This window comes from Magallana gigas, chromosome 2 (assembly GCF_963853765.1).
Source record: "Magallana gigas chromosome 2, xbMagGiga1.1, whole genome shotgun sequence".
Taxonomy (NCBI): Eukaryota; Metazoa; Mollusca; class Bivalvia; order Ostreida; family Ostreidae; genus Magallana; species Magallana gigas.
Window position 1 is genome coordinate 34,823,272 of NC_088854.1, and position 101,592 is coordinate 34,924,863.

General features: G+C 33.4%; 1 protein-coding gene and 1 long non-coding RNA gene across 3 annotated transcripts; both read right to left on the bottom strand.

The window, feature by feature from the left end:
- Window positions 1-820: 820 nt before the first annotated feature.
- LOC105348790 (palmitoyltransferase ZDHHC3-A) lies at window positions 821-95,269 on the bottom strand. Of its 2 annotated transcripts, none has more exons than XM_034445886.2 (8): window positions 95,110-95,269; window positions 63,399-63,558; window positions 54,872-54,981; window positions 54,725-54,786; window positions 29,815-29,896; window positions 21,360-21,432; window positions 7,083-7,191; window positions 821-1,347 (listed from the first exon to the last, which is right to left on the bottom strand). In XM_034445886.2, exons 1-8 carry the CDS (start codon window positions 95,226-95,228, stop codon window positions 1,271-1,273), a joined length of 792 nt encoding a protein of 263 aa, XP_034301777.2. In that variant the 5' UTR covers window positions 95,229-95,269; the 3' UTR covers window positions 821-1,270. The 2 variants fall into 2 exon arrangements, with proteins under 2 accessions (XP_034301777.2, XP_034301778.2); XM_034445887.2 differs by lacking the exon at window positions 95,110-95,269 and adding an exon at window positions 63,740-63,835.
- On the bottom strand, window positions 16,358-21,317 carry LOC136272961 (uncharacterized). Its single transcript, XR_010711046.1, has 3 exons — window positions 20,422-21,317; window positions 19,845-19,946; window positions 16,358-17,075 (listed from the first exon to the last, which is right to left on the bottom strand). It is a non-coding gene; the product is annotated as an uncharacterized lncRNA (long non-coding RNA).
- Window positions 95,270-101,592: the final 6,323 nt, after the last annotated feature.

Sequence of the window (101,592 nt, forward strand, 5' to 3'; positions counted from 1 at the left end):
ACCCTTTTGCAAGACTTTTTCCGACAAAGTTGAGCTATTTGGCAAATATTTCACACAAAAATCGTCTGGAATAGACTTAAGGCTGTCAGTCGCGACATTCGCTGATGTACCCAGCATCGCCATAATGTGGGACTTAGTAACAGTTACTAAGGTGGGCGGGGCATCGGGAGACAAGTCGGAACTATGAATAGGCAATATTACAACTTGTTGCGATGACCCCCTCCCCCTTTTTCACCGTTCAAATATGGTGGAATGCTGATCTATTTTTAAATCAGGATTACACACGTGCACTGCATAGTAAACATCCCTTTTACTTGAAAACTCTTGCTCGCTGTTGTTATTACATCCCATATAACCAACATTTTCATCAATTGTGAATGTAAATGCTGACACCTTAAACATGCGTCGGTTAATCTTTTTTGTGAAATATTATGATATTGCTTGATCCCATTGTCTGCATTGTAACTTTTAAACCTTAGAAATGCCTGACGTCAGGCAACAAGAGCAGAAGTTTTATAACTTTGAATATGTCCTGCAGAAAATAACCAGGTTTATACATATTGATATTTTGTTCAGCAACTTGTCAGTCAAACGACAAAACAACCTATAGCGGCACATCAGTACACAGCAGTCAACTTGATAATTTTAGCAAAATGTTTTTGTTTCGTATATTACAGATATACCTTTATAATAGTCAAAGTTTGATGTATAATGAACTATAAATCAAACCCTAACTACTGTTTAAGCAACGTACATGCACACTAGAACATGTACAACACTAGTACTGTCATATAAGTACAACCACAAACTATTCAACAACTTTACTGATATGTTGATATATTTATTCTGTAAACGAAACCTGCAATGTCAAGTTTAAGTTTTTCTCTCTCTTTTTTTTTTTTTTTTTTTTTAGAGTACTTTGAATATATTCAGGATCTATCTTACTATATGAATACTGAATAAGGTGTAGCAACGAACCAAACATTTTTATAATTTTCACAATCAAAAATGATAAAGTCTGGAATGTGTTTGAGTAGTACACTTTTGGACTTCATTTCGATCTGTCACCTCAAAATATACGCCACGTACCACAGAATAAAACTATGCCATTCAGATAACCGAAAGGTAAGACTAACTGAAATGTGACAGAATGGCATAGTTATCCTGGCATAGTTATGTGATTCAGTCACCTTAATAGCTTCCTAGACTTTTTAGTTAACTTTTAGCTGACTGCATGGCAGAGATTTATCCTGTGTACAATTAATAATTACTACACATGATACAGATCGTAACGGTCGATTTCAACAGGTCGAAACTGTAATGGAAAGAGCCACAAAGCTGGATGTCCTGAAACAACAATAAGGAAAAAATCTACATGTTAATATTATTCTTTAAAAATTCAAAATATCAATATTATCATACTTCAAATGAAGGAAAAACATTCATTGAAGCTTATAAATAGCTTATGGAAGGCAATTTTTTGTTTATGAAGTTATTTTTTTTACAGGCATGTGAATTCTTGGATCAGTACTGTAATCGCGCGACAAAAACTAGTCAATGATTTATAAGTATTTTCTTTAGCTTATGCAATTTACATATTTTTTGTATGAAGTTTGTTGAATGTTTCCATCTTTTCATCATGAATCATTTCGCTAATTTCGCCCTAACAATTAGGATTTAGGACCGTTTGTGACTTGTTTTAGGGTTTTTTTTTCAATTTTTAAAAATTATAATAGGGGTGTTTTAGTTGTAGTGCCAGTTTTTATTTTGTTTGTTTCAATTTCGTTAAATGTATTTATTTGTTGTGTCCTTAGAAAGGGGACTTGTTGCATAGTAATCTCACAAATTTTAGCATTGTAGTTCTTGAGAAGAGGATTTAAAACGTTTTCCTTATTATATATTGATATGTTAAACTTGGACCACTCCTGGAGCCCTAGTATTGGCCTGGGGTAACGGTTTGAACAATTTAGAATCTTCGTTATATAAGAGAGCTTGCATATTTATCTAACAAATTGAAGCTTAGTGGTTCTCGAGAAGAAGGTTTTTTTTTTAAATGTCCCAATATATGTAACTTTGAACTCTTCCTGAGGCCCCAGTATTGGTATCTGATATATTTCATTTGATATCAATTCATCAAAGTCTATCTAGTATTTACATGTACATGCATGTTATTATGTGTGTGGCTAGCAAATCAACGCATTTTCATTTTTGGGTTCTCAGACGAAACAAAATGATGATGTCGCGCTAACGAAGTGTAACGGCATGATGAAAGTATTAAGGCTTTTCTTAAATCTGTTTTGGAAAATATCGCCGAAAACAAGTATTATTTTTAATAAATTGATTCTAAATTCTTTTCTGTTATTGTGTTGAGTAAAATTAATATATATATATATATATAGAGAGAGAGAGAGAGAGAGAGAGAGAGAGAGAGAGAGAAAGAGAAACAAGAGGCCCAGGGGCCACATCGCTCACCTGAGCAACAATTGCCTTAACTCTGATCAAATTAGCATTACAGTATCATAATCAAAATATCTTAACAACTAAGTACAGTATATCTTGCTAAACACCATTCAAAATCTGCCAATTTTTATTCGCATATTTTATTTTGGTAAATACCAAGCCCCTTTTGTTGTTGTACCTGTAAGAAGATTTTTCTCTATTCCTATATACCCCCCCCCCACCCATTTTATGGCCCCACTTTTATCTAGGGATTCATGGTTTAATCAAACTTTAATCTGCACAATCTTGTGCTTTCACACAAGTTAATGCTTTTTGGTCTGAAAACTTTCCCAGAATATATTTAAAGAATTTCTCTATATATTCCCATGTAAAAATTCATCCCGCCATTGCGGCCCCTCTCTACCCCCAGGGACTATGATTTAGCAAACTTGAATTTACACTACCTGATCATGACGATGTCTCTCACAAGTGTAAGCTTTTCTGGCCAAATAGTTTTTAAAAAGATGATTTTTAAAGATTTTCTCTATATATTCCTATAAAAAAATTCATTCTCCACTGTGGCCTCACCCTACCCCCAGGTGCTATGATTTAAACAAACTTGAATCTATACTATCTGAGGTTGCCTCCACACCAGTTTAAGCTTTTCTGGCCAAATAGTTTTTGAGAAGAAATTTTTTAAAGATTTTCTCTAGCGAAGTACATAGAAGCGTTTAATAGGCATTTATTCCAGAAAAGTTGTTACGTTATGTTTTGACTGACCTTAGTCCAATCAGATCGTAGAAGGCGGAGTTGAGACATTACCGCTCGTGACTTAATTTTTAGAGAGAGAAAGAGAGAGTTAACTGGTTAATGGAGTAAATTATAGATGACGCAGATGAACGAACTATCTATCAACAATAGTTATAAAAGGAAAAATCAAGGTCTAGTATATCTTATACATTTATGAAAAATTAAAGACTTTTCTAATAGTGTTTTGAAAATTTTTAAGGGGGAAAAACGATGTCTATATATAGATACTGGGATGAGGTAATGTCAAACATCGAAGAATGTACGAATTGAGTGTTACTGTTAGTATTCTATCAAAGTTTGCCGAATCTTCCTGGAATTAAACATAGGTTGTAAATACTTTGTATAAAAACTTTCTTCATGGTTACTCACTATGAAACATTCTTTACCTTAGCATGAATTTGTCCACAATTGTTTTATTTTCCCACTACGCACCCGCCTGCTTTGCCTTTCCTTTTCACTACATCTAAATTCAAGTGATCATTCTTTCGCATTTCAAAATATTTAATGCCCGTATTCTTCGACTCCTAGCTAGGAAATTTAGTTTGTTAGCTACGATATTCTTATACATGAAGGCCTACATGTTGTCGACGGCGCGCGGCCAAAGAAATGTTCACAATCGCTTTAAAGTTATACCATATAGGATATACCTGCAATTTTTATATACAGACCTTAACTAATTTGTTTGCAAGTTTATAACTAATGATTATTTCTTCATCGGCACCAGTTAAAATTTACTCAATTCTCTCTCTCTCTCTCTCTCTCTCTCTCTCTCTCTCTCTCTCTCTCTCTCTCTCTCTCTCAAGTCACCAGCAACAATGTCTTAAAGGCCGGTTCTGGGGTATAAATAGCAGCCAATCGGGGAAATGGAGGAAATTTCAATTTTCTTGCCACTCTTCACTTCAGGGGATATTTTTTCAAATTTATACAAATATCACCAATTACCACTTTAAGATAGTTAGTGTGTATATAAAGTTATGTGTTCTGCATTTGAAAATACATATAATTTACTTCAAATGTATGTAATAAGGGAGAATTAATCAATTAAAATTCTGAAGTGACACTGATTTTCAAATTTGCCCATTTTGATTGACAGCAGAGGTTTGTTTACATTACACCGGAAGCTCTAATCTCCACAGACGCATTCAAAATGGTTGCTAATAAGATTATGTCTTAATCATCCTACCTTAGCAAAGAGAGAAAGAGTTAAGTCCAATAAATCCATTTATTTGATAAATAAAGAACACATACACTGCATGTAAGCGTGAATGTGCATCCTGCTGAGTCCAGCTGTTATCTCCTGACCACTGCTCTTAGCACAGTTTACACGAACCTTTCAGTGACCAGATAAGAGTCCAGTGCAGATGTAATTTTCACAAAAACAAATTCCAATAAAAAGAAATTTTGAACAAAATTTTCTGATTTAAATAAAAATAATGTGTATAATTATATTGTCTTTAATTAAAAAAAAAAATAACACAGTCACTGCCAACGGTGTCCCATGTATGGGATATTTTTGGGGTTGGGAAACCAAACTCGCACCAAGTTGACAACACATTCCGGTAGAATGTCCCTACGATGGCTTGCAACATTGGTAAACCGAGGGTCTAACTGAAGAACATTTAGTTTTCTCTCTCTATATCTTTCATCAAGAAAAATTACCCCTCTATGGAATAGCATTGTCCAGAAAAACTTATATACTTTTCCTTTCGGAACGAGGTATTTCTTCTTTCAGGTAATGCTGGTTCAGAAGGCCACCACATTTGTCTGTTTCTCCTGTTTGTTATGCAGGGTTTGCAAAAACAATGTTCACATTCATCACAGTTTTTACTTTGCGGGATACAGAATGTCCTCCCAAAGTCGTCAGCACTGATGTCCTCATTCCCAGTTGTATTTTCTTCACATATCATTTCTTCTAACTCCCACTCATTAAAATTGATGAATTGAATTATTGATTCCCTTTGATCAGAGTTCACCCTCAAAGTAATTATACTTGTGTCCTCATTTTCCTCCATTTTGTTACAAGAATGATGGCTAGAATTGGAGGGAAAGTTTTAGGGCATGGGGTACCAAAGGAGATGACTCTACCATGGCATCATGTATGTGACCATTTTTATAAGCATTAAATTCTTATTTTCTGCCCATCAAAGTTGTTATTAAATATTTACGTGGAAATCTATTACAACATAATAACTATCACCATATTTTCCCTGCATCCACAAATATTTTGATCCCCTCTGAGGGCCCACCCCGTGAGATGGGCTGATTACTAGATTTATTGACATTTGGCGGGATGCAGGGAGTGCCTCCACACTGTAAAAATATTTCAACTTCACATGATTCATTGTAACTGGTCAATTCCGTTATATTTCTACAAAAAGGTAAATTGAGATGTTTGATGATTGTTTTCTTCGAAATATATATATAAATAAATAAATAAATAGTGAAACCATGTGCTGCTGTCTTTTATTTCAACACGTGTCTGTGCTATGCAGGTATCTATTTATAGCTTCACTCTGTAGTCTTATCAGTTGGGGGTGTGGCCTTCTCCCTAATATGCTTAATTGCCGTCCGTGTGGATATTCAACTAGGTCAGATCCGGCCTTTCACTCCGCCCAGCTACGATCTGATTGGACAAAGGTCAGTCAAAACATTATGAAGAAACTTTTCTCGAGTTAACCCCTATTAAACGCTTCTATGTACTTGTACTTCGCTATTACATGTATATTCTTATGTAAAAATTCATCCTCCACTGTGGCCTTAGCCTACTCCCGGGTAATATGATTTAAACAAACTTGAATCTATACTATCTGAGGATGCTTCCACTCAAATATTAGTTTTCCTGGCCTAAAAGTTTTTGAGAAGAAGAATTTTAGAGATTTTCTCTATATATTCCTATGTAAAACCTGATCCCCCATTGTGGCCCCACCTTACTCCCGGGGACCACGATTTGAACAAACTTGAATCTATCCTACCTGAGGATGCTTCGATCCAAGTTTAAGCTTTTCTGGCCTAATAGTTTTTGAGAAGATGATTTTTGAAAAATACCAACAATTTTCAATAATTCTAAATTATCTCCCCTTTAAAGAGGGCGTGGCCGTTCATTTGAACAAACTTGAATCCCCTTCACCCAGTTATGCTTTGTGTAAAGTTACCGGTAAGTTGAAATCTGCCCAGTGGTTCTGGAGAAGAAGATAAAAATGTGAAAAGTTTACAACAACGAAAACGCCGCCAACAACGACAGACAACGGACAAATTTTGATTAGAAAAGCTCACTTGAGCTTTCAGATCAGGTGAGCTAAAAACACAAAGTCTGACTAAAACATAAGCGCTTTCATTTTCATCTTCAGGTGTTTTACAACTAAAAATATATAAAGATAGATAGATAGAGAGAAATAAAAAGAGAGAGAGTAATACATACCCTTTTCCATATCACAGCCAGTATAAGCCCTCGACTCCAATATCAGCCAGAGGGCCGAAGGCCCGAGGAATGATATTGGTCGAGGGCTGATACAGGCTGTGATATGGAAAAAGGGTATCTATTACCATATCTATTACATACATGTACTTAGAAATAAAATTTAAAAAAAACATCAACTTGAACAAATTGATTTTAAATATCATTTGAAAATAGTCTGTATATGTATCAATTAAACATTGTTTTACCAAGCATGTTATAGCTAAGCTACAGAACCAGAATTTCCTAATTTTTTAAAATTAACTGCTACAAAACATTTACTAGCATTTGATGTTCTCAACTCCACTTAAAGATATCTATCTGTATATATAATGCAAAAGTTGAAAGTAATGCCACAGTAAAAAAGAAAAACAAAAACCTCTTCCAAAAACCTCCTGCATTAATGCAAAAGATGACTTTTTTGGTCTAGTAGGTCCTTCCTTTTTGACATGTTCTATTCCAGTTTCATCACTAAGTATAGCTGAAAGCTGAAAAAAAATATCCTTTTCAAAAGATACATGTACTACATGAAATAACATTTTTTACATTAACATAAAATTAAAAAAGAGGTGCAGTGGTACACCTTTCAGCTTAATAACAGTTCTTGTATCTATTTCTTATTCTTGAAAAGAAAAAAAAAATCTGAAACATTGTAACCTTGCAGAAATTCTCATTTATTCCAAGGTTTTAAAATACATGAAAACAAATACTAATACTTGATACAATATGGTATCTGGTATCATATATATATTGTTCTATGCCATACATTAAAATATTGTATCAAATTCATACTATATGATATAAAATTGTATCATATCATAACTTCAAAAAATATAATGTATGTCATTATATCATTCAGGGGACCGTTTCACTAACGTATCATAGATCATAAACGTAGACATAAACGCAAACGTAGCACGTAAGTGCGTTTCACTAAGAGTAGCGAGTTGCGAGTAATGATGGGAGTTGCTCTTAAGGTGCCTCACTACACCTTGAAATAGTTTCTCAAATCGGCTGAAAATTACTTGATTATGATAGGAAGCATGATGGATAAGAAGTATATATGTCAAATAGATGAAAACATGTGCAATTTAGATAAAAAATGATATTTTCAAAAATGTCATTCAGTAAACATGAATAAAAGCCCGAGGTGGATTGGAACTCATGACCTGCTGTTCATAAGCATGATACCTTAACCACTGAGCTAAGACGATACACATCTAATCAATAAATACAAATAGTTTAACAAAACATTTAAATCGCCATCTTGTGATGTAGTCTTAAAAAATATGTCTCGGTGTAGTGAAGTACCTTAAGTCTACGAGCAGTCTGGGGCACTCTTAAAAAGATTTAAGTGCACATAAACAAAAAGTAAAATGTCTGCCGTTTTGCTATTAGCAGACGATGCTCGGAAAAATTTTCGTCAACAAAGGATTTTCCGTGATCGGACAAATCCTCTCGATTATTTAAACGATACAGAGGTTATTGAGAGCTATCGCTTACCTAGAGTCTTCTTGCATAAACTCATCGACTTCGTGATTGAAGACGTAGAAAGGCTGACAAGACAAAGCCACCCCTTGCCAACATCAACACAAGTATTGAAATATTGTGAAGCACGAGTCCGACACTTTCTACATGCTTATTTGTGACACACAAAAACAGTTATCTTTATTTCACAATGCAATCAGTTTGATTTTAATTTAATATGAAATATATATTTTCATATGAAAAAACATACTATACTGTAAACCAATTTTTATTCGCTGCGACTTTATTTCGCGATCAACTGCCGATAAACTGGTTCGCGACCAAGCCTTATCCAGACCTGTATTGTTTTAAAAACTATAGACAAAGAATTGGTTCGCGGCGAGAAATATTTGCAACAAGGCTCTCGCTAACCTCATGAAAATTTCTCGCAAGCGAATAATAGATGGTTTACAGTATCTGTTTTACATTTGATATAAAAACATGTGAATACAGTTCAGCAAAAGAACAATTAATATGATTAACTTCGCTCTAAGATTATGTATGCAGTAATCGAGAGAAAAAGAGAGAGAGAGAGGAGGGGGATTTAAGGAGGCCTAGATACGGTTTTGCCAACGATATAGCACCTTTTCAAATATATATTTAGAATAATTTCAATATTATGCAAAAAATTCGTAAATACATTGAACCATTAGAAACCATAATCCCATAAAAAATTCTTCTACACTATGTTATAACGGTATCGTAGTGCACAATAACATTGAATTCATTCATTTTGGTTGAACGTGGTCTTTGTACTGAAAATAATGTAAACTAGTGGGTATTGTTTTTTTTTTTTTACAAAAAAACACATGTCTCCCCTTCTCCCCAAGGATTGTAATATGGGGCAAATTTAACAATTGAAAAAGAATGATGTCAGCTATATGTTACCCAGACCCAGATAAAATTTTATTATCTTTTTCTTAATTTGACCTTGGGTAAAACACGGTCAAGGTCATATATAAATCAATAGTACACCTAAGTGTATTATTATTGCTCTTTGTTTTAAGTTTGAAGTCCTTCTGTCAAAGTATATTCAGGAGTTGAACAATGAAGTTTTTTCTAATTTGACCTTATAAAATTTTTTTAAGTCATGGTCAAAAATTTTGGTAAGGTTCAACTAGGTTATAAACCATCTATCCATGATACAAGTTAAAAGTCTGTATGTTAAAGGAGTCTTGTGTTATGGTCCGGACAATAATTTTTATGAAAAGCTTGACCTTGACGAACAAAATAGGTCAAGGTCAAAACTTTTGGTGGCGTGCACTCCTTCTCAATACCATCTACCTATGTTCCAAGTTTAAAGTCTTAATGTCAAAGGGTATTAAATTTATGACCCAGATAAAATTTTATTATTTATTTCATAATTTGACCTTGAGTAAAACAAGTCAAGGTCAAATATTATTCAATAGTACACCTAAGTGTATTATTATTGTTCTTTGTTTAAAGTTTGAAGTCCTTCTGTCAAAGTATATTCAGGAGTTGAACAATGAAGTTTTTTCTAATATGACCTTGAAATAAAAATTCTAGGTCAAGGTCAAAAATTTTGGTAAGGTTCAACTAGGTTATAAACCATCTATCCATGTTACAAGTTAAAAGTCTGTATGTTAAAGGAGTCTTGTGTTATGGTCCGGACAATATTTTTTATGAAAAGCTTGACCTTGAAGAACAAAATAGGTCAAGGTCACAACTTTTGGTGGCGCGCCCTCCTTCTCAATACCATCTACCTATGTTCCAAGTTTGAAGTCTTAATGTCAAAGGGTATTAAAGTTATGACCCACACAAAATTTTATTATTTTTTTCTTAATTTGACCTTGAGTAAAACAAGGTCAAGGTCAAATATTATTCAATAGTACACCTAAGTGTATTATTGTTGTTCTTTGTTTAAAGTTTGAAGTCCTTCTGTCAAAGTATATTCAGGAGTTGAACAATGAAGTTTTTTCTAATATGACCTTGAAATAAAAATTCTAGGTCAAGGTCAAAAATTTTGGTTAGGTTCAACTAGGTTATATACCATCTATTCATGATACAAGTTAAAAGTCTGTATGTTAAAGGAGTCTTGTGTTATGGTCCAGATAATATTTTTTATGAAAAGCTTGACCTTGACGAACAAAATAGGTCAAGGTCAAAACTTTTGGTGGCGTGCACTCCTTCTCAATACCATCTACCTATGTTCCAAGTTTGAAGTCTTAATGTCAAAGGGTATTTAAGTTACGGCCTGGACAAAGGACTAAGTGCGGTTTTATGCAATTTTTGCCCCCCAAAATCAAAGTTTTAGAAAGAGCTTTAAAATAAGATGAAAGATAGTTAAAATCATATTGGAAATAAAGGTGTAAAAGGTTATCACCACAGTGACGTCATAACGTAGAAATGAAGTCATGAATATTACATTATTTTGATAAATTGATGTTTTGTAGCAAAATATGGGTGTTTTCCAGTGGTTTTTCGACTGGGAAACATCGAGCGCAGGCTTGCTCAAGTACCATTTTTTAGTATAATATGTATAACTATCTGAAGAAAAACATATGTTAAAATTGCACTTGAGCAGACCTGCGCTCTATACCTCCGAATGCAAAATATAGAGCAAAAATGAGAATATCTTCATTTGTTTGCAAATTTGCGGGAATTAAGTCATTTAGGTGACGTCATAGATAAAAAGCGAGTGAGCAATGATGACTAAAATCAAGATTAAAGTTATAGGCATCCTCTTTACAATGATTTGTGAAGATTTCATTTTTATACGATACTATTTAAAAATTGGTTGAAATCGGGGGCAGATATTTGACCAAACCGCACATAGTCCTTTGGATGAAGAAGAATAAGAAGAATATGAAGAATAAGAAGAATAAGAAGAACTAGACACGATCTCGTTGCGAGCAACGAGGAGGTCTTCAGTCCGATTTTTAGAAGAGGAAATGACCTTGCCTTTCATCTTCATCAACGAAACATATCAAGAAATGCAGATGTGATCTAAAAGAGCGATGGATGAAGGATTATACACCCCACTGGAACATTAATTTGAGGGACCAATCCCATTTTATTTCATATCAAATAAGAGGTCTTTTGAATTCAATACATTTTGTGTATAAAGTTTAGAATTTTGTAACCGTTCTTGATTTATCTGGAAGAGATCGTGGGAATGGATAACAAACAAGTTTTGGTTGCAGATTGTTACTCACATTTTTTTTAGCGTGTTTTGTTCAATATTGCTTCTTAAAATTGATTTTTTTTTTTATTTTGGGACGTTGATAATAAGTTCGGACTTAAGTTATGGTTACATATTGTTGAATACTGCTTTTTTTTATTTTGAGATTTTGAAGATCAAAATTTTGGACTTCTGGTCCCTTAAAATCCCCAATTAAGTAACATAGGAGTAAACAATTTTCGTGTATAGGTACATAACATTTCGATTAACATAATTGCTTCTGTAATGTATTACTAAATATTTCATAATTAAAAGTTATGGTTAAATGACATTAGAGCCTTAACGGCCTCTAATTGAAGGACCAGCCCCTTTTCTTGATGTGAAAAGAAAGCTCTTCTCATTTTACACACATTTTGTTCAACAAGTGTTTAGAAAGTATGTACCGTTCAAGAGATATCTGGAAAAGATCATATTAGGGGCCAACCTTTATAACTCCTTTAAGGAAGTGGTTAACAAATAAAGTTATGGTTACATATTGTTGAATACTGCTTTTCAAATTTTTTTTATTTTGAGATTTTGAAGATCAAAATGTCGGACTTCTGGTTCCTTAAAATCCCTAATTAAGGAACATAGGAGTAAAAAAATTTCATGTAGAAGTACATAACATTTCGATTAACATAATTGCTTCCGTAATGTATTACAAAATATTTCACAATTAAAAGTTATGATTAAAAGACTTTAGAACTCTATCGGCCCCTAATTTGAAGGGCCAGCCCCTTTTTCTTGGTGTGAAAAGGAAGCTCTTGTCATTTCAAACACATTTTTTTTCAACAAGTATGTAGAAATTATATACTATTCTCGAGATATCTGGAAGAGATCGTTTTAGGGGTCGACCCTATAACTCCTGTTAGGGACCGGATAACAAACAAATTATGGTTGCAAATTGTTAACGACATTATTTGGAGCATCTTTTGTTCAACATTGCTTTTCAAAATTTCTCTCCATTTTCAGATATATAAGATCAAAATTTCGGACTGCTGGCTCCTTAAAATCCCTAATTACGTTACAAAGGAATAAACAATTGTCATGTATAGGTACATAACATTACGATGAACATAATTGCTTCTATAAAGTATTACAAAATATTTCACAGTAAAAAGATATTATTAGAATACTTTAGAGCCCTTTTGGCCCTTAATTTAAAGGGCCAGCCCCTTTTCCATGATGTCAAATGAAAGCTCTTGACTTTTTAGAGTTTTTTTGTTCTACAAGTATTAACAAAATACTTTTGAAAAAAAAGATATCCAAAGAAAACCACAAAAAAAATCATGACGCTTTTTATCTCAATTTTTAGGCTCAGGCGAGCTTCGGTGTTTTTTGTCACAGAATAATGAAAATGCTTCTGTCATATCCACAATCATAGCTCTACAAACCCTGAAAATTTGAATCAAATATCTGTTTTCGTTTAGGAGAAAATCACCGGACAAGCCAACCCTCTAAATATCGTAAAAACGTCAATATCTTTAAAACGGAAATGACGTCATCAATATAAAAAAATTCCAATAAGGTTCAGATCGATATGTGTTAGTTCTGAAAGTTTCATTAAAATCAGTCAAGCCGTTCCCGAGAACTCGCGTGCACAAAAATGCGTAAGAAAAAAAAAGAATAATAACTAGATACGATCTCGTTACGAGTAACGAGTAGGTCTTCCGTTCAATTTTTAAACGATACGATTAAAATATCAATGGAATTTGAGATAACCACTCCATTTCAGATATCATATACCATTGTCAATATCCTTTAAAATGCTTAACAAAGAGTTTTGCTTTTTCACATACAGCACATTAAAGATTTAAGATTTAAGATAACCACTCCATTTCAGATATCATATACCATTGTCAATATCCTTTAAAATGCTTAACAAAGAGTTTTGCTTTTTCACATACAGCACATTAAAGATTTAAGATTTTAGTCCTCTAAAATCCCTAATTACGTCATCAATGGGTTTTGAAATGAGTTTTACAAACTGATAATGTTACGATCAAGAACTTTGTTTTTATAATGCATTACAAAATTTTGATCGTTTTTAAAGGTATGTGTAATTGAGTTTACAAGTGTCTTGGCCCCTAATTTAAGGGGCCAGCCCTTTTTTCTTGAGTTCATTCGAAAGGTCTCACGAATACTAACATTTTTTGTTCTAGCACTTATCTAGAATTGTTATTCATGTTTTAGATACAAATGATTGGATATTTTAGGGGCCAGCCTTCTAGATCCCTAATGGGGACAGACGTTGGTGTTTTGGTTATTGGAATCGATTAGAATCATCAATGCAAACATTTTCTCTTCTACAATGCTAAACAAAATATGTCTACTTCTCTGGATATATTGTGTCAAAGTGTAAGTATTTTGGCTCCTAAATATCCCTAATTACGTAATAAATGGGCAAAGCAATGATTTTACCCGATAGATATTGTAACGATCAACAACTTTGCTTGTATAATGCATTACAAAATCTTTATCGTTTTTAAGTTATTTGTAATAGAGTTTACGAGTGTCTTGGCCCCTTATTTAATGGGCCAGCCCCTATTTCTTGATTTCTTTGAAAATGTCTTAAGAATACTAAACATTTTTGTTCTTACACCCATCTAAAATTGTTGATCATTTTTGAGATACAAATGATTGAATATTTTAGGGGTCAGCCCTCTAGATCCTTAATGGGGACATACATTGGTGTTTTGATTAATGGAATCGATTAAAATCATCAATGCAAACATTTTCTCTTCTACAATGCTTAACAAAATATGTCTACTTCTCTAGATATATTGCGTCAAAGTTTAAGTACTTTGGCCCCTAAAAATCCTTAATTACGTAATAAATGGGCGTGGCAAGGATTTTACCTGATAGATATTGTTACGATTAACAACTTTGCTTTTATATGGCATTACAAAATCTTTATCGTTTTTAAGTTATTTGTAATAGAGTTTACGAGTGTCTTGGCCCCTAATTTAAGAGGCCAGCCCCTTTTTCTTGATTTTGTTGGAAAGAACTTTTGATTATCTTCTACTTTTGTTATATATATTTTCACAAAATATCAACTCGTAAAAAGATACAGATCAAAACGTATGAAAAATTTAATTCGAAATTCGTACTTAATTTTCGAGCCTAGACGAGCTCATAGAAATGGCGCCACTGGCGCCAAAAAACTACATTGTGCACAAAATTTTAAACTATGGTCTACCTATCCTGAAAATTTTATATTCATATCTCTAATAGTTTCTGAGATCAGCTCTGCACAAAATAGGTCGTAAAATTTTGAATGAAAATTCGTACCTAATTTTCGTGCCTAGGCGAGCTCAAAGAAATGGCGCCACTGGCGTAAAACAATACAATAGTGCACAACTTCAAACTATAGACTACCTATCCTGAAAATTTGGTATTCATATCTCTAATAGTTTCTGAGATCAGCTCTGCACAAAATAGGTCGTAAAAAAATAGAAAATCCGCCGTAACTCGGTACCGGAAGTGACGATTTCAAAATTTCAAAAAATGTCTAGAATTGTGACCTCTGGCAATCATCTGTGAAAAAATGGCCAAAATCGGCCGAATATTTTATGAGAAATCGCGTGCACAAAATATGTGGAAAAAAATAATAATAAGAAACAGTACGAAAACAATAAGGTCTTCCGTTGGGAACGGAAGACCTTAATAAGGGAAACAGAAACAAAGCAATAACAAGAAGGTCTTCCGTTGGAAACGGAAGACCTTAATAAGAAGAAGAAGAATAAGAAAGTCGACAAAAACAATATGTCTCCCCTTTGAAAGGGGAGACATAATACCAGGCGTATTTCAATATTTGACACTCATGGTCATAATTATATATAAAAGACAGTGTGAATATTTTCTGTAAGTGAATTTAAGTATGAATAGTAATACAAGGAAACCGAAAACTCTTCCAACACCCCACCTCTATCTGTATCTACATTTGTACATGTATGGCAATTAAGTCATCTCTCTCTTTCTCTTTCTCTCTCTGACACACGCGTATGTAAAAGAGGTTTAATCATTTATGGTACATACTTTTTTTTCATGTTCTAGTGACAGTAGGATACTTGTCGAAGGCAGCTTTTTTCTCTGAGTGCGGCGACCTACATGGGATTTTTAGGGCTACTGTTTCTAGAGCAATTGATAATGTGACTAAAACCATTTGCATCTGCAATAGGCTCCATAACATCCATTTTCCAATTGGTGTGTACAAGTTAAAATTTCTAGTACATGTACCACTATACATGTATAGATATCATTGATTTTGGATATATTAAATATAACTATTAAATCAACTGAATTTTAGCACATCTTTGTATATATACTTAATGTACATCTACATGAATGTGACGCTCTTTAAAATCAGCATGTTTACTGTTGTAGGCAATGATGCAATTCGTACAAAACACAAATTTTATCAGGTTACATGGTTTCCTAACGTCCTCTGCGCCGTTGATGGGACCTTGATTCCTAGCATAGCACCCAAGGACAATGAATCAGAGTATGTCTGTCGGAAGTGCTTACACGCTATATATGAACGTACAAGTGGTTCCTGATGCTTCTTTATGGTGATTTTTCTCATTCTTTCTTTTATTCAACAATATTATATTACATTGGTAGCACTAGTACTATCACCTATACACGTTTACAGAATAATCTTAAAAAGTAAATGTTTTACTCATTGAAAGAATGGGTGGAATTGAACAATAAAATTGCCAAAGCTAGGCCTTGATGGCCACCTGAGTACCATAGCCCATACCTTTCAGAGAATCTCATACATGCATCCCCCTCCCCCATCCCCCCCCCCCCCAATAAAAAAAATAAACATGACTTTAAAATCTCATTATTGTTCATAATTTTGTGAACTGCACATTCAGTGCTTTTAATGTAATATAATGAATGTATCGAAATGAGAAGTTGAAAAACTTCCCTTAAGTTTTACTTTTAAGTTCAGATATGATAGAGTGTCTTCATTATTCAGCAATGATGCAATTTGGTACTTAAAATCTTTTTTATTAAAAATAAAAAATCCAATCTTCATAGACCTTAATTAATGCTAACTTTCTTCATTAATTAATTGCTGCTCTAGTATTTTAATTCTTTTGAAATTAACTTTCTGTAAATAAGTGTATGAATCAATGATATTTCTATCAAATATCAAGTAGAATATTATCGGAGGATGTCACGTGATGGAGAGGTAGATAGACGTGTCTTATACTTGCTCTGTCTTTTTTGACAACTATCTCTGAACTTAGTTATTTCTTGTACATGTATATAAAATTTGTACAGTGGATTTAAAAAGTGAATATCAACTATATGTTGGATTATCAGCTGGGAATTTGTTCGTACAAACTTTATTTGTGTCATATCTTTGTGTGTTTAAGCATTGTGAACTACAGGTGAGTAAAGCTCACCCACTCTCGGACAGTCCTCCCGTGTATAACGTATACAATGGAAAACACAAAAATGATCAAACCTGTATACTTAAGAAACAGGGATATTCAAACCAATAAAAGCAATCCTATTTCTGATTATGTCCTTGCTTGCGCAGTTGGCAGTGTTGTCTCTGATACTAAAGGCATCCAAAGAGATAGGGACTTATGGAGACTTTATGTAGAATCGCGAGAAAGTCGCAATCTGCTTATCTCTGAGGGTTTTGAGCTTCAAAATAAAACATGAAAATAATATCAAGACCTATCTCGATAAAGTACTCTTTGTAAATATTCTAAATGATGAAGAAAAACAATCTTTGGAACAATTCCCTACAATAAAAGAATGTGATAGATCAGTTACAATGTTAAAGTTGAATAATTCCCCTGGACTTGATGGTTTACCGGGGGAATTTTATCAAACTTTTTGGCCAGAACTTAGAACTCGCTTTTATAATTGTCTACTCCAAACTTTTAATGATAAAAATATGACTTCTTCACAAAGCTGTTTGTAGGATTACATGCAATTTGATTAGGAATGAAAAGGAGTGAAAAAAAAGTATTATACATATATTGCTTTATAATTTGTGTTACTTGTACAGTAACAAGAGGCCCATGGGCCACATCGCTCACCTGAGGAACAATAGGTATGATAAAATCAGCTTAATGGAGTCAAAATACAAACTATCTGGACAATGTACAACAATACATGTAGATCCTGTACAAATAAAATCCATTTTTCCCCTGGGTATTCTTATGTTTATAATCATTAGTCCCTTCTAACAGGATGAGTTTATAGTCATATCATATGTTGAGTACTGCAGTTCTCAAAAAGATCCTTAACAAAAGTTTATATATGGGACATAAACCTACATCAAACTCTGAACCTTCTTGAGAAGCCAAAGAATTGTCCTGGGGCCAAAGTCTTGAAAACAATTATAAAGAATCATCTGGCTGATTAGTTTCTGAGAGGAAGATTTTTAAAGATCTACTCTATATATTCCAATGTTAAACTTTGACCCCCCCCCCATTGTGGCCCCACCCTACCCCCAGGGGTCATGATTTTCACAACACTGAATCTACACTACCTGAGGATGCTTCCACACAAGTTTCAGCTTTCCTGGGTGATTAGTTTCTGAGAAGAAGATTTTTAAAGATTTACTCTATATATTCTTGTGTTAAACTTTGACCCCCAATTGTGGCCCCACCCTACCCCCGGGGGTCATGATTTTCACAACTTTGTTCCTACACTTCCACACAAGTTTCAGCTTTCCTGGGTGATTAGTTTCTGAGAAGAAGATTTTTAAAGATTTACTCAATATATTCTTATGTTAAACTTCGACCCCCCATTGTTGCCCCACCCTACCCCCAGGGGTCATGATTTTCACAATTTTGAATTTACACTACCTGAGGATACTTCCACACAAGTTTCAGCTTTCCTGGGTGATAAGTTTCTGAGAAGAAGATTTTTTAAAGATTTACTCTATATATTCCAATGTTAAACTCCAACCCCCCATTGTGGCCCCACCCTACCCTCGGAGGTCATGATTTTCACAAATTTAAATTTACACTACCTGAGGATGCTTTCACACAAGTTTCAGCTTTCCTGGGTGATTAGTTTCTGAGAAGAAGATTTTTTAAAGATTTACTCTATATATTCCAATGTTAAACTCCAACCCCCCATTGTGGCCCCACCCTACCCTCGGAGGTCATGATTTTCACAAATTTAAATTTACACTACCTGAGGATGCTTTCACACAAGTTTCAGCTTTCCTGGGTGATTAGTTTCTGAGAAGAAGATTTTTAAAGATTTACTCTATATATTCCAATGTTAAACTCCAACCCCCCATTGTGGCCCCACCCTACCCCCAGGGGTCATGATTTCCATAACTTTCAATCTACACTACCAGAGGATGCTTTCACACAAGTTTCAGCTTTCCTGACTGATTAGAGTCTGAGAAAAAGATTTTTAAAGATTTACTCTATATATTCCTATGTTAAACTTCAACCCCCCATTGTGGCCCCACCCTACCCCTGGGGGTCATGATTTTCACAACTCTGAATCTACACTACCTGAGGATGCTTCCACACAAGTTTCAGCTTTCCTGGGTGATTAGTTTCTGAGAAGAAGATTTTTAAAGATTTACTCTATATATTCCTATGTTAAACTTCAACCCCCCATTGTGGCCCCATGCTACCCCCGGGGGTCATGATCTTCACAACTTTGAATCTACACTACCTGAGGATGCTTTCACCCAAGTTTCAGCTTTCCTAGGTGATTAGTTTCTGAGAAGAAGATTTTTTAAAGATTTACTCTATATATTCCTATGTTAAACTTCAACCCCCCCCCCCATTGTGGCCCCACCCTACCTCCGGGGGTCATGATTTTCACAACTCTGATTTCACAACTCTGAATCTACACTACCTGAGGATGCTTCCACACAAGTTTCAGCTTTCCTGGGTGATTAGTTTCTGAGAAGAAGATTTTTAAAGATTTACTCTATATATTCCTATGTTAAACTTCAACCCCCCCATTGTGGCCCCACCCTACCCTCGGAGGTCATGATTTTCACAAATTTAAATTTACACTACCTGAGGATGCTTTCACACAAGTTTCAGCTTTGTGGTCTTATGATTCATGAGAAGAAGATTTTTGAAAATTTCTCAATTTTTTTTTTATAAATTCCAAATTATCTCCCTTTGCAAAAAGGCGTGATCCTTAATTTTCACAACTTTGAATCCCCTTAGGCTAATGATGCTTTGTGCCAAGTTTGGTTGAAATTGGCCTTGTGGTTCTTGAGAAGATGTTGAAAATGTGAAAAGTTTACAGACAGGACGGACAGACGGACAGATGGACAGACGGACAGACGACAGACAAAATGTGATCAGAATAGCTCACTTGAGCTTTCAGCTCGGTGAGCTAAAAATTACTGTGCAACAAAACATTGTGAATCCGTTTAGATGTGTCATAATAAGTGCTTAATCATTCTCTTAAAAATACCTGTTGGCCTCCTTTTTCTTTGTGTGGCTCTGAATGTCCTGCTATTTTTTCTTGATGTCTTTAACTGTTCTGACACATGCAGAACTACATGTAGCATTCACTCTGAAAATTCAGAAAATGCATTATAGGCCTAAATACATGTATGTATTTAGGCCTATCTTAAAAGTTGTATAAAGGATCTTCAAAGGATACATGCATATGTAACATATACACTGTTAATGTTTGATATACATGCATATATCAATATTAAAAATAATACACAAAGCCTATGATTTATTTCAATGATATCCTCATTCACTATTTTGTCACTAAGCAATAATTACGTATAGTCAATTTTATCTAAAATGTTAACTGAGCTGTGTCATTGGCCAAAAAAAAGTTAGTCAGATATTTTCATTTAAAGAGAAAAAAAACCCTCATATGATGGAAAAGCTCAATAATCAGATCCGAGAGCAGATATATTACTAATCCAGATAGCCTACATTTATTTATTTTACATACATGAAGAAAGATATTTTCACAATCATTATTTGGGTACTAGGTCCAATATGACTGTATTGTACTATTAAAAAAGTACCTCTCAGCAATTTCCTCCCAGATTCGCTGTTTCTTCTGGACGGTGAGCGATGGGCTGAATTTCCCTTGTATTACAGCCCATCGCTCGAGATCTGTAACAAGATCCACCAGTGTACTGATGGACTCCTCGGTCCAGTTTGCTTTGCGAAAATTGTCATCCATTTCGCGGATCATGTCGTCTGTCAAAGATTGTTTACGTCTGCTTGGTGTAGAAAATACCTCCTTTGACTGAAGAGTTCCGCAAATTGGACGTAACTCGAAAATCATAAGTGCTACGTTTACGATAGGTTTAGTGAAACGCTCGGATACGTGCTACTCGTACGTTTACGATCTACGAATTGTTAGTGAAACGTTCACCAGTTTTGTTTTATAAGAAATATTCTTTTATAAGATACATCATGTATGATCAAATTCTAAAACACATCATTTCTTTTATAATAAACAATAAGCAACTTAGCTCCCCTGAGCAACAATAGCCATAATAAAATAAGCTTTAATGAGTCACATACAAAATGTCAGGACAATTTATTAAATATATCTTTTATAATAAGTTTTTCAAAATTTTCTCCAGATCTTTTTATGTTAAAATTAAGCCCCTTTTGTCACTAGATGATTTCAGAGTCATATCACATACTGAATATTGCAGTTCTCAAGAAGATCTAAAACACCTTTTCAAATAAACCCCTTGTGTGGCCATAGAGTTGTTCAGGGGCCCCAGTCTAGACAGCTCAGAACCAACAAATGTCAAGATGCTTGCATAATTATCACATTTGAGTTTTAGATTAATTAAATTCATTTGCTATGTAAAAATTAACCCCCTATTTTAAATTTTTTCTTTATATATTCCTTTGTCAAAATTGGCCTTGATTGTAGTCCCACATGAATTAACAATAGGTATTAATATTTAGAAAAGAGAAAAAAAGAAAAAATAACTCCTACCTGATCACATCCAATTGCTAGAACAAACATTCCAAAGAGAAGTGATTCCACAACAAGTAACACAGAATGAATTCTATAAAAAAGAGAAAAATAATGATAATCATAGTTTTTACTGCAAAAAACCCAAAGGATGGGCATTCAGGAGGTTAACACGCTTATAATGAAGTTCCATGGACAGATGATTTTGCTTCATTATAAGCGTAATTCGTTATATCTGACAAGTTTACAAAATGCAAGGAATTTAAGTCACAGGAAATGATAATCACTTCGCTGTAAGAGTCAATTCCTTATAAGCATTTTTTGCTTTAACCTTATTTTACTATATTTCCTTGGACCAGAAGAGAGTTATCTTTTATTATTAAACCTATGTCATTACAAAACTTTTCACTGGTTACTTCAAAATTTATCATCAAATTGTTGAAGACAAAAACAGGTCTAGTTTATTACTATAATTCATGACAAAGTTTCGTCAAGGATTTTTGAATACGGTAAGAGATATTGAAGTTTTAATTGCACAGACTTATAGCAATTCCTAATGACACACATAAATAATGTATTACACTTCCGGTTCCGGTGTTGTATAGCAGTTTTTCCCCCATAGTAGCTTTCATCCCCGGAAAAGCTACTATATAGTAGCCTTTAAATTCTCCCCAGGGGGAAAAGCTACTATATAGTAGTTTTTACCCCATAGCAGGGTTTCTCCCTCACGTTTTTGGTTCAGATTTTAAAAAAAATATCTATGGAAACCCAGTAAGGATTAAAATCAATGTTTCTACACTCCCAGGTTACATATACATGTATCTGCATTCATCTGTACAGGTTAAGTTTTGTTTTGCCGATTTATTATTAGTCCCCTTCCAGTTTTCACCGGAGGGGACTATAGCTTTCCTCTGCATCCGTCAGTCCGTCTGTCCTAATTCAGTTTTCATCACTTTTTTTCTTTATGTGTTTGATGAATAAGACAAAATTAGCTGAACAGCTTCAAAGTGTCAAACTACAGATCAAGTTTACACTATTGTAGCGTCTGGTTGACATATTTTCGAGAAAATTAATTTTTTATATTCCAATTTTTTAATGTTCGGGTTCGTTATCGGGCTCGGTGTGTATCAAATAAACTGGGAAAGTATGTGTCAGTAATAATATCGTGCATTACTTGGACCATTCCTTTTATTGTTTCTAACAAACAAATAAGTTCTGTAAAATAGTGTCAAGCATTGTGTTGTAAATTTAATCGAAAGGTTTTTTTTGTATAATTACAATCGGGTTCGTTATCGGGTTGGTCTGTTGAGACGGTAAGAAATGATATTCTGCATAACAGTGTATTGTTTTCACAAATTCCTACAAACCGGTAGGGGACATGTATTACTTATGCAATACTCCCAGAATGCTTGTTTTGTGTGTAATGGAATTACACATAGAACTTTATTTTGGTAATTAACTAATTGAAATTAAAGTACTTGGTTTTACAAGATATGCACTTGTATGCATAATTCTGTGTTCTGAAAATGTAAGTGAAAATGTTTAAGAATTTTTTGATAAATCTATCAGTCTGTCTGTCTGTTTGTGCAAATTTATCCAGGCTAAACCTCTGTTTTAGAGAAATTTTGTTTCTGATGTTTCGGAGCCCAATGTTTAAAATCCTATTATAATGATTATAGTGCATATTCTTTAGGGTCCAATATCTCATACTAGAGATGACAATTTCACTATATTTTCACAGTGGCAGTGGTTTACCACTTGTAGATGACTCTGGAAATTTCAGCCCTTAGGGTAGAGGCCCTCCATATTTCAGGGCCCGATGTTTAAAACCCATTATAATGATTGAATAGTTTTCTGTAAGTGGGGACCCTAATCTCAAATTCTAGTGATGACCACTTAACCATATTTTCACAATGGTAGTGGTATACCACTAGTAGATGACCTTGAAAATTTTTGCTCCCAGGGTAGGGACCTTTGTTGTTTCCGAGCCCGATGTTTAAAATTTAATTAAAATAATACTGTATTTTTTAGGGCCCCAAATCTAAAAAACTATGGATGACCACATTAACAAATTTTAATTTTACGGTCATTAATTTTACACCTTTGCAGAGATTTAAGCAAATTTATACGCTGCCAGACACAATGTGACGTCAATATTCAAAGGGCAACTACTCTAATTTAAAAATAATTCCAAATGGCCACTACTCTAAATATTTCAATGACTTACTGAACACGATTTCTGTGTTAAATAATATCAAATATCGAGATGAGTAGGTGGGGCAGCAGCTAATGACGGCCATATTGCCTAATATTAATCCTCAAAGAACCTACATAAAGATATATGAGGCAATCAGGTGCCATGTTTAATCCAATGAAAATGTGACATTTCAGTACGAGGGAAAACAAATTCTTTTATCTCATATTTTCTTAATTATTGTAATTATATCAAAACCTAACCTTAACAGCTAGATTATATTTAACATTTACATCCCAAGTATCGTTGTTTACGACCGGACCAATGGATTATTAGTCTGTTTGGGTACGAGTTGGTTTGCACGTGTACGACTTCACTTGAGTCCGTATGGAATACCGAACTTGAAGCTATAAACTGATGGAAACATGCCTTTTCTTTATTATTATTTTCGTAATAACTCAGATCTGAAACAGAATTAGCCCTTGATTTTTGCAATTTATATTTTCCCTTCCATAAGGATTATATTTGCTAAATTACGTTGAATTTGACTCAGTAGTTCTTGAGAGGAAGATTTTTAAAAATGCAACCCCTTTTGCTACAGTTTCAAGCTTTTCTCCGCTTTGAATAAAGATTGGTCTTTCATTTCTGCAATTTATATTTGCCTTCCCATAAGAATGCTTTGTACCCAATTTGGTTGAAATTGGCCAAGCTGTTTTAGAGAAGTTCAAAATGTAAAAAGTTTACAGACGGTCAAAGACAGATGGACACATGGACGACGTACAAAATGTGATCAGAATAGCTGTCACTTGAGCTTTCAGCTCAGGTGAGCTAAAAATGGACAAAGTCTTTTCAAAGATTTTTCTCTATATACTCTACATATTTCTATGTAAAAATTCAACCCCTATTTTGGCCCCACCCTACCCCCAAGGATCATGGGTTGAACAAACTTGAATCTACACTACCTAAGGATGCTAACACACAAGTTAAATCCATTCTGGCCAATTGGTTTTTGAGAAGATTTTAAATAATTTTTCTCTATATATTTCTATGTATAAATTCCACCGCTCCTCCTCCCCCCCCCCCCCCCCCCCCCCCCCCCCGATTGTGGCCTCACTGTACCCCAGGGGATCATTATATGAATAAACTTAAATCTACACTGACCTAAGGATGCTTTCACACAAGTTACAGCTTTTCTGGCCAACTATTTTTTGAGAAGAACATTTTTTAAAGATACCTACAAATTTTTAATAATTTTTAATTATCTCCCTTTGAAAGAGGGCATGGCCCTCCATTCTAACAAAATTTAATTACCTTTACCTAAGGATGCTTTGTGTGAAGTTTGGTTGAAATCAGCCTTGTGGTTCTGGAGAAGAAGTCGAAAATGTAAAAAGTTAACAGTTGGACGGACAGACAGATGCCGGACAAATAGTGATCAGAAAAGCTCAGGTGAGCAAAAATTATCAAGAAATTTTCAATTAATCCTTATTTACTACCCTTGAAAAAGAGCATGGCCCTTCATTTTTACAAAGTAATGTATTTACTTAACATGAAATCAAATTTTCCTTTTGTTTTGGCTGGAGATTTGGCAGTCAATTTAACAAAAATAAAATTCAATATGGATTTTATGCAGTCTACCAACTGAAAATAATAAAAATATCAAAATGAAGGGTGCTTTTTTTCCAGAATGTTTATATCACATAATTAATTAAATTACAATTCATTACCAATTGACTCACCTAATTCTTAAAAAGTTTTGAATGTTCGTTAAAAATCTAAGTTTAGAGATATCCTAAGTTAGGAGTTTAAAAAAAATAGGAATTTTTTTTCTCTATTTAAAAATTACATTATTAGTATATTAAAATTATGATTGTATTTAATGCTATATATTGTATACTGCTGAAAACACTCTGTCTCTTATTATCAATTTGATTTAAAAATCACATGGGTCCAAATGACATGGGTCCAAAAGGTCAGGGGTAGATATAAGACAGCAGTCAGAGCACCATTCATGTTGTTTACGAAGTGAAAGTAGTTCGTATAAAATTACTTTTGGTTGTAGTTTAATCTCAGTGAAATTCCTCGAGACTGAAATTTTTTTACAGACCTCTCTTCCGAAGCTTTCTTTTTGGAAGTTTTCATATCATTGTCTAATTAAGAAATAAAGTACGAGTTTTCGTGAATGTTGCAGAATAACCTCCGAGGTCGAGAAATGTTGTTTTAAAATATAAAAGCCGAGGCGTAAGCCGAGGCTTTTATATTTCACACAACATTTCGAGACCGAGGAGGTTATCCTGCAACATTCACGATAACAAGAACTTTATTTCTATTCTACTAACAGCCCAGTATTTCTACAGATCGTTTCTCCTATAGAGAGACGATCTAGGTCATTTTGACGGCTGTTCCGTGTAACCCCAACGGTTTTGTTAGTAATGTTTACATGTGTATCGATCAAAGGAATCACATGCAGACGACAGAATTTTTCTTTGGATTTTTAATACTCTTCACTTATTTATAAAATATCTTTGACTCATGTTCCTAATATTTTAAGGGCAATTTAATACGATTATTACTACTACACGTGATATATTTTATGTAAAAACACGCAGTGAAAATGTGGTAGGGAGGTCCTAGGAACAGCCGCATTGATCTCTTAAAAATAAACATTTGAAGCAATACACATCGTTTTGACTGGAACTAACACGTGAAATTGACATGATTTTAAAAAAAATTACGGTTTGAAGTTGTACTTTCATGATCAGTGCGAGACAAATAGGTATTTCTGATCTGATAATTTACTGATGACGTTCGTGGTATATTGGAGAATAATGTCCGCGGCATCTCTTTGAACTCGGCAATAACTGTAGTAGAATAGCTGTTCATCTGTGACGTCACAAAAAAATGCTAAACTTCCCGCAATTTTGCAAAAAAATGAAAATATTTGCATTTTCCCTTTATATTTTGCCTTTGGAAGCATAGAGTGCAGTTCTGCTCAAGTACTATTTTTACATTGTTTGCGTTCATATAATAATACACATCATAGTTAAGAATGGTACTTGAACAAGCATGCTATTGATGTTTCCCAGTTGAAAAACTGTCTGAAAAAACAGGTATTTTGCTCCAAAACATCAACTTATCAAAATAAGATAATCTTAATGACGTCATTTCTACATTATGAAGTCACTGGGGTGATACTGTTAACGTCTTTAATTCCATGTGTCTAAAATATATTTCACAATTTCCTGTGTAAATACCTTTCACTGTGTTTTTAATTTCACAGATAATCGATTTCTTATCCTAGAAAGGTAAATCCTGATTGTAATAAAAATCTGATGAGTGATGAACCTGCATCATGTATTTACATTATGCATGAAAATAATAAATCACGTTTGTGTCGAATGTAATAAGCACCGGTGTAAAATGTGCATTTGATATTTTGGGCATGAAAAAGGGGAGAAACGTACAAGTAATCTGTTCGAAAGAAGTAACCTTTAAAATCAATCAACCTTAAAATGCACTGCTCAGTATGAATGCTGATCGCAGACAACGTCATGGTTGTACAGGAGTCTTTGCCCTAAGGAGATGTCCGAGATAATAAGTGACAATTAGCACCCGTGTTCCCAATGGCTTCTATAGGGCTGCAGAGATAAAGGTGAAATGAATCTTCCATTATAAACAGTTGTTTAATTATGATATGAATTGTATTAAATTAATGTTATACTCATGCTTGCTATTTTTAATGAATTTTAAATATACCGTATTTTCCCGACGACTTGTCGATGCGGACGACTCGTTGAATTGCCCATTTTTAGCCAAAATTTTAACAAAATCCTACGACACGTCGATCTCAGACCATACGTCGATCTTATCAGTTCAAAATGGCCTATAAAACTGCAGTAACATTATCAGTGTATGATGCCACGATGTCACCGATATTGCTACCAATTATTATTAATGATTAACATTTAAACAATTACGCTTTATACTTATGAATCAAATTTTCAAATACCGGCAACTTCTACAAAGTCGCTTGCATTTTGACCAATTCCCGATATCGCGTGTTATGCAAAACTAAACTTACTTTGTCAGAAATATTTCATTCCCAAACATTGAAATAAGTATCCACTCTGACTATCGCCAGTGTATTCGCCATTACGTAACCAGCCACCTGTTGACTCGGCGCGTGGTCAATGTTTGTTTAACAATTTCCGGTGTCATAGGCATGCACCTGTCTCTTGTCGGACTTCAAAGGGGGATCTCAAGTGCAGAAAGCTTAGCAATTACTATGATTTGATGAAACTTGTTTACTTTGTATCCAGTAATGCAGTTACACGCTATTGTTTTACATAGACACTGTTAGAAATAAATCGATCATTTGTACGACTTGATAATGACGATATACGACATACATATGTTTCCTAAAAAAAAATTATCTAACAATAATCAAAGATTGGACAATAATTAATCAATGATTATAACGGTACTCTTTATATACACAGGGAGTGAAATTGCCGTAAAGATCTCAGCCTTAGGGCAAGATTATTAACACAACCGGTGTCAGCCTATTGTATAAACAAAAGTATTGATAATTGCCGATTACGTATTTTAAGATTGAATTTGACCATTAAATATTTTTGATTTATACTTTCCACTAACAACTCTTTACAAATATAATAATTGAATTTAAAAAAACATCCCCCGGACCTACTGCAATATTTTCTTCCATTCACACTTGGTTTCAATTTTACTGCGCAATGTTATCTTCCTACTAGTGATACATAGAACCATGTGACGATGTGTTTTTAAAAACGGAACGGTAAAACTGTTAATTGATTAAAGACAATGTAACATTTTTTAATAACTGTTGTTATTATTATGTATTTAAGTGTTGACAGATGAGTGAAAATGATAATTATTAAAGATGAACAGTGAATTCAACAACGTAATTTTCAATCACACAGCCAACTCAAGATGATTAAAACCAATTTGTTTAATGCTATTTTTAAAAAAATTCTGACTACGAGCCTACGACAAGTCGAACAAGACGATAAGTCGGATGCTCTGCTTCAGAGGAAAAAAATACCGACTAATCGTCGGAAAAATACGGTACTATGATTAAGATAAACAAAAGGGAATCTAGGCCCCGCTCAAGCACACATGCATCTGTAATGGCGGCCTACATGGAGATAGTGAATGCACAGCTCAATATTCACGATGTCTTAATGTTCCCGGAAAATTGTCTGATCGTGAACATAGTGAAATTAAAAACACCTTAATGTTTTCTACATCTAGAGTATATTTTGTTTTCAATATTATTTCCACTATTTCAAACCATATTTTTTAAGATTTCTAAAGAACTTTGATTTTGGTGGCAAGAAATGCATAATACAGCATGTAGCCCTTTAACTTGCTACAAAAGCCGCTCTATATGTAGGAGTTTGGTGGAAAAAAAACTGGCGATAACTTAGATATTAGGATCAAAAATTACCTACATGTACATGTAGCTGCTCCAAAAACCTTTACTTCCTTCAGTATCTAAAATTTTAAGGCTCAGATTCAGCATCCAAGTCTGTTTAGTCATAAGTATGCCCAGATGCACAATCCGTGCAAGTCTGGTGAATTTAGGACCAGTAAAAGTTACAGAACCTGCTCCAAAAACTATAACCGGATGCCAACGCCACCTTCGACACCAAGATATAGCATTAGCTTTCCCTGATTTTGTTCAATGTTGAGCTAAAAACGGGTTTAAAATAAAATAAGATTAAGGGACTACAGCCTGTCTCAAGATATTTTGCTGCATAATTTCTTAAATTATTCTGTAATTATAAATACCTCTTGGTTCAGACGATGTTCATTCAAGAGTATGAAAAAATCCCAAGACTGCCCCCTTTGAAAGGTCCCATCTAACTCGACAGATTTTAATATATCGCTAAAAATAAAGTCGAAGGGGATTTTCCATTGCTAAAGAGATGAAAGTGCCCAGATGATGACGTTGAAAAATTTTGCGAGGTATTCCAAGTGACTTCCGAATGGAGAAAAGATGTCAACATTCCCCATTATTAATCTCCGTAGGAAATCTGTTTTTGTTCCCATGAATTTTTTACGAAGGAAAAATGATAATGTGTGAATGAAGTTATCTTGGAAATTGTCCCTTTCATTGATTTGAATTGCACTTCTTTCACATGTATGTGTATTTTTATTAAAGATCGTCCAATTATTTTGGGACAGACTTTACCTTAAGACGAACAAACAATTTAGCTGTATAGATCAACTGCATATACTTACAATCTAGAATGTTTGTCTCCGATTCCTGGATCAACAATCCAAGTTGCTATCACTAGCGTTGTTGCATAAACACTTGATAAACCTAAAAAGAATATGCAAAAAAGTAAATTATTAATTTGATTGGTCTCTTAAATATGCATAATATTGTATTAAGACATGAAATATTATTTTAATAGTTTAAAGCGAGGACTCCAAGGTCCAATGGTTACGCCATACGCAAAAGATCATGCTAAAGTATTATGGTCTGCAAGTTCTATGGTTAGTTGCATCTGTTCCAATGGTTCAATCCAAAAAACTACTGAAGCCAAAGTACTAAGGTCTACTATGCCAAAGTCTGATCCAATTCCACATATACAATGTCTGCGAACCTTACTGAAGTGCATTGTTTCGCCTTTAATAAGATTTATGATGCAAGTCATTTGATGAAATGTATTGAATGATTGCCATCGATATTTCTAAGTCAGCTAGTAGCAAATTGTAGCTGGCAAAGGGTGAACGTAACATTATTTCATTATATTTCTTTCTTCAATTTATCAACATACAGAACATTTTTGTCCTCAACAAAAGAACTAGAAGCTGTCATTAAACGGTAATACCTGCACCAGGTGTTTGCGTTTAATAACACTCTCTTGTACCAGTTTTAGTAAAAAAGAAGGCGCATGCAATTTCTGGTACTAATTTAAAAAATTATAATTTTCATGAAGGACAAGATCCCATCCTGTAATACACATGAGCACTACGTGGGAAGCCATTTTACCAGTTGCGAAGAACCTGATGAGTTACGAATAGCACAGCTGAAACCATTTAAATCGACTGCAGATAAAAAATTTAAGATGTGAGCAAGACTTCATGAAAGTCAATGAAATACCCTAAAACATATACCACAGAAGCGGCACCAGTGATATTTGTTAACATCATAGATATATGAAGTTAAAAATGACCTACAAAGTCACCTACTGCGTGATTTCGGCTAGACTGGTGAGAGTTGCCCATCCCGTTAGTATATACGTCCCTGCGGCACACATGGCTGTTAAGCTGATACTATATTGTATTTTAATGGGAAACAACTACTTTTTGTATAAAATTTTAACATCCAGTAATGTTAATACATTCAAGGTGTTTTTCTGAGCCTGCGAGTTGCGATTGTAATTTAGACTACCGTAATGTCGCGTGTATAACACACACTTTTTTTCAGCCAAAATTTGATCAAAAGTGGGGGGTGCGTGTTGTACATAGGACAAAAATTTTACCTCATTTTTTCAAGCCGTGATTCTAGAAACCACGGGAGTAGTGACTGCCGATATAGCGTGTTATGCAAGTTGTATGAGTGTATACTAAATTTACTGCATCAGAAATACCTTATTCTTAGTTTTTTTCCATGTATTGAAATATTTATCTTCTATTAACACTATTTCTTGCATCAAACAAGTTTAAATATTGCCAGTGTATTCGCCATTACGTAAGCAGCCACCTGTTTACTCGGCGCGTGGTCAATGTTTGTTTAACAATTTCCGATGTCAGAAGCATGCACCTGTCTCGTGTCGGACTTTACAGGGTGTTTCAAGTGCATGTAGATAAGCAATTATTCTGATTTTATTAAACTTAATTACTTTGTGTCAAGTTATGCAGTTAAATTTTATTGCTTTACATAGACACTGCTAAAATTACATCGATCATTTGTAAGACTTGATAATGACGATATACGACATACATACGTTTCTTCACAATGTCTATTTAAACAACAATCAAAGGGTTTGAATTTACGTAATCAATTAAATCATTTCTTTTGATGTTGTTTTGGTTTATATCTGCAAACATTTTTACTTTTAAGCACTAAGCTCGGTTGCCGTTCTTCTCTACATATGATGATCTTCAACTTCTCCGATGTTGTATAAGAAACACTTTACGAAGTGTCAAATGATATTTGATACCGCCCATGTAAATCATGCCGTCCTTTTTCAGTAAAATTGTAAGAACTTTGACTCAAATGTCACTTGGGCCATGTTCCGATCACGAAATTACAGTAATTACGCTTGGGTTATAACATTATCTTCAAACATCGATAGTTATTTGGGAAAAAGGTGGCCGTCGATTTTCATCGTCTGTGCTATGTTCCGATCACAAAATTAAAGAAATTGTGCATGGTTTATAAAATTATCATGAAACATTGATAGTTTTGGAGGAAATGGCGGCCGTTGATTCTGCCATTTTTTGGGTGCGTGTTATACATAGGACTGTTTTTTCACCATTTTTTTGTCAACTTTGGGGGGTGCGTATTATACACGAGTGCGTATTATACACGAGATATTACGGTAGTTTGAAACATCCTGTCGGAATACAGTCGCAGCGCCTCCACTTATCAGTATTGTGGTATAATATGATTTATTTAAGACTTAGTAAGACATTAATGATGTTCAGAAGTATTTGTTTTAATTCATTCTTTTAGTTAATCCTTAAACAGAGGAAAATAAATTGGGGTATTCGAAACTCATAAAATGACAGCTCCATAAAATTCTACATCTACTTGCGTTTTTTTTAAATTTTATATCCTGCATACTTTTTGAGTATGTCAGAATACATACCAGACTTTCTTTTAATAAAAGAAATATTGTTACAAGTAGAAATTTAAGGCACTGACAAACGATTTTATAGGCATATAAGCATTGCAATGACTTGGATTTATTGCAAAACGAAAGTTAGTCGACTTATCTAAGACCGATATCGAATACATGAATGACCTCAAAAATGAAACCATTGCAGAATTTAAACAAGCATTGATAAGTGTTTAAACTAAAGATATTAATTTTTTTATCCATCTTTAATTTCATTAATTATTTTCTATTTAACTTATGAACTATTCCAAACTGGTCAAACGACAGTATTTTCTTTCTGCTTTAAACAGTCTTTGAACAATTTTCACAGGTTCATAATTTGAATATGAGGATACAACACATTAGCAGTGTGTTGTCCTTAATTATAATAATCAAAGGCCGGAACAGCCACAAAGGCGTCGAGCTGACATTTTCTTTTATAAAGATATCATTAATTTGAATTTCTGTACTAACAGTGGTATATCAAATAATATTAGAATAAAACATAGGTATTCACAGATTACAAAGCTCACCAAACGAGGCATCACCTTTATGAGGCATCACTTTTATGAGACTATCTTTATCATATTATATGAAAATCATACTTTATGATCTTTGATATTCATGGATACTGTTTTGACAATATATCGTATATCATCTGTTAAAACATTGTATGATAATCATATGTTCATTTCATATGGTATTATAAGATAAAATGTTTATCAATAAATTAATATAAAATACAATATTGCATCCTATCACACTTACAATATCTATCATATAATACAATAAAATACCATAATAAACTAGTGGGTATTGTTTTTTTTTTTTAAAAACACATGTCTCCCCTTTTCCCCAAGGATTGTAATATGGGGCAAATTTAACAAATATTATTCAGTAGTACACCTAAGTGTATTATTATTGTTCTTTGTTTAAAGTTTGAAGTCCTTCTGTCAAAGTATATTCAGAAGTTGAACAATGAAGTTTTTTCTAATTTGACTTTGAAATAAAAATTTTAGGTCAAGGTCTAAATTTTGGTAAGGTTCAACTAGGTTATATATACCATCTATTCATGATACAAGTTAGAAGTCTGTATGTTAAAGGAGTCTTGTGTTATGGTCCGGACAACATTTTTTATGAAAAGCTTGACCTTGAAACACAAAATAGGTCAAGGTCAAAACTTTTGGTGGCGTGCACTCCTTCTCAATACCATCTACCTATGTTCCAAGCTTGAAGTCTTAATGTCAAAGGGTAATAAAGTTATGACCCAGACAAATTTTTATTATTTTTTTCTTCATTTGACCTTGAGTAAAACAAGGTCAAGGTCAAATATTATTCAATAGTACACCTAAGTGTATTATTATTGTTCTTTGTTTAAAGTTTGAAGTCCTTCTGTCAAAGTATATTCAGGAGTTGAACAATGAAGTTTTTTCTAATATGACCTTGAAATAAAAATTTTAGGTCAAGGTCAAAAATTTTGTTAAGGTTCAACTAGGTTATATACCATCTATCTATGATACAAGTTAAAAGTCTGTTTGTTAAAGGAGTCTTGTGTTGTGGTCCGGACAATATTTTTTATGAAAGGTTGACCTTGAAAAACAAAATAAATCAAGGTCAAAACTTTTGGTAGCGTGCACTCCTTCTCAATACCATCTACCTATGTTCCAAGTTTGAAGTCTTAGTGTCAAAGGGTATTAAAGTTATGACCCAGACAAATTTTTATTATTTTTTTTCTTAATTTGACCTTGAGTAAAACAATGTCAAGTTCAAATATTATTCAATAGTACACCTAAGTGTATTATTATTGTTCATTGTTTAAAGTTTGAAGTCCTTCTGTCAAAGTATATTCAGAAGTTGAACAATGTAGTTTTTTCAAATATGACCTTGAAATAAAAATTTTAGGTCAAGGTCAAAAATTTTGGGAAGGTTTAACTAGGTTATATACCATCTATCTATGATACAAGTTAGAAGTCTGTATGTTAAAGGAGTCTTGTGTTATGGTCCGGACAATATTTTTTATGAAAAGCTTGACCTTGAAACACAAAATAGGTCAAGGTCAAAACTTTTGGTGGCGTGCACTCCTTCTCAATACCATCTACCTATGTTCCAAGTTTGAAGTCTTAATGTCAAAGGGTAATAAAGTTACGGCCTGGACAAATTTGGATGAAGAAGAGGAAGAAGAAGAACTAGACACGATCTCGTTGCGAGCAACGAGGAGGTCTTCCGTTCGATTTTTAGGATGAAATATGACATCATCGACTTTGATTTTCGACAACAAAACATGTTATGGAAAAAGGAGTGAAGTACTAATGCTTTATTGTACCGCCTTTTATAAGTTCTCTTGCTTTTTTAAATACTTGCATTTCTTCCAATTAAGATAGAAAAGATCAAACTTGTTTACCTCTGGTCCCTAAAAACCCTAATTGGGTAACGCAAGAGAAAATCATTATATTGTTAGGATATATAATCGTATTATACCTAATCTAACCTTAATAACCTTTCACAAAATTGCTCTCATTAAAGGGCTATAGATAAAAGATTTTAGAGCTCTTTGATCCCCTAATTTAACACATTTTGTCAACAAGTGTTTAGAAAATCGTAGCCGTTCTGGAGATATCTGAGAGGGACCGTTTAACGAAATTTTGAAGGATGCATATTGTTAAGAACATTAATTTGAACAACTTTTCTCCTGTATTGCATTTCAAAATATTTTTCCTTTCTTAGAAATGGGTGATCGAAATTTTGGACTTTTGGCCCCTAAAAACCCTTAATTACGTAACACATAATAAAATCATTACATTGCTTGGATACATAACTGTGAGATAAACATATTTGCTTCTATAACCTTTCAAAAATATCCCTCAGAAAAGGGCTACATATTAAAGACTTTAGAGCCCTTTGACCCCCTTATTTTAGGGGTCAGCCCCTTTTTCTTGATATTAAATGAAAGGTCATTTAATTCTAAACAAATTTTGTTCAACAAGTAATTAAAATATCGTTACCGTTCTGGCAATATATGAGAAAGAAGCTTTTAGGGGCTGATCCCTTATCTCCTTATAGGGGCCGTTTAGCGAAATTTTGAAGGTTGAATATTGTTAAGAACATTAATTTGAACAACTTTTCTTCTGTATTGCATTTCAAAATATTTTTCCTTTCTGAGAAATGGGTGATCGAAATTTTGGACTTTTGGCCCCTAAAAACCCTTAATTACGTAACACATAATAAAATCATTTCATTGCTTGGATACATAACTGTGAGATAAACATATTTATTCTATAACCTTTCACAAAATATCTCTCAGTAAAGTGCTACAGATTAAAGACTTTAGAGCCCTTTGGCCCCCTTATTTTAGGGGCCAGCCCCTTTTTCTTGATATTCAATGAAAGGTCATTTAATTCTAAACAAATTGTTCAATAAGTGTTTAGAAAATTGTTACCGTTCTGGAGATATCTGAGAAAGAAGCTTTTAGGGGCTGATCCCTTATCTCCTTATAGGGGCCGTTTAGCGAAATTTTGAGGGTTGAATATTGTTAAGAACATTAATTTGAACAACTTTTCTTCTGTATTGCATTTCAAAATATTTTTCCTTTCTGAGATATGGGTGATCGAAATTTTTGACTTTTGGCCCCTAAAAACCCTTAATTACGTAACACATAATAAAATCATTACATTGCTTGGATACATAACTGTGAGATAAACATATTTGCTTCTATAACCTTTCACAAAATATCTCTCAGTAAAGTGCTACAGATTAAAGACTTTAGAGCCCTTTGGCCCCCTTATTTTAGGGGCCAGCCCCTTTTTCTTGGTATTAAACGAAAGCTCTTATAAATATGAACTTTTTTTGCTATAACAAAATATTATATATTTTTAATAAAATATTTTTGAGAAAAGATATAAACAAAGAAAACCACAAAAAATCATGACTTTTTTTAATCTCTATTTTCGGGTCCAGGCGAGCTTTTAGGCTCTTTGAGCTAGACATTGATGATTGCCTTTAGACATATCTTCAATCTTTCGTCTATCATCCCTGAAAATTTGAACTTAATATCTTTTACCGTTTAGGAGGAGTTCAATGGACAAGCAGACCCTCAAAAAATCACTAAATCGTCAATATCTCAGAAACGGAAATGACGTCATCAATATAAATTTCCAATAAGGTTCAGATCAACTTCTATTAGATCTGAAAGTTTCATAAAAATCGACCAAGCCGTTTACGAGAACTCGCGTGCACAAAATGTGTAAGAAAAAAAAATAAAAAAAATAATAACTAGACACGATCTCGTTGCGAGCAACGAGGAGGTCTTCCGTCCGATTTTTAGAATATGGAATAACCTTACTCTTGATCTTCGTCAACGAATTGTACCTGGAAATAGAGACAGGATCTAAGAGTAATGGGTGAAAGACTATCTACCCCTTTGGTGTCCCTTATTTGAGGGATTAGCTCTTTTTCAATCATTTTAGTTAAACGGTATTTTTGTGTAGCGCTTATAAGTGTTTAGGGATTCTGCACCGTTCTCGAGATATCTGGGAAAAATCGTTTTGATATCCGGTCCTAAAATTCCTTTTAGGGTCCAGATAACAAACAATATGTGGTTGTACATTGTTAAGCTCCATATTTTAAGCATCTTTTGTTAAATACTGCTTTCCAGAATTTTCCTCTATTTTGAGATATTGAGGATCAAAGTGTTGAACTTCTTGCCCCTTAAAATCCCTAATTATGAAACTTAGGAGTAAATGATTGCCAAGTATAGGTATATAACCTTAGAATAAACATATTGCTACTATAATGTATCACAAAATATTTCGCAGTAAAAAGTTATCATTAAAAGATTTTAGGGCTCCCTCAGCCCCTTATTTGAAGGGATAGCCCCTTTTTCATGATTTTAAATGAAAGCTCTTCTCAATTTAAACACATTTTGTTCAACAAGTGTTTACAAATTTTGTACCGTTCTTGAGATATCTTGAGAGGGTCGTTTTAGGGGCCGACCCTGTAACTCGTTTTAAGGACCGCATAACAAAGAAATTATGGTTGCAGAGTGTTAAGCTCAATATTTTGAGCATCTTTTGTTCAATATTGCTTATCAAAATTTTCCTCCATTTTGAGATATTGAGCATCAAAGTTTTGGACTTCTGGCCCCTTAAAATCCCTAATTACGTAACATAGGAGTAAATGATTGCCATTTGTAGGTGAATACCGTTAAAATGAACATAATTGCTTCTATAATGTATCACAAAATATTTCAGAGTAAAAAGTTATCATTAAAAAACTTTAGAGCCCTCTCAGCCCCTTATTTGAAGGGCCAGCCCCTTTTTCATGATTTCAAATGAAAGCTCTAATCAATTCAAACACTTTTTGTTCAACAAGTAATTAAAAATGTTGTACCGTTCTCAAGATATCTTAAGAGGGTCGTTTTAGGGGCCGACCCTGTAACTCCCTTTAAGGACCGCATAACAAAGAAATTTTAGTTGCAGATTGTTAAGCTCAATATTTTAAGCATCTTTCATTCAATATTGCTTATCAAAATTTTCCTCCATTTTGAGATATTCAGCATCAAAGTTTTGGACTTCTGGCCCCTTAAAATCCCTAATTACGTAACATAGAAGTAAATGATTGCCATGTGTAGGTGAATATCGTTAGAATGAACATAATTGCTTCTATAACGTATCACAAACTATTTCAGAGTAAAAAGTTATCATTAAAAGACTTAAGAGCCCCCTCAGCCCCTTATTTGAAGGGGCAGCCCCTTTTTCTTGATATCACTTTAAAGCTCTTAATTTTTTGAAGATTTTTTGTTCTACATGTTATAACAAAATACTATCGAGGAAAGAGATATTGAAAGAAAACCATGAAAAATCACGACGCTTTTTTAACTGTAATTTTCGAGCTCGGGCGAGCTTCGGCGCTTTTGGTCACAGACAAATATATATACCACATGTCAGATCTACAACCTTTTGTCTACAATCCCTGAAATTTTGAACTCAATATCTTAAATCGTTTAGGAGTTTACCCCTGGACAAGCCGACCCTCTGAAAATCGTTAAATTGTAAATAACACAAAACCGGAAGTGACGTCATCATTAAAAAAAAAATTCCAATAAGGTTCAGATCATAATCGATTAGACCTGAAAGTTTCATGTAAATCGGTCGGGTAGTTTTAGAGAAATCGCCTACACAAAATTGGTTGGAAAAAAAATAAAAATAACTAGACACGATCTCGTTGCGAGCAACGAGGAGGTCTTCCGTCTGATTTTAGAATTTGAGATATATGTTCGATCTTGATTTTGCTATTTAACAGCTAAACATGATTTAGAATAGAAACACGGGGTCTACATTCTAAGGGCCAGATACTATTTTGTTTCAGGGATAAGAGCTTTGTTCAACAAGTGTTTATAAATTCGTCACCGTTCTTGAGATATCTGAGAAAAAAAGTTATAAGGGCCAGTCCCTTACCTCCTTATTGGAGCCACTGAACCAAATTTTGAAGGTTGCATTTCGTAAAGTACATCATTTTGAGCATCTTTTCTTCTACACTGCATTTCAAAATATATTCCTTTTTGAGATATAGGTGGTCATAGTTTATGGACTCTTGACCCCTAAAAAATCCTTTTTCCATAAAACATAAATAAATCATTACATTACTTGGATACATGACTGTAAGATAAACATATTTGCTGCTATAGCCTTTCATTAAATTTCCCTCAGTAAGGAGCTACAGATGAACAATTTTAGAGTCCTTTAGTTCCCTAATTTGAGGGGCCAGTCCCTTTTTTTTTTACATCAAATAAAAAAAGGTCATTTAATTCTCAACACATTTTGTTCAACAACTGTTTAGAAATTCGTTACCGTTCTTGAGATATATGGGAAAGAACGTTTAAGGGGCTGATTTCTTAACTCCTTATAGGGGCCGTTTTACGAAAATTTGAAAATTGCATATTATTTAGTACATCAGTCTGCGTATCTTTTCTTCTTTACTGCATTTCAAAATATTTTTCTTTTCTGAGATATTGGTGATCAAAATTCTATAATTTGGCCCCTAAACACCCCTTATTATGTAACACATGAAAAATCATTAACATATTTGCTTCTATAACCGTTTACAAAATATCCCTCAGTAAAGGGCTACAGATAAAAGACTTTAGAGCCCTTTGGTCCCTTAATTTGAGGGACCAGCCCCTTTTTCTTGTTATCAAATAAAAGGTCATTTAAATCCAAACCCATTTTGTTCAACAATTGGTTAGAAATTCGTTACCGTTCTTGAGATATATGGGAAAGAACATTTTAGGGGCCGATCCCTTAACTCCTTAATGGGGCTGTTAAACGAAATTTTGAAAATTGCATATGATTTAATACATCATTCTGAGCATCTTTTCTTCTATACTGCATTTCAAAATATTTTTCCTTTCGGAGATAAATGTGATCAAAATTCTGGACTGTTGGTCCCTAAAAACCCCTAATGACGTAACACATGATAAAATCATTACATTGCTTGGATACATGACTGTAAGATAAACACATTTGCTTCTATAACCGTTCACAAAATATCCCTCAGTAAAGGGCTACAGATAAAAGACTTTAGAGCCCTTTGGTCCCCTAATTTGAAGGGCCAGCCCCTTTTTCTTGTTATCAAATCAAAGGTCATTTAAATCCAAACCCATTGTGTTCAACAATTGTTTAGAAATTCGTTACCGTTCTTGAGATATATGGGAAAGAACATTTTAGGGGCCGATCCCTTAACTCCTTATAGGGGCCGTTAAACGAAATTTTGAAAATTGCATATGATTTAATACATCGTTCTTAGCATCTTTTCTTCTATACTGCATTTCAAAATAGTTTTCCTTTCGGAGATAAATGTGATCAAAATTCTGGACTGGACTTTTGGCCCCTAAAACCCCTAATTACGTAACACATGATAAAATCATTACATTGCTTGGATACATAACTGTAAGGTAAACATATTTGCTTCAATAACCGTTTACAAAATATCCCTCAGTAAAGGGCTACAGATAAAAGACTTTAGAGCCCTTTGGTCCCCTAATTTGAGGGGCCAGCCCCTTTTTCTTGTTATCAAATAAAAGGCCATTTAAATCTAAACCCATGTTGTTCAACAATTGTTTAGAAATTCGTTCCCGTTCCTGAGATATATGGGAAAGATCATTTTAGGGGCCGATCCCTTAACTCCTTATAGGGGCCGTTAAACGAAATTTTGAAAATTGCATATGATATAATACATCATTCTGAGCATTTTTTCTTCTATACTGCATTTCAAAATATTTTTCCTTTCGGAGATAAATGTGATCAAAATTCTGGACTTTTGGCCCCTAAAAACCCCTAATTACGTAACACATGATAAAATCATTACATTGCTTGGATACATAGCTGTAAGGTAAACATATTTGCTTCTATAACCGTTCACAAAATATCCCTCAGTAAAGGGCTACAGATAAAAGACTTTAGAGCCCTTTGGTCCCCTAATTTGAGGGGCCAGCCCCTTTTTCTTGATATCAAATGAAAGGTCTTGTAAATATAAACTTTTTTTGCAATACATGTGTTAACAAAATATTTTTCAGAAAAGAGATAAACTAAGAAAACCATGAAAAATTAATACGTTTTTTTAGTCTCAATTTTCGGGACCAGGCGAGCTTTAACGCCGTTTGAGCATGACAAATATGAATGCCAAATAGCACATCTATAATCTCTTGTCTACAATCCCTGAAAGTATGAACTCAATATCTTTTACCGTTTAGGAGGAGATCCCTGGACAAGCCGACCCTCTGAAAATCGCTAAAACGTCATTATCTCAAGAACGGAAGTGACGTCATTAAAATAAAAAAATACGTTTTTAGTTCAAATAAATATCTATCGGATCTGAAAGTTTCATGAAAATCAATTGAGCCATCTCTGAGAAATCGCCTGCACAAAAATGCGTAAGAAAAAAAAAACAAGAATAATAATAGGGAAAAAGAAACAAAGCAATAACAATAAGGTCTTCCGTTGGAAACGGAAGACCTTAACTAGACACGATCTCGTTGCGAGCAACGAGGAGGTCTTCCGTCCGAATTTTAGAACGGATTTGACGGATTTTGACAACAAAACATGATCTGGAAATAGTAGTTGAGTACTAATGCTTTCCTGTAATGCTTTATAAGTTCTCTTACGTTGCTTTTTTAAAAGCTTGCAATTCTATCAATTGAGATAGAAAAGATTAAACGTTTTACCTCTGGCCCCTAAAATCCCTAATTAGGTAACGCATGAGAAGATCATTAAATTGTTAGGTTAAATAAAAAAAATTCAAACTGCGTAATTTTTTCAAAGTACGTTGCATACCTTATATTGCTTTTGGAACCTATTAAAAACATCTCTCAGTAAATGACTATATAGATAAAAAGACGTTAGGCCCATCTTTATCCCTAATTTGAGGGGTCAGTCCCTTTTACTTGATATCAAATGAAAGGTCTTTTAATTTGAAACATATTTTGTTCAACACGTGTTTAGATATTTGTTACCGTTCCTGAGATATACGGGAAAGAAAGTTTTAGTACATCATTTTGAGCATCTTTTCATCTATACTGCATTTCAAAAGATATTTCATTTCTGATATATTGGTGTTTAAATGTTGAACATTTGACCTCTGAAAACCTCTAATTACGGACGCATGATAAAATCATTACATTGCTTGGATATATAACTGTAAGATAACATTTCTGCTTTTATGACCTTTCACAAAATATCTCTCAGTAAACAGCTATAGATAACAGACTTAAGAGCCCTCTGGTCCCTTAATTTGAGAGGCAAGTCCCCTTTTCTTGATATCAAACGAAATGTCAAATATCAAATGATATATTGGTGATCCAAATTTTCAACGTTTGACCCCTAAAATTCTAATTACCTCATTACGTAACACATGATAAATCAATAGATTTCTTCGATACATAACAGTTAACAGTTGAGATCGACTCAAATTTTTAATTTTTTTACCTCACGTAATTTTAAATGACAACAGTTGTGAATAGAATTAGAGATCACTTTGGAGAAATAAACAAGTATTGAAAATAATTCATGCCCAGGATCATGCACATGACAAATAAAGTGTCTTACACATGTAAATCTTAATGTTAAAGCTGCTTGGTCCGATTTTTAATAAAATATTTGTACGCTTTTAAACGAGGGTTATGCTAAGTATGTGTGTAATAATATACGTTGCAGTAGTTTTCCTGGTCAGTTAAGCCTTATTTCAATGAAAAAATAATATACATGTTGAAACTTGTTGAATCCGGATGTTGTGTATTATTAAAAAATATTGTGCAATCCGGATCTTGTCTATTCCGGCCGCGATGCTTATAATTAGTGAGGGTTATCTCCCGTAGTCCGGTCACTTATCGATCGATCGGCCTTCTGCGAGATAATTAATGCTCAATTATCGACAATTGTTTCTGTCGTAGCTATTGATTTAAACAACTGTGAATAAAGATCCAAACTAGCAGCTCATATCAGTTTATACCGTTAAGTCTTGTTATAAATAAATACGCATTTTTTGCCAAAATTAGATAGGTAGATTTTAGTTCACCCCATTTTTTTAAGGTCGTGATTCAGGAAACCGTAGGAGTAAGACTGCCGATATCGTTTGTTATCCCCGTTGTATGGGTACACGTACAAAGTTGCATATTATTCTGTCAAAATTCTCAATTTTTTATGTATAAAATTCTCATTTATATATAAATATTAATCTATTGTTTCCTGCATAAAAACAGTTCTCGTCATTAGTTAGTTCAGCCTACTGTTGACTTGTTAATGTTTTTAACAATTTCCGGTTAAGAATTTTCAGGTTAATCGGATGTTTGAAAAATTATCAATTACGATGATTTGATTGAAAAAGCATTTCCATGGTATGTATTCCGTTATGGATTTATTGCCCCCCCCCCCCCCCCAAAAAAAAAAATGAAAATAGGTACCGTAAATAAGATCGATGTAATCTAATATATTTCAAAAGAATTGAAAATTTTGCAAGAATACACGATCAAGACCTACTGCATTAAATACTATAATTATTTTGCAACAAATATCTTTAAAAGGAAGTTGGCAATTCCGGCCAAGTTTTTTATCCACCAAATTAGACAAGTTTTACCGTACAATGAACAAATTTATTTACAAAATAAACGACATAAAAGGGTTTCGCGTTATTTCGCCTCGTGTTTAAACTGGCCCCTTACGCCGAAGCTAGTATGATTGTATTACTATTTTGACAATAGTAAATAAAATATACAGCATGACTATTTGATAAAAAAGTGTATATTTGTTCATTAATAGTTTTGAAGTTTACGTTGTTTAATATTGATGCAAAACATGCAGGATGAATAAACCCGGTCATTCGAAGGATGAGACCAAACAGTTAACCGTTCTAAACTATCCCATGATGTATTTATGGGGGTTTTGTATGCCCAATTATATTTATTTACTTTGAATATTTCTAACGTTAAAAGGCTATCAATTCCGTGTAAATACGAGTATCAAATAATTTTCCATGCAAACCAAATGAATGATCTTACAAAGATGTAATGGCCAATCGGAACATGCAGCTTAAAAAAAATTTCTCCACTTACTATACCTCGAAACGTTATTTCAAATCAGCATCTAACAATGAAGGGAAATAGAAATATTCGGCGGATCTAAATGTTCAAATATTCTTATGATCAAAATTTTGTATTTATGGCAAACGTAGATTAATTAGGGTCTTCCGTCTTCAGCGGAAGACCCTTCTATTATTCTATTGTTTCTTTTTCACTTTTCTTATTGTTATTATTATTATTCTTCTTTTTTTTTCTTACCGATTTTGTGCAGACGATTTCTCAGAGATGGCTCAACCGATTTCATTCAAATTTTCAAGATTAACGCGATTTTATCTGAAGTTTATCGTTTTTTATCCATTTTTGAAAATACACTTCCGGTCGGAAGTTATCGTCCGTTTACGATTTTAAAAAGTCAATTTTGTCGGTCGTGTTTTTCAAAAACGAGTAAGGATAGAGAACTGAAATTTTCAGAGATGATAGAACTACCGTTTTTCTGGTGCACCTCGGTATAGAGAATGTCCGCCGTCACTTCCGGTCGTCACCGGGAGGAAATTTGAAAAATTGAATTTTTCGACTTTTTAATTTTTTAATATTTTTCTTTGAAATTTTTACACCTGATAGTGACCCTTTCACTGATTAAGAATATGTAATTAGTTTTAAAATCGATCAAGGCATTCTCGAGAAATTAAGCGTCAAAGTTCTGAAGCGGAGTCCGAGTAGCTCAGTCGTTATAGTCGTGGACATGGCCCAGGCGACCCGGGTTCAAGCCTCGAGTGCCGCAATTTTTTTTTTCTCTTTTTTTCGCTTAGATCTACGATTTTATCTTTGAATTAATAAGTTTAATCTAATCTATTCAAAAATTGGACGGAAGACCCACTCGTTGCTCGCAACGAGATCGAATCTAGTTATATATATTTTTTATCTCCTACAAGATATAATCGCACTTGTGTTTTGTATCCATCTTTTTTACACTCTTTGTAGCCAAATCTGTCAAAATTCGTGGTCGTTTAACCCTCTTGTTTTAAACCACGCTGAAATGTTCACAATCGATGCGCTGTTAAACGAAAGAACTATTTAATGACATAGACAAGACCACAAAGAACAATTATGTAACACCTTTTTTCATTGACAGTCATACTATCTTTTTTTTGAAATTACGAGACCAAAACAGAATTCATTCGTGGGTAAAGGTATAATCTTTTGCAAAGAAATAAACTCATGTGTGCATTACAGCAAGGCGCAAATCTTGTGTATTGGATAACGGTATAGCTAGGTCGCTCGCTAGTCCAACCGCGACCTATTTCCTCGGCCGCAGGCAAGGGATCGGCTGCTTAAAATTGTTTACATACACAGCTCAGAATCCAGCTAGATTTTTAAATGCGACTCTAATTCATTGCATAGAAACAGTTCTTCTATTCATAATGTGTTTTACTAGAAAAGCATTAAACTGTTTAAACACTTTCCGCATGTAAGCTGGTTTACTGTCTATGGAAGTAGGTAAAATCTTTAAAATTGGAATTTTTCTGTTTGCAGCTAATATATAAACCCATGGGTGCATAACAGCAAGGCGCAAATTTTGTGTATCGGATAACGGTAGACCGCTCGCTAGTCCAGCCGTGACCTATTTCCTCGGCCGCGGGTAAGGGATCGGATACGAAATTGTTCACATACACAGCACGGATTCCAGCTAGATTTTAAATGCGACTCAAATGCATTGCATAGAAGAGGTTCTTTTATCCATAATGTGTTTCACCAGAAAATAAATAAAATGTTCTAACAATTCCCGTAATATAAACTGGTACCCTTTATGTCAGTTATACGCACTAATACCCCGTTTATTTGCCAAATAAAACACAAATACATGGTAACAAGTCTAGATTTTAACACTTATATTACGCAATACCCGAACAAAATATTATTGTTATGACATTAACTAGATCATAATGAACAACTTTTGCAGCGACAGCTATATCGAAATCTTAACCGCTTTTGAGTTATAAAGTGAAAACTTTAAAGGGTTCTAGGTCCCTAATTTTAGGGGCCAGTCCCTTTTTCTTGATGTCAAACAAAAGATCTCGTAAATATAAATCTTTTTTCTTCTACATGTCTTTACAAAATATTTACGAGAAAAGAGATAAACTAAGAAAACCAAGCAAAATTAGAACGCTTTTGTTATCTCAATTTTCGAGCCCTACCGAGCGCCGGTGTTTCTTGTGCTAGAAAAATATGAATGCGTTTGTTCAGAGAAGCAATCTTTTGTCTATCATCCCTGAAATTTTGAAATCGATATCTTTTGTAGTTTATGAGAACACTCTTGGACAAACCAACCCCCTAAAAATCATTAAAAGGCCAATATCTCAAAAACGGAAATGACGTCATCAACCAAAAAATTTTCCGATAAGTTTCACAACATAGTTAGTAAGATCTAAAAATTTCGTGCAAATCGGTTGAGCCGTTTCTGAGATATCGCGTGCACAAAAAACCGTAAGAAAAAAAAAGAAGAAGAAGAAGAAAAAGAATCCGAAGAATAACAATAAGGTCTTCCGTTGGAAACGGAAGACCTTAATAATAATAATAGGGAAAAAGAAACCGAACGAAAACAATAAGGTCTTCCGTTGGAAACGGAAGACCTTAATAATAGGGAAAAAGAAACAAAGCAAAAACAATAAGGTCTTCCGTTGGAAACAGAAGACCTTAATAAGAAGAATGAGAAAGTCGACAAAAACAATATGTCTCCCCTTTGAAAGGGGAGACATAATAATGATGAGATATGATATTGTAACACATGATATGACATTGTATTGTATTTGATCACAAAATACAATATCATATGATAAAACATAATATTTGATACAATATAGTATTATATGATACAAAATCATATCACATAATACATCATAATATTGTACACCATGTTATCACATTGTATAATAAAGTATGATATTGTATTGTATGATACAGTATCATATTTGATACATAATATTATATTGTATCATATAATACAAAATAATTTGAAACAACATTGTATCATATCATAGGATAGAATATCACTTTATATTAATAAAATATTACATAATACAATATCATATTATACATATGGTATCATATGATACAATATTACATATTACAATATCATATTATACAATTTCATGTGATATAATAATATATTATATGAACCAATATCATATTATACAATACTGTATGATTAGATATTATATAATATACAATATCGTATCATATGATACAATATTATATATTGGATTATCAAATGTAACAGCATTTGATAAAATAATATATTAATAATACAATACAATATTATACAACACTGTATATAATTTTACAATACTATACATATGATAACAATGTCATGAAACAATATCATATCATTAAAAATTTGATACAATATCATATCATAACTTATAACTTTTAACAATATAACATATGATATAATATTTTGTTTTCCCTTGGACTGAAATGTCACATTTTCATTGGTTTAAACATAGCACGTGATTGCCTCATATATCTCTATATTTGTTCTGTGAGAAATAATATTAGGCAATATGGCCGTCATTGGTCGACGCTTTGCTTACGCATTTCGACATTTCATAGTATTTTATACATAAACTGCATGCCGTAAGTTCTTAAAGTATTTGGAGTAGTTGCCCTTTGAAATTCTTTAAAATTAGAGTAGTTGCCCTTAGAATATTGACGTCACATTGTTTTGTCTGGAGCAGAACAAAATGGCAGCGTCGAAATTTGCTCAAATCTCTGCAGAGGAAAGGGAGAAAACATTTAAAATTGAATAGCAACAAAACATTGTAAGTAAACATGGGTGAAGCAAAGATTTTGAAAGAGTATTTGTAAGGTGAGATTGAAAATTTTGAAGAGTTTAAATGAGTTAAATTGGACGAGATGTAAGGCATCTTGTACATGGCTTTGCGTAGATCATCGCTATTCGTGAATAAATATGTCGCTTGAAAGTCCTCGAGAAAACAAAACACTTATTAGGTTAGTTACTGACTCACTACGGAAATATATTGGGTTGATCAATCTCATAGAAGGCTCGGCTTCGCCTCGCCATCTATGAGATTGATCAACCCAATATATTTCCGTAGTGAGTCAGTAACTAACCTAACTAGAACTGTCCTAATGGGACTAATACCCCCGCTAGGCTAATTTCAAATGGGACAAATAATTGAATTGAATAATAAAGGTTTGGAACACATACAAAAAATTTTTTCTAGAATTGTAAAAAAAAAAAAAACAAAATTAGTTAACGAAGAAAAATTAAAATCAAAATTGTCAGAATTTCACTGTAAATACATATCTATAACAGTAATACATTTACAAATGTATGTATTTGATGATATATTTTTTTAATTTAATTAATGTAAAGAAAAACCAACAAAATGACATTAACCCCTCCCTTTGCAGTGAATAGAAATACCGGTAGCCAAGCAATGCTCTTCTGTTGATAAAACTTTCAATATCTTTCTAATAAGAGTCTTGACAGATGCAATTAGTTGTTTCAAATTTTCCTCACTTTCTCCTATGGCACAATGGAACTCCATATCAGAAAATTGATCCCATAGGACTATGATTTTCTTTGATGAACTTGTTAAATTTAATAAACTCCCAAAACATTACCATAATTACCATACTATGTAAAAATATGTAAAAAAAAGAAAATTTAATATTACAAACAATTTTAAAATTGCCAAAACACTACAATCATATCAGTAATTTTGAATTTCATTTAAATTAATGCCCAATAGGGTCACTTCATCAATTTACTTGACAAATAAATTTAAACAACCTCTAAAAATAGTTTAACTTCTTTATTAATAATTATATTCTTCATTTCCTTATAATGATAGACCTTTTGGTTTACATGAAACAGTTTTAAAATAGCCCCAAAACCATCACCTACTTTACAGATTATCAATTTCCCCTAAACACATGCTCCATCTGAACCATGGCTCAGATAATGTCTCCCTTGGGACAAATGAATTCAGCCACACTTGTCTTTGATGTTCTTATTAGCTCCTAAGAATTTATCATTGACAAACAAAAACTTTGCATTGTCAGTTGATAGAGAACTTATAAAAAATATTTTTTTTTCATTAATTAAGACATAAAGACAAAAAACTCCATCTGGATGTATTTATATAAATATATTTTAGAGTGTTTTCTATTAATTAATTAATAAAATCTGTAAGGATTACCTCCCTTACTTTTCAACATTAGTGTACAATATATAGAATAAGGAAAATGAAAACTGTCATAAAATCATTAAATCTTGTCTGATCTTAAAAAAAATTGCAGGTGCACATCTTCAGATGGTGTTCAACATATGTACAAATTTTCAAACTGTTCCATGCAGTAATAAAAAATTCTATAGGGGGGACAAAGTTGCGTCTACAGACAGATGGACAGACGGACAGACAGACAGACGGACAGACGGACATACAGACAGACGGACAGACGGACAGGGTGAAACCAATATACCCCCCTAAACTTCGTTTGCGGGGGTATAATAAGTAATAGTATCATATTAAACAATAGTGTATCATATCTTAATACTTTACAACATTACAACACAACTATTAAGCAGGTTTGAGTGAGGTAGGCGATTTTTTTTTTGAATCCTTGATAATGGAGATCAGGCTCTGCATCTGAAGCTATCTCTACGAATCATTTATATTATAGTTTAATCAACTATGCAAGCTATCATATATAAAACATGTGATCTGTTCCAAAAAACTAAACCTCATCCCGCATTTGAAACCTATGGCTCAGATTCAGCATTCAAGCCTGTCGGGTGCATCAGTATCATAAAACTCATCATCCATGCAAGTTTAGTGAAGTAAGGATCAGTAATAACAAAGATATATTATTCAGAGGGCACCTGTTTCAAAAACTTAAATCAGGTCTAACAACCGTAATCTCCTCCAGCATCTGAAACCTATGGCTCGGAATAATTATTCATTCATTAAAACTTGTCTACTGGATCAGTATCATAAGACAACATCCATGCAAGTTTGGTGACAAAAGGACCAGTAATAAGTAAGATATATTCATCAGAGGGCACCTGCTCCAAAAACTTTAACCAGCTCCAAAAACCTTAACCTCCTCCAGCATCCGAAACATATGGCTCAGATCCAGCATTCAAGCCTGTCTGGTGCATCAGTATCATAAGACACAACTTCCATGCAAGTTTGGTGAAGTTAGGACCAGTAGTAACTTAGATATTGCTATCAAAGGGCACCTGCTCCAAAAACCTTAACCTCCTCCAGCATCTAAATTCAGGATTCATCATCCAAGTCTTTTAAGTCCATAACTAGGTCCAAATGCATCATGCACGTTTGGTAAAGATAGGACAAGTAATAACTTAGATACAGGACCTGCGACGAAAACTTTAACCAGGTCCGCACGCCGACACCAGGGGTATAGCATAAGCTCCCCCTGACTTCGTCTCGGTCAGCAAAAAAGTTATGTTTATGTTTTGTGCTGCTTTAAAAACAAAAATCAATATATTTCCTTATAAAATAGGAAGTGATGCATTTATGATACAATAACTCATTATGGTTGCAAAAATTGAAGAAATTTCAATCAAGACGATCGTTAAAAGACTGCCAAGCAATTAAGCTCGACGGCTTAATTAAATGATAAGAAAACGTCAAGGGACTGAATAATTTTGCCAGACTGGACAACATGCTGAAATGCACAACATCCACATTCAACACGTTTTACTGTATATAGTAAAATAACAAAAAAATAAAATTCTGACCCACAACCCCTACCCTACCCTGGCAAACACAATTATAACTCTGACCCCCCCCCCCCCCCCCCTTAATGGAAAAACTAAAACGTTATTTATTCGTGCATGTGCTGCAACTGCCCAGGAGATAAACATCAGAATATTTTGATAAAAACGAAAGCATGTACATGTAGTTGCAACAAAGGAGATTGTACACAGTACAAAACAAATGACACAATGTGCAATGCTTTTAACTGCAGAAATCATGTTATATCATTTCACAACAAACCTATCTATTATTGCGCAAGGTAGGAGGTTTTTTATTAGCATCCTTGATAATGGAGATCAGGCATTGCATCAGAAGATAGCTCTGCAATTCATTTACATTATTATAGTTAAATCAAGTATGCAAGTTTGAAAAACTTCTATTATCTACTTTATAGACATGTGACCCATTCCAAAAAACTAAACCTCATCCAGCATCTGAAACCTATGGCTCAGATTCAGCATTCAAGCCTGTCATGTGCATCAATATTATAAGACGCACCATCCATGGAAGTTTGGTGAAGTTAGGACCAGTATACATGTAACTAAGATATAATCATCAAAGGGCCCTGCTCTATAAAATTTACAAGTTTGGTGAAGTTAGCACCATTAGTAACATAGAATTAGCTATCAAAGGGTACCTGCACCAAAAACTTTAACCGGCTTAAAAATCTTAACCTCCTCCAGCATCTCAAATTATTATCAAGAACAAGTAATAAGTTTGATACAGGACCTGCAACAAAAACCTTAACCAGGTCCAGACACCGACATCGACGCAAGGGGTATAGCATAAGCTCCCCCTAACTTTGTCTCGGTGAGCTCAAAAGGGATCCATGAAAACGGCATCTAACAAAAACAAAACTAAGAAACTCCAGTGCATTTAGAAAAATAAAACCAGCAGAATTAATTATTGACCAATCTGATAAATGCTATAACGTAGATATTAACAACCCAGAAACTAACAAAGAATTTTGATACCGATGACTCCACGTTATAAGAAAGTGGGCGCTTAAGATGTACATTCGGCAGGAATCTGGGCGCACAAGGAGAGTGAAAATTTCATCAATTAATTTTGAATATTTTTCGAATTATAACCGTTATTAGGTTTCTGTTGGATGTGGAATAAGAGGAAAAATATTAGAAATGCTAAAGGTTTTATCATAATATGGGTCTAAATATAGCAACACGATGCAATTCGTGCAAAATCCTACTTACTTACAACTGTTTTTAAATGATTTTGTTGTCTCTGGGTCTTCTCTCCACATATTTGAAACGTGTAAAGATAACATATTTCAACATTAAAAATGTCGCTTTTTAAAAAAAGGTGGAGGGATGACCCAGAGATGACTAATTATGTACTTTTTCAAATTATTTTTTGAAGGATAAAAAACAAAGTCCATTGATATGACAATGTTGTTTCAAACAGTACTTTATAGAGCATATTGACAAGTCTCGCATGGCTCAGTGGTTTCGTTCTGGATTAGTGAATACAAACATTCAGTGTTTTGGGTTCAAATCCAACTGGTGGTCTTTTTAAACAAATTTAAACTTTTTTGTTTTAAATGTTTGTCATTATAACATGATGTTGAATTATAATATGCCGGTATATTTTGATTTGTTGTTATTGATTTCTAGATCTGCTGAATGAACACTATTTTCTTTTCTTATTACTAGCTTTTTTAGGATATACACAATATAACTTCATTAAAATATGTTTGCATTAACATTTTCAACTAGTTATCGGTTTACCTCTCATTGCCATTTTTTGAAAGCTTGTGAATTTTTTAATAACCGGAATAGCCATGTACGAAAGACAATAGGGCCACTTAAAAAAATATTTTTATCTCGTAATTACCAGAAAAGATCTCGTTATTACGGGTTAATTATCTCGTTATTACGAGAAAAGATCTCATTATTACGAGTTAATTATCTCGTTATTACGAGAAAAGATCTTGTAATTACGAGAAAAGATCTCGTAATTACGAGAAAAGATCTCGTTATTACAAGAAAAGATCTCGTTATTACAAGAAAAGATCTCGTAATTACGAGTTGATTATCTCGTAATTACGAGTTGATTATCTCGTAATTACGAGAAAAGATCTCGTTATTATGAGTTAATTATCTCGTAATTACGAGAAAAGATCTCGTTATTACGAGAAAAGATCTCGTTAGTACGAGAAAAGATCTCGTTATTACGAGCTAATTATCTCGTAATTACGAGAAAAGATCTAGTTTTGAAATGGCGCGTTTCATTATTCTATTCTTTTTATATAAAGTGTATGAACTACTGCAATGTCTAGTAATATACACTTACTTTGCATGATCATCGTTTAAAACGCATAATTTGATATTAAATCGGACCAAGCAGTTTTAAAGAAATTTCAGAAGAATTAGCAAAGCAAATTGATTAAAAAATTCATTGAACTGTATGTCAATAATTAAGAAGGATACGTGTTATTTTTTTTCAGACTCCAAAATGTTTATATAAAATCAATTATTTTCAATATACATGTAGGTTGTGTATGAACATATAAAACACAAATTCGGGTAAATCCTGTGTATCCATATCCATGACTGAAACTATATAGTCATTAAAGTTATCTGTAACTAATAAAACTGTGTTTTTACGACTATAGGACTACCTGGTATTTACTTCGGAGTGGGATTATAATATATATAAGTTGAATAGAAAAATTACATAAAGTTCTTTCCTTTTATTAATACCAGATAAAATGTCGAAACCAATCATTTTGATATGTAGAAATTAATGAATAATGATCGTTGTTATTTTTAAATATTGATCAAAATTGAATCAACATTTCTGGAATGAAAAAGATAGACTTAAAGTGTGATCCAGTCGAATTCTTTTTCAGAAACGCACCATTTAATATAGATCTTTTCTCGTAATAACGAGATCTTTTCTCGTAATAACGAGAAAATTAACTCGTAATAATGAAAAAATTATCTCGTAATAACGAGATCTTTTCTCGTTATAACGAGAAAATTATCTCATAATAACGAGATCTTTTCTCGTAATTACGAGATCTTTTCTCGTAATAACGAGATAACTAACTCGTAATAACGAGATCTTTTCTCGTAATAACGAGATCTTTTCTCGTAATAACCAGATAATTAACTCGTAATAACGAGATCTTGTCTCGTAATTACGAGATAAAAATATTTTTTTATGTGGCCCTATTCGGCTTTCGTAGCCATGTACTTCGACTCTCAACATAATATATTTTTGTTGAAACCTGTACATAGCCTTTCGAGGTTATAGACATTTAAATCCCAATTGATTCGTGTCGAGGATTCCTGCAAACTTACAATCTTGTGCGCTCACTTTCTTTAAAGTAGAAAACAAATCATCCAAAATATATACAGGTAGATGATTATGTTTCAAATCGAAAGATAACAAGTCATGTTGAGATGCATAATAATCAGCTGGCTTGTTCCATGTAGTTCAGTTTTAAATCCATTTTGTATTAATTAGATATGTATGAATGTTGTGAGTGACTGATAACATCTTATAAACAAAAGGAACATTTCTATATATTTTAGACAATGTTAATAACAGTGATAATTTTCATAAGTGACTTTAATAAACAAACAGTAAATAATCACAATTAAAATTCCAAGGAAAGGAGGGATGTTATAATGTCCATTAGAATCCATTACTTACATCCTTATCTATAAGTGAATCAGCCAGCTAGCAATTAGCGCTTGCTGTATGTTTATGGTAATGGAGCTGAGACCAATATATGTGTACACATTATGAATATTAGAATGCATGGGAAAGTATTAATCTGTGTGAAAGTTTAGTCAGAATATATGCAGCATTAGAACCCACCACACCTGTTATCTTTCTGTCCAGTACTAAACAATTTTAAACGAAGAGTAAATCACCAACAATGACTACCTAATGTATCTAATAATAAGTAAACTTACCAATGTAGAATAAAAACTGGACAAAATACTTCTGGTTAAGTTCTCCAACACAGTTATTTATCCTATCAAATAGATTTTCAAACATAAATATAAAGTTTATAAAAAACTAAACACAAATAACAATTAAGGACTATCATTGCTACCTACCATGGACAATGATGGTCCATTTTTTTGACACATCTTCTGCAGATTCGACAGTGATGTGCCCTTGGTGGTCTATATGCTTCACATTTCATGCAAACGCTCCAGCCATCTTTCTATAATGCAAAATATTTAAAGAAGTAAATATACCGGTAAAAGTTCTTTTTCAAGCTGGTTTTTCCTATATATGCTAATTTGTTTTCAACATATAAAACAGTTCTTAGAATTTGTCATATTTATGTTAGATTTAAATCTGGAATTTTTTTTTTCAAATCTCAAAATGTAAACAAAACATGACCTGAGCTTTGTTTACATAACAAAGAATTGTGAGCTTGGTATTTTGCTTATTAAATTCGACACTCAAAGTTTTTTAAGACACCCACCCAATTTTCAGAGTTTTGCAATTATCTCCCTTTTAAATAGGGTTGTGTCCTTTATTTTAACAATTTTGAATCACCTTTCATCAGCATGCTTTGTACTAAGTTTGGTTAAAGATGTATAGCGCACTTAATATACGATTTGGCCTCAAATATAGCCTTTTGCAAACATCCGACATTTTCAATATTATACAAAATTTAGTTTTAATATATTCAATTACACAATCACCATGCTCTAAGAGTCTTAATTATCTTACACGACATCATAAAAATATTCAGGTTTTGTTAGGGATATATAGGAAAGTGGTTAGTATACGATAAAAAATTGGATATTTGACTATTTGAACCACTCAAAACCAAAGACATCCGATTAAAATTATGTTCTACAGGTATTGTAGTACACGTTTACATTGAATTAGTTTTGGTTTAATGTGACTGGTCTTTGTACTGAAAATTAGACTAATATTTCAATTAGTGTCTTTTCTAATACAATCATGTTTATAGCCATATATACTGAAAATGCATCTTTTGAAAATGTTAGATGTGTGGCCTAGTGGTAACGCAGGGATCTTGTTGATTTTGGTCGCTGGATCGAATCCACCAAGTAGTAATTTTTTTCACCTAAATTGAAACATGAACAGAATAGAGAGATTAAATAAGTTACACGTATCTAAGTAATCTTCTGGCTTTTTTTTTTTTAATTATCTTGTTTAAATCAGTCTAAGTATGAGTACACCCAATATAAACAGTTCTCTTCTTTAACACTGTACATGCATGTACTCTATTTACACTTACTAGATCCATTGCACTTTGCTTGAAATTATCATGGTTCAGAATATCAACTACTGCTATACACAGAGTTTCCCGAATTTATGACAAATCAGTTGTTGCAGGCACCATTATAATGTATCCAGGTTTCGAAAATCATATTGCCATAGCTAGCTACCTGAACCTATTTTTAGTAACAGGTACTTTCCGTCCAAACACAGATGTAGGCGAAATAATGGGAAAGGGCGCTATACCTCTTTAACCCAGCGGTTTTCGAGAAGAAGTAAAAAATGTGAAAAGTTTACAGAAGGACAGAAAGACGACAGACAACGGGTGATCAGAAAAGCTCACTTGAATCACTTGATTTATCATAATTATTATTCTTGACAAAGTTACGTCAGCGATTTTTTGAAAACAGAAGACAAAAATAAAAATTTAATGTTTAATTCTTGTAGCAATCATTATTTCTCTGTATGTCCCTTTTTGGATTTCCAGTGTATATATTTCTGGTTTACACTTGCAAATTACAAAATATTAAAAGGAACCTTGTATGTTTTTTTATTTTTTTATTATTAACTAAGAAATTTTGGAATTAGATACTTCATGCTATGATATACAAAATTGTAAGCAACAACTTCTTTCTATCTCCTACTGTTTTTGAGCTATTGGCTTCAAACTCTGAAGTAAGGGGGAACGAAAAAAGTAAAAATTGAAATAACAACCAAATTTTTAAAGTGAGAAATAGGTAATTTTAAACAGTCACAATTGAGAACTTCCAGTTTTCCAGTTTTATAAGTTGATAAAAATTCATCAAAGGGAGTTTTAATGTTAAACTGAATTTACACATTGGCACGTTTTCTCAAACAGTTTTTAATTGAATATTTTCACATTATATATCTATAATTAGGGACCTGATACACAGACCGGAAAAGGTTTTGGGATTAAAATTCTGAAAGAAAAGAGATCTATAGGGGTCAAAGCTGAAAACAGCCCTTTAGCTGTAACTTTTTTATTTTTCATCCGATTTTTAAAGTCTTTTCGGTTTTTAGTTTGGAGAAAAGAGTACAATTTAAAATTTATGGTCCGAGGGGCCACTTTTTGACTCCATATAGGAGTTTTAAGGGCATGAATATTACAACTTTTTAAAAGTTGATTTTTTTTTTTGAAAGAGTTATCACGCTTTGCTTAAAAAATGTGGAACATAAATACTCTAAAGATACCAAATTTTTTTGTCCAAGAAATGAATACTAATTTTTTCATGGTTTTTTGGAAAATATTTCATTCAAAATTAAAAGTTTACTTACTTTTAAAGAGGCATGGTCACGATTTTGGTCAAATTTTATTTTTCTGTTTTTATTATTTGTAATGCTTTAGAAATGCATTTCTAATGATCAAATGAAATTTGGGTGCCAGTCGTTGAATTTTTAGCAAGATAAGGAGCTCACAACTCTTCGTCATGTAAACAAGGCTCGTGCTCTGTTTTTGTTTACATAGGTTCAATACACCAATAAAAACATCTTTTTAAAGCTGGTTTGTCTATCTTATTATTCATTTAAAGCATGAATAAGCAGTTCCTAACGATTAACACATTTATTTTAGGTCTAAAACTGGAATTTTCACTTCAACATTCAAAATGTAAACAAACGCTTTGTTTACATAGCGAAGAATTGTAAGCTCTGTAACTCGCTTATAACTCATCAAATGACACTCAAATTTTGGCTGCCTTTTAAAAATGCCTTACTAAAGCATTAATGTAAACATCAAAATCGAAAAAATAATTTTTGACCAAAATCGTGATTACATGTCTCTTTAAAGTTCTTACGTTATTTTTCTATTGACATATCATTACTTATAGTTCTTCTTTAGGCAACTAATTATACCAAGGTGTTGAAGACATTGTAAATAATAAAATAAATAAAAACAAAAACAAAACTAGATATAATTTTTCCTGACATTTTAAATATAAAAAGGAAAAGGAGATGTCAAAAAGCCCTTACTTTTTGTTGAAGAAAAAAAAGTTCTAGTCTTATATGGTATTGTAAGATACAATGTTTATCATTTTATACAAAAATATAAGATACCATATTGTATCCTACAATAGTATACAATATTGTGTCATATGATACAATAAAATACTGTAATATTTGATGATAAGATATGATAATATAATGATATGACATTGTATCAGGACATGACATTGTATCATTTAATACAATACTGTATTGTATTATGTTAAACATTATTGTATTTGATCACAAAAAACAAAATCCTATAATCCAATATACAATTAAAGCTGCTCGGTCCGATTTTTTTGTAATTACAGTATCAAAATTTTTTCCATACAAATCATTCATCTTAGAAAGTTATGGACTTTCTCCTATTTACACCAGCAGAATCAGTCTCCTTTCAAAGTTAGAAATATTCAAAGTAAATAAAAATAATTTCTCTTTGGGCAAACGAAAAAAAAAAACAAAATGCATCACGGGAATGTTTAGAAAGGAAACCCCTTGTTTTCGTCCCCCGAATGATTGGGGTTATTCAACCCGCATGCTATGCATCGATGGTAAAGAAAGCAGACTTTAAAAATGTTAGCGAACAAAACGTACACATGTTTATTTGTAATTGTCTGATCATTTCGACCTTTATTTAAAACAATGTCAAAGTCGTAATACAACCATACCCGTCTCGTCGTCAGGGGTGAAATTTAACATGAGGCGAAATAACGCGGTACCTTTTAATGTCGTTTGTTTTGTTAGCAAATTTTGTACGTATTTTTCTTCATTGAAATTTGGCATAATTGACGGGTAAAACTACTGCAATGTCTATTATTATACATATACTAAGCATAGCCATCGTTTAAAAGCGTGCATAAAATTTGATATAAAATCGGACCAAGCAGCTTTAAGTATCATATGAATAATTATATCATACAACATAATTAATGGATCACAATAATGTAACATAGCTCGAAAACCTTAACCTCAATCAGCATCCGAAACCAATGGTTCAGATTCAGCATTCAAGCCTGTCAAGTGCATAATTTAAGTATCATATTAAGGCGCACCATTCTTGCAAGTTTACTGAAGTTAGGACCAGTTATAACTACCATATAATCATCAGATGGCACCTGCTCCAAAATCTTTAACCAGCTCTAAAAAACTTAACGAGGCCGAGTACAGAACGAGTATGCACGCTTTCGCCCACGTTTCATTTGTATTATGACGTCATCTTTTTGCTTTGTTGACGCCATGGCGTGATAGTTTTAACTGCAGATATTCAGCGAAATTTGTTGAAAATAGCTCGTTTGATAAGTAAAATTGATATCATATTGTTGAATAAACATAAATATCTGGAGGTATAAGCTATATTTGGGCTCAGGTCGAAAACGTGATGAGGGTTCAACAAGCCTAGCCCTCTGTCACGTTTTCTTAACCCGCCTAAATATCGATTAATTCATTAATTTTAAGACATTAACCATGTATTTTATATTAATGACCCTTAATATGTGATGTTATATATTTATTTATTACTTAAATATGTCTGAATGTTTTAATACCCGGTTATACTATAAAGATCACCATTTCCGTCTTTGTCAAATAAAAAACAGTCATTATCTGACAAAACTGAGAAATTAGGCATACAAAAAATAACTTTGATAAGACCCCTGGAACAAACCAGGAGGGAAAAGGTTTTTTTATTTGACCATTTGATGCCTTTTAGCAATAACTTTAATATGTAGAACAGAAAAAGACATCCCTATGGCAGAAGTTTAAAAATTGTTCAAAATTGATACATTTCAAGCTAAATCCCATAGGGTCCCATGTTAAAGATTAAAAAACTTTGAGATGACCCCTTAAACAAACGGTGTGGTCAATGTCATATTTTTTTTATCTTAAAATAATAATTATATCAGTAGAAATTTCATTCAAAAATCTAGGGCAGAACAAATTAGACCCGGCCTCGTTAAACTCAAGCAGCATCCGAAACCAATATCTCAAATTCAGCATTCATTTTAGCTTGTCAAGAGCATAAGCATCGTAACACGCACCATCCATGAAAGTTTGGTGAAGTTAAGACCAGTCATAACTAAGATATACCAGGTTATCATCAGAGGGCACCTTCTCTAAAGACTTTAACCTGCTCAAAAAAAAGCATCTGAAACATATGGCTCAGATTCAACATTCAAGCTTGTAAGGTGCATCAGTATTCATAAGATGCACCATCCAAGCAAAGCAAGTTTAATGAAGTTTATAGGAAGAATAATAACTTAGAATTGGCTATCAAAGGGCACCTGCTTCAAAATTTTAACCTGTTTCAACAAAAGGCCCATGGGCCACATCGCTTTCCTGAGCAACAATGGCGAACTATTGACTCAAAACACTTTAAATAATTAAGAACAGTAAATCTAATATCTAGCAAAGTTGAGTACCATAATTTTCTGACGTAAGACTCAATATTTTATAAAGGGATTGGGGTTAAAATATATTGCTATAATTATAAATTATATATAACACCAGTATATTATTGCCTGCAGTTTTTGCACATATGTAAACAGTATTAGCTCTTTAAAGATAAATAATTTCATACATTTTCTTAGACGTATGTATCAGTTTAAAAATTCACCACCCTTTGTGGGCCTACCTTATCATGTGTAATCATAATTTGAACATGTTGAATTTACATAATTAAGGGGTGCCAACATTTTATTTCATTAATATTTACAAAAAATCTGGTTTCAAAAACGTCAACATTTTTTGCAGTAGTTTAAATTGTATTTGATGCATTATAATTCATGAAGAAAGAAAGACCCCTATCTTCCTATTATAACTCATATAAACATGTTAAGGTAACTCCGTACCTATAAAATTATGGGTTCAAAGTTAAAAAACTTAACTTTTTTTAACTTATTGGACTTGAATTTCATCAAAAAATAAATAAAATAAATATGTATCCATACTATTGAAGATGTAAGGTAATAAAAACCAAATGCTGAAATTATCATCTGAAAATCACACTTTTTTTTTTTTAAATTAAATATAAGTGGATGGATACTTGTTTGTCTATTTAAATTTCATTGCTTACTATGCCAGAAAACTAAAATTAATTTTAAAAAAAAAGAAAAAATTGTTTACATTAGAAAAAATATAGCATTAAGATATATCACTTAGAGGAAAATAGAAAAGAGTTATTTCCCTTTGTCATTATTGAATTATGTCGAATATAAGGATGAAAAACGCTTATTAAATATCTCCAAGTAAACAATGATTTGAGTTTTTGATGTGCACCTATAATAACATAGAAATTACAAATCTACTTGCAAGAATTTTAATGATTTCAGGGTTTATGTAAAATGTATGACGTCACAGGAGGGTGGATTTACTTTAAGTCTCTATACACTTACTTACATGTAATACACAAATTTAATACAAAATATTCACTGGGTCAATATGGGGTCAACTCAATAGTGTAAGTGTATATACTCAAAAGAAAAAATAACTTTTGCAATCAAAATGACAGAAACTGTACAAATGCGATAGGATAGGTAATGATGATATTAGGCTTATCTAAATATTAAAAGATAATGATACAGTATCTTGGCAAAGGGAGATCATTTATTTAGAAAGTGAAAGTAATACTTATATGTACATACCGATGTCTCATAATATTGTGCGACTATACATGTATTATGCTTACCTATATTGGTCAACATCATAATGATAATCCAATTAATATAAGAACACAATATGAATCCCTTATAGTTGATCATCACAAAAGAAACGTTTAAGCATGTTAACTTATCCTTTTCTGCATATGGAAAATACATACCAGTATTCACACCATGTCAAACCCATCTAACTGAAGAGCCCAGGGTAAAACTAGTACCCACTAATGCGACCTGCAGACCTGTGTTGTGTACATAACTTCAGACAAAGATCAGTGATTTAAATTGTAACATGCATATATTTTTAAGACCTATTCTTCAAAAACCCCTTGCACTATTTATATTAGGTAAATAACTATGTAAAGAACACATTTCAGCTTTACTGTGGTACAGGACACCTGCATATTGTGATGTATACTCCCTATTGAAATAAACAATAAAGTATAAAAATTAAAATATAATATTTTCCCTCAAAATAATGTTCCTAACAGTCAAGCGCAATGGGTTAGAGCGTTTACATGACTGTAAGGGCAATTGGGGTCTGAGGTGTATTTTTGGTAATTTTACCATTGATATAAATGAATTTTCATTGGGGGGGGGGGGGGGGGGGGGGGGGTCTGGACCCCTCACCCATTCTCTTAATCAGAGCACACGATGATGTACATGTAGGCACACAGAAGCAAATTTAAAGCCGACAACTGCTGGGGGAAGGGGCATTATTTCATTTTGTTTGTAAAAATTATATAGACCATTATACTTTCTATGACATGAAATGATTATTGATTAACTAAAAATTCACATGTAAACAGTTCAACCCCAAATTGTACATAGAGTGCCGCTCATGTGTATTATCACATGGGAAGGTATCTCATCCTTTATGGAAATTATAATTTTTTAATATATTGCCGGAACTTGCATGTGGCCTTCATTTCACTTAAACTAGTACAGTAAAACTCGGTTATAGCAAAGTCCTTGGGACCGATGGATTTACTTCGTCATATCCATAATTCGTTATATCCTGATAACAAATTTGTAATAATTAATAACCATAGCGAATTCACTAAATTTATATTTTCTTAAACCAGACATTATTATTTGCTAATTGAGGCATAGAATGAAAGTACATTCTTTTGATACCTTTAAAAATTGAATTGTAAATTGAAGAATTTATGTGAAAATAAATTCATTCAAACTATCATGTTAAATGGCAGTGCAAACTGGTTTCACTGTAAAGAAATTCTTTAAAAAATTGTTAAATTTCGTTATTATTCACCTCTATGGGACTCAAAATCCATTCACTATATCCATAAATTCATTATATCCGAGTTCATTATAGACCTAAAATTTTGAAAAGATTTCATAAGAATTTTACCAGAGACTCAAAAAACTTCACTATTTCCAAGATTATGCTATATCTGTGTTTGTACTCAACGAGTTTTACTGTACAAAACAGTGTTATTTAGGGGCAAACACTTGGTGTGGGTATTACTGTCTAATGACAGCATCTAGTTAATTTTGAATGTAATAATGATCCCATCCCTGTTGTCCATGAGTTTCAGGTGTGCAGTTATTTATTTGTATATTTGCAATAGTTGCAGCCTGCCGCTGCTCATTCCATGAAGTGTGTTGTTATTTACTTGTATTCAACTTTTAAATTTTTCTTTGGAAAATGATGAATTGCTCTAAATAAAAACCAATCTCCAATAAATAATTGTTTTAAACCTACCAAATTAGGCATGGTTTTTCCAGCATGTAAATCAGAAAAATCAAGTCCTGTTGTTGGAAGTTGAACAATTCCTGGATCTGACAAAACTGCTCTTAAATGGGACACTGATGCAAGAAACAGAATTGTGTTGAAAATAACAGCATTGAAGGCTCCCCATAATCTGTGACCAAATGAAAATTATTAATTTCAAAAGAATTATAAAAGATCACGCATTGTGGCAATGCATATTGAAAAAAAAATAATAATGTGAACATTCACAATGTGCATTTTTGAGTATTAACTATAATTTTTTTTCTTCGGGACACTGACAGCTAGTTTCTTAAAATGCAAATGCAAGTTACTGTATAGTCAGGGGATGTATGTATTTGGAACTCTGAGTGCCACTCCCTCGGCTTCCATTCAGCATAGATATCTCAATTCACTTATTAGAAAAGGGCTTAAACAGCTCTTTCTGAAAAAAATTCCAAGACAAGTAGAATTTCCTATTTTGTAGTTTTTCTCCAATAGGGTTGGCTCCTTTTATATTTCATTCATTTTTTATGATTTTTCAGCATTTTAGAACTTCCCCTTGCAAAGAGATGACAATATAAAGCATATGCATCTCACTGCTTTACAATTTGTTGGAAACTTTCTGCTCTATATAGTTTACTATTTTTTCTACTTTTTACTACTTTTTCTGTTATTTACTTTCACTGCAATTTAAACTTTTATAAGGGGCCTATATGCTGCATACCAATTTCTATAGGCCTGGTGGTATCCCCCCTAGCCATCTTTCCCCCCAGAAAAAATGGCTATAAAGCAACATTTTAGAACTTCCCCTTGCAAAGAGATGACAATATATAGCATATGCATCTCGCTGCTTTACAATTTGATGGAAACTTACTGCTCTATAGTTTATTCTGTCCCATCCAACTACTTTTCCTGTTATTTACTTTCACTGCAACTTGAACTTTTATAAGGGGCCTATATGCTACATACCAATTTCTATAGGACTGGTGGTATCCCCCCCCTAGCCATCCCCCCCCCCCCCCCCAAAAAAAATGGCTATAAAGCAGTGTGGCAACGCTCTTTTTTTCTTCCAAAACATACGATATTCAGCAACTTAAAAGCTTAAGAGTGGAAAAAGAAATAAGCACTGTTGTAAATTGAGTACATGGAGTGATATTGAAAAAACGAACTGGCCAAACAATAATACCTCCATTGGTATGTTAAAGAATCTACAGTATAAGAGTTTCAACATTCTGTTTTTATTTTCTAATCAAATAAATCACTTCAAAAAATTACATCAACAAACATTAAATTATCATAAACTTAAAATGAGTATTAGGATGTGGGTTTTTATTCTTGCACTGATCTTCTAAACGATCATATTGTTTTTCATAAACATTACTAACGTATGCTTTTATCACATTAAGTTTGTTTACAAGCACATGCAATAAGCCAGCTGAAATATGTTATACATTGATATCTATAATCAATATATACAAATCATATTTGTTCTTGCATAGCTCAATCAACCAAATAAGAAGTAAAGGACTATATATGATAAGGGCCTAAAATGGCCCCCTAAAATGAACATCAACATTTTTGTATCATTCTTTGTTTTCTTAATACAGATATGTATGTGATGTGTTTACATAATATTCATTTTGGTTCAAGTGTCCACAATTTAGAAATATGACATCGTAAAGACAACCTTTTCCCGCCATTTTTGCATTTTTAGCGTAAAACAGCTTGTTTTCAAGCAGTTTTTCCTTCCGAAAACATAGAGCGCATTCTTGAACAAATAAAATATTTTAATCAGAGATGTATCTAGCCAAGACTTATAAGTGACAAAAAAATTTTCCTTGTTCAAGCATGCGCTCTATATTTCCCATTCGTAAATATATAAGAAAAATGTCAATTTTTGGCCGACTTTGATTAAATTATAGAAATGGCGTCACTTCTGACGTCATATACTGCCAGTGAGTGCAAATAAATAAAATAAATATATGAAAAAAATATTTTATATCAACTCTTCTAAAAAATTAGTTAACATTTAATTGTACCCGAAACACTTAAAAAATGGCGAATTATGGGGGCCAAATTTAACTCTTATCATATATAGTTCTTTGCTGAATACACAAAATAGGAAAATGCAGTTGCTAAGCGATGAAGTTTGTGTCATATTTGGATAATTCAAATCTCCCGAATTGTTCTTTGTGTGTAAATTGTCGATATTGTCTTATGAGAAAAAAAAAATTTCTCATCTAGAAACTGTTAATCAAGTTAGCTGAGAATGCAATGGGTTATTTTTTAAATTAAGCTACACAAAGTTAAAACAATCATTTATTGTATATAATAGAATATTAATTATTTTTACCAAACCCTGAACAATTTTTTTTCAAAGTGCGCTAATATCGACGATATCAACGCACTTTGAAAAAAAGTTGGGTTTTTTCCAAAGTGCATTGACTTGGTCCCAAAGTTAATTCACTTTGAAATTTTTTTTCAATTTGCATAATATTTCAAAGTGTTGTAACAAAGCAGTCTCCCCCATCACCCCCCAAAAATAATGGCTTGATAGCAGTATTTCCCCTACGGAAAGCTGACTATATAGTAGGTTTTCCCCTCTTTTATAGCCAGATTACTCCCACAAAAACCTACTACTGTGAAATCATTAAATTTCGTGGGGGCCAATTTTCGTGGATGGCTTAAATTTTACAGATTCGTGGGGAAGTAATTTCGTGTATTCTCATATATCTACAAAAGGAAACATGACTTTATTACCCTAATTAACAATTCGTAGAGGATGTTATTTCGTGGATGAGAGGTAACCACGAATTCCACGAAAATTGAGCCACCATGAAATCTAATGATTCCACAGTATGTAGTAGATTTCCATCCTGTTTTACATTCCATGCAGTCATATTTATGAAGGACCATTCGTAGCAATAATCTGAAATATCTAAGATGATATTGATTGCTCATGATAAAGGGTAATAAATGCAATTGTTATTTTCAGTAGTACATTCTCACTAATATATTATTAAAGATGATGGCTCAATGGTTTTTTTTCTTCTAAATATGAGTCAGTTTTTATTGTGTCAGTGGATGTTTTTCAAACATTCTATATACATTAATTATCACTAAATTACCATTTTGGCCACACCCTGCATTAAGAATCTCTACCCTATACACTATATAAGTGTCTTGGCATCATCTTAAATTTGAATCCCAACTAAACTGAGAGACATGAAATTGCAAATTTTGATAGATAGACTTGTTTTCTTTCTTTGTATGCAGTCAGTTTTTATTCAGTATGAACAGAAGTAAAGAAGACAATTTTTAAGAAGAGGCCCATTGGCCACATTGCTCACCTGAGAAACAATAGGTATGATAAAATCAGCTTAACAATTGTTTATGTATGGAATATAAACCTACATCAAACTTTGAACCTTCTTGTGAGGCCAAAGAATTGCCCTGGGGCCAAAGTCTTAACAATTATAAAGAATCATCTGGCTAATTGGTGTGTGAGAAGAAGACTTTTAAAGATTTACTATACATATTCCTATGTAAAACTTTGACCCCCCCCCCATTGTGGTCCAACCCTACTCCCTGGGGTGTCATTATATTCACAACTTTGAATCTTCACTACCTGAGGATACTTCCACACACGTTTCAGCTTTCCAAGCTGATTAGTTTTTGAGAAGAAGATTTTTCAAGATTTACTCTATATATTCCTATGTAAAACTTTGACCCTCCATTGTGGCCCCATCCTACCTCCAGGGATCATGATTTTCACACTTTTAAATCTACACTACCTGGGGATGCTTCCACACAAGTTTCAGCTTTCCTAGCTGATTAGTTTCTGAGAAGAAGATATTTAAAGATTTACTCAATATATTCCTATGTAAAACTTTAACACCCCACCCAATGTGGCCCCACCCTACCCCAAGGGGTCATGATTTTCACAACTTTGAATCTACACTACCTGAGGATGCTTCCACACAAGTTTCAGCTTTCCTGGCTTAATGGTTCTTGACAAGAAGATTTTTGAAAATTTCTCAAATTTTTTCATTAATTTCTAATTATTCCCCCTTGAAAAAGGGTGTGGACCTTGATTTTCACAACTTTGATTTCCATTTACCTAGGGATGATTTGTGCCAAGTTTGGTTGAAATTGGCCCCGTAGTTCTTGAGAAGATGTTGAAAATGTGAAAAGTTTACAGACAGAGGGATAGACAGACAGATAGGACAACAGACAAAATGTGATCAGAAAAGCTAACTTGAGCTTTCAGCTCAAGTGAGCTAAAAATGATTCATTGCACATATACATGATATATGCATGATTACATTTGTAAGTAAAAAATATTAAATAAAAAATGATATCAATCATCTTGCCTTGATGAAAATTGGTTAAGGTCTTAACACACTAGTTCTTAGTGCTTAGTTCTTCAAAAGATTCTCTAAATAGAGGAGTAGACTGGACAAAATTGCATAAGATGACAGATGGGCCGATAGATTTATTCCAAAAATTTGCAAAACATATTTCCTTTACAAATGTAGAACACAGGGTTATGTGCATATGAGTGTATCTTGTCAAATCAGGTAATTTATCAAATAGACTTAAATTAAGTTTTATGCATTCCATGATATGTTGTACAATTTTCCACATGGTCTATAAAAAATAATTAATCGGCAAAACAAAAATCAACCTGCACAGACAAATACAGGTACAGGGTGTCCCATAATATCTGATACCATTAACTCTTTGAATAACTTTTAAATAAATTTATTTAACAGAAAACGAAAGGCATTTTCATAATTGTATATGATGTAAATTTTCACTCAAAATTTTTTACAAACATGCATTACTTTTTGACAAATTGAGTAAAATTACAGTGGCGTCTGGGTATAACGATCTCGGATATAACGAGGTACCGCTTATAACAAGATGATTGTTTGGTCCCAAATTATCATCCCAAAAACTGCCCGTCAGTTGTAAGCGCTATCGGATATAACGAGGGACTCACGACACGCTTAATTGCACACGCTGGTTCAAGGTAACTAACGGTATGACCATGTAATTTTCACAGGTATGTATACAAAAGACAATAGATTAAAAGTATTCAGAAATAATGATGAGTTGTTTTTAATGCAATTTTCACAGTCATGGCTTCAAGAAATAGAAAAGGAAAGTAATTTCGCTAGAAAAAATAGGACTTAGAGAAATAGTTAACAATGAATTAATCAAAGTACTGAAGTACTGACGGGAGTTGATTTTATCGATTATTATTCATTTTAAAATCAACGATATGTTACTTTGCTTGGCAAGTTATAAGTTTATAATCTGTCTTTGAATTACGCACATTTTTATAAAATATGAATTCTCGGACTTTTCCGACAAGAATTTTGAGAAAAACCCCATATGAATTGCGTTGTGTAATGATTAAAGATAGAATTGATTCCATCAACCTATGTATAAGTAATCGAAATACTCAAAAAATTGTATGGATCCAAGAAATAATGATCTCTATAGTCTCGTTCAACCAGATGCTCGACTGTCTCTGTTAATCTCCAACAAACAAGAGAATGTGTATACCAGGTCATGTGATAGCTTGATGATGCGACCTCTAAATATAGAATGACTCTCTGCTTGTCGGAGATTTACTGAGACAGCCGATGGTTGAACGAGACTTTATTGAACTCTGGCGTATGAATACATACGACTGCAAAAACTATCTAAATTGTTCCTAACTATTTAACATCTGACTATTTTCAAGGTATTCATAAATAAGTTTCTTAAAAACCAATGCTTCAAGATACATTACATCGAATTTATCAATTATTTTCAAAAAACTAAATCTTGTCAGCGGTGATGATTTGTGCTTAGGTCCAAACACTGTTTCACTTTCGGTTTGCCAGAGTAACTGCATAGGAGAGTTGATTAAAATCAACTCCCAAAAATAAAAAGTGAAATTGCAAAGGACTATGGATTAACTTTGAGTACATTCATTACAATTTTTAAAATAACCCAAGATTTAGAAAGCTTGAAAGAGTTAGCAGACTTGTTGAGAAAAGCGCGTGACTCTAAAAATAGCAATACCAAAATTGAGCCTTCCCATTACGTCGGTGTTGATTCACTGGTTACGGTATTAAATATCGACAGCGATACTAAGTAAATAAATTTCCGGTTGAAATTAAAGATGATGACGAGACAGAAACCGGAAAAGGTGGTGATAATATTGGTGTGTCGTCGGCAAAAACTCGAGAATTTTCTACATAAGATGCACTAAATGCGGTAACGATTTCCAAACATTCTTAATACAGAAAACAGATATCGAAGATTCCACACTAAGTGTTTACAAAAATTGATTGACGTTATTATACCCGCACTTTCTAAAGAAAGTTCGGGTATATTGTTGTTACCCTGTTCCGTCCGTCCGTCCGTCCGTCTGTCACGTTTTACTTTCTCAAACTGCTCTTACATCTTATAAACCAGCAAACTGAACTCTTGGAGTTTGATTTGGGGTATCATGTTGTTTTGTAAAAAGGTTTCAAAAATTCTCTGTTAGTCCTGGGGGTCAAATAATTGGTAAAAAATGATGTTTTTTCACAAAAAACCTTCTTCCTCGAACTCCTCCTACATTTTCAAAAGTAGACAAATCATCTTTTGGAATATGTTTTAGGGTATCCTATAGATGCGCAATAAGGTTTCGGAATTTTCAATTTTGTCCTGGGGTTCATTTAATGGCTAAAAAATGACGTTTTTTTACAAAAAAACTGGTTTAAAAAACGTCATTTTTTTAAGCAGTAGCCAAATGATCTTCTAGAATATGATTGGGGGTGTCATATTGAGGCATGATCAGGTTCCAGAATTTTTTTCTTAATTAAGGGGATCAGTGGGCAACAAAAAATGACGTTTTTTGGCAAAAAAAATATGGTTCCCAGAACTCCTCTTACAACTTTTGGAGTAGCTACGTCATCTCTTGGGATATAATTGGGGCTGTCCTATAGATGTGCAATAAGGTTTTAAAAATTTAAATTTCATCCAGGGAGTCAAAATGTAGCAGAAAATTGACGTTTATCACTAAAAAAACAAACATTGATCCAAGAGCTCCTCTTATGATTTAATGGATAGACAATCATATCTTGGGATATGATAGGGACTGTTCTATAGATGTGCAGTTAGGTTTTCAAAATCTAAATTTCATCCAGGGAGTCAAAATGTAGCAGAAAATTGACGTTTATCACTTAAAAAAAAACATAGATCCTAGAACTCCTTTTATGATTTAATGGATAGACACATCATATCTTGGGATATGAAAGGAACTGTTCCATAGATGTGCATTACGGTTTTGAAAAATTAAATTTAACCCTGAGGCCCATTACCTACCGGTACATACCTTTTGATGCCCTTTAAGGATCAAGAATATATATGGTTAAGGGGTGGGGATCTCAACTGTTTTCGAGATATTCGTGCACTTCCTGTTCAAGGGGGGTCATGACCACCCCCGGGGCCCATGACCTACATACCGTTTGATGCCCTTTGACACAAGGAACAAGAATATATATGGTTTAAGGGTGGGGATCTCAACTGTTTTGAAGATATTAAGGGACTTGCTGTTTGAGGGCATCAGGACCACCCACAGGGCCCATGACCTACATAACATTTGATGCCCCTTGACATCAGAAACATGAATATATATGGTTTAGGGGTCATGATTATAACAGTTTCTGAGATATATGTAATTTCAAATTCCTGGGGGGTGGGGATGACCCCAGGGGTCAGATCTAATAAACCCTATATATTGCCAGTAACAGCCAATATATGATTATGAAAACCCTATATTATTATCTTTGTCCATTTTCAAGTTACCATTTACAATAGAGTCTATGATTCTTCCTACAAGGTTCAATGTTAGACCCCACACCCTTTTGACACCCCCTTCCCCCCCCCCCCCCCCCCCCTCCCCCGAAAAGTGGTTGTCTAACCCAAAATGAGAAAAATCAAACCAGGGTGCACAACTAGATTTGCAGGCCTATCATATCCTAGAGTTTTGTACAATTATGTTCAGCCATCTCTGAGAAACAAGTTCAGAGCGGGAAAGAAGAAAAAGAAGATGAAGAATATATACATGTATTAAGAACCGTACAAAAACAATAAGTCTCCAAACTCAGAAGACTTAATAATTAATAAAGATTAAATACAGATAGGATCATCAAACATCAATAATTTAAAGATAATTGACAATTTCTGATTCTAAGGGGGACAGGATGACCCCTTAGGGTCATGACTTACATGCCATAATGATCTGATGTGCCTGCATGACCTAAGGAGGAATAATATCTTTGGATTAAGGTGGGGATCTCAATGGTTTTTATGATATTTGATAATTTCAGGAAGAGCACTTGGGATCATGACCTACATACCATCTTAAATGCCTTGAACAAAGAAACAATAATATAATATGTACATGATATATGATTCAATTTAAGAACCCAGATATAGATCAATCATCTGTTTTGTAATACTTCCTATGTATATATACATGTACATGTATTAGTTTGTGTTTTGTTCTATACTATTCATGTTCATGACTGTAGTATGGCTTATAATTAGTCTTATTCTAAATTACATTAAAAAATTGTCAAATATATGAATTGGAACCCCCACTCCCAAACAAACTCAAATATAAACTGTGTTTTGTTCTATACTATTCATGTTCATGACTGTAGTATGGCTTATAATTAGTCTTATTCTAAATTACATTAAAAAATTGTCAAATATATGAATTGGAACCCCCACTCCCAAACAAACTCAAATATAAACTGTTCTCTACCCCCCCCCCCGCCCCATTCCTTGTCGAATAATCTATTAAAATCAAAATATAATTTGGGTGTCTAAAAACTTTTATAAACTGGTAAAAAATGTTATTCTTAAAAAAAATTACATTACACCTTGCATAATTGACAAATGATCTATTGAGATACGATCAGAGGTCATATTTCTACCTTGGGATCAATAAGTAGTATTCATTGACAAGTTAAAATTAAATATTTGCATTTCCATTGTTCTTTCCCACTGTAAGCCCATACGGAGGAGCTGCAATTATTTCTCTATAATCGCAATTGCTCTGTCAGTATACTATGACGTCATAAAGGTGTAACGTTAAATATACTTTTCCATGACGTTATAGATTTAAACCACTATACGATACATCATGTGTTTTTCTCCAACTCCATTAAAATTGACGCATTTACATGTAATATTAAAACATGTTTTTGATAACATTTTAAAGGAATAAGTTATAACATATCATTGATTCTGTTAACAAATCTATGTGAATTAAAAAGATACATTACAGTCTGAATGTTTACTTTTGACGTAATAGCTAAAAGTCAAGGTCTAGGCTAATACAGGATATTTGCTAGTGGTAAAATGCAAATATAAGTAATATTTAACTAGCGCGCATCATGGAATATGCCAACAGAGCAATTGCTATTCATAACGCCATGTTCACTAAATAACGTTGTTTATTTCTTAAATATTTGCATTTCCATTGTTCTTTCCCACTGTAAGCCCATACGGAGGAGCTGCAATTATTTCTCTATAATCGCAATTGCTCTGTCAGTATACTATGACGTCATAAAGGTGTAACGTTAAATATACTTTTCCATGACGTTATAGATTTTTATCTCATACGTGTGGTGTATATTACCCGTGTGATAAACCTTTGCTATATCACACGGGTGATGCTATATCAAATACTTCCGGTCGGAACTACTTTTGACACAGCCCCTCGCTTCAACGCTTCAGTGACCTATTTTCGAAGATTTGCTAGTACTTTCAACATAACTATATCTACTATAAAAATTAATATAAAATTGATTTTGTCAAAGATTTAAATTACAAATATGAAGAAAAACAGATAACTGCGTAGCACAGGCGTCGGAACCGGGGGGCTATTGTGAGTGGGGGGGGGGGGGGGGGGGGGGGGGGGGGTTAGCCCCCCCCGACCTTTTTTGCAAAGTTATTCATAACCGTAACCACAAGACCCTTTTTTCTTGTTTGTCAAGATTTTTGATAAATTTATCCCAGTTCCAACTTTCAATTTGCTTTGTGAAGTTTATAAAACTACAAATTACGTTAACTATCAAGGAGTTTATCCTGACGACGCGATGAAAACAGAGCGCTCTGGTTGTGTTTATATACAAGAACTTACCGAAATAATGTTTCATGAGACTTTTATTCCACCACCAGTAAGCATCCTTATTCACTATTTTCAATTTTGAATCATAAGGCTAGCATAGTGTTTGTTTTATTAAACACCATGCATCAACAACTGTTCCTCGTTCGAGTAAATTCAAACTAACGAGCATTCGCAACTTTGTGATTGTCAACATACTTGATTATTCAAGTCTTCTAATCGGAATTTCCATTTAATCAAGTGAATAAGCTCTAAGAAAAGTTATCTAGAGCTAAAAAATTATTTTAAGGTTTATTTCAGTGAAACTTTATATTAAAACAGTTAGATTTATCTTAGGAATGACGTACTAAATTGTATTGCGCAAGGTCACAATAGCCGCATAACACAACGTTGCATCATCGTTTTTAATCTTTGAAAAAAAAAAACCAATTTGGGTCCCACAAGGGACTGTCTCAAAAGCTTCATAATATAAATCAAATTGTATGAGATAAATAGAACATCTATAATTGTGTGATTTTATATTTGCTTTATCCAACTCGTTGAAATGGTTATATTCGCTCGGCAAGCCTCGCGAATATATACACCATTTCAACTCGTTGGATAAAGCAAATATAAAATCACACAATATAGATATCCTCTATAAACCACTATACGATACATCATGTGTTTTTCTCCAACTCCAGCTAGCGCGCATCATGGAATATGCCAACAGAGCAATTGCTATTCATAACGCCATGTTCACTAAATAATCGTTGCTTATTTCTTATATTTGCATTTTACCACTCGCAAATACCCTGTATTAGCTTAGACCTTGACATTTAGCTATTACATCAAAAGTAAACATTCAGACTGTAATCTATCTTTTTAATTCACATAGATTTGTTAACAGAATCAATGATATGTTATAACAGTAATTCCTTTAAAATGTTATCAAAACATGTTTAAATATTACATGTAAATACGTCAATTTTAATGAAGTTGGAGAAAAACACATGATGTATCGTATAGTGGTTTAAATCTATAACGTCATGGAAAAGTATATAATATAACGTTACACCTTTATGACGTCATAGTATACTGACAGAGCAATTGCGATTATAGAGAAATAATTGCAGCTCCTCCGTATGGGCTTACAGTGGGAAAGAACAATGGAAATGCAAATATAATGTTATATGCATCACTGCCATGTGTATTCACCTATTTGGGGCAATTGTAAAGTCTCCTAAACAAAGCAGTGACATCATTAGGCTAGGAATTACCCACATGGATCAAACACTACTGTATAACATATGAATAAGATAAAATACATTATTATTTCTAGTTCTAAAATGTCAGGGTGTCTCCAAGGGGGCATTATCTTACAATACAATTTTACGCGCAATGACACAAAGAGCAAAAATAAATTAAACGGTTTAGGGATGAGGATCTCAGATCTCAGAAGTTAACAAAATATACAGTGTATTATATCATTTCCTATTTCATAAAGGCGGGGGGGATGGGGGGGGGGGGGGTTTAAAGACAACACCTGGGGGTCATTAATGTACTTTACACCAGTTGATGCATCATAATGACTTTAGAAGATATTTTGTATTTTCCTGTTTCGTGGGGTCAGAACAGTCCCATAAGGTCATGACCTACATTGTATTTGATGCATTATAATACATTAAGAAAGAAATACTCCTTCCTTCCTATTATTACTCATATAAAAAATATAAGTGTCTACACTTACTTACATATGTAATACACAAATTTAATAAGAAATTGTTTATACAGGGTCAATATGGGGTCAACTCAACAGTGCATGCAGTCTCACAAATGAAAAAAATAACTTTTGCAATTAAAATGACAGAAACTTTACAAATGCGATAGGATAGGTAACGATGATAAGCTTATTTAAATATTAAAAGATGATGATACAGTATGCTGTCAAAGGGAGATTACATTTAGAAAGTGAAAGTAGAACTTATATACATGTGTATGTATGCTGGCAGGAATCCCATGCTGGCATCTTATTATATTGTGCTACTGCTACTACATGTATTATGCTTACCTAAATTGGTCAACATCATAATGATAATCCAATTAAAACACAATAATGAATACCTTTAGCTGATCTTAACTACCGTAATCCTTTTCTGCATACGGAAAACACAGACATGTATGTATGGGTGTTGCTAAAACGCGGAACGGTAAACGGTACGGAATGGAAAATATCATCACGTTTATCGCTTAAAAAGGGTATAGACTGGCCAGAAACGATTTACTTTGTATCTTTTATTTATATCTAATGAATGATTATCAACATGTTGCTATCTTATTAATATTCATATGAATGTCTATCAATTATAGCATTGTATTCATTTGGCTTTAGTTGAGTACGAAACGGAAAAATCAAATGTATACGAATTGTGAAACATTAACATGATTAAACGAGCAAATTAGCTATAACTTTTTACTTATTTCTCTTATATGGTATTGCTGGCATATTAGCGTAACGTATGCAGTTAGTGAAAGCGTTTTATGCGTGTTTTGAGTATTTTTATATTATTTTCAAATATGATGTACATGTATATACTTACATCAAAATTGAATTTTCGGTGTTCTAGACGATCTTTTATCATACAGACGATACAGTATCATTGAGATGGAAGAAAAAAACTGTAGGACTGACGACATTAAAAAATTAAAATACAGTAAACATTAAAATACCCGGTAATTTGTGAAACTAGTAATTTGTGAAACTAGTATTTTTAGCAATGCAATTTTGTTTACGTTTGCATTACAAAGCATGCAGTTGTTTATTCCAGCAGCTATATACATATGATCCGAATAGAGAGCTCTAGATGTTGCCTGGTTTGATTTTCCGATTATATATTGGGACTATAGTCTGTCGATCCAAAAATATTCATGCAGCACATTTGGACGATTTATAATGGAAAATGTTGACATCTTTTCTCCATTTGAAAGTCACTCAGAATTAAGACCTTGCACAATTTTTCAACACTATCATCCGGGTCTGTTAAAATGCAAAACCCCGTAGACTTCTTTATTTTTAGCCGTGTATTTATACCAGCTGATAAGCTAGAGAGGACGTTTTAAAGAAAGAATAATGAGAATGTTTAATGCTTCTAAAAGAGAATCGCTTGAACCCTGAGGTATATATAAATATACAGCAAAAAGTGAATCGAGGATATTTTGGGACAGAATATAGTGGTCAATGCATGTACTGTTAATTTTGAGGAAATAAATATTCTTGAATAAATAATCTAATATTGCTAATCTTTCAAAAAAAATTAAAAAGGTACATAAAGTATATCGTTTTAGCATACTTAACAAATCTATGAGGTAAATAACATTAGATAAGATTTTCCATTTTCCTTCTGTTCCGTTTTCCGTTCCGCGTTTTAGCAACACCCATGTATGTATACACGTGAACCCATCTAATCGAAGAGCTGGGTAAAACTAGTACCCGCTAATGAGACATGCAAACCTGTGTTGTGTACGTAACTTCAGACAAAGATCAGTCATTTGTAACATGCATGTATTTTTATGACCTATTCTTCAAATCCACTTGCACTATTTTATTAGGTAAATAACAGCTTTAAGGTGGTGCAGGACACCTGCATATTGTGATGTACATGTATACTTCCTATTGAGATAAACAATAAAGTTTGTTGAATATTGATTAAATATTTACCCCCCAAATAATGTTACCTAACATTGAAGCGCAATGGGTTAGAGCGTTTACATGTCTGTAAGAGCATTGGGGTCCAAGGTGTATTTTTGGTAATTTACGAATTTTCATGGGGGGGGGGGGGTCTGGACCCCTCACTCCCACCCCTTCTCTAAATCTGTGCACACGATGATGTTCATGTAGGCACACAGAAGCAAATCTAAACCCGGCAACCGCCACGGGGAGGGGGCATAATTTAATTTTTAATTTTGTTTGTAATAATTATATAGACCATTATACTTCCTATGACATAAAATGTTAAGATTATTGATTAACTGAAAATTTACTGCAAACGTTACAGTTCTACCCCAAATTGCACATAAAGTGCTGCTTATGTCACGATGTGTATTATCATATGGGCAGGGATCTCATCCTTCAGTTATGAAAATTATAATTTTGAAATGTATTACCGGAGTTTGCATGTAGCCTTCATTTTTAATTAAACTGGTACAAAACAGTGTTATTTAGGGGCAAACACATGGTGCGGGTATTACTGTCTAATGACAGCATCTAGTTAAAACTTGCCGAAGAAATAATAAAAAAAAGCAACCGACTATCACACAGTTTTTGTCTCTCGCGAAGTGAAAGTAACAGTGTTTAGATTGTATACGCATTTATTCAATGGTCATTTACATGAATATGCTGTATACGTAAGTATATTACTTTTCAACAAAATTAGAATTAATTATACATGTACATATTTATTTCATTACCCCTTGTTTATAAACGTTATTTGAAAGAACAACGATCACGTGTAACCTTTGGAAATGCCAACCTCAGATATAACGAGCATTGGTTATAACGAGAAACTAGAAAACTGACCAGTCAGGAAGGGCCCCGCTATGACAATTAATATAGAGAAGTGAAAAAAACTTTGAATTCCATCCTCTTTATATTAACAATGAAAAATAAATGCCCGGCATAAGATATAGGAACTGCAATTTAAAGGATCTCATGATTTGTAGTTGGATATGACTTTCATCCAACAATTAAAGTGTTTTTTTCTTGAGCCTTAGTGAGGGGATAAAACATACAAGTTGGATAAAAATCATATTATACTACAAATCATATGAGATTCTATTTATCCCATGTTTTATACACCACTATCAAGGTTTACACTGTTTATAAAACTCCACATTATTTTACTTCATTATGCTTCTATGCAAATCCCATTGAAAAGTCACAACTGTGGGATAAAAAAAAAATATCCAATGAGTCATATCCACCGGATAAAGGCCGGATTAACATGGGATGAAATAAAATTTGTTAAAAAAACAAAGAATTGTTATCAATGCAATGATACCTAGGCTTTGCCTCAACTTCAAACAAACAAACAGACACATGTGTACGGTAATACATATAACAGATAAAGACAGACCTTAGATTTTCTGAAACAGGCAAGATAATTAATCTCAGGGGATTAATTATCCTGCTCTCATCCATTTATTGAATTTAATCAGGGCTTACAGAAGGAACATTTTCAGGTACTATTCTTAAGTTTCCTTTAATATAAACATAGCAACCAAAAACAACAACACCACCAAAACATCCATTAAAAAAAAAAAAATAAAATAAAAAAACTGATATCTAATAAATTTATTGTAATTCATATATTTTTTTTATTTTACAGAATATAAGTATTTGGACTAGAATGAAATATATTCTTTATCAAATACCATCCTTAAACTGAGGGGTAAAAATATAAGGGTGCAGCTCCTGGAAAGAGAGTTTAATTTGATTACATTTAAAAAAAATATATATGAAAATTATAAGTAACAACTGTATTTTTAAAATTTCAAGATAATTCCTGAATGTCCAAAAACTCTAAATAGTAACCTTGTATCTGCATAAAACAGGGATAACCTCATGTCTTATAAAAAAAAACTAAATTAAATGTGTATTTCAAAAAGATTTAAAAAACTAAATTAAATGTGTATTTCAAAAAGATTTAAACAGGTGTTTTATAAAATGCAAGCCTTCAGTGAATGCAAATTCTTTGTACATGTACATGTATCACCCAGGGTTGACATCAACTTCAAAACAAACATCAGTTGCAGACAAAGGTGTTCATTAATCTTCATATGACAGATAGAGATAAGCCTCTAAATTTTCTGCAGCAGGCAAGATAATTAATCCCAGGGGATTAATTGTTCTGCTCTCTCATCTTTTTCTTCTAAATTTACAATAAGATTTTTTTTTCAGAAATGACAGAATGGGGTTAATATCTGATTACCTGTTAAAATTAACAGCATTAAGGCAGAAAAAAATAAAATACATAATTAAAAAATAAAATAGTGAAAAAGGATATCTTAATATATATCTTGATTTTACAATTCAATGAAATTACCATAAATCATTGTGTATGGTATTTTAACCAAAATAAAGTATGAATATTATATTTTAAATCCATATTCCAGAGAATCTACACAATACTACACATCATTCAAAATTGACCTTAACTTCAAAACAAAGTTCATTTGCAGACACAGGCAGTGCAGTAATTAATCTCAATGTGACAGATAAAGATAAAGCTTAGGATTTTCTTCCTGTGGAAGGTTAATTAATATTGCACAGCCTTCCAAGTATACAATGGTAACATTCTCAGCAGTTATCTCTCTTTGCCCATTCATTCTTATGCATAGTTAAGGAATCTACCCCACCACCCCAGCTCCAAACCAGAAGACATAGAGAACCAAACTTAGCATCAAAATATGTATTTCTGCCTACTGAACTACCATACCAAATTTGACCTTGATTGGGCAACCATAAAAAAAGTTATTAGAAAAAAACAGAAAGGTTAGTGAACTACATACTTGTATGTATAAGGCTTTGCTGTAGCATATTCGCTGGTTACAAAATGTTGACTGACCGTTGTCAAATCGGACTGAGTAGGCAGAGTTAAGACATTTACCACTCGTGACTTGAATGAGAGGGAGGAGAGATAGAAAGTAAGGAACTGAATGTATTGATACATTTCAAACATGTAAATAATCTGTGACCTACCGTGTTCAAGAAATCAAAATACAAGCAACATTTGTCAGTAAATGCATGTATATAGGCTTGCATGCATGGATGCAGGCATTATATATATATATTATGTGAATGAATTCTAAACAGTCTTTATTCATAATCGTCAAAGCTGAACACCGGTCTAAATAGGCGCCGTCACACAGGTACCTGGTATAATAAACTCTTCAATTTTGTTACACCGGAATGCAAACCTAAAACTCGTGGCCAAGTATATTCCTTTCATGGTCTTTAGAATTCATGCATTTTATTCAAATTTTATGTGCATATTCTGTTTGTAAATTATATTTTGACCAGTTTATTTGATGTTAGTATTCTCCTGGCTGGAAAAAGTGCGTAAAACTTTATAATTTCATTGCGACCGAGTAACACAGGTGAGACCTCTACAGCAAAATATTTTAAACTGCTAAGAGGTCTCCAGCTGGGATAACAGTGGTGAGAGAGAAATATGGCGGACAGTGCCTATTTACGAGCAGTGTTCAGCTTTAAGATAGAGGCATTTCTTTGATGCTGGCAAAGTGACCCAGCCAGCTTTAATGCAGTTGTACTGCGTAGGAGTTTCCGCAGCATGTCTTTGATGCCAGCGAAGCGACGGGCGTCTGGATTTAGTGAGCTGCTGACAAAAAACAAGACTGTCACCAAGCAGGAAAATCGACGGTATTTTGAAACAAGCTCTAATCCTAACTGGGTTTCCATTAATATTTTTATAAAATCTGAACAATAAACGTGAGAGAGAAACCTTACTAAGGGGAAAAAACTACCATATACAGTAAAACACAGTTATAGCAAACACGCTTATAATGAATTGACGCTTACAGCGAAGTGAATTTCATTCCCCAAGTCTCTATTTCATGTTGTAAACTTGACGGATATAACGAATTACGTTTATAACGAAGTTAAATTGGACGTCCCTGGGACTTCGTTATAAGCGTGTTTTACTGTAGTAGTTTTTCCCACTGAGGGAAAGGCTACTATATAGCAGGTTATCCGGGGGGGAAAGCTACATATGGGGGAAAACTGCTTTACAACACCATCCTCTTTTTCTTGCTTTCAAATAAAAAGTTTTGAAATTTTAAAGAGATTGATTGTTAAATTGGATGAAATGTGAGCCACTTTTGAACACAGATTTTTTAATATCATAGCTTTTGTGAAATAAAAGTCTCACTTGATAGTCCTCCGCAAAACAAAACACTTATTTGGTTTGTAATTGACTGACTACAAAAATATATCGATTGCTTTGCCTTGCTGTTTATGAGACTGATAAAACTGATATAATTCTTTAGTCAGTCAGTAACAAATCTTATAAGGTATAGCAAGCAAAGCGAGCTCTACCGGCAAGGCGTGTGAGAATAGAAAACTTGGACCAGCTGCACATTGGCGTCAGTGACTTGGACCAGTAATGCCCTGCTTTTATCGGACCAGTAGTTTCCTGTAATTTTGATTTCCCATGTCATGCACTCACGAGAATAAGCAAGTTAAAAATAATTAATGACTTTGTATATTGTAAATATACTGCTGACACAACCTACATGGATATCAACATCCAACCCTTTAACCTCTGTACACTTTCAAATACGATCAACTTCAAGTGATGTCACAATGGTTTCTTTGCACATTGATCTGTTTGATTTTTTTCAGCGTCAGAAAATTTCGACCCACAATGCAATTCCAAACATTGCAAATGGCGTTCTCTCATTCTCGTTAGAATCAAATTAAAACTTCTGAGAATAATATAAAATGTGTAATTTCAAGAACGTCATGCTTAGATACATGTAAATAAAACAGTACACTACATGTAGTTTTAATTATCAGGAGAGTATTTAAAGAGCCAGTTGAAATTGACACCCCGAGAAAACCATTGTCAACCGACGCAAAGCGGAGGTTGACAATAGTTTTTTCGAGGGGTGTCAATTTCAACTGTTATCCTCCCAAACAGGCACTATTTATTTTGTTATACTGAATCTCTTAATTTTTAAGAAAATTTTACTGCTTTTATGTAGGAATAACGTGAATTCTACAGCGAACCGTACGCGCATAATTTTCGCGCATGTAACAATTTTTAATGTTTCCCATTGCTAAGTGCGTTACTTACGCTGAGGGTAATAGAAAGGATTATGAACTGCGTCTTAACCAATCAGATTTCAGTATTTAACATGAAAGTATAACAAAAACATATGATAATCATATGTTCATTTCATGCAGTATTATAAGATACAATGTTTATCAAAACAATAACATAAAATACAATAATGCATCCTATTATTCTCTTAATATATATCATATGATAAAAAAAAATACCATAATAAATAATGATGCAATATGATATTGTGACTTATGATATGATATTGTTTCATGTTATAAATTATTTTATTTGATCATATAATACACAATATCATAATTTGTTTTCCCTTGGACTGAAATGTCACATTTTCATTGGTTTAAACATAGCACGTGATTGCCTCATATATCTCTATATTTGTTCTGTGAGAAATAATATTAGGCAATATATGACCGTCATTGGTCGACGCTTCGCTTACTCATTTCGATATTTCATAGTATTTAATACATAAACCGCATGCCGTAAATTCTTTAAAATTAGAGTAGTTGCCCTTAGAATATTGACTTCACATTGTTTTGTCTGGAGCAGAACAAAATGGCAGCGTCGAAATTTGCTCAAATCTCTGCAGAGGAAAGGGAGAAAACATTTAAAATTGAATAGCAACAAAACATTGTAAGTAAACATGGGTGAAGCAAGGATTTTTGAAAAGTATTTGAAAGGTGAGATTGAAAATTTTGAAGAGTTTAAATGAGTTAAATTGGACGAGATATTAGGCATCTTGTACATGGCTTTAAGTAGATCATCGCTATTTGTGAATAAATATGTCGCTTGATAGTCCTCAGGAAAACAATACACTTATTAGGTTAGTTACTGACTCACTACGGAAATATATTGGGTTGATCAATCTCATAGACGGCTCGGCTTCGCCTCAACCCAATATATTTCCGTAGTGAGTCAGTAACTAACCTAATAAGTGCTTCGCCTCGCCATCTATGAGATTGATCAACCCAATATATTTCCGTAGTGAGTCAGTAACTAACCTAATAAGTGTTTTGATTTCTCGAAGACTATCAAGCGACATATTTATTCACAAATAGCGATGATCTACGCAAAGCCATGTACAAGATGCCTTACGTTACATCTCTTCCAATTTAACTCATTTAAACTCTTCAAAATTTTCATCTCACCTTTCAAATACTCTTTCAAAATCTTTGCTTTACCCATGTTTACTTACAATGTTTTGTTGCTATTCAATTTCAAATGTTTTCTCCCTTTCCTCTGCAGAGATTTGAGCAAATTTCGACGCTGCCATTTTGTTCTGCTCCAGACAAAACAATGTGACATCAATATTCTAAGGGCAACTACTCTAATTTTAAAGAATTTCAAAGGGCAACAACTCCAAATACTTTAAGAACTTACAGCATGCAGTTTATGTATAAAATACTATGAAATGTCGAAATGAGTAAGCAAAGCGTCGACCAATGACGGCCATATTGCCTAATATTATTTCTCACAGAACAAATATTGCGATATATGAGGCAATCACGTGCTATGTTTAAACCAATGAAAATGAGACATTTCAGTCCAAGGGAAAACAAAATATAACATTAAATTGTATTATATGATATTGTTACATAAATATTGTATTATATGATATAATATGTCAAATATTATATTGTATTATATAATATTTTACTATATCCCATATATTGTACATGTATTATATGATATAATACAATGTTGTATCAAATAATATTTTATCATATGATACAATATATATCATTTCAACAATATTGTGTGATACAATATTATGTAATATTACAATATCATATAATACAATTTCATGTGATTTAATACTATATAAAAGAACCAAGATCAAATTATACAATATCGTATGATACAATATTATATAATAAACAATATTGAATCATACAATACAATATTTTATATTGCAATATCATATGTAATATTATCATGTTATGAAATAAAAAATTAAAAATACAATATCATATTATACATTATTATGCCTCCTGTCAGTTTGTCGCTAGATATTCAATACTCATCTATTTTCGCATAGTATACAAAGGATTTATATAGCGTAAGCATACTAAGCTGAAATAGAGCACGACATATGTTTTCAACGAAAATCTTGCAAGCGCCGACAGCGGGTTTCGAACTCACGACGCTAATATCATTCCAGCTTAAAGCCCAACATGTTAGCGCTACGCTATATTAGCCATTAAGTGACTGTATTTATATATATAAAAATATATAAAACGTAGATATGTACGACTGACATCAAGCAATTAAAATTATTAATCTTTCCAAAAACACTTCATTATTGACGGTAATTTTAAAGTTAAAGTTTTTGATAAACTTTTGAACAAATTAATTGAACATTTTTCAAAGAAATTCTACATGAGAATCACAAAAACGCTTTTTTAAATGACGCTTGATAAAGAATGTACGAGAAAACAATTCAATGAGATTTCGTCTGCTAAACATTTCAAGTTTTCTCGGTAAGGTCAAACGTCTCTCATTTCTTGAAAAGAACATAAACCTTTGTTGACTTTTTTATTGTATAACTTGTTGATTAAATAAACATTCAATTCAATTGATTAATTTGAAAAAAACCCAAATGCTGGCTTTTCCTGTGATTATTTTTAGGGGCTCGTACTTCAACACTCAAACGTCATGCACAGCTAAGCTACTTATAGCAAAGCACGTCACTATATTCAACAGTCGGCATAATAATTATAAATAACAATAGTGTTGTGTTGTGCATGTACTATGCCTAAATAGTAGTCAGGGTTTGATACATAGTATCCATGTATCAAACCCTGACTACTATTTCGGCATAGTACATGCACAACACAACACTATTATATAAATATTGTATCATAATATAAACATAGGTAATCATAGATTACTAAGCTCACCGAGACGGAGCATCACCCTTATGATACATCACCTTCATAAGACCACCTTTATCATTTTATATGAAAATCATACTTTATGATCTTGGATATTCATGGATTCTGTTTTGACAAAATATCGTATATCATCTGATAAATTTTTTTATGATAATCATATGTTCATATGTTAATCAATACAATGATATAAAATTAAATATTGCATCATGTCATATTTCTAATATTATATATATCATATAATAAATAAAATACCGTAATAAACAATAATGAGATTTGATATTGTAACATATGGTATGACATTGTATTGTGTTATACCTTATTGTATTTGATCACATAATACAATATCCTAAAATATAATACAATATAGTATCATATTACAATATCATATTACATAATACATCATAACACTGAAACATGATATTATATTGTATAATATAGAATGATATTGTATTGAATGACACTGAAACATATTTCATACATTATATGATATTATATCATATAATACAATATAATTTGATTCCAACATTGTATCTTATCAAATGATACAATATTATGTGATATGGTAAAATATTATAAAATACATTATTATATTATACATATTGCATCATATGACACAATAAAATATATTACAATATCATATAATACAATTTCATGTGATATGATAATATATCATATAAACCAATATCATATCATACAATATCGTATGATACAATATTATATAATATTACAATATCATATAATACAATTTCATGTGATATAATTCTATATTACTGAAACCAATATCATATTATACAATATTGTATGATACAATATTATAGAATATACAATATTGTATCATAGGATACAATATAATATTTTGCAATATCTTATGTAATTGTATCATGTGATAAAATAATAAATTAAAAATACAATATAATATCATACAATATTGTATAATAATATACAATACTATACATAACAATATCATGATACATAATCATATCATAAAATATCAAAAAAATTGATACAATATCATATCGTATCGTATAACTTTTTATAATATAACATATGATATCATATTGTATCATATCAAACAATATTGTTTCATATCATACAATACTTTATCATAGGAATCATGTTATATCATTTATCAACAAACACATCTATCTATCGAGCTGGTTTGAGTGAGGTAGGAGATTTCTTTAGCATCCTTGATAATGGAGATCAGGCTCTGCTTCTGAAGCAACCTCTGCATTTAATTTATAATAAAGTTAAATCAACTATGCAAGCTATCATCTATAAAACATGTGACCTGTTCCAAAAAACTAAACCTCATCCAGCATCCGAAACCTATGGCTCAGATTCAGCATTCAAGCCCATCAGGTGCATTTGTATCATAAGACGCATCATCCATGCAATTTTGGTGAAGTTTGGACCAGTAATAACTAAGATATCATCATCAGAGGGCACTAGCAATTAAAACCTTAACTTCCTCCCACATCCGCAACCTATGGCTCAGATTCAGCATCCATGCCTGTCAGGTGCATCTGTATCATAAGACACACCATCCATTCAAGTTTGGCGAAGTTAAGACCAGTAATAACTAAGATTTATTTTTTAGCATCCTTGATAATGGAGATCAAGCTCTGCATCTGAAGCTACCTCTGCGATTCATTCATATTACAGTTAAATCAACTATGCAAGTTTAAAATAGTACTATCATCTATTAAACATGTGACCTGTTCCTAAAAACTTAACTTTATCCAGCATCCGAAACCAGACTATGCATTCAAGCCTGTCAGGTGCATCAGTATCATAAGACACACCATCCATGGAAGTCTGGTGAAGTAAGGACAAGTATTAACTAAGATATCATCATCAGAGGGCACCTGTTTCAAAAACTTTATCTAACCAGCTCTTAAAACCTTAACCTCCTCCAGCATCCGAAACCTATTGCTCAGATTCAGCATTCAAGCTTGTCAGGTGCATCAGTATCATAAGACGCACCATCCATACAAGTTTGGTGAAGTTAGGACCAGTAGTAACTAAGATATAATCATCAGAGGGCACCTGCAACAAAAACTTAACCAGCTCTAAAAACCTTAACCTCTTCCAGCATCCGAAACCTATTGCTCAGATTCAGCATTCAAGCTTGTCAGGTGCATCAGTATCATAAGACGCACCATCCATACAAGTTTGGTGAAGTTAGGACCAGTAGTAACTAAGATTAATCATCAGAGGGCACCTGCAACAAAAACTTTAACCAGCTCTAAAAACCTTAACCTCTTCCAGCATCCGAAACCTATTGCTCTGCAGATTCAGCATTCAAGCTTGTCAGGTGCATCAGTATCATAAGACGCATCATCCATACAAGTTTGGTGAAGTTAGGACCAGTAGTAACTTAGATATTGCTATCAAAGGGCACCCGCAACAAAAACTTTAACCTGCTCCAAAAACCTTAACCTCCTCCAGCATCCGAAACCTATAGCTCAGATTCAGCACTCAAGCCTGTCTGGTGCATCAGTATCATAAGGCACACCATCCATGCAAGTTTGGTGAAGTACAGACCAGCAGTAACTAAGATACTGCTATCAAAGGGCACCTGCAACAAAAACTTTAACCTGGTCCAACAACCTTAACCTCCTCCAGCATCTGAAATTTAGGACCCAGATTCAGCATCCAAGTCTTTCAAGTCCATAAGTAGGTCCAGATGCATCATCCATGCAAGTTTGGTGAAGATAGGACAAGTAATAGCTTAGATACAGGACTTGCAACAAAAACTTTAACCAGGTCTGGACGCCGACGCCGACGCCGACGCCACCGCCGACGCCGAGGGTATAGCATAAGCTCTCCTTGACTTTGTCTCGGTGAGCTAAAAAACTATACATAACAATATCATGATACAATATCATATCATAAAATATAAACAAGAGATCTTTGTGAAACACTTATGCCCCCCCTCCCTTTGAAACATCCACAAAGAAAATGAATGTAACTGCAAATAACTGGAATTTTTCTAAGTCCAAGGGGTATAACTCTGCTGAAAATTGCTTTATCATACCCAAAATCAAACTTGACCTAGATATTATTTAGATAAACGTGTATACCAAATTTCATTCCAATATGTTTATCCTCTGCAAAGAAAATGAGGGGAAACTGCAAAAAACTGGAATTTTTCTATGTCATAGGGCCATAACTCTGTCGAAAACTGCTCACTCGTACCAAATATCAAACTTGAATAGATATTATCATGATAAACATGTATACCAAATTTCATTTCATTATGTTCATCCTTTATGAAGAAAATGAGCAGAAACTGCAAAAAAATGGAATTTTTTTATGTCCAAGGGCCAAAACTTTGTCGAAAATTGATCGGTCACACCCAATATTGAACTTGACCTAGATATTATCATGATAAACCTGTATACATGTACACACCAAATTTCATTCCAATATGTTCATCCTCTGTGAAGAAAATGAGGGGAAACTGTAAATAACTGGAATTTTTCTACGCCCAAGGGCCATTACTCAATCAAAAATTGCTCGATTGTACCCAATATCGAAATTGACCTAGATATTATCATGATTAACCTGTATACCAAATTTCATTTCAATATGTTCATCCTCTGGGAAGAAAATGAGGGGAAACTGTAAATAACTGGAATTTTTCTACGCCCAAGGGCCATACCTCAATCAAAAATTGCTTGATCATACCCAATATTGAACTTGACCTAGATATTTTTTAGATAAACAAATACATCTATCTATCAAGCATGTTTGAGTAAGGTAGGAGATTTTTTTAGCATCATCAGACTCTGCATCTGAAGCTACCTCTGCGTTTCATTTATATTATAGTTAAATCAACTATGCAAGCTATTATCTATAAAACATTTCCTGTTCCAAACTAGAGGTACTGTGAGCAAGCTCACAATTGATACCCCCCGCTAAGATAAAAATCATAATGCGTGTATTTTTCCAATGATAAAAAATATTGGATGAATCTATTTCACCGTCCATTTTCTATAAAAAACAAATGCTCTATTTTTTTTTTTGCTGTTGGTCATTAGCAATATTTGTGTGAAGTAAGAACATTCAATGCTTCTCCATAAGAAAGACAATGACTGGACATAAATTTTGCACTTTTTCTGCCAGTGACCTTGACCATGCCCAAATGACCTTGGGTCAAGGTCATGATGCACCCTTTGGTCCTAAGCAATATTTGTGTGCAGTTAGAACATTCAAAGCTTCTCCATAAGAAAGATAATGACCGGACAGGAATTTTGCACTATTTTTCCCAACGACCTTGACCTTGCCCAAATGACTTTGGGTCAAGGACATGACATACCATTAGGTCAAAAGCAGTCTTTGTGTGAATTAAGAACTTCCAATGTTTTTCCATAACAAAGATATGGACAGGACACAAATTTTGCACTTTTTCTGCCAGTGACCTTGACCTTACCCAAATGACCTTGGGTCAAGGTCATGACACACCCTTAGGTCATAAACAATCTATCTGTGAAGTAAGAACTTCCAATAATTCCCCATAAGAAAGATATGGACCGGACACAAATTTTGTATGTTTTCTGCCAGTGACCTTGACCTTGCCCGAATGACCTTGGGTCAAGGTCATGACAAACCCTTAGGTCATAAGCAATTTTTGTGTAGAGTAAGAACCTCCAATTATTCTCAATAAGAAAGATATGGACCGGACACAAATTTTGTATTTTTTCTGCCAGTGACCTTGACCTTGCCCGAATGACCTTGGGTCAAGGTCATGACACACCCTTAGGTCATAAGCAATCTTTGTGTGAAGTAAGAACTTTCAATGTTTCTCAGTAAGAAAGATATGGACCGGACACAATTGGATAGACAGACGGACGGACAGACAGACGGACCGACAGATGGACAAGGTGATTCCTATATACCCCCCCAAACTTCGTTTGCGGGGGGGTATAAAAACTAAACCTCATTCAGCATCTGAAACCTATGGCTCAGATTCAGCATTTAAGGTAACTCCGTACCTATTAAACTTTTTTTTAACTTATTGGACTTGAATTTCATCAAAAAATAAATAAGATATATATGTATCCATACTATTTAAGATGTAAGGTAATAAAAACTAAATGCTGAAATTATCATCTGAAAATCACACTTTTTTGTTTTAAAATTAAATATAACTGGATGGATACTTGTTTGTCTATTTAAATTTTATCGCTTACTATGCCAGAAAACAAAAAAATTAATTTAAAGAAAAGAAAAAATTGTTTACATTAGAAAAATTATAGCATTTAGATATATCACTTAGAGGAAAATAGAAAAGAGTTATTTCCCTTTGTCATTATTGAATTATGTCGAATATAAGGATGAAAAACGCTTATTAAATATCTTATTAAATATCTCCAAGTAAACAATGATTTGAGTTTTTGATGTGCACCTATAATAACATAGAAATTACAAATCTACTTGCAAGAATTTTAATGAATTCATGGTTTATGTAAAACGTATGACGTCACAGGAGGGTGGATTTACTTTAAGTCTATCAGGTGCATCAGTATCATAAGATGCACCATCCATGCAAGTTTGGTGAAGTTATGACCAGTAATAACTAAGATATCATCACCAGAAGGCACCTGTTTCAGAAACTTTAACCAGCTATTAAAATTCCAGCATCCAAAACCTATGGCTCAGATTCAGCATCCATGCCTGTCAGGTGCATCAGTATCATAAGACAAACTATCCATTCAAGTTTGGTGAAGTTAGGACCAGTAATAACCAAGATATATTTTTTAGCATCCTTGATACAGTGGTAACAACGTTATTGTTGACAAGCCAATCGTGTTAAATAGTTCGTGTAACATGGGTGATCGTTCGTGTAACGTGCGAGATCTTGCGTGTATCAGGAAAATTAGTTTGTGTTTTTTACCGTGCGTGTTCGTGCGTGATCCTGCGGTTTTTTCGTTTTGTAACTTTTTTTTACGGAATGTCAAGATTTATTGTTAAAACAACAAGTAGTTTTTGTAAAACAGTGTGAATTTTAAACTTTTTTTATAGAAGAATATTGACTGTTGTTAACATGCATTCTCTCTTTTGTCGTTAAATACATTTAGTAAGTTTTTCCACAGCTCATTCAATCCTTTGTTCGGTCGGTTAGTTTTGCATAATTTTATAATCAGCCTATATTAAGCATCCATTGTGTCTTGACTCATATTTTTAATCATATTAGCAAGAGCGACACGTTGAATGAAAGCGGCCAAGCTTAACCATTCCCCGTTTTAAACTAAACGATTATTCTCATACTTGACTCATGCTTTTAATCATATTAGCAAGAGCGACACGTTGAATGAAAGCGGCCAAGCTTAACCATTCCCCGTTTTAAACGAAACGATTATTCTCAACGTTTTCTTTCAAATGAGAATACGATGCGCATTCCTATCTGGTACATTGTGTAATCATTTGTTTGAAATTAAATTTATTTAGACGCTTTAAAATTTATAAACAATAAAAATAAATCAATTATGTACTGTAAATAATGAAAATATTGGATGTGTAAAATCAAAATTCTATGTAACAAGGTAACAAATTTACCTCTATCCCGCATAATCAAATCGTACGTAAGGGAATTTGATTACATAAACAGTCAACTCGTATGTAAATAATTTCGTGTAGTTTATGCATTATCTTCATTTCATTTACACTTAAGTTATTATTTGTTATGGAGACAAAAAAAAATTAATTTGTGTATAAATCCAATATTTTTTTTGTATGGATGTGTAAAATTGTTTACTCGTAAAATATAAAACAGTGCATGGCTACTATACGTGCCGCTTTTCAATAAAACACAAACATTAAGCAATTCAAATTTAAGCAATACGTTTTCTTAATTCTAATCTTAAAGTTAATTGTTTTTGTTCGTGTACCGTGAAAATTCAGTTAGTTAGTGATCGTCCGTGTATCGTGCGTGATCGTTCGTGTATCAGAATCGTGCGTGTCGTTTGTCAACAATAACGTTGCAACCACTGTAATGAATATCAAGGTCTGCATCTGAAGCTTCCTCTGCGATTCATTTATATTATGGTTTAATCAACTATGCAAGTTTAAAATAGTACTTAAAATAGTAGTTATCTATTAAACATGTTACCTGTTCCAAGAAAACTTAACCTCCTCCAGCATCTGAAATCTAGGACCCAGATTTAGCATCCAAGCCTGTCAGGATCATCAGTATCATAAGATGCACCACCCATGCAAGTTTGGTGAAGTTAGGACCAGTAGTAACTAAGATATAGTCATCAGATGGCTCTTGCAACAAAAACTTTAACAATCTCTTAAAACCTTAACTTCCTCCAGCATCTGAAATCTTGGACCCAGATTTAGCATCCATGCCTGTCTAGTGCATCAGTATCATAAGAGGCAACATCCATGCAAGTTTGGTGAAGTTAGGACAAGCAGTAAGTTAGATATTGCTATCAAGGAGCACCTGCAACAAAAACTTTCACCTGCTTCAAAAACCTTAACCTCCTCCAGCATCTAAAATTTAGGACCCAGATTCAGCATCCAAGTCTTTCAAGTTCATAAGTAGGTCCAGATGCATCATCCATGCAAGTTTGGTGAAGATAAGACAAGTAATAACTTAGATACAGGAACTGTAACAAAAACTTTAACCAGGTCCGGACGCCGACCCTGGGGGTATAGCATAAGCTCCCCCTGACTTCGTCTCGGTGAGCTAAAAATTAACTCTAACTGTAATTATAAGTTGAAAAACTAAAATCTTGCAAAAGCTAAGGGAAAAGGGCATTTATTCAGAGATATTAAATAATTGTAACTTGCACTCATTTGAACACTCACATTTAAAAGATTTTTAGAGGAATCTGGTGATTTTGGCAAGTTTCGGGTATTCCTTGGGGGAAGTTTTTACAAATCAAGCCTATCAGACTATACACTATAAAGCCTAAAATGCCATAGTGAACCGACATTACAATCATTTTATAAAAAAGGAAAAAAAGTCTGCATTGAACATTATGAACATTATGTTGAATCTTTACTATTCAACGACATTGGTTCGTATATTAAACTAGTTCTACAGTACTCATAAATTAAACCATTAATAAATCATGAGAAACTTGAAGTATTGCTTATACTGTGGTTTCATTAATATTCAAGGGTATCAATTTTTGTGGATAAAGTGAAAATCACAGTTTCAAGAATATGTAAATTCGTGGCCAATGACCCTATCAATACAAACTGGTAGTAGAAATTGCACTTCAATGAACATTTAAATTCATGGTTAAACTTAAAAACGAAATCCACGAAAATTGGTATTAAACTAACATTGATGAAACCACAGTATACTGAAGAGTAAAGATTATAAATACTGAAAAGAAGATATATTGCATATAATTTGTATTCAAACTGATTTACTTTTTTGCATCCATTTTTAAAACGTACCATATACTTTTTTTTAAATTCATTTATCCTAATAATTTAATACCTACATGTATATATAAATATTTAATCATAAGCTGCGCTCGCCCCCACAGTCGCACCTGTAATAATTCCGATTATTTTAGGTTCAGCGCGGACCCGATTTTCTTTTAGTTTCTTTGTTTATGTCACGTGATACAAGGGTATAAATACGACAGTGAATCAGCTGTTGGCTGCTTAGTTGGAAATCAGCCGCAGAGAGAAGAAGTCAGTGAAGTTAAATAATAAAAGGTATTGTATCAATACAGAGCTTGCCCGTTCGTAATGGTGTTAAGTGTTTTTGATAGGCCATAGAGAGGTTGTTCTCTTGGTACTGTAGGTTAGGCATTGCAGTCGTTTTGGCTCGTCAGTCTCTCACAGTAGGCTTTCCTCGGAGAGGCTAGCCATTGTTCCTTTCTCTAGTGGCTGATCAGACTGTTGTCCAGGCCGTTGTGCCCACTGTCCGTCCTAAATAAGGCAGCCTACAGTGTGCACAGTGGTTGAAGGGCTACCACATATACTGTCCATCCTGAATAAGGCAGCCTACAGTATATGTGGTAATCTGAGGATAGTCAGTTATTTTAGCTGAGTGGTTGACCTCAGTGGATTGTCACTGTGGGTGTGTACTGTCCGACCTGAGCAACGCAGCACCAGTACATCACACACAGTGTCAATTAATTGTTTATTATACTCTTGTTGTGTTTGTAAATATTCTAGATTCCCTGAAATTACCTGTTGATTATTAACCTAAGTAAGGTTAGGCTTTACCAATCATTTTTGACAATCAATAGAAAATCATTATATTATAAGACTTTGTTAGTGTACACCCAAAACCCTGGAAAAGACCAGGCACGAACCCTTCCCCTGGCAGTACAAGTAGCTCGGTACGTTACAGCACCGTAAAACATTTTAATATTGCCCTTGCTGGCATTGGGAACTCAAGGGTCTGTCCTGCATCCTAAGAATCCGGTGTTATCTGAGTGGCACAAGTCCTTAGTCTTGGCGCTACATAACATTGCTTTATTTTTAATCCATCGGGATCGAAACGTCCTTTCAAGTAGGCGATAAACGTAAGCAAATATCGTTATATTGCTGAGTAGCTTATTGATGAATAGCTTGACGTTGGTGAAACCCAAAGGATGCTAAGTACGATTTGGAGTATGAGTTTGTACTCTAAAAAGTGTTAAAATTATCTCGGCAAGAATATTTTTCCTCGGTGCGGAAACACTTTAGAAAAAAATAGTTGTATATAACAGACGAAGACTGAATGTAAAAATTTCCTAAAATTGCAAAATTATGCATTATCAAAATCAAATGTGTAGGCAACTTACGTGTTTGACATAGAAGGTATCATCAAATGACGGATCACTACATAATCTGCGTAGAATAAGGAAACATACGTGATAATCAAACAAATTATACCACACGGGTCTCCTCTAAACACAGCCATTTCTGATTTCAGAAAACCTATTTTTATGTACTTTTATCGACTATAAAAAGAAGATAGTTGAGCCCGACTTATACGGCCAAAATAAAGCATTTTCTCAAGCTCATGCCGAAACCAAATTCATCGGTAAACGCCCAACCCCGTGGCTACGGATTCCGGTGTACAGTCATTCTAAGAACTGCCTCTCCATTACACTGGTTATGTTGTTAAAAAATTAAGTTTGCCAGATTGCTTTAAGAATTTGGTTTTCCAAGAAAAACGTCATCTACATGTATAATGAAACTTTTCCTGAAAACTATTCCCCCATACCTGTCGTTTTTACAAATCTACCTCAGATTCTTTGAAATCCCAGTATCCTGGCCGCAGGCGTCATGGGTTTCCGATAGTCTAACACTAAACGCTATCTCTAATGACTCTCTTTTTAGTTAACAATTTTGAAACTATATCATTTTCAACTTCGGGCATAGCATTAAAAATCGCCGTCATAAAATCAAAGTTAGTCGTCACTATATTCAATCTGTAGCTTTAAATAAACTGGATGCTGCATTCAAGACTAATGAAAGTGTGCGTCATTCATGTGTTTCCGATAACTGTTAGTATAATTCTCCAGCATTTTGTTTTTCAATAATACTTAACAGGCACGTAGCATCGTTTTTGAAAGTGGGGGGGCCAGACCCATCCAAAAAATCTTGACAAGCAAAAAAAAAAAAGAAAAAAAAAAAGGGAAACTTAAAGTTTCCAAAAGTCTTCCTAATCCGTGGGGGGGGGGGGGGGGGGGGGGGGGGGGGGGACTCAACTATACTTCCAAAAAAAAATTCTTCCCTACCAAAATTTGTTTCCCTCCAAATCATGAAATTCCTAATCCGTGGGGGGGGGGGGGGTACTTCAATTTTACTACTCATTTCCTAATTTTCATATCTATTTTTTACTAACTTCCAAAAAAGTGGGGGGGGGGGGGGCCAACTCCATTATAATTCATATTTTTATATGTAAATTTTAAAAAATTTGTTGCTGCGAGAAAAAGTGGGGGGCCAGGCCCCCCCCCCCCTGGCCCCCCCCCCCCCTGATGCTACGTGCCTGCTTAACATAAACAAGTGATAAATGTGAAATAACCTTTTGAATATATTTTATCCTATTTTCAATTGTTTTCTATACTCTGTCCCGAGTTTTTGCGTCCACCATTTTTTCCTGATTTTTCGATAATAATAAATACCTTTGTGCCCAAACTACGTACATCCACTAATATAAAAAATTTCCAGATTATCTGTTTTGAAACGCCCCCTCTACCGCTTCAGGTTTTAATACACATTCCAAAATAAAAAGTCAAAGGAGATTTTGCATTGCACCAGACATAAATAAGCCCGGATGATAACGTTGAAAGATTGCGCGAGGTGTCCCTAGTACTTCCGAATGGATAAAAGATGTAAACATTTCCTTTTATAAATCTCCGTAAGAAATTTGTTTTCGTTCCTGCAAAATTTTATGAGTGAAAAGGGATAATTTGTCAATGAAGATATCTAGGATATTTTCCATTTCATTGATTTCAACTGTACTTCTTTCATATAAGGTATGTGTATTTTTCTTTAAAAAATCATCAAAAAGTGACGAGAGCAATAACATGTCTGTCCGACTATAACCCTTTTATTTCAACGTAAATCATCAAAATATTTAATTTTCCCTATAACTTCATTTTATCACATATCATTACAATACCGTCATTTATATGATTATTAGTCCCCTACCGGTTTTCACCGGAGGGGACTATAGCTTTCCTCTGCGTCCGTCAGTCCGTCTGTCCGTCCGTCCGTCCGTCCGTCCGTCTGTCTGTCTGTCCCACTTCAGTTTTCCACACTTTTTTTCTTTATGCGTTTGAGGAATAATATGAAATTTGCTAAACAGCTTCAAAATATCCATCTACGGATCAAGTTTACACTTTTGTAGCGTCTGGTTGACATATTTTATTAATAATATATTATTAATTTTTTAGATTCCAATTGTTTCCAAAAGCGATATTCTGTATTACAGTGCATTGTTTTCACAATTTCCACAAACCGTTAGGGGACGTGTATTGCTTATGCAATACTCTCAGAATGCTTGTTGAATCTGTGATATTGTAGTTAGGATTTTGGTCAATTTTAGAGACTTTATTTAGAGTAATAATAAAAATTAGTTTCTTATGAGTCCCGTGAATAATTGTGTGATTTTCATAATTTCACACAGCATTACTCTGATAGTATATATGTATAATGACGAAAAGAGAGTCGACGTCATTTTGGAGAAAACTCAGGCGACCAAAAATTAAATAGACTATATCGGAAACACATGAAACATATAACGGCACGATAACGGATGTCAATCTTATCAAAGAAGTGCTTTATTTCAGCAATAATTAAATAAATAAATACATGTAGTTCAAAAATTCACTAATCGATTCTATATACATTTTAAATTATAAAGACGTTTATCACCGTAAACAACCCCTAACGCGGGGGAGTCACATGCAGTAGACAAAAAGATTCCAACGCGTGGGGGAGTCGATTTTCCTCGCTTCGGAGACAGAAAGAATTTAGGTAACACCTTTTGTAGGTGTTTATAGGAAGTATTTTATATAAGGAATAAGGAATCATTCTTTGAGTATTATGAGGTGATAATTTTGGTCGGGGCGTGATCAAATCCAATAAAGCCCGAAGGGCTTTATGATAGATATGATCACGCCCCGGCCGAAATTATCACCTCATAATATTCATATATAGTGATTCCTTATTACTTATATTTATATAATTTTAGGCCATCGCACGATTAAATCTTTAAATATGAATAAGCAAACCCCGCCGGCGCCTCAATTTGGCGTCATTTGTATTATGGGTTATATAGTACAAAATCGATACGTAGTATTATCACAGACAAAGACACTGGATAATGTAAGTATAAAAAGATATACCGCACGGAAGAAAGCGATAGTCAAACTTTGTGTCGGTCATAAGTCCAAGTGCTCTATGCGTCTAGTAGCCTCAAACACTTCGAAACTATTTGACAGATTTCAAATTCACGGTGATCGGGTGGACAAAATATGCATGATTTGTACAGTTGAAACAGTCGAACAAATGATCAACCTTGTAAGTGCAATATCAAATCTTAAAGGAAGTGAACATGAAAAAATTATCAAGGGCTCAAATTTGTCTGTTTGATGTATATAATGATATATATCTGAAAACTGTTTAGACAGAGCTTTCCTCAGTAAGAAGATATACCACTTAGAATAACTAATTCTTGCAATCCACGAGCGCTGCCATATTGTTAAAATCATAACCTCCCTGCTGGGTTATCTCTAAGCATCTAAGAGAGGGAAGCACTGATGCTGACGTCAGTGGGACACATTGCATTTTTACACACGTTTAGTAACAGAGATAAAATGTGATTAAAACTTGAAATGGATGTAAAGAGTTGTCATTTTGAAACAGTGTTTATGTAGGAAGATTTTGGATCTCAGAATGATGCATTCCCACCAGCAGTTAATGGGACATGTAATGTCCGTGGATCAGTGTTATTGTGACCTATTTTTTCTTGCATTCGGGAATTTCTTGTTTATGAGTTTGAACATTTATATGTCTGCTACATAAATGAGCACACAAGGTGCATTGCTCAGCATCCTGATTTTTAAAAAGTGTTTAAGTTCTGTTATTCTTCTGACAGCATAAACAGAACCGGTGTTATATAGTGCCTTTTCCCCCTAGCCATCTTTCCCCCCGGAAAAATGGCTATGTAGCAGTCCCCCCCCCCCCCCCCCCCCGGAAAAATGGCTATATAGCAGTTTTTCCCCCACGGAAAGCTGACTATATAGTGGGTTTCCCCCCTTTTTATAGCCAGATTACCCCCACGGAAAGACTACTATATAGTGGAGTTTCCCCCTTTTTTACATTCCGGTCATGTTTATGGCGGGCCATAGGTGGCAATAATTTGCAATAACTGCTATGACATGAATTTCTCATAATAAAGGATAATTATGGCATTTATCAACACATAGAATAAAATATATGGTTATTTCACCTCTGATATGAATAATGGCACTCGCCTTCATAACATTACTGTGTCATCACCATTTATTTCACCTTTTGTTACACCTTTTTGGAACACCTTTTACATGGATTTCGGAATACCTCGAAACTTTCTCATCTAATCGATGCTTATCTACAGGTATGACTTCGACGTTATGACATAGACATTTTTCACAGAACACGTCAAAATACATTTGAGTGAAATTACGCCGGTTTGGAACTTTAATTTTCCCATGCATTATCATCTATGTGTAAGCTCCCCCAAAGAAACTAACCGACCAATCTTGTCTTAATTTTGTGGAGAAAGGGAATAAGAAGTGGAAATTAACGTACTGCTCCCTTCGTCCAAAAGGCTACTAATTTTAAATTAATTCCGTTAAATATAATCATATATTTCTACTTTTAAATATCAAACGAGAGACAGAGCGCAATGATATGTCGCGAAATTGAAATGTTTACTTTTTTTTAAAATGAAATGGCTTCACAACCAGAACGAAATCGGTAACTTTGCTGGTTACTTTGGAAAGTGTAAAATGAAGCCTGAACTACCCTTATGTACATGTATATAATATCATTCACTGCATGCTAATTTTTCTGCTTTTTATTTTGCAACGTGATTTATAAATATACAATTTTGAAAACGATGCCATATAAAACAAGATACATGTATACGATTCACTCACCTAAAATGTAATCATATTATTTATTTCATATATTTTTTTGCAATAAAGATTTACTTGTGTACCATATTATTTCCTCGAACAATGAAACAAGGGTAATTAGAAAAAAAAAACTCACAAATTTTTTATGAGCTGACTTATTTTGTTTTAGATATAAGCTTGTTCTTCTAATCAATTGGCTAAAAAAAAGTACCAAACAAATGCGCTTTTGTTGTGTATTTTTGATTTGATAAAGAAATATCTGGGTGAGTGTGTATATTTAAAAGATGTTTTTACTTTTAAATGACCGTAAAAATATGATGATGTCGTCATCTCTAGTTTTTGAGATAAGGGACCCCCAAAAAATACACTATTCATTATAATTGGATTTCAAACATCGGGCTCGGAAACATTAAGGGCCCCTACCCTGGGGGGTTAAATTTTCAGGTCATCTACTAGTGGTATACCACTACCACTGTGAAAATATGGTTTAGTGGTCATCTCTAGAATTTGAGATTCGGGCCCACACTTATAGAACACTATTCAATCAGTATAATTGGCCCCGGGGATTCAAACATCGGACCCTGAAACATCGAGGGTTCCTACCCCGAGGGCTGAATTTTTCAGTCATCTACAAGTGGTAAACTACTGCCACTGTGAAAATATGGCGATGTAGTCATTTCTAGTTATATGCACTATATTCATTATAATTGGATTTTAAACATCGAGCTCTGAAACATTGGAAACAAAATTTCTCTAAAACAGAGGTTTAGCCTGGATAAAATTTGCACAAACAGACTGATAAATTTAATAAAAAAAATCTCAAAACAGTTTTCACTTACAAATTCTGATCACAGAATTAAGCATATTATAAGTATATATCTTGTAAAACCAAGTACTTTTATCAATTAAATTACCTAAATTATAAGTTCTATGATTAATTCCATTTTAGCATTGTCTATCAAAAATAATAAAACGGCAAAACAAAACTTAACCTGTACAGATGAATGCAGATATATGCAACTTAGAAGTGAAGGAACATTGATTTTAATTTTTACTGGGTTGCTATATTTATTTTTTATAAAATATGAACCAACTATGGGGGGAAAGCTACTATATAGTAGCTTCCCCCCCCCCCCCCCCTGGGGGGGAAAGACTACTATATAGTAGGTTTTCCGGGGGAAAAGCTATTATGGGGGGAAAACTGCTATACAACACCGGCTTGCATATCATCAAGATCTTATCTATCAAAAAAAATAAAAACAAATCAGAAAAATTTCCAGGGAATTTAAATAAAAAGTAACGGTAAGAAACCCCACAAAGAAAATGAAATTACATTTTTATATTAATTTAAATTGAAATGTTCAAACAGCATTTCATTTATGTAAACACTGACTGCCACATCTCCATACAGACATCTGGAATGCGACGGTCTCATATTTCACAAATTAATTTATCTATTTATTTTTTGCACAAATCATGTATAGTTATCTGAGGTTCATCTATAGAAATGTACTAAATCCTTGTCCTCTCATCACAGTGCAAAATTTTTCTTCACATCCAGGCATATTTTTTCTTCGTAAGTTTTATCAACTCTGTACATAAACACTGGCCTAGTTCCAACATCACCCCTGCGAATGTTATTGTCATTTA

Coding starts and splice junctions, on each gene's coding strand:
- LOC105348790 (XM_034445886.2), bottom strand. CDS start 95,228: ATGGCTGTGTTTAGAGGAGACCCGTGTGGTATAATTTGTTTGATTATC. Junction 63,559..95,109: donor ATACCTTCTATGTCAAACAC/GTAAGTTGCCTA, acceptor ATTTGGTCACAG/ATTATGGGGAGCCTTCAATG. Junction 7,192..21,359: donor TAGCAATTGGATGTGATCAG/GTAGGAGTTATT, acceptor ATTTTTTTTCAG/CTTTCAGCTATACTTAGTGA.